This window comes from Oncorhynchus tshawytscha, linkage group LG16 (assembly GCF_018296145.1).
Source record: "Oncorhynchus tshawytscha isolate Ot180627B linkage group LG16, Otsh_v2.0, whole genome shotgun sequence".
Classification (NCBI taxonomy): domain Eukaryota; kingdom Metazoa; phylum Chordata; class Actinopteri; order Salmoniformes; family Salmonidae; genus Oncorhynchus; species Oncorhynchus tshawytscha.
Window position 1 is genome coordinate 55,747,808 of NC_056444.1, and position 133,251 is coordinate 55,881,058.

A 133,251-nucleotide genomic window follows, 5' to 3' on the forward strand; every position below is an offset into this window, starting at 1 on the left:
TTATGAAGCACAATTAAAGGGGTATGACCTTTCATTTAATGTCTTACAATCAAATGCACTTCAAAGGGCACACACTTTTAAAAGGTGTCTTGTGTATCTTACAACATTTACAACAAAAGTCTAATCTGGGCATCGCAGTGATTCACACTTGAATGTGAAAGAAATATCATCATTCCATTCAGCAGTGTCTTGCTGGGCTCACATTGAAGGATAAAGCTGGCCAGGCTATTTTGTCCATGATGGATGTGATTCAGCTGGAGGAGGGTAGTGCTATTGAACGAAGGGGAGAAAGATGTACTTGTCTGTCTTGTGATTGGTTTTGGTACAACTGACCTGGCTTGGTTCTTACACTGGCCTATTCATTCTGCTGTTCCACTTGTGTGCCTGTCCAGTCTAGAACTTAATCATCCATTTTCAGAATTCTACAAGAAACAAATCTCAACATTATTAGACACCCAGAAATGCCCTAAAAGTAACATTTAGACACACCCTAAAGTACTTTAAAATGGGGGTTTGGAGGTTCTAAGGGTGTCATATTGGTTGTGAACAATCAATAGTGTTGTCCTTATAAAGTCTGAATAAGGCGATTGTCTGAAAAACAATACCTATCCAAATTCATTGAACACGGCCTGCAATAGCTCTCCACTCCCTCCCTTTCTCGGAAATAGCTCATTGCCAAGGCATAATTTCGCCCTTGATGATCACATGTGTTTTGAATCCGTGATGCACAGCAGCCTGTCACACACAAACCTATACGACCAGTCGATTGATAGACCATTCGTACTGTGAAATAAAGCTCATAGCTCATAACAGAGAATATTAGATAGGTTTGTTTTTTAAGCGTCGACAATAGCCTACAAAGAAATAGTATCGTTGTAATGGTTAGATAAAGCATACAAAATAACGACTGTGACGTCCTCTACCAGCAAAACTATGCGAGATCTTGTTTCTTGAAATCATATACACTATTGCTTTTGCGAGGATAAATAAGCTTCGGACCGTTACAGAAAAGATTACCTGTAACTAACCAAGATACTTAATCAGGGTCGCTTCCAATGAGAGCAAACGAAGGCAAGCAAGCATCGTGGGGAGAACAAGCAAGGAGGTGGACAGAGTTAAGCACGAGCTAGAGATCCTATTGGCGTAATTTAGCATGTAATTGCATATTTTCGTTAGGGAACGCCTTCTACCATAAGAAAAGGCGTTCTCTCGATTCGCCCTTGAAACTTTGGCAAATGGTCGAGTCTACAAAACGTAGTACAATCTGTTCGTAACAGAATATAGTTTTTGGAACCGAAAATTCTATTGAGATCGAATGTTTAATCGATGTTTCCCGCCACTGGACTTCCTTTCATCACCATATTTGGTGGTGAGTGGAAGCTCTAAACGGATGCTTCAGATGTATACATCCTGTGAGACATCTGGCTTCGCTCTATTTTTGTTTATAAACTGTCGACCAGAACTAAAGTATCGCATAATTGGTCAAATGCTAGTCTGTCCAGCAGAGATTTGCTGTCGATCAACGTTTCGATTAGGCTACAGCTAGCTAAGAAAACCAGTCTGACCATCCGATTGTTGAAGCTATGTTATAATTCCTTACATTTCAGCATCACAACATGGAGACAGAGGCTTTAGTATTCACCAAAGCTCCCAGCACCCGGTCTGAACCGGTTCGGGTGATGCGCAAACTCGTGATACTGAGTCCCCCCCTCTGTGCTGTAGCTTGTATGACACGCACTAAATCACAGCATTAGCGCGCCCACGTTAGCTACACCCCTGTGTTAATTCACGCATTGTCATTGGCTCACATGCCTTGCGAGCCTCCACAGCGTCAGCATCCTGATTGGACAATAAAACCGATTGCACTCGTTCTCGTCCGGTGCTTCGGATTTCACTTTAGAACCAATGAAATTGTATAAAATACGCAAACTCCGCCCATAGAGCTAAAACGAAAGCACATACTTCAGCGACCGTTGGTTTATAAACTGCGATTGGTCGATATTATGGCATAAACTCGATTATCATTGGCCATATATTGTCCGGGAACGAGGAAATTGAGTTGTAAACGAGGCGCGTGCTTGAAGGAAAACGCAGAACTGAAAACAGGCGTGCACCTTTTCAGCACCGATCCTCGTGGATAGCGGTACAGGGCCATTCCACCAATTAATCAGACCAGACAAGCGTGGGGATACGAGCAACATCGGTTTCTTCGATAATCATAGAGCTACCACAATTGTGTTATTCAGCCAAGCGGCTGCCGTGTTCACTGGGTAGTAGCTGTTGAGTTCCATGAGCGGTGGATTCGAAGCAAAACGGCACAAGCTTTGTTTGCCCTAAGGGCTGCAAGTGCAAGGAGCCATAGCTAGTACTGCTACCAGTATTGTTTTTAGAAAGGAAGAAACTGTGGTGCTCATTGTGATTCAACGGGTTCTTGGATCGAAAGGGACCAGGAATAACGGCCTGCAAATGAAGGGAAGCAAGTGGAAATCGAGTAATTAATCGACCATTAAAAGAACAGCTGTAATCGTGGTGTTAGATTTTTTTTTTGCCACATTGCTTGTTCGTGTTGCTGCACTCTATTGTATGAGCATCTTTGTATTATTCGCGTCAATCTCTGACTAGGATCCCGCGCTCTCGTTCGCCCGCCCGCCCGCCACCCTCTCGGCCACAGCTGTGTGTATTCTGTACTATTTTCAATCGGCACGACACAGTTTGATACAAATATGTGTTCTCGGGTTTGGTTTGTGACCGACCGGCGTATCCACCAGGAGTATCCGCAAGTCCAGATCCTTCGGGCTCTGAAACAGCGATGCGCCGAGGAGGATGTTGAATTCCGTTCACTTCTCATGGACCAAATCGTGCTCACCATCAGTGAGGGACAATTAGGCAAGTATCACTAGATTTGAAGTGGCACACCGTAATAATAGTTATGTCATTTTTCAACTGTTTTGAATTTGGGTTTAACCGTGTATTCTTGTTGTCTATGGTGGGGTGTATTTCAGTTGTAGTATTATATAGCCACTAGCGAGCCTTGCTAGCGCGAGCTGCTGGCTAGCTAGCTAACTCTGTGACGTGACCGCCTAAACCTAGGTAAAAATTAGTTTACATTGGATTTGTGGTTTTCTTTCGTCAATAGTTATTGAACCAAGCATGCAATGACTATTAGAATTGTATATTATGAACCAGGGAAGGATGGAAAACAATATGACATTTTTTGAATAATAATAAAAAGTACGTTTCAAATTTAAATCTTCAATAGCTCTTATACAAAGCATACCATGACTATGAAAAGTATATATTCTGTATCAGGGGAGGATGGAGAACAATCCACACATTTTATTTTGGGGGAATAGTGTGATTCAGAATATATGGTTGTCATAGTGATGGTACACTTAGTTTAAGAGCTATTGACAGATTGCAATCGTTTAATAATGTGTGGATTGTTGTTTAAGAGCTACTTAATTAAGATTTACATCTGAAACCTTACCCATGTTTTATACAAAATAAAAGGTTTTGATGGTTCTCCATCCTCCCACGACCTTTTTCATATTCGTGGCATGCTTGATTCAATAGCTATTGGACGAGTGAACCGAATATCTAATATAAAACTAACTTTACTTGGGTATATCACCAACCCAGTTTCCAGACACCCTCGAATAGTCAGACAGAGATACCCCATGATGCCAAGCCAAAACATTTGCTAAATCGAATAGCTACTTTATTATATGCGTAGGTGGAAAATATTGTCTCCATTATGGAAACGTATAAAACTAGCTAGCTAACGTTATGCTGGATAGCTTTTGTGAACAAGTCACATTTTATTGGTCACATACACATATTTAGCAGATGTTATTGCGCTACACCCGCATCGTAATACAAAGAGAGTGGCTAGCTAGTAGCTAACGTTAGTAGGTTATGGGGTATTCTTCATGAGCCAGCATAGCTATGCTAGCTAACATTAATTCAATAGAAGTATCTAATAACGTTAAGCAGTAGAAGAAGATGTCATTGATTTGACTTGTAATTAGCTAAGTGACGTGTGTAGTGGGTTTAGCTAGCTAGCTATATTGATTCACTTTTAGCTGTCTTCTATTTTTTTAAAACTTGAGTCAACACGAGTACAACAATTGCAGATACATAGGAGATATTGGAATTCTCACGAGGCACTTGCATGCATGGACAACAGACACAGGCTTCAGAACACAGACTTTAGCACTGATGGCTGGTGGGACAAGTCCAACAATAGCTACTATAAGTTTATCACATATTAATATCCTTGGTTGCTTGATTTGAAGAACGTGAGGACCCTTGTTGTGTGGAATTTGGTAGTCAGGCGTGAGCTTGAGTAAGGGGGGGCGCATTTAGCTCAATGAGGTGGCAGGCTGTCTTATAGCACATCTTACATGATGGCATTGACTGAAGGGAGGGGGCAAGCTGACTCAGACCAGGAGGTGGGGATGGAGCTGTCTCTTTGACATGTGGCAGTGAGATTGGGAACGGCTTCCGAATCCAGAAGCCGCTTCCTCACGTGGGATGGAGCACGTACGATCTAGAAACCAGTGTACATTCTCCTCATCCTTCATGTAGGCTACATGTTGAATCTGTTTCTCTACAGCAGTTGGGAAAAAAACGTAGCTTACGAAATGACTTGCCTTACAAAATGGTGGTAAAGTCAAAGCCAGTCAGACACCCACTTTATTAACAATGGCCTACTTGGTAGATAGCCTAGTCTTCAATGCTGAATAATCCGTGACACACCCAGGAGGAAGAGAGGGTAGGACTATTGGCCAAAGCCATAACTGGATCACAGCTGTGTTTTGTGTGGCCTGCCTTCTTTTTTTCTCACAGGGAGTCAGTCATACATTCTCGTGACATGACAGGCCTTACAATGCATTGTAACCACATCATAATGCATTAGGCCTATACCTGCAGTGCTATCTAATAAACAGTATGAAATGACAGCAGGCTTGAAATGCTTCAGTGTGTATCCGCCTTGTATTGTGTAAATAACTTTAGTAGCAAAGTCCATTGTCATAGCCTGTTCCACGTAAAAGTGTTTAATGGATCCTCCATGTCCTCTGAACAGGCTATGTGCTCACTAGCTTGTCTGGAATACCAAAGATGGACCTTCACGTAAGAGGCCAAACCCAGTGATCAGCCAAAGGAATCTCACATCCCATGATTCAGTGATATAGAGTTGTGCAAGAGGTTACACAGGTTACGAATCGACACCGGATTCTTTGGCCTTCCACGTAGAGGCGACACACACACTTTTCACCGCTAGATAACAAATATAACACGTCCATAATATTATCGAAGGCAACAGGACACAGGATCTCTTGAGCCAGGGCCAATTGAACACATTGTGATTTTCCACCACCGTCAGTAATATGATGTGAGACGCATCAGTAATAGACCAAGAGCACAGTTCCCTATCTTTCCTTAATCATAATCTTAGCACTGGAACACTGAGGAAAGACTTCCCATTGACGAACCATGCTGATCCATCTGTTTCAAGTTTTATTGTCACGTGCACAGGATACAGCAGGTAAGTTATATACAGGTCAGAGCCAGTACTATTATTACAATGTGCAGGGATAATGGAGTGATTCAGTTAGGTATATACAGTGGGGTCTATAATTACTGGCATCCTTGATAAATACTGAGCTATGTTGTTTGTTAAAAAAAAGAAGGGGAAATTGTATTTTGTATTAATAGAATTGGTCAGAGAAAGATATTTTGTTTGACAAGTAATACAAAAAAATCTCAAAGATGGGGAGGGGGCAAAATTACCCCATGTTTTCATAATGACACTGAGCCTTTTTCAAAAATATTTTATGATATTGGAGAACACATTGGTTGGGATCTTAGACCATTCCTCCATACAGAATCCTTCCAGATCCTTGATATCCTTCACCTGCCCTCTTCAATTCTTCATAGGTTTTCAATGGGGTTCATGTCTTGAGACTGAAAAGGCCATAGCAAAATGTTGATTTTGTGGTCAATTAACCATTTCATTGTTGATTTTGATTTGTGATTAGGGTTATTGTCTTGCTGGAAGATACACTTGCAGCCAAGTGGCAGACTCCTGGCAGAGGCTACCATTTTTTGGCTAAATGTCCTGGCTTAGATGCCACTGATCTTAACAAGGGCCCCAGGACCAGTGGAAGCAAAATAGGCCATAACATCAACAATGTTGACTATAGCACCGGTTCTGATCCAAGTGCCAATGCCTCCAGGCAGAGCTATGGTCAGATGACATGAAAATAGAGAACTTTGGCCATGCACACCAGTGGTGGGTTTGAAGCATATGCAGAAAAGTACCTCATACCTACGGTAAAATATTGTGGTGCATCATCGATGTTATGGAGCTTTTTAGCTTCCACTGGGCCTGTGGCCCTTATTAAAGAGTAACTATCATGGATTTTCTTTTAGGGATATACAGTACAGATGTTTTCGCCTTAGTTATAGTGAATTGTGTCAATTCTGGTTTTCATTTTGACAGTTAGTTGCAGAAGTGATATATTTTGGGCTTTAAGTTGTAAATCTAGCTCGTTTTGCCCCTAGCGGTTTGACTCTACATTTGAAAAAGTGATGTAGAGGCACCTTGAGAAAGTTCCTCTAGTCTATGTCATCTCAAGGGAGGGGTTCGGTATGATATACACTCCCTTCTAGATCTGCTGGGTGGTACCACCACAAGTCTTACTATTAAAACAGGTGACAGCTTGCTTTACTTGGCAAATGTCTTGGTAAGTGGAGTGTGCCAATAGTATATACTAAACGCAACATGTAAAGTGTTGGTCCCATGTTTCATGAGCTCAAATAAAATATCCCCGAAATGTTGAATACACAGAAAGGTTATTTCTCTCAAATGTTCTTCACAAATTTGTTTACATCCCTGTTAGTGAGCATTTCTCCTTTGCCAGAGTAATCCATCCACCTGACAGGTGTGGCATATCAAGAAGCTGATTAAACAACATGATCATTAGACAGGTGCACCTCGCCACAGATTTCTCAACTTTTGAGGGAGTGTGCATTTCAAATCAAAATCAAATTGTATTTGTCACATGCGCCGAATACAACAGGTGTAGACTTTACAGTGAAATGCTTACTTACAAGCCCTAACCAACAAATAATGAAACATGTTATGATAAGAAATAAAAGTAACAAATAATTAAAGAGCAGCAGTAAAATAACAATAGCTAGGCTATATACAGGGGGTACAGGTACAGAGTCAATGTGTGGGGGCACCGGTTAGTCGAGAAGGTTGAGGGGGGTCTGAGGACCCATGCCAAATCTTTTCAGTCTCTTGGGGGGGGCGTGCTCGGTCCTCCTTTTCCTGTAGTCCATAATCATCTCCTTTGTCTTGATAGGGAGAGGTTGTTGTCCTGGCACCACACGGCCAGGTCTCTGACCTCCTCCCTATAGGCTGTCTTGTCAGTGATCAGGCCTACAACAGTTGTGTCATCGTCAAACTTAATGATGGCGTTGGAGTCGTGCCTGGCCGAGCAGTCATGAGTGAATAAGGAGTACCGGAGGGGACTGAGCACGCACACCTGAGGCGCACCCGTGTTGAGGATCAGCGTGGCGGATGTGTTGTTACCTACCTTTAGCACCTGGGGGCGGCCCGTCAGGAAGTCCAGGATCCAGTTGCAGAGGGAGGTGTTTAGTCCCAGGGTCCTTAGCTTAGTGATGAGCTTTGAGAGTACTATGGTGTTGAATGCTGAGCTGTAGTCAATGAATAGCATTCTCACATAGGTGTTCCTTTTGTCCATGTGGGAAAGGGCAGTGTGGGGTACAATAGAGATTGCATCATTTTTGGATCTGTTGGGGCGGTATGCAAATTGGAGTGGGTCTAGGGTTTCTGAGATAATGGTGTTGATGTGAGCCATGACCAGCCTTTCAAAGCACTTCTTGGCTACAGATGTGAGTGCTACGGGTCAGTAGTCATTTAGGCAGGTTACCTTAGTGTTCTTGGGCACAGGGACTATGGTGGTCTGCTTTAAACATGTTGTTGTTACACTCAGACAGGGAGAGGTTGACAATTTGGCGTGCTGACTGCAGGAATGTCCACCAGAGCTGTTTCCAGATAATTCAATGTTTATTTCTCTACCAAAAGCCACCTCCAACGTTGTTTTAGAGAATTTGGCAGTACGTCCTGTGCTGGCGTGAACTTACTCCAATGAACTTATCCTCTGCAGCAGAGGTAACTCTGGGTCTTCCATTCCTGGGTCGGTCCCCATGAGAGCTAATTTCATCACAGCACTTGATGGTTTTAGCGGATGCGCTTGAAGAAACTTTCAAAGTTCTTTAAATTTTGACCTTCGTGTTTTAAAGTAATGATGGACTGTCGTTTCTCTTTGTTTATTTGAGCTGCTCTTGCCCTAATATGGACTTGGTCTTTTACCAAATAGGGCTATCTTCTGTATACCACCCCTACCATGTCACAACACAACTGATTGGCTCAAACGCATTAAGATGGAAAGAAATTCAATAAATTAACTTTTTAAGACATTACACCTGTTACATGTGCAAAACTGTCATCAAGGCAAAGGGTGGCTACTTTGAAGAATCTCAAATATCAAATATATTTTGATTTGTTTAACCCTTTGTTGGTTACTACATGATTCCATATGTGTTATTTCATAGTTTGGGGTCTTCACTATTAGTCTACAATGTAGAAAATTTGTCAAAATAAAGAAAAACCTTAAAATAAGTAGGTGTGTCCAAACTTTTGACTGGTACTGTATGTATTTTTTTCTTCTTCAAATATTTTATTTACAATATTCGTCCCATGGCCACACACTTCTAATTTTTAAAAGTGAAAGCTGTAAGAGGGGTCACCCTAGTAGTACAGTAGATAGTAGGTTGTATATTGTACCCAAGACCGATCTGTGTATTAAGTTGACCATATGAAAAAGAGCCGCCATTGAAAGCAGTCTTACAACAACTAATTTGCAAATTGGAGTGGGTCCAAGGTGTCTTGGATGATGGAGTTTATGTGTGCTGTGACCAGCCTTTCAAAAGCACTTCATCATTAAAGATGTGAGCGCTACAGGGCGGTAGTCATTGTGGCAGTTTTCCTTCATTTTTGAGTACCGGATCGATGGTAGTCCGGTTGAAACATGTGGGGATTACAGAATGGACAAGGAACGGTTGAAAATGCCTGTGAAGACGCCTGCCAGCTGGACTGCACATTTCGTGATGACGCGCCCTAGAACACCGTAAGGCCGCGGGGCCAGGCGTGTGTTAACCTGTTTAAAAGACTTAGGCCTACTAACTTCAGCTTCAGAGAGAGCGAGATCACTCAGTCCTCCGGAACAGCAGGGGAGATATATATGTATACTGAACAAAATTATAAACACAACATGTAAAGTGTTTGTCCCATGTTTCTTGAGCTGAAGTAAAAGATCAGACATTTTCCAGATGCACAAAAAGCTTATTTCTCTTCAATTTTGTGCACACATTTGTTTACCTCCCTTTTGGTGAGCATTTCTCCTTTGCCAAGATTATCCATCCACCTGACGGGTGTGGCATATCAAGAAGCTGGTGAACCTTGTGCTACGCACAATAAAAGGCCACTAAAATGGGCAGTTTTGTCACACAACACAATGCCACAGATGTCTCAAGTTTTGAGGGAGCATCCAATTGGCATGCTGACTGCAGGAATGTCCACCAGAGCTGTTGCCTGAGAATTTAATGTTAATTTCTCTACCATAAACTGCCTCCAACATCGTTTTAGAGAAATCCATTTACATTGACTGATTTCCTTATAAGATTTGTTGTTCTGACAAGAGGAAGAGGAAGGTTATATGAACGTTTTCTGAATGTTCACACGGTACTATAGGTGTACCCACTCGCCCCAAATGAATGAACGGATTCATTGAGGTTTTCAATGTGCTCTGTGTAGTTCCCTTGGAAACCGAGACAAGTGATGTGGACATTGTCTTGGCCAGTGTGTCCTCTAATACTTAATTGTAGCATGGCTCGCTCAACGGCTACACAATCAAAAGTGTGATTGGGGAGAAAAGGGTGTGTATGAATCATCCCCCGATTTGAATACTGAGAGTGAGGGGAGGGCTGACAGACTGTGCTATTCCTAAACAAACGCTTTCCACTTCTCAGAGTCATCCCCCGCCACACACTTTTTCCCCACCGCCCCTGCAGTTCTTTATGCATACATCTCCAGCCTTTTCCATTTTTAATTTCTCTGACCATCGTTTGAACCAAAAATGACCTACGTCCTTCCCTTTTTCTGTGCGCTCCTTTTAGCATCAGGAGCCAGTATTTGATAAGCCTGTCACCTATCCTTTGTTTGTGTGCCTCAGTCACTGCGACCTCTGTCGATCCAGCGTTGACGCTGTCGCTTTGGTGAGTGGAGATCTTAAGATGGCTGAAAAGCAGGTCACGGTGGATTGAAGAGTGCTGCGTCAGTGACGAGCCTCTCTCCTCCCTCCCTCCTTCCCCCGCTCCACCTCTCGTACCATCATCACCCCATCTGCCTCTCCTTATTGTTCTTTCTTCCCGAATTAAAATGGCTGGTAGTAGGCCAAAATGGACTGTTAGTTGCCAGTTCAAATCGCACAGTGAGTAACCCCATGCACAATAAAACGTTCAAACACGCAAACTATGTCAATATAAATACACATATGTTTGTACACAATCTATAGATGGGCTATATACATAGCTATCTCTTGTATACCTTCTCAAACATGTGGTGCAAGATCATTCAGAGAATAGGTGCTGGTGGTACATCTTGTGTGCATGATCGTAGAAATCTCTTATATGTATTTAGGTTCAATCTCCCCAATTTGTGCTGATACCTTCTTATATTGGGAGCAGGCAATGAACTGTAAACTGTATTAAGTACACTGCTGGGGATCGGTGCTCCTCCAGGGGCGACGAATCTTGGCCCTGAGGCCAGAGAAGTTGGCAGTGCCACGGGGGAGCATGAGGATGTGGGCAGGGTGTGATGTGAGTGAGCGATGCAGGCAGGACCCAGTCCAAATGAAGCACTTACACCACTAGGTTACAGTACCCTACCTGGACCCATGCCTCTGCTACTCACAGCCAGCTCAGAACTCGCACATCCAGAGCAGCTCCATAATGACGAGCTGCATACACAAACACAGTAGTATCCGATCGCAGCTAGACTTGGCCCTACGTTTTTGGTGCAGTGGGAACAGATGTATGGGCGTGGCCTGAATGTTCCAAATGGGCACTAGCTACTCCTAGGTTGTCTGGGCTTCTGTTGTGTGAGACAGACAAAGCCAAGCCACTGTCGCTACCTGAGTTGCTCAGAAAAATGTTCATGTTTCCGTTGGCGTTCTTGAGTGAAAGTGTAGCCTGCATTTCCATATCGGTAGAAGATTGCGAAACCTGTCTATGTGATCAATCAATAATTGCCATAGCTGTCTATATGAAGCTATGTGACGTGCCATTGGGAATATTTTAAGATAGAGGCCTCTCTTTTCTCTCTCCCCCCCTCCTTTCATCCCCAGGTCTACGGGTGGAGCAGGAGGTGGTGACGTCCTACCCTCAGGTGGCAGTGGTGCGGGTGCCCACCCCCTGGGTGCAGTCGGACAGCGACATCACGGTTCTGCGCCACCTGGAGAAGATGGGCTGCAGGCTAGTCAACCGGCCCCAGGCTATCCTCAACTGCGTCAACAAGTTCTGGACCTTCCAGGAGCTGGCCGGCCACGGGGTCCCCCTCCCAGATACCTTCTCTTACGGTGAGCTCCAAAGCTTGGTCCATATTGTTTCTGATACCTGAGTTTAGAAAACCCATAATCTCTTGACTTTTCATGTTGTGTAGATTACATCCTTGATTATAATGATTTTCTGAAATGTATTTCTATAACTGAAATTGGATAACTACACTGAACAAAAATATATAAACGCAATATGTAAAGTGTTGGTCACATGTTTCAAGAGCTGAAATTGGAGATCCCAGAAATGTTCCATAAGCACAAAAAGCTTATTTCTCAAAAATGTTTCTCCTTTGCCAAGATAATCCATCCACCTGACAGGTGTGGCATATCAATAAGCTGATTAAACAGCATGATCATTACACAGGCGCACCTTGTGCGCTGGACAAAAAAGGTCACTCTAAAATGTACGGTTTTGTCACACAACACAATGCCAGAGATGTCTCAAGTTTTGGGGGAGCGTGCAAATCGCATGCTGGCTGCAGGAATGTCCATCAGAGCTGTTGCCAGATAATTTAATGTTAATTTCTCTACCATAAGACGCCTTGAACATCGTTTTGGCGAATTTGGCTGTACATTCAACCGGCCTCAGACCGCAGACTAAGTGTATGGTGTCGTGTGGGCGAGTGGTTTGCTGATGTCAACATTGTGAACAGAGTGCCCCATGGTGGCGGTGGTGTTATGGTATGGGCAGGCATAAGCTACGCACAACAAACTCAATGGCAATTTGAATGCACACAGATACCGTGATGAGATCTGAGGCCCATTGTCGTACCGTTCCTCCACCTCCATCACCTCATGTTTCAGCATGATAATGCACGGCCCCATGTCGCAAGGATCTGTACATAATTCCTGGAAGCTGAAAATGTCCCAGTTTTTCCATGGACTGCATACTCACCAGATACAGTGCATTCGGAAAGTATTCAGACCCCTTTACTTTTTCCATATTTTGTTAGGTTACAGTCTTACTCTAAAATGGATTAAATATTTTTTTTCCCTCATAAATCTACAGTCGTGGCCAAAAGTTTTGAGAATGACACAAATATACATTTTCACTAAGTCTGCTGCCTCAGTTTGTATGATGGCAATTTGCATATACTCCAGAATGTTATGAAGAGTGATCAGATGAATTGCAATTAATTGCTAAGTCCCTCTTTGCCATGCAAATGAACTGAATCCCAAAAAAACAATTTCCACTGCATTTCAGCCCTGCCACAAAAGGACCATCTGACATCATGTCAGTGATTCTCTCGTTAACACGGGTGTGAGTGTTGACGAGGACACGGCTGGAGATCACTCTGTCATGCTGATTGAGTTTGAAAAACAGACTAAAAGCTTCAAAAGGAAGGTGGTGCTTGGTATCATTGTTCTTCCTTTGTCAACCATGGTTACCTGGAAGGAAACACGTGCCGTCATCATTGCTTTGCTCAAAAAGGGCTTCATAGGCAATGATTTTGCTGCCAGTAAGATTGCACCTAAATCAACTATTTACTGGATCATCAAGAACTTCAAGAAGAGCGGTTCAATTGTTGTGAAGAAGGCTTCAGGGCGCCCAAGAAAGTCCAGCAAGCGCCAGGACCGTCTCCTAAAGTTGATTCAGCTGTCAGATCGGGGCACCACCATTACAAAGCTTGCTCAGGAATGGCAGCAGGCAGGTGTGAGTGCATCTGCACGTACAGTGGGGCAAAGACTTTTGGAGGATGGCCTGGTGTCGAGAAGAGCGGCAAAGAAACTATTTCTCTCCAGGAAAAACATTGGGGACAGACTGATATTCTGCAAAAGGTACAGGGATTGGACTGCTGAAGACTGGGGTAAAGTAATTTTCTTTTTCTTTCCGATTGTTTGGGGCATCCGGAAAAAAGCTTGTCCGGAGAAGACAAGGTGAGCGCTACCACCAGTCCTGTGTCATGCCAACAGTAAAGCATCATGAGAACATTCATGTGTGGGGTTGCTTCTCAGCCAAGGGAGTGGGCTCACTCACAATTTTGCCTAAGAACACAGCCATTAATAAAGAATGGTACCAACACATCCTCCGAGAGTAACTTCTCCCAACCATCCAGGAACAGTTTGGTGACGAACAATGCCCTTTCCAGCATGATGGAGCACCTTGCCATAAGGCATAGGTGATAACTATGTGGCTTGGGGAACAAAACATTGATATTTTGGGTCCATGGCCAGGAAACTCCCCAGACCTTAATCCCATTGAGAATTTGTGGTCGATCCTCAAGAGGCGGGTGGACAAACAAAAAAACACAAATTCTGACAAACTCCAAGCATTGATTATGCAAGAATGGGCTGCCATCAGTCAGGATGTGGCCCAGAAGTTAATTGACAGCATGCCAGGGTGGATTGCAGAGGTCTTGAAAAAGAAGGGTCGACACTGCAAATATTGACTCTTTGCATCAACTTTATGTAATTGTCAATACAATTATTTGACACGTGTGAAATGCTTGTAATTATACTTCAGTATTCCATAGTAACATCTGACAAAAATATCTAAAGACACTGAAGCAGCAAACTTTGTGAAAATTAATATTTGTGTCATTCTTAAAACTTTTGGCCACGACTGTACACACAACACCCCATAATGACAAAGCAAAAACAGTTTTTTCTTAATGTTTGGAAATGTATAATTTCTTTTACTGAAATGTCACATTTACATAATTTTTCAGACCCTTTACTCAGTACTTTATTGAAGCACCTTTTGGCAGCGATTATAGCCTCGACTCTTCTTGGGTATGGCACTACAAGATTGGTACACCTGTATTTGGGGAGTTTCTCCCATTCTTCTCTGCAGATCCACTCAAGCTCTGTCAGGTTATATGGGGAGTGTCGCTGCACAGCTGTTTTCAGGTCTATCCAGAGATGTTCAATCGGGTTCAAGTCCGGGCTTTGGCTGGGCCACTCAAGGACATTGAGACTTGTCTCGAAGCCACTCCTGCGTTGTCTTGGCTGTGTGCTTAGGGTTGTTGTCCTGTTGGAAGATGAACCTTTGCCCCAGTCTGAGGTCCTGAGTGCTCTGGAGCAGGTTTTCATCAAGGATCTCTCTGTACTTTGCTCCATTCATCTTTCCCTCGATCCTGCCTAGTCTCCTAGTCCCTGCTGCTAAAAATCATCCCCACAGCATGATGCTGCCATCACCATGCTGCACCGTAGGGATGGTGCCTGGTTTCCTCCAGAAGTGACACGTGGCATTCTGGCCAAAGAGTTCAGTCTTGGTTTCATCAGACCAGAGAATGTTGTTGCTTATGGTCTGTAGAGTCCTTTAGGTGCCTTTTGGCAAACTCCAAACGGGCTGTTGTACCTTTATCTGAGGAGTGGCTCCCGTCTGGCCACTCTACTATACATGCCTGATTGGTGGAGTGCTACAGAGGTGGTTGTCCTTCTGGAAGGTTTTCCCATCTCCACAGTAGAACTCTGGAGCTCTGTCAGAGTGACCATCAGGTTCTTGGTCACCTCCCTGACCAAGGCCCTTCTCCCCCGATTGCTCAGTTTGGCCAGGCGGCCAGCTCTAGGAAGAGTCTTGGTGGTTCCAAACTCACACTTAAGACAGCTTAAGGAGTCGACTCAAGGAATCTCGGACAGTTTGTCCAGGTTCAATTCTTTAATTCATCGCGATGGAAGGGTTGCGCTTCAACCAATACCATGGAAGCTTGAGTTTTTCTTTACATGGCTTATATACTGTCACATGATGCACTTCTTATTGGTCGGTACAGAACTACTCATACTTCAAATATGGCATTAACATGAGGTTAACAGAGAGCTGACTGACATGGTACTTAAAAATAAATGGTTCAAACTGGTCAACAACTCAACTTATCCCCTCCAGGAGAATGTGTCTTGTTCAGCAACCTTACTGCCCAGAATAGGCAGAGCTCTTCCAGATGAATTCCTCAGCGGAGTGGCCCTTTATAGCACAGACATCTGACCACAAGTGAAGGGTTAAAACACACACACACACACACTCACTACTTGAGATCTTATATGGATATATATTGGACTATAATAACTAAGAATATACTGCTTAAAATCTACAACATTATCACAAAATAAAAGTCCTTACACTACCGCAGATTGTACATAAAGCGGAAGACTACTAAATCAAAGCACAGCTGCTCTCTTTGTTCTTGAAGTGAGTGCAATGATAATGAATTGGGTGCATCCTTGTATCAGAGATATGCCATCTTAAATATTTGTTATTTATTTTAAAAGGCATGTCAGTTAAAAACAATTACTTATTTACAATGACGACCTACCGGGGAACACTGGGTTAACTGCCTTGTTCAGGGGTAGAATGACATATTTTTACCTAGTCAGCTCAGTTATTCGATCCAGCAACCTTTTGGTTACCGGCCCAACGCTCTAACCACTAGGCTACCTGCCTCGCAGGGAATGATTCGCCAAGCATGCTTTTAAATGCGCTTGAGTTGGTCTGAGTCTAGACATAGTCATGACAAATGGTTCTACAACCAGGATTAACATAAAAAGTCACCCGATAGTATAATCTTAAGAATCAAAACAGAAAGAGCATCTCACATCCAATCCCCTCCTCTATCATCATCCCTTTCTCTGACACAAATAATCTGTGTCATTTTGGGTATTTGTCACATTTTCCATGGAATTTCTTCCTTCATTACGTTGGACAAAGCAGGATGTGTAAGAACACAGGCAGGCAACAGGGCCTGTACGTCCTAAGCCAAAACCACACACTCGCTATGTTTTTGTTTTGTTGTAAGACTACATCAAATCTGACAGCGACTGTGTATTTAGATTATTTATTTTTTGCCACTGCAAAAATCGAATGCCGTGTGTTTTGGCAAGGGCAGCAGGGATAATCTTTCCCGAATAGCATTCAGAAAAACGAGGCCAGGCAGACCAGGCGGTGCAGGGAAGCTGGAGTGCTTATGTAATGTGCCCCTCCTCCCTCATGACTTTGAAAATAAAAGATCCCTCCCTCCTGCCCCTCCCCTCCTCTGGCTCTAACCCCGCCACAGCAGCCAGTGACATGGTCCAACTGAGCTTTAAATTGTATGTGCTGCTGTCTCTGTGTCTCTCTCTCTTGTTCTGTCTCTCTCTTTTTCTGTCTCCCTCTCTCATTCTCACAGCAGTGTGGATGTGTGCTTTTTGAAAAAAGGCATGTGCAGGGCAGCTCACATCTGGTTCTCTGTTAAAACGCCAGACCAGAGACCGAGAGCACAGAAAAAATCTAAATGATCCTGTGTTTCCTTCTCGCTCAAATTTCAGTGCTCAATATTCCAAACAGTTCAGTCCCAGACAGAGCAAACTGAAGCAGAGCTCTCTCTCTCCAAATGACGTTTAAATGTCAATAGTGTTTTTAATGGTCAATTGTATTAGAATTATTATCAGATATAGTCACATGAAAAGTCAGAGACGATAAAACAGCCAAGTATAAATACAGAATGACATGACCCACAGCAATCCTCATCCAATGGCAATAATTTTCTTATTAGCCACGAGTCATCCGTAAGGCGCAATCCATTCTGAAGGGCTCCCAGCATCCCTTGTTTGATGAATTTATCTTTCTTCCCTCAGAGGGCAGATACAGGCTCCCCAAGTTTAAAACGAATACGTCTGAAATACTGTTAATTGTGCATATTGCTCTATTTATTGTTTTGGTGTATATTATTGTCATGTGTTCAATGTGTTTTTACTACATGCTGCAAAATCAATTGCCACCCTGGGATAATAAAGACTAAACTACTCTACTTCTTGCTTCACAAGTCACAACATGGATCCTATAGCAACAAACCCCATTCCGCACGGTCAAATGACTGAGGTACACAGAGGGTTAATAGAGGGGGTATGATCATTGGACAAATTGTAACGTGTATGTGTGTCTGTCTTGTGTGTTTCGTAGGAGGACACGAGAACTTCCGCAAGATGATCGACGAGGCGGAACCGCTGGGCTACCCTGTGGTGGTGAAGAATACTCGTGGCCACAGAGGTCAGTCTGACTGCAACCATCCCTCCCCTCTCTCATTGCTGTCTCTTTACAGCCCAGGCTTCTGGGTTTATGCAAACCCGTCTCTCTCTCTACTCCTCTTCCACCATTTAAGGCACTGCATCTCAGTATAAGAGGTGTCCCTATATTACCTGGTTCAAATCCAGGCTGTAACACATCTGGCTGTGATTGGGAGTCCCATAGGGCGGCGCACAATTTGACTAGATTTGGCCGGGGTAGGCCGTCATTGTAAATAAGAATGTGTTCTTAACCGACTTGCATAGTTAAATCAAGGTCAAATATGCATTGTGGCCAATGGCACCTTGGTCCACCTAATATAATTTGACAAATGAGTGCTAATTGTTTGAGGAAAGCACCAAGTATGAATCTTTGACAGCTTATTTAAACCCATATTAATAATCACGGTCCCTTTCTTTTGATATTTTCTTACTTTATTTATTTTAAGGATTACCAGAGACCTTTTTTAGAACCCTGCCATTTTGGGAAGAGATTGACCACGGGCTATTCCACAGAGGCCTGCCGGCCCATCAACCTATCTATTCATAGTCATTGACACTTTAGTTGGTCTCCTAGTTGGTCGTCCATTGTATGTATGGATAATAGACTTTGGGTAGCGACAGGGCATAGACTATCAAGATAAGGCATTGTTAAGGAAAGTGACCATTGGTGGATATCAGCCAATGAGCCATTTCTTGAGCATTTAACAGGACTTAAGATCCAAATACCTAGCCAATAGCAATGCCAATGGGCAGAGCCGTTCCTTCTTTTCTCACATGTAAAGCTAAGTGGTCCTCTTTGTTGAATGTGTAGTCTGGTTGGCTGCTTGACACTGGGTTTTAGTGAGTGTGCCCCCTCTCTATCTCATTGGACAGCTGTTTTGCTCCTGTTCCATGGGGCTGTTTGATCTCAGCTATGAGGTGTCATGGCTACCATTTTGTCCTGTCTGTGTGGTGTAAGCAATGCAACCTATTCAAATATCTCTACACACACCCCACCACACTCGCATGCTCCTCTCACGGGTCTCCCTCCCTGGTCCCTTAGTCAACGCTGACCTGTGTTGGGGTTAGAGGACATGCCACTGAGCACGAGGACAGAGTCTGCACTAATTAAAATGGGCCCTGGCATTTTTGCTAGCTAGTGCGAGAGGCATTCTGCTCTCTCCCCACCATGGCTTCTCAGTCAGTGTCCCGAGTGTCTTGAAAGATGACTACATTTAAATTGTTACATGGCCTTTCATGTGAGAGGTGTCAGCGTTCACAATATCACTGTCAGCTTCAGAAAAATACTGAAAGTACGCACAGTGTCTTCAGAAAGTATTCACACCCATTGACAGCCTGAATTTTTTATTTTATTAATTTGAGCTTTTGTGTCATTGGCCTACACACAATTCCTCACAATGTCAAAGTGGAATTATGTTTTCACTACATTTTTACAAATTAATTAAAAATGAAAATCTGAAATGTCTTGAGTCAATAACTATTCAGCCCCATTGTTATGGCATGCCTAAATAAGTTCAGGAGTAAAAATGTGCTTAACAAGTCACATAATAAATATGTACAACTGACTAGGTATCCCCCTTTCCCTTACAAGCCCTTAATCAACAACGCAGTTCAAGAATTAGAGTTAAGAAAAGATTGACTAAATAAACGTAAACATTTTAAAATATAAAATCTACAAGTAACACAAGAAAATTACATAACAATAACGAGGTTATATACAGGGGGTACCGGTACCGAGTCAATGTGCGGTGTTACAGGTTAGTCGAGGTAATTTGTAAAGTGACTATGCTTACATGTAGATAATAAACAGTGAATAGCAGCCGTGTAAAAACAATGTAAATAGTTTGGGTGGCCATTTGATGAATTGTTTAGCAGTCTTATAGAGGGGGTAGAAGCTGTTAAGGAGCCTTTGGTCCTAGACTTGGCGCTCCGGTACCGCTTGCCGTGCAGGAGCAGAGAGAACAGTCTATGACTTGGGTGACTGGAGTCTTTGACAATGTTTTGGGCCTTCCTCTGACACCACCTAGTATATAGGTCCTGGGTGGCAGGAAGCTTGGCCCCAGTGATGTACTGGGCCATACGCACTGCCCTCTGTAGCGCCTTACGGTCAGATGCCGAGCAGTTGCCATACCAGGCGGTGATGCAACCTGTTTGGATGCTCTCGATGGTGCAGCTGTAGAACCTTTTGAGGATCTGGGGACCCATGCAAAGTCTTTTCAGTCACCTGAGGGGGAAAATGCGTTGTTTAATAGTCTTTAACTTAATTCTTTAATGACTACCTCATCTCTGTACCCCACACATACAATTATCTGTAAGGTCCCTTAGTCGAGCAGTGAATTTCAAACACCGATTCAATCACAAAGACCAGGGATGTTTTCCAATGCCTCTCAAAGAAGGGAACCTATTGGTAGATGTTTGCTTAAAAAAAGTATGCCGACATTCAATATCCCTTTGAGCATGGTAAAGTTATTAATTACACTTTGAATGGTGTATCAATACACAGAGTCACTACACAAAAGACATCCTTCCTAACTCAGTACCCGGAGAGTAAGGAAACCATTTGGGGGTTTCACCATGAGGCCAATTGTGGCTTTAAAACAGTCACATCATTTAATGGCTGGGATTGGAGAGAACTGAGGATGGATCAACAACACTGTAGTTACTCAACAATACTACCCTAATTGACAGAGTGAAAAGAAGGAAGCCTGTATAACAATGCACTAAAGTAATATAGCAAAACATGTGGCAAAGCAATGTCCTGAATACGAAGTGTTATGTTTGGAGCGAATCGAATACAGCACATTATTGAGTACCACTCTCCATATTTTCAAGCATAGTGGTGGTTGCATCATGTTATGGGTATGCTTGTAATTCTTAAGGACTGGGAAGCTAAAACCTGGTTCAGTCTGCTTTCTACCAGACACTGGGGTATCAAATTGTATTTGTCACATGCGACGAATAGGTGTAGACCTTACAGTGAAATGCTTACTTAAAAGGCCTTAACCAACAATGCAGTTTTATGATGAATACATGTTAGGTAAAGAATAGATAAGAAATAAAAATAGAAAATAATTAAAGAGCAGCTGTAAAGTAACAGTGAGGCTATATACAGGGGATACCGGTACAGAGTTAATGTAAAATATGACATTTTGTGCACCAGCTGTTTACAAATATACACAGACCTCCACCAGATATATACACAGACTGGAAATGAATTCATCTTTCAGCAGGACAATGACCTAAAACACAAGACCAAATCTACGGTGGAGTTGTTACTAAGAGTACAGTGAATATTCCTGAGTTGCTGAATTATAGTTTTGACTTAAATCTGCTTGAAAATCTATGGCAAGACCTGAAAATGTCTGTCTAGCAATGATCAAGAGCCAATTTGACAGCTTGAAGAATTCTTTAAAGAATAATGGGCAAATGTTGTGCAATCCAGGGGACAATCCCGAAAGACTCACAACTGTAATCGCTGCCCAAGTTGATTCTAACATGTATTGACTCAGGGTTTCAATATTTATCTAATCAACATATATTAGTGTTTTATTTAGGGCTCCCGAGTGGCGCAGCGGTCTAAGGCACTGCATCTCAGTGTTAGAGGTGTCACTACAGACCCTGGTTTGATTCCAGGCTGTATCATAACCGGCCGCGATTGGGAGTCCCATTGGGCGGCGCACAATTGGCCCAGGATCGTCCGGGTTAGGCTTTGGCCGGGGTATCCCGTCATTGTAAATAAGAATTTGTTCTTAACTGACTTGCCTAGTTAAATAAAGGTAACATTTTTCTTTTACGGAGTATTTTGTGTAGATCGTTGACACAAAAAAAAGAGATTTAAATCCATTTTAATCCCACTTTGTAACACAACAGAATGTGGAAAATGTCAAGGGGTGTGAGTACTTTCTGAAGGCACTGTTTGCAGAGTATTACATTGTCAGGAGGGCAATGGTCAGATAAATGGATGATGACTTTTGTGACTGAAAACCCTTGCTCACTTTCTGTTTAACTCGATCATTGTCTTTTAAAGCATCTTTGAGATTCTTGAGATGTAATGAGAAGTTCTACATTTCTCCCTACCCTACACTCCTCAACAACCCCCCCACCCCACCCCTCTCTCACAGGAAAGGCAGTGTTCCTGGCCAGGGACAAGCACCACCTGGCTGACCTGAGCCACCTGATTCGCCACGACGCTCCCTACCTCTTCCAGGAGTACGTGAAAGAGTCGCACGGTCGCGACGTCCGGGTGGTGCTGGTGGGCGGCCGTGTCATTGGCTCCATGCTGCGCTGCTCCACCGACGGACGCATGCAGAGCAACTGCTCCCTGGGTGAGTGATGCTGGCCAGAGGAGAGAAGGATATTATTCTTGGACAATGGAAGTTTGTTTTTTATGCTTCTTGTTTACAACCGACACGTTTCAGCATGTAGCCTTCATCAGGGTTTTACAGACAGAATATAAATTAGGTTTATGTGATGCTGTTTATGTGTCTATAGACTGGTTATTGCTAGAGAAAACCAAGGTCAGAGTCAAATCTGTTTTTTTTTATGGAGTTCTAATCTCTCGTGGACAGATTCTCGTGGACAGATAAAACGGCAATAATCTGTCAAGGCTCACGTAGAATTATGTGATTACGAGCAGGAGTGTTGATTATTTGGATGAATCAGGATAGGGCGAAGACGGTGCTTAAACTGGTGCAGAAATGTTTAAGCCTATGTGTGTTTGATAAACGGTTTCCGCTAGATTCCACAGCCACAAAGTCAAAATGGTCTGTATTGTAGAATGCATGTCTTCAAAACATGGGTGACGGGAGGGGTTTGGCCAAGAGATTCCGTTTGCGAGGGAGGAGATTTCGCTTCCTTCCTTTGCACAAAGGTAATCACAGTTAACGGCATTTCCCCCAGAAGAAAACCAGAAAATTAGAAACTTTCTCACAGAAATTTACCTCTGAGTAACCGCGATTAATGGAGTTCCATAAAACAAATGTTGCTTTGTTATGTTATGTTATTTTCAATTAATGAGGGTTTCTTTAGTTGGCTAAGAAACTCTTCTTTTTTTTTTACCCTGAACGTTGTATTTCCATTATTTCTGTTTATTTTGTGGTTCACAAGAGGATTCCAATGGATTTTTGCAGAGTCATAGTTTGTCTATGTTAGGAAACCACACCATATCATAGGGAACAGTAAGAGGAGCAGTGCACTTGAATTTGACCACAGAAGGGCAATGTAGTTAGTTGTCTTGAACGTGACTTTGTGGTTGATGACAGACATGATTATGCTTGTCATAACATCTGCAGTTTTAGACTAGCCGACACACTCATGTCTTGTGACATTTTGGGGTCATCGGTCATCAATTGTTCCACAGTTATATGACAAGTGTCACATGATGTTATAACAAGATTTGCTTTTGTCTTATGCAAGCATAGATTCTCAGTTGCTCTGGCTGGGTCATATAGTATATGATGTATGTGTTTGTCCATCCTATTTCTATCTATTTCGCCAAAAGAAATACTAATAATTCCACATTTCACAAGACATCAAGAAATAGTGGTCCCGAGAGTTGGTCACTGTTTTCTCTGTCCTTCTATGATTCCTCGCTATAGAGGCCTCAGAGAATGTGAATAATGTCCATGTATGGCACACAGTGAACAGTCTACAGTCCACAGATAGTGATGACTGGCGAGTGTGTGTGTGTGTGTGAGTGTGGTGACTGACATCCCTATCTTTCCGTTGTCCCCTTCTTTCCCGCAGGCGGCGTGGGGATGATGTGCCCGCTGAGCGAGCAGGGCAAGCAGCTGGCGGTGCAGGTGTCCAACATCCTGGGCATGGACGTGTGCGGCATCGACCTGCTGCAGCTCAACGACGGCTCGTTCGTGGTGTGCGAGGCCAACGCCAACGTGGGCTTCATCGCCTTCGACCAGGCGTGTGGCATGGACGTGGCGGGCATCGTGGCCGACCATGCCCTCTCGCTGCTGCCCAGCCGCCTCACGCGCAAGATGTCACTGCTCTCTGTGGTGTCCAGCGCCAGCGAGACGAGCAGCGAGCCCGAGGTGTGCCCGGCAGTCAGCAGCGTACTGCCCGAGGCCGTGTGCAACATGAGCGTGGGCTCTACTTCTAGCGAGAGCGACCCCGAGCTGGCCGATACCACCCCTCAGCCCCCGAGCCGTCAAGCTGGCCCCAGCCCGGTGCTACCCAACCTCCCCGACCCGGCCTACAACTTCAACACCCTCCTTGCCAACGAGATCAAATTATTGACTGAGTGAGCTGGACACAGCCAAGGCACACACGCACACTCAAAGACACACACACACACACTTACAAACACACACACACACTTACAAACACACACACACACTTACAAACACACACACACACTTACAAACACACACCTGAACATTTGGCGGTGGACATTCCTGTTGCAGAGCACAAACACAAACTCCAATACACGTTACACAGGCAGGATGTTACATGCAAAAGCATGAGCTGAACAAACAAAAATGTAATGAAAAATGCTATGACCACATAAACTGACATGACGAACAGATGTAGACGCACGCGCCTTCTCATACTAACTCCCCCCACACATAGAGATCTAAGGCTGCTCCCCTGACTCTTCTCCTCTTCTCCCCCACTGCAAACAACCCAGTTAGTTTACAACTGCAGTTGGTGGCAGAAGTGGGATCCAGAAGGTTAGCTGAATTACGGAATCTTTTTGTTTTCAATTGCTTTGTGAGGGTGAGTTGAGCAAGAGTGTTTTTTATTGGGAGAACCCTAAAGAGCGTTACATACACCAGCACATAGTCAACGGAAATCTGTCCATCCTATTGAGCGAGCACACACTACAAAACTGTATGTTGGAGAATGAGATTGATGCGTGGTCGTCGTTGTAGATTAACCACTGAGGATGTAGCCAGGCTTGATTTACTGTTGGTGAAATGAATTGTTTTGCATGGGATTTTCTCCATGACTGGGAGAGGGGTACACACAGAGGACTAGATAGACTGCCCACCAGCTCCATGTAGCAGAGGACAGACAGGTTACACTGTCACGGGGACTATTAAGTGCAGATTGGGGCCAATTCCATCTTCTACCTCAGTTAATTCTGGAAATGGGATGATTGAAAATCATAAAATACAAATCGACATCACATTTCATAGCATTAAATTAATGAATTGTCTGGAATCAAAATGGAACCCCCCCAACGCTGACGAGGAGCTCCTAAACACTGGATCTATGGTCTGACTTTCCTTCCCCTAACTCTTAATTGAAGATATCAGAACATCTTAAAGCTCATTAGAATAACAAAGCTGACCTAGGGCCATTGCTTAGGGGCACCTTGTAGAGTAACAACACTACACTATTTCCTGTTAAGAGAATGCATCTAGAAACACATAAGCATAGGTCAAGCACAATTGACCCAAAATCGAGCCTGCAGTCACTCTGTTTTCAATGTCATGTTTTTAGGGGCTTGTTTTTATTCGCTTTAAAAAATAAGCTTTTTACAGGAACAATAATCAAACGGAGACACTGTTTATTTTTCTTCATTTTATAGTTCTCGGGAAGAAAGTTGGATCCGTCTAGGAACAGTGAGTTACAGTGCGGAAGCTGTCACTACACCTACAATAATAATATACCTCAAAACAGAACTTCTCACTGCCATAGAATAAACTACTTTGAGTCATACATATCTGCCAGCATCCTTGTGGTTTCAAGTGAGCCTTGACTTTGCAAGCTTTGATCCATCCATAGGATGTAAATATAGTCAAGTAAATTGTTTGTAAATAATAATTTTAGAAGCGTTTATGCTTACTAGTATCGGGCTGAAATGAAAATCCTAGGGGCTGAAATAACTGTAAACTTTCTAAACTTAAAACATTTTGGTAAGCTATTGTGTACAACAGATTGGTTTGTACAGAACATGCAATGTCAAAAATAAAGTTTTAACAAAGAACATGCGTGCTAACATTTCTGTGGATTTGGCTAAATGCGGTTAATCAGCCTAATGTTTTGGCCGATGACAAATTACTGTTTATTCTTCTCAAGTGAGCTAAACTTCATAAACTTGTTGTACAAATAAAATGCAAAACAATACTATCTTTTTTTACAGTGTGTTTGATAGAATGTTACCGTTTCATTCCTCAAAAGGAACACTTCTCCAGGGATACCTGTGGCCTAGAGCTTCTCTCTTGAGCTGTTGGTTAATTGCGGGAAAATCTTCTACCACTCAGCCTTAAAAAAATACCTATCCACTACGTATCAACTCTGGAGCATCCGCCATCAACCAAAAAGCATTCGCAGCAATCATCCAAAGCACAAGCCAACCTACTTTGTGCCACTTAGTGACTAGCCATTATTGTTGAGGTCCATAACCCATATGTAGAAGGCTTCTATGTCAAACAGTTGACTCTCAAACATAACTCAGGGAAGCAGCCTTGATCTCATCCCCACTCCTAAGGCATGTGACATATCCATCCTAGCTACAGATCTGCCTAAAATGTGTATTGATGACAAACAAAAAAATAAATGTTAAACTATTAAAAAATGTGGTGTACCATGAAGGTTAACGTGCACTTTTTTCCCCCTTGCTTGTTTTATGATGTTCAGTGTTTTTTCCGCTAATCTATGGTATTTTTAAGGAAAAAAGTGGTTTGTGTGCACTAATCTTGTCTCAAATAAAGTGAGGCCGCTGTGAAGCTTGATTTTTGTGGGGGCGATTTACTAACGGTCTGGAATCTAACAGGGGTCTGAGGCAGTAATCACAAGCGTGCCAAATGTGAACGCAGCAAAGAATTTGTGACTTTTTGGGAAAACGCTGTAAAGTTATCTGAGCGGCTCCCCTGGGATTTAACACCATTTACAGTACTGTGATTTGTCCAGCATTATGAAATATCCCTCTGAGAACTGTGATTCCCCTGTACTTGACATAGGGCCACGGGGTCTGTTCATCAATAAGTCTAAGTCACCCTGCTTCCTTCCACAGTTTTTGGGTGACTGGTCTACAATTGTTGTTGTCCCCTTTTTTTTAAAGGTTCCGTTTATTGTGTTTTATATGAAGCCTGTGTCATTCCACATTCATTCTTTTTTAGATTAATGTAAAGAGAACACATCCTCTAGACCTTAAGACTAGCCATAGGAAAGAATTAAAGGACGACCGTTTTCTCCAATTTATGCATTGTTGGAATAATATCCCTGCTCACTACATTCATATAACCGACAGCGTATCTAGGTTAATTTACTCAGTATGGTTCAGTATGTGTCCAAAAACACTTAAAATGCCTTATCATCCCAATTCCTTTGTGGACACTGATAGGAAATCACGGTTCAAACTGGCCTGGCAGCACCCCCAACTAGTCATTGATTTCATCTATCCCGTCTTTTCCGATCAGTGCCCACCATAGGAAGGAGACAAGGAACCAATTGACGAGAACAGGTTACACTGGCTGTTCTATTTATGACATGGCTAAAGCTATCAAATTGGTGCTGGTTTGACGATGTAACACTCCAGCCTGTTCTGTACTGACCTCTGCTGTGTGAAGGGTTTGTGACTATCCTCATTGGTGACTGTGTACACAACACAACTTAAAAGTTACTATTTATTTCTGAATTGCTGCTAATGTATATTTGGCTCATATATTTGAAAGGGAATTGAGGAATCCAATGTGTCTCTGAGTTTCTCTGCCTCTCAACACATAGGAAATGAATCTGAATGCCAAAAACAAGCATTGTTGTAAAAATTCAATACTAATAATACTAGTAGTGAAATGATTTTAACATTTATTCTTTGTGTTTTGATATAAATAATAATAAAGACATGTCAGAAATGACCTGTACATATGTAGGACTTGAAAGAGTTCCTTAGGGTGCTTTCATCCATCCATTGTTTTCAGAAAATAACCTGAATTTGCTCTACGGTTTACAATATTGATTGATATATTTAGTTGATCAATAAACTGCTACGCCCATTTTTTTTTTCATGATTTGATTCAACTTTGTGGGTTCAAATACAAATTCAATATACTCCATAACACAAGAAATGTCTCCTTCAAACCATCTGTGTATGATGAAATACTAAAAACTTATATAAATGATGACGTTTTGGACCGCTAATGCCATGCATCTGTAGGCTCGAGTCATGCAAGAATTTTGTGTGAAGAAATAGGGTCAATCATTACTCTTATCATTATTATGTGAACCATTTTGACAGCATGGCAAAAATGGATCCTAAATTTGGTTCGAGCTGATATATTTACTCATACAAAAATTATGTAAAGACACACCTCTTTTTTTTATTCAAATAAAATGAATCATTATTCAAAACAGACATGTGTTCTGTCACTATTCAAATAAAGTTTCACTCACGTACAATGAGATGTCAGCATTATCTTATTAATGAAAACGGGGTGACGCTAATTTTGACAGACCGCTAGTTACCTGGTATTTATTAAGAAACTACATGGCAACAGTGTAATTGCATACTTAATACCCACAAAAGGGAATAGAAGATGTCTCAAGTGTGGACATATATGAGCCTGAACATCACATCTGAAATGTACCTCTCGCAACATGTCTGCATCATGGGTCTTTTCTATTCTCAACTCAAAAACACACATACCGGTATGACACATCCTTACTGTTCAATCACAGCCTATCAGAAGTCACCATGGAAAGTCACAACATCTTTTATTCTGTAATGATTCTACTATGGCCCATTTTTTCATGTATAGAGCGTGCTTCTTTTGTGTTGTGCTGAGGAGGTAGCCGGCTGGTGGATGGACAGGCAGGCAGTCAGCTTGCGATGGTAAGGTGTGGGCCTCTCTCTGCTGCCAGCTGCAGCAGGCCCTGGATGGGCTCTGTTAGGCTATGGTCTGGGACCAGCTGGCTGGACTGCAGGGCCTTCCTGCCAAACTCCAGTGCCTGACAACACACAGACACACACACAGTAAAGCCATTGCACCCACTGCCTGTTGTGTGTTTATACACTGTATATTAATTTATGTATGTAATATGTATCACTGTAAAACTGGGCTTTGCCCCAACAGTCTATAAAAGCTTCCTTTAGCACCATGCTCACAGATCTGAAAGGACAGTTGAAAACATATCCAGTCCTTTGATCTATCAGCGGCTATGAATGAATGAAGACGAGGAAAGAAAAGTATTTGGAACTACCGAGACACTGCCTGGGACGTTTTACAAACCAGACAAAATAAATACAAATCTTCTGATGTTAATGCACCACGATGAAAGGTATTGAACTGAAATGATTCAGGCAATATCTAAAAATGTTTTGTTTATTGACAAATGTAAGCAATGGAAATTAAGTGCAGTCAGTATTTTGGATAGATTCAATAAAACCTGCCACAGTAAGGCTTATTCAGTATCTTCATCCATACCAATGTAGCCAGTTTACACACATGCCTAATTCTGGAAGCATCCAACTGTAAAGGGAATCTAACTTTTTCCAGTTATTACGGACAATGGGGAAAATAGATATGTTTTATACACCACTACTGAAATATGGTATTGAATGAAAAATGTGTCCTTGGTTTTCCTGCTTTTTTTCATTGTCTGTCATGCCTAGTCAGACTATAGGTGAATTTCAGTCATCTCTAATGGTGGCTTCCTGTCCTCATATTTCTCCTTCAACCACACTGATCTGAAAGAACAGAGCATTTAAAACCAAGTCTCCTCTCTTTGGCTTCTCCCACTTTCCTTTTCAGATCCGTGCAGATGAGGTATAGGTGACAAGCAACTGTCATTAAGATGCACTATAATGGCTAGCCAAGCTGAGCTTCATTCAACCCCCTTTGAAGGTCGATCAATCATAGCCTGCTCCAGATCTCTACTGCATGTCCTTTAGCCAACTCCTCTTACTATCTTTGTTGTCATGTGACAAGAGCTGCTGCTCCTGATCCCTGCAACAACAGCAAGGGAGGGACTGGAGAGATCGAAGCAGACGTGGGAGACGTTCGGGGTTTGTGTGTTATTTACTCTCGCCAAGACATTGTGTCCTATTGAACTAAAGACCATAACATAATAGGGTTTTTCCCAACTCATTCCTCAGGACCCCAAGTGGTGCACTTTTAGGTTTTTGCCCTAGCATTACTCAGCGGATCCAAATAATCAACTCATCATCAAGCTTTGATCATTTGAATCAGCTGGCACTACTCAGCTGATTCAAATAATAAACTAATCATCAAGCTTTGATCATTTGAATCAGCTGGCACTACTCAGCTGATTCAAATAATAAACTAATCATCAAGCTTTGATCATTTGAATCAGCTGGCACTACTCAGCTGATTCAAATAATAAACTAATCATCAAGCTTTGATCATTTGAATCAGCTGGGACTACTCAGCAGATTCAAATAATCAACCAAAACGTGCACCCCTTGGGGTCCCCAGGACCAAGTTTGGGAAACGCTGCCATAATTATAAATACCTTATCCCCCCTGACTCCCTTTCTGATGCATTAAACTCAGACTCCCTCCTTGGGTAATTCGTTGGTCAGTGGGATTGAGTGACCTTCACAATGTCAACTATTAAACTTCTCCTGGCAAATCCTTCTCTCCATTTGCATGACCTTTCTCCTTTCTCATAGATATGCATACTAGCTACATCCTTGGATAATACTCCCAAAATCCCCCACTAAGCACTAGCATACTTGCGAGATCAGAGAGAAGATGCCTGGCCAGAAGCCCGGGGAGGGCAGTTAGAGTATCAAGCCAGTCGCATCGAGTCCCACTAAATCCCCCCAGAGTGATAATCTTTAAAGCTTTACCAATTAGAAACTAATCCTGTCTCTAGACAGCGCTCCATGGGAAGCACATGGTGGAGGAAAATGTGTCAGGGTGTCACCAGTAACCACCAGATCACTGGTCATCATAACACCTCACCTTGTCTGGGGATCCTCCCAGGAACCACAGCATGGCCAGAGAGTGGGCCACTAGGGTGTTCTGGGCCGTAGCCTGCTTGGGGCTACTCTCCTGAACCTTCAGCATGGCCCTTAGCATCTGGTCCGCTTCCGCCTGCTGAGCTTCATCTGCATGGAGATCAATATAAAACACACACACACACATTTATGCTAATGAATTCACTTCCAGGTCAAAACTAAACCTAAACCGCACAGAACTATGGGCCTACAGATCAGAGGTAAGGGTCTCAACTTCATGAGTCTTCAGGGCAGAATTATTGACTGTGACCACTGAATACTAACTGAAATATAGGTTTCCTGCTTTTTCATTATCTGTCATGCCTAGCCAGACTATAGAAGAATCTAATTCATTTCCAATAGACTCTCACACAAATCATGTATGTAAATGGAAGATTTGGGGTGGTGGGGGGGACTTTATATTTCACTGACAACAACCAAACTGTTAGGAATTCCAGTAGGCATAGCCTAAAACGGATCTTCCTGGTTCATTCCCATTGTTTAAGTGAAAGATGGACAATTTATGGCTGGGCAAGTTAAGCCTGCTATGTGGTTGTCCCATTAGGCAGGGGCTTTATGTGCATGGGGATCATTAGAAATCACACAAACACACACATTTATGTTCATGGATTGGTTTTATAATAACTTTTGTCACCAGGTCCCAAAGCGCTTTACATTGTTTATGTGTTTGGGGTGGCCGTGACAGGGTCAACCTACTTCATCCACCACCAATGAGTAGATGTAGCCAACAGTAGCACCCAACCTGGGGCGCGCATAATTTGCCATCCTGTGCCAGAACGCACATAATAGAGGAGATGAAGACACATCCCAGCAGAAACTGACCTGTGTGAGCTAACAGCAAGCTCATGCTCTGCAGTGGTGGCTCGCCTGAAAATCCTGGGGAATTGCATTGCCGCTAACAAGCTTAGCATCGTGACTAGGGCAGGGCAGCAGCAGAGAGGCGGTGTCGGATGCTGCAACAGCCAGAGATGTGTCATGAATGGTCTTAGTCAGCCCCCAGCACTGTCGATTTAAAGCTGGGGTTTAGCTCTAGGATAGCACGTCAGGGTAAGATGCTAAATTTAGCACCACTGACCTTATTTTCAGTGATCCACGAATGAAGCCAAATGCTGTTGGGCTGGTGGAGATGATGATGCCTACTGATGTCATCAAGCCACTTAGAGCTGGCAGTGGTGTTGTTTATTAAGTGTGTGATTGGCTGCAGCATGTGGCTGTTAGTGAGCCCACAGAATTAAATAGACCAATTTAATTTATCTCTGTGTGTCAACAATTTATTATCATCTACCATCAATCTGTTCACAATGGTTCTGGGTATTGACTTTGACTGAAGGAGCTGATGCTAATTCAACAGCGTCATAATCTTCATTTATTTTTTATTTACCTTAATTTAACTAGGCAAGACAGTTAAGAACAAATGCTTATTTACAATGACGGCCTACCCCAGCCAAACCCTAAACCGGACGACACTGGGCCAATTGTGCGCCGCCCTATGGGACTCTCAATCACGGCCGGTTGTGATACAGCCTGGAATCGAACAAGGGCACCTCTAGCACTTAGATGCAGTGCTTTACACCGCTGCACCACTCGGGAGCCATTATCTGATCAAGTTTCCATTTTAATTTAGTCTTGGTTCGAATGATTTGTCAATACATAAACCTGTTGTAGATGCACTACACATATACGCACCACCAAAGAATGTATACATATTTCTCAGCAGTCCTCGGTATCTATTTGATATGAAGCTGTACCCACCAAAAGAGTGCTCCAGCGTCATGGATCCTGGAGTATGCGTCTCCAAAAGTTTGGTGAGGTGAGAGTGCCATGTACTTGCTACCTGTAAAGTCAGACACAAAAAAGTAGTCAGGCAAACTAACACACCAAAACACTATGTTTTCATGGACGCATTTGCTGTTTTAATGCTACTAGACCAGTAATATAATCATGATAACACAGTATTTTATCTTCAGTTTTACTGTCAGGCACGTATTTAAATTTTACCTCAGTGTATAAGGAACTGGCAATATCCATCTTTTCTTGCTTGATAAAGACATTGGCCATCAGAAAGTAGCCACCACAAGTGACAATGTTATCCAAGCCATACTCCTCACTGGCATAGTACACCTGAAAACCAAAGAAACAGGTTCAGATCTGGAATATTGCAGTATATTAAACCTCTATTTAAATAGGTAGTCAAAGTGCATTCATAATTCCTGAGATTCTCCACTGGTACTTATGTTTGGCATGGGGATAGCAACCTTCAGTGAACACGGAGCTAACATTTTGGACACGCAAAAGAGCATATGTATCAAGCGTCTCAGAGTAGGAGTGCTGATCTAGGATCAGGTTAGCCAGCACTTCTACTCTGAGACGCTTTGTGAATACAGGCCCTGATTGGTTTAAAACAATACTGTAAAACTCCTTATAATCTGCACTGCGATCATTGTGTTTTCAGATTTTTAGGATTGGGTATGTTACTTTCTAAATGTAATCCATTACAGTTACTAGTTACCTGTCCAAAATTGTAATCTGTAACATAACTTTTGGATTACACAAACTCACTAATTCAATCTGTTTACTTTCAGTTACATTTAGATGACTTTCCCCTTAAAGGTCCAGTGCAGTCAAAAATGAGATATTCCTGTGTTTTATATATACTTCCACACTATGAGTTTGAAATAATACTGTGAAATTGCGAAAATGATGATAATGCCCTTTGTTGTAAAAGCTATTTAAAAAGGCTACCTGAAATGTCAGCCTGTTTTGGTGCGATGGATTTCTGGCCTGCCTGGTTACTACACCAGGTGTTAAATTAGTTAATAGACCAATAATAAAGACGGCCAATAACGGCTAGCTTTCAGTTTTCCCGTCTCCACTCAGGCCACAGACCGTCCTAGCAAAATATATATATATTTTTTAACAATTTTAACTGATAACAATTACAGTGAGGTACTTAATTGTTACCCAGAAAGTCGTTGATATTGAGATAAAAACAGCTGCATTGGATCTTTAAAAGTGCAGGTTCAGTTTTTCGACATTGACCTTGTTCTGGAGGGAGCTCTGCACAGTGGTTACTAGCTGGCACAGCCACAAAGTCAGAAAATCAGATTTTAAACTGAACCCTAACCTTACCCCTAGCTTTAACCACACTGCTAACAATAATGCCTAACCTAACCTTAAATTAAGACTAAAAAGCAAATGTTGGTTTTTATACATTTTTACATAGCCAATTTTGGCTTTGCCGCTGGCCCATCTAGCGGAAATCGCTAAGTTCTGCCAGCAGTGTGATTCACATCAATGCGCGATGTAGATATCAATAATAACTGATATCAGTATCGCCTGTAGGCTACACCACTGCTGTCGTCCTTACCTCCAAACGTTTATTTAAAACGGAATAATATTTGGATGCAGACAGCAGTTGCACCATTGGAAGTCATACTTGAACTGTAGCCTATAAATGTCTATTCCTGCTCTTTTCCCGCAATCCATCAAACACACTTGGTGTGTCATCATAGTGGTCTCTGACTTGTGGTTTAAGTTTGTTCACTCAGGTGGAGTGAACCTTAAACTTTTTGTGCCTTTTTTCAATGCTGATTTGAGTGTCATTGATAAAACAGAAACGTGTCAAGTAATCATCTAGTTTTTCAAAAGTATCTATAATCTGATTACAATATTTTTGCTGGTAATGTAACGGATTTCAGTTCGTTTTTTTTGTAATATGTTACATGTAACCTGTTACTCTCTAACCCTGAAATGAGTAAATACGAAGTAGACCCACTAAATCCCATCTTTTCACCAAAGAAACAAAGAGAGGAAGCCACTTTACACAATTGAAATGCCCCCCTATAGTTTGACTACCATAGTAAATCTGTGGTTTTGAAGCACTGGTAGATTTGACCACTGATAAGCTTTGACACTCACGTCGTTGGCAAAGTGCAATAGCGCTCCCTCCAGGTTTTCCGTGGCGGTGTAGAGGCGACCCAGGTTGCGGTGCAGCTGGTGGCGGACGGTCTGGCTACACTCGGGCGTCTTCATCACCGTCCACTCGGCCTGAGACAGGTACCCCTCTGCCTGGGACAGACTGCCCAGACCTGGGGGGAGGGGAGCAGAGGAATGGGTCATTCGCAACACAACAACAGTCTACAGTTCAGTGGCATTGGTCACTCTACAGGTCAGAGTAGCAGGGTCAAGGGTCACATCCAGGTCAAAACTAAACTTAAACAGCACAGAACTATGGGCCTACAGATCAGAGGTAAGGGTCTCAACATCTAAATCATGAATCTACAGGGCAGGACTATTGACTGTGAACGCTGAACACTAGCTTTAGATCCATGTGCGTATCTCTGACTTTAGTGGAAATGGGAGATTTGAGAGGGAATTCAAATCAAATCAAATTCTATTGTCACATACACGTGTTTAGCAGATATTATTGCGGGTGTTATTGCGAGTGCAGCGAAATGAAATAGCACGGGTCCCAAGTAAGATTTGGCCCGAAAGGAATGGATCACAGTGTTTCCACATAGAGTTCGACACAGATCAGCAATGATTTGAGTTCAACACAATGCTGAAAATGGACTGAAGACACAGTGCAGGTTCTCTAAAATATAATGTATCCACTACTACCATTGCATTAATATTGTAAATAGAATAGTATCTCATAGCTGCATTTGAATCGATTTGGTCTCTGCCTTCCTGTGGTTCTTTGGTAAAACTGCCAGCTCATGGGGAGTTTCCTCCATCTTGTGACTCACCCACGTTTGCCTCCGCCAGCAGGAGGTATGCAGGGACCAGCTGGACAGCACTGGGGCCGTAGACATCCATAGCACAGCGCAGGGAGAGCTGGGCGGCAGGCAGTGACTCCTGATACTTCCCCTCGAACAGCTTCTTCTGAGCCACAGCCCTGGAGATCTCAATCAGCTCCTCCTAAACAGGGGTTACACCAGGCAAAGACACGACAGTTACAGTACAGGGCATGCTTTTCCGTAGGTTGTTTCCGCACAAAATCAATGTTATCGGACATTTCTACAGACGTAATTTGCAATTGAGGGCTACAGATTTCTAAAATGTTGTATAGGCTCTTAATTAACAGATGGCATGAAATCCTCTTGTCCTCAAATTACTCTTTAGCTATGCAAATGTCTGACAAAACATTGATTTGGGGTTCAGCTATCTCTATTCAGGTTCATATTCATTAGACAACAAACAGTAGAAAAGGACTGAAAGAGCCTCCCTAACTGGACTCGTCCATAAGAATCGATGGTTTTTGTTTCCCTTAAAAACAAAACAAAAACGTTTCACTTTGGTGTGCCCTAATGAATGAGACCCTGGTGAGTGTCTGATCCTCACTTGTCTGTGCAGTATCTGGGCGCGGTGGTGGTCTCTGTCCGCCTGCAGGCTGTGGAAGGGCATTGCGGTGCGGATGGGGATGAGCAGCTGGCAGATCTTCTCATGGATTCCTACCCAGTCAGCCTGCTGGTGTTCCGTGTCACTGAAAAAAAGAAAAAAGAGACATGGGCTGCATTCCAATCTCCAAAATGGGCTCCCTTCCCTTTGTCCTAGCTGACCCTGCTGTGCGAATCACACAGGACTGGATGTGAGCAATGTGGTTTCTCACAGTACTTACTTTCACCAAATGGCATTTCTTGTTTTCCGGAACTTTGTTTTGAAGACATTATACCTGTACCTGTATGCATTGGCATGTCATGCGTAGATCTGTCTACAGAAACATTTTAAGCGACACTAGACGAGATGAGACATCAGTCTGCCTGCATAAGTCACATTGCCTTCTCTAACAGTTTAATAAGAAGGCATAGGCCTAAGCTATGATTTGAATCCATGTGCAACATCTTTCAATTCCCCTAAAGGTATCCTAAATTGTATGCCATTAAATAACAGGTTTATAATTTCATGCATCTTGCTATTTTCCCAATGCGTTGGAACTGTCTGAGTTTCCTCATGTTTTCTTTCTGCGGTGCTTGAACATTCCAATGTGTTTTTACTGGTCTGGAGTTTCAGTCACGTCATGGCAATAACACAGCATATGGGCTGGCTCACAAGGGCTGAAATGTGCATGCACTTACTATGCACTCACACAAGAGTCAAGGGGATCCTAAGGACACAGACCTGTACTTTCTCATTCATTGAAGGTCCCTAACTCTGAGTCTGTAGACCATAATGTATGGTGTATTTGGCTAGTTGGGATTGTAGCTGTTGCTCCGCAGCATGGCAGTGTTTATGCAGACCCTTGGCACGGAGACGTGTATTAAATCGGGACGTAGGCAGACAGCTGGCCCCAGAAGTAGGCTAGTTTTTCTCTTGTTTTGGAGAATACTTGCAGGATGAGAGAAATGCATTTTAAAAGAAGAGATGCAGCAGGGGGAATAGAGCCAGGGATATAACACACTTTTAAGCTCCCTCAGAGGGAATGGATTTAGTGTCTCATCCCTTAAAGCTTAGGCCTAGTGGAAGGCTGTCACCAAGCACTAGGCCATATTATGTACAGTGCTTTCAGAAAGTATTCATACTCCTTGACTTATTGCACATTTTGTTGTGTTACAGCCTGAATATTTTTTTTAATACAAAACAAGTGTCTCACGCATCTACACACAATACCCCATAATGACAAAGAGAAAACATGTTTTTAGAAATGTATTGAAAATGAAATATCGCATTTATATAAGTATTCACACCCCTGAGTCAATACATGTTAGAATAACATTTGGCAGCAATTACAGCTGTCTTTCTGGGTATGTTTTTAAGAGCTTTGCACACCTGGATTGTACATTCAAATTGATACTTGATAATTTCTACATAACCATTTTCAAGTCTTGCCACAGATTGTGAAGTAGATTTAAGTCAAAACCTAACCCGGTCACTGGGGATTTGATTAGATTTATTTAACCCTTATTTTACCAGGTAAGTTGCTTAGAACAAATTCAAATTTACAGCAACGACCTGGGGAATAGTTACAGGGGAGAGGAATGAGCCAATTGGAACCTGGGGATGATTAGGTGGCCATGATAGTATGAGTACAAGATTGGGAATTTAGCCAAGACACTGGGGTTAACACCACTACTCTTACAATAAATGCCATGGGGTCATTAGTGACCACAGAGAGTAAGGACACCCAGGTCACACCTGTCCCAAACATAGAGCTTTGTATTCAAGACAAACTTAATTTCTTTGCCACATTTTTTAAAGTTTTACTTTAGTGCCTTATTGCAAACAGGATACATGTTTTGGAATATTTGTATTGTGTACAGGCTTCCTTATTTTCCCTCTGTCAATTAGGTTAGTGTTGTGGAGTAACTACAAGGTTGTTGATCCATCCTCAGTTTTCTCCTATCACAGACAAACTCTGTAACTATTTTAAATTCACCATTGGTCTCACGGTGAAATCCCTGAGCATTTTCCTACCTCTCTGCCAACTGAGTTAGGAAGAACGCCTGTATCTTTGTAATGACTGGGTGTATTGCTATGCCTTCCAAAGACTAATTAATAACTTCACCACGCTCAAAGGGATATTCAAATGTCTGTTTTTTTTACCTATCTACCAATAGGTGCCCTTCTTTGAGAGGCATTGGAAAACCTCCATGGTCTTTGTAATTCACTGCTCGACTGAGGGACCTTACAGTATGTGTGGGGTACAGAGATGAGGTAGAGGTCATTCAAAAATTATGTTAAACACCTTTTTTGCAGAGTGAGTCCATGCAACTTATTACGTGACTTGTTAAGCACATTTTTACTCCTGCCATAACAAAGGGGTTTCATCCTTATTGACTCAAGACATTTCAGCTTTTCATTTTGTATTCATTTGTAAAAAAAAAAATAATAATAATAAAAACTGAAGACATAATACCACTTTGACATTATGGGATATTGTGTGTAACAACGTGACACCCCCCCCAAAAAAATCGCAATTTAATTAATTTTAAATTCAGGCTGTAACACAATTTCTTGGGGAAAAAGTCAAGGGGTGTGAATACTTTCTGAAGGAATTGTATTAGTAAGAAGCTTAGCTCACCCAAAAGTGACAAATTCAGCAAATACAGCAAACCAAGTGGCGAGCTACTGTTTGGATGAAGAACGAATTAAGGATTGTGCTTTTAAATGTAGCATATAAAACTAGAAATTCAGTAGGACTTGCTATTACATAAGGGTGCACTCTTTCAGAGACCACGTGATAGGGCTTAGGCATAATTCACTTGACATTATTCTCTTAAAAATATGCTTCAGAAGAGCTAACTTGCTTTCCAACTGTTTCCAGTACCACATTTTGACTGAGGCAAACACAAGTCTGCTTTTAGTGTTCTCTGACAATCTAGTAATAGTTTTGTAGCTAAACACTGCCACCTAGTATTGAAACTGGTCAGATGTATTTTTCATAAAACTTACAAGTCAGAAGCTTTTAACTACTCCAACTTACTAGCAAGTTGTTGTTATTGTTGTGTAGCTAACTACCGGAATCCACTAGTTACACAACAAAAAAAGTGGAGCCATATTTAAACAATGGCAATAATTATTTATGCTTATTTAAGTACTATCTTTGCTAGCTAGCTATGTCGACTACTAACGTTACTTCATAAACTTACCAGTAGAAAGTTACTCGACATTTGGTGCATTGCAGGTACGCAAGGTTTTGACAAAGCTCACAAAGCTTTTTCGCTCCTCTTGGGTTTGCAAGTGGATTTATCGCTGACGTCAGTACCGAAACATGAGATTTACTCCTCGTTGTTGAGCTCATGATAAACGAAATAAAATTTTACCCTGTCTGCTATTGTTCGGTGAGAAGAACATGTTTTACAATTTGTTTCCTGAATGCTTCAGGTTGCTATGGAGACGACCTTTGATGGTATTACTTGTTTAAAAAAGAGAATAGCACAGAAACACAGGCATCCAACAAATACAAACAGATCCGCGTATTTAAACGTTTGTTCTGTATGAACATATTTAACTTTTGATCAGAGAGATAAATAATACATTTTATGACACATTTTCCTGAAAATGTGTACACTGAGTGTACAAAACATTAAGGACACCTGATCTTTCCATGACATAGACTGACCAGGTGAATCCAGGTGAATACTATGATCCCTTATTGATGTCACTTGTTAAATCCACTTCAATCAGTTTAGATGAAGGGGAGGAGACGGGTTAATGAAGGATTTTTAAGCCTTGAGACAATTGAGACATGGATTGTGTATGTGTGCCATTCAGAGGGTGAATGGACAAGACAACATATTTAAGTGCCTTTGAACAGAGTGTGGTAGTAGGTTCCATGTCAACTAAGTCACACATAGCAGTCATTGTTGGTTTTGACAATTTTGACTCATCTTGCTGAGCTCCACTGAGCATTTGACCTCTTTAACCTTCTCCATTATCTCCTGGATCATCTGATGCATTTCTGACTGCCCTTTCTTAACTGAAACAAAAATACATTTACAAAGAGATGTCTCATTGGTTTGTTCCTTACTAATGCATGGGTCCATCATCCACACACAGTACATACCAACTTTTCTCCCCACTCCCCAGTGGTTTGTCAGGCTCCAAGTGAATATGTGGTTACGGGTTACCAGGGTGATGAGATTCCATCCAGTGAAAACACTGCCAGGCTCTTCTTCTCCATGTCTAGCTGTGGCTGGGGCCAAGGTTAACACTTCACATTGGGCAGTATGTGTAGCTTTAGATTTCTCAACAACCTCAACCTCATGTCTTTTCTGGAATCTCTTATTACAGAGTGGACACCGGTACTGGTCACTACTTCCCCAGTATCCACCGATACAAGCCAAGTGGAGGCTGTGTCCACATGTGGTGGTGACTGGGTCTGAGAACATCTTCAGGCAGATGGAGCACACTGGTGGACTGCTGGTGGCTGCCATAGTCTGGCAACAAAGACACATGTTGCTGTTACTGTTGTTGTTGTTGTGTCTACCCCTAGATTTCAATGACTCCAAGACAAGTTCCAAAGACTATGAAACCAGTGTTTTCCATGTATTGTTTTAGTGCTTGTACATTGAACAGTTCAAAGTATGACAGCTTGCTTGCGTTGAAAGATCAGTAGATAGCTGTATTCAGACCTTTGAAGGGGTGTCAGTAGACAAAGATGTTGTCAACAGAAAATGTTCAAACAAGTGATAGAAATACAATAGTGTTTTGTTTGAAATTTGAGTCATTAATTGAAGATCTACTCTGTGGACCAATTGCATATTCAATTCAATTAAATTAAATGTTATTTGTCACATGCTTTGTAAACAACAGATGTGGACTAACAGTGAAATGCTTACTTTACGGGCCCTTCCCAACAATGCAGAGAGAAAGAAAATAGAGAAGAAAAGTTAGTGCTTAACGGTCAATGCAGAAAGTCCGGGTAGCTATTTGGTTAACTATTTAGCAGTCTTATGCTGTGGGGTAGAAGATGTTCAGGGTCCTGTTGGTTCCAGACTTGGTGCATCGGTACCACTTGCCTTGTAGTAGCGGAGAGAACAGTCTATGTGTCTATTAGCACTCTACTCCTCTATCTTTTCTCCCTCCTGTCCCTTTCCCCTCTTTCCCTTTCTCTCTCCGAGAGATTCTCAATTGGAAAAAAGTCTGTCCTCTCCTCGACTCCTCCGTCCTCCTCTCCTACCCGGAAACCGATAAGCGGTCGCCATAATAGGAGTGTCAATTCGTTAATAAGCAAACGGAGGAGTTTACCCCTCTCCTCGATAGCCTCCTTCGGCCGAGGATTCTCACGTTTATCCCGAGGCTCCCTATCGAGGAAGCATTTTGAAATCCGACACACCCTCTTTGAATCAGCTGTTGTTTTTCGCAGAAGAGAAAAGCATGCACATGTTAACAAACAAAAAAAGCTACTTATCTTTTATGTATGCTATGTCTGGCACCACATCAAATCAAGTCTTTATTGTAACTCTATATCCAATCTGCATCCCTTATGCCCCTTTGGCACATTGAATGTCAAGTATCTAGAGTGGACTTGCATGCACACTAATGATTCAACTCTGTCTTTGATCCTTTCCTGACATTAGTCCATTGAGTTGAATTGTGTAGTGTTATCTGTTATCCTAGGCCCAGGAAGACAACTTTACCTATAGTGACCTTGCTGCTATCTTCATGTGTGGATAGATAATTTCAGGGGGAAAAAAACAACAGGATATGATCACTACTGGCAATTGTTACTGAATTGAATATAAAAGATGTACGTGGCGTGTTTTGTCCTGCAAACTGAAAATAAGAGCATTTCAATCAAATAAATAAAAGAGAATATAATAAGAAACAACTTCAACGCATATTCTATGTGTTTTATTTAGGAAAGTTAGAGCAGCTCTAGCTGATAGGACTACATATTGCAAGTACAAAAATATATTTCCCTATTCATATACATACATTTCAAATCAAAACAAGCTTGATTCTGCAATATATCAGCAACACTTCTTTGGCAGTTGTCATCATTGGCTTCATAAGTCACCCAGATTTACAATAAATACTGACTTGGAGCTTTCAGACTTTTTCAGACATAGATATTTTGGAAATAGGAAAAATATATATAATTGCCTGTAGCACTGTATAACGATGCTCTATAGGCTACTAAACATGCTATATTTAAAAGCTTCACCAGATTCGCTTTTATCCAAGATCCAATCAATATTTGGATTGACCAGAAATAGCTGCTTCTAAATACCAACAATGTAACAGAGACAGATCTGTACTCATGTGATTGAGCTCCATCACCTCTGATATTATTATAGCTCAATGTCAACAACTATGCTTATCTGTTTGTGCTCAGTATTCACCTCTCTTCCATGGTCACTCTTTCTTACGTAGGTGGATGTACATGACTCCACTGATGAGTAGCAGCGGCACACACACCCAGGCCAGTATAAAACAGTAGCCAAAATGTCCTTCGGTCAGCTTTCGTGAGTCCTGGAGGATCTCTTGGTTGTGCAACGTGTAGATGAGAGCAGCCGCAAATGCAGTGAGACCTAAGAGAATCAAAAGCCAGAGCTAAATTAGGGGTGTACTCACTGCTTACTTTGGACTGAAATAGGTGCCGCTACTCATTTTGGGTGGAGTTACTGTTTATATCTAGGTGCAGGAGCTCCACAACAGTTTGTAGCTAATATTCTGTAAGAAGCACAGGAGCTCAAGCACTAGAAAAGTTGAGGTGCCAGTACTCAGCTCCAGTGAGATCCTGCCCAAGTCAAGCACTGGGTGTACTGTGACAGCAAAATGAAACATTTCCGTTGAACAATAGACAATAAAGCATCTATTCTATTCTTTCCTGTAACCCTCTTAAATTAGTCACATCAAGATAACTCTACTGTATACTGTGTTGTTGTCCCTGCCTGTTTTGGAGTTAATTATTCTGTGTGCATTACCTCCCCATAATCAACGAAAAGGAGCATCAGGTGTGAGTATGTGCCCACACCAATCAGAGTGCTGAATTGGCGCCTCCCATCAGGTATACAGAGCCTGAGTATGGACTGTTCTGATGAGCTGTCAATCGGTGACTGAACCAGCATAAAGACATTTGCCTATTCATAGCCACAGGAAGTAGGGGTGCTGAGGGTGGTTCAGAACCCCCTGATAAATAAATACATACATTACAGCACCCCCAGCCCAAAACATCTTCCCGCGACGATGCGTCTATTCCAAGTTCGCATAAATCATCAGTACGAGTTTGCTTCCAGCTGAAAACGATAATTCGGATGAAAAAGTCACTAAATCGCAACACTAAAATTATATACTGGATGTCAGCACGCATGGCAACGAAACGCCATGCACAATTTAGGCTCACTGTTTATTTTATAGTGTCAAGAAAAGTCTAAAATAAAGGAAAGAAAGAATGAAATTAAGGAATTAAGGGGGAAGTTAAGCATTTGATTGATTCCATACTGAAGAGGGCTTTGCTGAAGAGGCATTTGTTATTGATGTTGTCGTAGGTCTAACGTGGCATGTACTCATGAACAAGCTAATGGTTCGTCTTCTGGTTATTGCAAAGCGGTTGACTTGGGCTGTAACAACTGACACTCTACTCTAGTGTTGAAATAATCCTATACTAGACTTTCATCAAATTGCTATATTAAAACAACCGTAACACAGCACTGAAAAAAACTTTCAGAGGTAGGCTGAAAGGATTTGAAGGAGACTGCAGTATTTCACCATAAGGGGAGCTCGTTGGTCTTTCACAGCACGTGTGAATGTTTGTAAACATTATCTAGCACTGGTGGTTAGGACCATGCGCTTTTTAAAATCAACTACAACAGTCCTAGTAGCAGATAGAGATGGTACATTCTTTCACTTCATTACCTGCAAAGACTTGACATAACCCGGTGAAGTAGAATAGCCCCCCTTTGGACATTGTGAAGAGCTGCCCAAGGAAAACCAGAAAGGAAACCGAAGAGAAGACCACAGACAGCACCATCAACACCTGGACTGATTGGAGCCACTCTGAGGAAGAACAAGGAACGATGTATCAATATGCACCTCAAACTGTCAGGGAAGGGAAGATTTCAATTATTTCATGGGGTAAAAAATATGTTTACCAGTCTCCTTGGAGGAGGCACACAACCAGGTTCCAGTGTCATTGTCAAATCTACAGTTATACCAGAGATCTGAGTTCTCCATCCCATCCCATACCCACCAGGACTAAGAGGGAAAGAGAGGCAGTAAGTAAGTAAATGTGTTGTATGGTAAACACCTATTGTTAAGAAAGGCTGAACTACTTTTATCACACATTTACATCTTAACTAACAATAATGAAAAGATATATTGGTGAAGTAGAGCTCTCACCTTCTCCATGGTGGCAATGAAGAGCATGGCCAAGGTGATTAGATGCAGCAGGGTCACAAACATCAGCAAGTACGCCATCTGAACAGGGTCCCTGTCAGAAAATGGAGATTGAAATGTGGCTGAAATCACAGATGGTTTACAAGTAATAGGCAACATTTATTGTTTCAGTTTTGGCTTGGTTGGTGTTTTTATTGGTTTGAGGGCAGCCAAAACAATATTTTGATTATGGCAAAAAGAAACATGTGGTCTAGAATATGTTCTTAACTGACTTGACTAGTTAAATGAAGGTTAAATTAAAAAACGTTAAAAACATTTTTTAAATATAAAGTAATATTTGCAAATGTATGTCTTTCATCAGGTTCACATGACTGCCCCACCCCCACCCCACCCCCTTCATAACATAGGTTTACTATGCTTTCAGGGGTGTAACGTGTTTAAGTAACCCCCCCCTTTTACTTTTACTCTACTACATTCCTAAAAAATATTGCCCACTTTTTAATCTGATATATTTTCTCTGACACCAAGAGTACTCATTACATTTCAAATGCTCAGGCAGGACAGCAATATGGTCCAATTCACACACCTTTCAATATAACATGTTGTCATCCCTACTGCCTCTGATCTGGTGGACTCACTAAATACAAATACTGCGTTTGTAAATTATGTCTGAGTATTGAAAGGTGCCCCTGTCTGTCTGTAAATAATAAAAACAAGAAAATTGTGCAGTCTGGTTTGCTTAACATAATGAATTTAATGTTAGGCATTTACTTTTACTTTTACTCAGGTATCACAATTTAGAATGTTTTCAACTACTGTACTTAAGTACATTTAAAACAAGTTACCTTTAGACTTTTACTCAAGTAGTATTTTACTGGGGTGACTTTTACTTGAGTCATTTTCTATTAAGGTATCTTTGCTTTTACTCAACTCAACAATTTTGTACTTTTTCCACCACTGTGTGCTTCTGAGCTCGAATAAATGTCACCACAAACGCAAATGGAAAGTCTGAGCTGTGAAAATACAGGATACTCTTTTACATAAGGCCACAAAACAGAGAGCTATTTAACTATTTCTAAAACTGCTCTTTGACTGGTCTGTGTCACTGTAATAAACATGTACTTAAATGAGAGGGCGGGGCTGGTTAAAATAGAAATTGTGACAAGTTGTTTACTGAAGTGACCTCAAACTTCTGCTATGATGGAAAAGGGGAATAAGTGCTTCATAATTTGGAGGACAAAACCGTTTTCGACTGGGCTAACAAATGGTTTTAACATTAGCTTTATAACATTTAAACTTGTAACGAGCAAATCCAGGTTAATAGATCATACTCATATTATTACAACAACACTACAAACATTGAACATAGTAGTTCTGTAGTAGTATGCTAGTCATAAACATAAAAATATAATTTTACCAGGGGACATTAATTTTACCCACAGGGGACATGATGAATTAGCCCAGCAAAAAGGGTAGAAGGATGAACACGTCTGTATAGATCTCTATCTTTAGGAGGGGCCCAATTTGGGGTGGGTATATCGTGATTGTCAAATTATACTATTAAATGAAACAAATTCCATCTGACAACTGAATGAAGGTCTAAGATGTGACGCAATGGTTGAGTTGAATGAGAATTAGCATGGAATTCAAAACATTAATAGAAAATGGTTAAAGTCACAAGCTTTCTCAATTCCATGCGTTATGCTCTGATTACTTCAGTCTGGTGATCTAAGAACGTGTTTTTCTTGAATCGGAATCTGACAAGTAGGCCTATAAAACATTTATATAACAAACCTCTCTGGTGAATGTACTCCAGAAATTCAGAATTATCATTGAAGAATCTCTACGCACCTTAGTTTGTGTATTTCACGCTCCTCTGAATCAGCCTCTCTGTAAAAGTTTCCCCTCTGGTGGTCCTCTCCTTTCCTCTCTTGCCACTCCCCCTTTATTTTTTTTCAATCACTCCATTTCCAAGGTTTCCATGAGGAGGAAAGGAGGAGGAATGCTGAAGAGTTTTTTTTTAAGGAACCCTAAACGCCCATTTCCTTTTAGTTGAACAGAGCTCCCTTTGCTCTGCTGACTCCCTTCAGTCCAAAATCACCATCTAAAAAATACTCAAACCAGACCCACCCTTGAGCGGTAGAACAGCAAACCACATGAAAAGTTGTCTACTGTAACCTTTCACTTTGAGTTAAAACCACATCTGGTGTCTGTCTATATGATCATAGTGCACTACTTATGCTCACCACATCTTTAACTCCCAAAGAAAGATATATAAGAAAAAAGAAAATGTAAAAAAAGCCATTTTAGAGTGGGAGTGTGCTAGGCCTAAATGCGGCTGTACAGTACACAAACCATTATGTTAATTTGCATGGGCGTGTGGTGAGTTACAAAGTTGACTGGCAACAATGAAATAGAAATGCAAATCACACCACAAAGCAATTCAATTAAATGACATACAGAAGGCTAAATACAGTTATAAGGCATTCATTTTCAAAGGAATTTACTGTACTGACCGAAATAAATGTGGGTGCATTCTGGCCCTGCTATTCCACGTGTTGGTGTTTTCAGGTTTATACAGATACAGAACCACTAAATGTATAGAACGTTGTTTTTTTTTGTACATAGTTTTATTGTTACCATTTCCTGTTTTGTATAAAATGATAAAAGCCACATATTTCTCCCCATCATACAATAGATAGATTTTCCCATGTATCCCCCGTATCACCGGAATGGTATATTCCGTTGCCTAGGTGCTTGTAGAAGCGACCAAACTTGTCCACCCCTGCTGACTACTGGATACACCAGTGAGTGTCTGCTGCACCTGAGCTTCGGCGCTAGCTAGCTAACTAGGTTGGTTGGTAGGTAGGTAGGTAGGTAGGTATGTATGTATTGCCTGGTGCTGGACGTGGCGGTGCAATACGTTTGATCGAGCCAGGCGTCCAAGATTTGAAGTCGCTCAGTTGTGTGTACAACTATTAATTAATAACTTTTTTTGGCATGCATGCAGTCAGCGATCATTCGTTTTCCTGACGTTAGCAAGCGCTAACTCTCTGTGATTGCTAACGTTAGCAAGTCTTTTCTCTCTGGCGTTGTCAGACATTTTGGGCAGGATTAGGAATTTCATTAAACTCCATCTGGCTAACGTTGCACTGCCTCTATTTTATAGCTAGATAGTTAACTAAGGTTGTCTGCCTACTTGTGAGACATTGCACCCTGAAATGTTATCAGTCAGACCGATATTAGTGCACGCTTCAGAGTTTCGTTCTCTGTAGTAGCTAACGTCAGTAACGTTAGACTATTCATAGACGCTAGCTAGTTAACTCGAGTCGAGGAATAACGGCAGTAGAATGCCACCTTGGGTTTCTCGAGAGAAACTAACGTAGTAGCTGCTGCTGGACCATCATGACAGCTCCTCAATACATGTTTTTACGGGGCTAACGTTAGCTAACTATAATCGTCTCGACTAAGCCTTGCTTAGCTGTATTCGTTCATTCCTTGCTCTGTTTATAGTTGCCCTGTCATCTTTTTCAGGTGATTGACTTGGGATGGAAGTTCTAAACTGCTGTCTATGGATTTCACTGGCTTGCAACCATCCTTGTCATGCCTTTCAAACCACAATCTGTTCAACAGTATACCATGTAGCCCGCTACTTGGTAACTTTTTACTGAAGGAAACAGTTCATCACTTGCAGATGCAACTCCCTTGGATCTAGCTAGTGTATGGACATGGATCATGATGAGGTAAACTCAACCCTGAATTTGCTTATTTAAACGAGATAGGCATATGTATGAAGTCAGCCAGCTTGATAAGATGTTAATTTTAAAACTGCATGTCATGCAATGCAAATGTTTTAGTTGCTAAACTTCAGTAGCTAGTTCTTAGTCTAGCCCAGGGCCCTATTTGCCCTTATCATGACTCTAATTCCACATTCCTTTTGATTAGCTGAAGGGATTCAAGTGTGAAATGCTCTATCTAGAAACATGAATCCTTGATTGCGATATTCTTTTGCAAACCTAGATTGAACACAACTTAATTATCATCCAAAAATAACTTTATAAATACAAAAGATACTCACTCTTAGCTGTTTTTACAGATTTCCCCTAAGGTTTTTTGTTTAATACAGCTACACGAGCCAACGTTTTTGTTGTTGTTCCCTCCCGAGTTGCCATTAACTCAAGAAGTGTCCTTTTAGTTTAGGTAAATGTGCAATGCAAAACACCTCTGTGGGATTCTATAAAAAAAAAACGAACAGTATGTTTTTATAAAATAATTTCTGTGATATGAAAGTTAAGTTCCAAAGGTTTCCAAAACCGAATCACAAACAAGTTTTATTAGCGTTTCTAAATGTTAAAACAGTGTCGGGATTGTAGTTCACATTGTCCAGCTGAGGTCCATACCTCAACCCTAGGGCTGGCTGTATGCCCTCTTGGGTACTCTAGAGATAGGGCCCTATGTGATAGCAACTGACAGTTCAATTGACAGTTCAGTTCCATTGCAATTTAGTCATTGTGAACTCACAACTAGCCTAACAGAACAATTTTGACTTGGCAGTAATATTTTCTGTTAGATCACAACAACAGGTGGGGGTGGATGAGACCTGATGCTCTGTGGAAGTTTGTTAAGCAATTCTGCCTACTAGCATGTTGAACAATGTCTTAGCCTTGTAGTCTCATCGTTGAATGATGAGCCGTCTCAGGTTACGGGGCTTGCAAATTACAGTATTGAATTCTATGTTAGGCAGTGTTTAGCATTGGCAGGAGTCTCTTTGCGCGTCTTCCCATGTGTCACAAAGGAGATCACATTACAGTTAAATGACTGCTTTGCCATTAAATCATTCAATCACTCCAAATTGTACGACATGGCATCACCTATAAAAAGGAAATAACCATGATGTGTCATTTTGTTTGTGTTTTGTTGTGGCGCTCAGGTCCCGTCGGAGCTGGATCAGATTGCACTGCGTCTGCAGGAGGGCGGCCTGGCTCCCTCGGCAAGTGCGGAGGAGTGTCAGCGGCACCTGTGGCGTCAGCTCCTGCATTGTGAGGGAGACCTGCGCACAGCTACCCAGGAGCTGCACACACTGCGCACACAGCAGGCCACCGAGATGAAAGAGGTGAGGCACGGAGCTCAGCAGACACCACACTCGAATTACTATGAACTGACTTGGGATCAGCAATTCCCACCACAGTTATCCCGCTAACCGTTTTGAAGTAAATTACACAATTGGTTCTGGAACAGTTGCCTAAGATGTAATGCACATAATAACACATCAGTCACCACAGATGGTAGGCTAGGATCTGTTATCTGATGCCTAGTTCTAAAGAATGGTTAATGAGGCATTCATATAACATTTGTGGTGAACCTCTGGTGAATAGTCTTGCCCACAGCTATCTTGTTTTAAATTAAAACTATGACCTACTGTATTCAGTCCACATATTGCATTCTACATTTATTTTTCATTTAACTCATGGTAACAGTGTTTAGAACTGAAAACAGGCACAAAAATTCCAATTGGATTCAGTCAGCTCTGTCCAGTTTAATACTGGTACTAGGAAAGTACTGGTCCGGTTCTCAATACCATCCCTAATGGGGGGTAGCCTCATCCATGGTCCAATGTCATTCATGGATGGCTATCGGTCTGTCTCAGGTGGAGAACTATGTGGAGCACATCCGTGGCCTGCTGGAGGAGCGTGAGTCTCTGACAGCCGAGTATGAGCAGGACAACGAGCAGCTCCATGCAGACCTCCAGCAGATTAGGCTCCAGCAAGGTATTTAGGCAAGACCAATGGAAGATGTCTTCACTGGCACGCACTGTTGTCACTTAGCACACTCTGTAAAAAAAACTGGCTGAACAACAGTGTAGACACAGAATCTTGTTTATTTTTATCTCCACAAATACCTGGGCAGTTGGGATTAATATCCGTTTGGGATTGGGCAAGATACTGCATTGACCCAATTGCTCTCCTTTCCACCGTCTGACAGATTCCCAGAGGAAGGAGGTGGTGGAGATGCTGGCCCAGGAGGACTTGGGTGAAATTGGCCTCAGTAGCACCAGTGAGCAGGTGGCCTACCTGCTGGTGGAGAGGGCCACGCTGTTGGAGAGACTGGAGGCTGCAGAGAGGAGGCTGGACACGCAGAACCTCACAGGCAACCTCAGGGAGGTCCACCTGCAGGTAACAGACTATGTTTTTATTGGTTATTTTCTACCTCGTTGTGTTACACAATGAAGGATATAAGGAAAGCTGTTTTCGAAATGCAGTCAATAAAGTGTCCAAGTCACGGAGTGGAGTTTTACATGTATGTGACTGTCCTGGGGTGTGGGGTTGCTGTGTTTCACAGGACGAGCTGGATCATATTCGCCACACTCTGGAGGAAGAGTTAAGACAGCAGAGGGAGACCATGCAGCGTACCAAAGAAAGCATGAGCCAGGTAAAGAGTGGTAACTGTAGATATCTGGGTGGAAAACCAACTCTTGCTTTAGACAAGTCAGCATCTCTCTCAGGTTGTGAAAGAATAGAGAAAAGGAGGTGAAGTCTGACTTTGAAGGACCAATCTGCAATTGCTACATCAATTTTTGGACTTAAATTCATTATATATACCCATTGATTATTGAATGATAAAAGTTATACATGCCTCATGAGTTTAGTTCAATTGTCGTACCCCATGAAACTCCTTAGTTTGTAAACAATTTGATTATAAGCAAACACTGTATAGCCTAAAAACATGGTTAAAACCATAATTTTGATATCATGGATGGTCAGTTTAAATGGTTACATTTCTGGGTGTCACTTTCTTTATTGTTGAACCTGCAGATTGATATTTAATACCAAAAAAAAAGTTTCCCAAACTCTGTCCTCTGGACCCCAAGGGGTACACGTTTTGGTTTTTGCCCTAACACCACACAGCCAATTCAAATAATCAACTAATCATCAATCTTTGGTCATTTGAATCAGCCATGTAGTGTTAGGGCAAAAATCCCACTTGGGGTCCTGAGGACCGAGTTTGGGAAATGCTGATTAAGCGTTTAAGTTGATAACGCTTTGACGCAGCTGGCATTAATCCTGGACAGTGGGGATACCCTCATAGGGTCTCTTGTCAATCCTTCTGCCCCGTGGTCTTTCTTCCCAAGGAGCAGCAGTCTCCAGCTCAGAGGCCTTGGAAGAAGCTGTTTGGCCTACGCAAGTCCTCACAGAGCACACACAATGGTGCACCTGTAGGTCCCCATCTTATCTGCCACATCCAACTAACCATGATGCTGTAATAACTTGAGGCAAGACTGCATGGGTCAACTTTTCTGTGGTTCTTGCCTTTCAAGTCCTATTTCAGAGCCGCACTGGCAAGGTGTCCACGAAACTGCTCACATTGCTAACCCCGGAGCCTCACTATCTGTTTAAATCATTTTCCTTTTAAGACTGGCATTTTGAATGGCATGGGCATGGAGAGTTATGGGTCTGGTGGAAATTGTGCACTTTATATGAAGCTCTGTAAACGTAATTATTACCAAGAGAAACCAAGTGTCAATATGTGGTGTTTAGTTGAGTTTCAGCTTCAGTACATTTATGTACTCTTTCAGATGCAAATATCTATAAACATTTTATCCATCATTTTTACCACATGCATTTGTTTAAAGCTCTAACAGAGACGTGATACCTTGACTCCGTTGTCTTTGCTCTCCCTCTGTCTCAGGTCCACAATGAGGACGTATCCCAGGAGCGCTCCGAGCGCCAGCGGCTGGAGAGGGATCTGGAGGAGGCATCTCGGAGGCTCTCCATGGCCCACGAGGACATCCGCAGACTGACAGACAAGCTGGAGTCTGCCAAGAAGACCCAAGCCATGTGTGGTATGAGAAAACAATTATACAATATTATCTTTCTCATTATATTGTACATGTAACTGCCCATATAAAATAAAACACCAACATAAGGTGTCTTAATAGGGCGTTGGGCCACCACGAGCCAGAACAGCTTCAATGCACCTTGGCATAGATTCTACAAGTGTCTGGAACTCTGTTGGAAGGATGTGACACCATTCTTCCATGAGAAATTCCATCATTTGGTGTTTTGTTGATGGTGGTAGAAAATGCTGTCTCAGGTGCCGCTGCAGAATCTCCCATAAGTGTTCAATTGGGTTGAGATCTGGTGACTGAGATGGCCATGGCATCAAACCGCTCGTGCCCTGTGGAGAGGGGGGCATTTTCATCCTATGGGGGCCTAGCCATGGTAGACAGAATAATGGCCTGCCCAGCATTTTTATACGTGATCCTAAGCATGATGGGATGTTAATTGCTTAATTAACTCAGGAACCACAGCTGCTTTCAATATATTTTGTGTTCTTCACTTACTCGAGTGTTTCCATAATTTTGGCAGATACCTGTAGTACCAAGCAATAACATCTTCTCAATTCTGAGGACTAATATAAATGAGAATTTAATTGATATTCCCCTACACACTTTCTTTGTACACTATTTGCTGGGCAGTTCAGGGTGTAATCCTGCAGTCACACAAAGAAAATTAGCATTTGGTCTTATCAATCTGTGTTACGGCCCAACAATAACTGGACGAGATACCATTAGTCAAACACATCAATACATCCCAAGTCAGAAGTTTGGCTTCTTGTCATCAGATGATTGTTGGAAGGGTGGATGGTGTAAGTTGTTTGGCGTGAGTGGTGGTGGCAGCAAAAGCACAGAGTAGGAGAAAGTGGTTGAGTTGCCACCCTGGCTGCACATTTGTGGTACCTGAAAAAGGCAGAACCCCTGTAGTGGACAGATGGGTAAGCCAGCAAATGACTGAGGATAAACAGGAGAATGCAGCAGGAAATTCCGGAAAGGAGGCAAGGCCTATAAAATGCACACATATTGATTTTAACAGGTAGGCTTACATTTGATGCAGTGCTAAATGTGTGCATGTATAGCCTACTTGTAATTACTTGTAATTTTTTATAATACCATTCTACAAATAGTGCCTTTTGGGTAGTGTATTTTTGTCAGAAATAATTATTTCACCTAATTTTAACATTGTTTAAAGAGCACGTCTTCAACTTCATAACAAACATGTTTTCTCATCTCGAGAGGTTAAATTAAAGTGATATTACAGAGATTTTGTCTAAGTTCAGCCAGCAGTTCCACTCTGCAACCTCATTGGACAATACAGGGCTGACCTGATTCTGCCTCCTAATCTGGGGATTTTCAGATGAAACAAATATTGTTAACATGTTTAGTTTGTGTAGATGTATGTGATCCAACTGATAAATTGACTGTTTTATCAAAATGTACACGTCTGAGGGATATAAGACATGGCCCACCTGGTGTTTATTTGCTCAAATGGAAGGTGATGCCGGGCCGTTATAAAAGACCTGCGTGTGTTGGAGTCAATGATGTACAGTACCAGTCAAGTTTGGACACACCTAATCATTGTAGAATAATATTGAAGACGTCAAAACTATGAAAGAACACATATGGAATCATGTAGTAACCAAAAAAGTGTTAAATAAATCAGAATATATTTTATATTTGAGATTCAAGTCACAAAAACCATCCAAGCGCTATGATGAAACTGGCTCTCATGAGGACCGCCACAGGAAAGGAAGACCCAGAGTTACCTCTGCTGCAGAGGATGAGTTCATTAGAGTTAAATGCTTCACAGAGTTCAAGTAACAGACACATCTCAACACCAACTGTTCAGAGGAGACTGCGTGAATCAGGCCTTCATGGTCGAATTGCTGCAAAGAAACCACTACTAAAGTACACCAATAAGAAAATAATAAGAAGAGACTTGCTTGGGCCAAGAAACACGAGCATTGGAGATTAGACCGGTGGAAATCTGTCTTTTGGTCTGATGAGTCCAAATTTGAGATTTTTGGTTCCAACTGCCGTGTCGTTGTGAGACGCAGGGTAAGTGGAATGGATGATCTCTGCATGTGTGGTTCCCACTGTGAAGCATGGAGGTGTAATGGTGTGGGGGTGCTTTGCTGGTGACACTTGGTGATTTATTTAGAATTCCAGGCACACTTAACCAGCATGGCTACCACAGCATTCTGCAGCGATACGCCATCCCATCTGGCTTGCGCTTAGTGGGACTGTCATTTGTTTTTCAACAGGACAATGACCCAACACACCTCCAGGCTGAGTAAGGGCTATTTGACCAAGAAGGAGAGTGATGGAGTGCTGCATCAGATGACCTGGCCTCCTCAATCACTCGATTTCAACCCAATTGAGATGGTTTGGCATGAGTTGGACCGCAGAGTAAAGGAAAAGCAGCCAACAAGTACTCAGCATATGTATGAACTCCTTCAATACTGTTTGAAAAGCATTCCAGGTGAAGCTGGTTGAGAGTACCAAGAGTGTGCAAAGCTGTCATCAAGGCAAAGGGTGGCTACTTTGAAGAATCTCAAATATATAAAATATATGTTGATTTGTGTAACACTGTTTTGTTTACTACATGATTGCATGTGTGTTATTTCATAGTTTTGATGTCTTCACTATTATTCTACCATGTAGAAAATAGTTAAAAATAAAGGAAAACCCTTAAACGAGTACGTGTGTCCAAACATTTGACTGGTACTGTATCTATACCCTAGATGACTGACGGGGTGATGTTTTTAAGCCACTGCGCAGCCAATTTTGTACTCCACCATTGTAAAAAAGTGTTTGGAAGCTACAGAAATGCAAGAACAGTTTGTTTGGAAAGTATTCAGACCCCTTGACTTTTTCAACATTTTGTTAAGATACAGCCTTATTCTAAAATGGATTAAATTAAATGTGTTCCTCATTAATCTACACACAAAAAAACAATAAAAAAACAGATACCTTATTTACAATTCGTACAATATGTTACGAATTTGTAAGTGCTTAAGATCCCATTCAATCTCTTAAGTACATGTCCTTGAAATATTTAATTGAAATACTGTAGAATTCCATTCATTGCTATGGAGGACTGCTCCTTCTGAGGAGTACCACCAATATGGTGGACAAATGAGTAATCTAGGGTTTATTTACAGTCAGATGTTATGGGGCTATTTTGCTTCCACTGTTCCTGGGGCACTTGTTAAAGGGGAACTTTACCAGGACATTTTAACCAAACGTGGCTGCCTCTGTCAGGAGGCTGAAACTTGGCTGCAAGTGGATCTTCCAGCAAGACAATAACCCTAACCCTAAAACCCCCCCCCAAAAAATCTTAATTGACCACAAAATCAACATTTTGAAATGGCCGTCTCAGACTCGAGACTTGAACCCCATTGAAAACCTGTGGTTTGAATTGAAGAGGGAAGTCCATAAGGGTAGACGAAGGATATCAAGGATCTGGAAATATTCTTTACGGAGGAATGGTCTAAGTTCACTCAACATATTCTTCAATCTCCTAAAACATTTTTTAGAAAAAGTCTCTGTGTCGTTATCCTCGCAAAGGAGAGGGTGCTGGAGTATTGAAAACAGGGGATACAATAATTTTTACCCATCTTAATGAAAAAATGTATACAAAAAATGACTTAAGATCGCTATCTCTGAGCAATTGTGTTCGTATAAAATAATTGTTTTTAGATTTTCTGGAGCATACAATATATCTCAGTATTTGTATGTATACTGAACAAAAATATAAACGCAACATGTAAAAAGTGTTGGTCCCATGTTTCATCAGCTGAAATTAAAGATCACAGAAATGTTCCATATGCACTGAAAGCTTTTTTTTTTTCTCATTTTGTGCACAAATTAGTTTACTTCCCTTTTTGTGAGCATTTCTCCTTTGCCAAGATAATCCATCCACCTGACAGGTGTGGCATATCAAGAAGCTGATTAAACAGCACGATCATTACACAGGTGCACCTTGTGCTGGGGACAGTAAAAGGCCAATCTACAATGTGCGGTTTTGTCACACAACACAATGCCACAGATGGCTCAAGTTTTGAGGGTACCGTGCAATTGGCATGCTGACTGCAGGAATCTCCACAGAGCTGTTGCCAGAGAATTGAATGTTAATTTGTCTATCATATGCTGCCTCCAACTTCATTGTTAGCGAATTTGGCAGTATGTACAACTGGCCTCACAACTGCAGACCATGTGTAACCACTCCAGCCCAGGACCTTCACATCTGGCTTTTTCACCTGCGGGATCATCTGAGACCAGCCACCCGGTAGCTGATGATACTGGGTTTGCACAACTGTCAGAAACCATCTCAGGGAAGCTCATCTGCATGCTCGTCGTCCTCACTGGGATCTGACTGCAGTTCGGCGTTGTAACCGATTTCAGTGGGCAAATGGTCACCTTTGATGACCTCTGGCACGCTGGAGAAATGTGCTCTTCACGGATGAATCCCGGTTTCAACTGTACCGGGCAGATGGCAGACAGCGTGTATGGCTTTGTGTGGGTGAGTGGTTTGCTGAAGTCAAGGTTGTGAACAGGGTGTCCCATGGTGGCAGTGGGGTTATGGTATGGGCAGGCATAAGCTACGGACAACGAACACAATTTAATTTAATCGATGCACAGAGATATCGTGACAAGATACTGTTGTGCCATATCATCTGCTGCCATTACCTCGTGTTTCACCATGATAATGCACGGCCCCATGTCGCAAGGATCTGTACACAATTCTTGGAAGCTGAAAATGACCCAGTTCTTCCATGGACATGTCACCCATTGAGCAGGTTTGGGATGCTTTGAATTGATGTGTACGACAGCGTGTTTCAGTTCCCGCCAATATCCAGCAACTTCCCACAGCCATTGAAGAGGAGTGGGACAACATTCCACTTGCCACAATCAACAGCCTATGCTAAGGAGATGTCGCGCTGCATGAGGCAAGTGGTGGTCACGCCAGATACTGACTGCTTTTCTGATCCACGCACCTACCTTTTTTCAAGGTATCTGTGACCAACCGATGCATATCTGTATTCCCAGTAATGTGAAATCCATAGATTAGGGTCTAATGAATTTATTTAAGTTGACTGATTTCCTTTTTATATGAACTGTAACTCAGTCAAATCTTTGAAATTGTTGCTTTTTGTATTTTATACATGCTTTTTGCTCATCTTTATCAATGGATTCGAACATTCTAGACCACACTGTATTTATCAAAAAGGGCTATAAGAAAGACTAGGAATTTAGGTAGCATACTGTATAATTAAGCAGAAAGGCCCGGGGGGGTGTGATGTATGGCCAATATACCACGGCTAAGGGCTGTTCTTACACAAGGTAACGAGGAGTGCCTGGACACAGCCCTTAGCTGTGGTCTATTTGCCATATACTACAACCCCCCGAGATGCCTTATTGCTATTATAAACTGGTTACCAACTTAATTAGTGCAGTAAAAATACACTTTTTGTCATACCTATGGTATACGGTCTGATATACCATGGCTGTCAGCCAATCAGAAATCAGTGCTCGAACCACCCAGTTTATAATACATGTTTGACACTTATTTTTAAATACTCCTACAATATTATAATAATAACACATTTATTTCTTATGATTTTCACACAACGGGAAAGGAGAATATGCCGCAGTGTTGCATCACCATGAAAGGATTGCTAATGTTCAGGGAGGGAAGTTCATCCCTTTACATCATAACATGAGAAATGTTGGGAATTTAAAACAATTATTTTTAAACAATTTAATCAGTGTGACATTTGTGAGAGAAATGCTGGCATAATAGAAGTGTGTAGCCTGCTCTTAAAATCATGTCACAATTTGTCATTTGTAAAAAAAATGTAGGACCTGAGCTTGAGCAAACTGGTCAAGAGGTGGAGTGCCTGAGGAAGGAGGTGGACAAGCTGAAGCAATGTGGTGAGATACTTGTGTTGCCTCGACCTTTTTTTTCACAATCCATATTAATGCTGAGTCTCAATAAGCTCTGTTATTGACTGGCGCCAGTTGCTGACTTATGCACACAAAGTGTGTAAGATAGGCTAACTTAAACTACTGTTAGGAAACAAACTAGCCAGTCTACAGAAAACTCTTGCTATGTCTAGGGATTCTGTGTGTGTATATAATATATACACACACTACCGTTCAAAGGTTTGGCGTCACTTAGAAATGTCCTTGTTTTTGAAAGAAAGCATATTTTTGGTCCATTTTAAAATAACAACAAATTGATAAGAAATACAGTGTATACATTGTTAATGTTGAATATGACTTGTAAAATAGGCCAGCATCCCGGAGTCGCCTCTTCACTGTTGACGTTGAGACTGGTGTTATGCGGGTACTATTTAATGAAGCTGCTAGTTGAGGACTTGTGAGGTGTCTGTTTCTCAAACTAGACCCACTAATGTTCATGTCCACTTGCTCAGTTGTGCACCGGGGCCTCCCACTCCTCTTTCTATTCTTTTTAGAGCCAGTTTGCGCTGTTCTGTGAAGGCAGTAGTACACAGCGCTGTACGAGATCTTCAGTTTCTTGGTAATTTCTCACATGAAATAGCCATCGTTTCTCAAAACAAGAATAGACTGACCAGTTTTAGAAGAAAGGTCTTTGTTTCTGGCCATTTTGAGCCTGTAATCAAACTCACAAATGCTGATGCTCCAGATACTCAACTAGTCTAAAGAAGGCAAGTTGTATTGCTTCTTCAAATCAGGACAACAGTTTTCAGCTGTGCTAAATTCTAGTGGGTCAGAAGTTTACATATATTAAGTTGACAGTGCCTTTAAACAGCTTGGGAAATTCCAGACAATATTGTAATGGCTTTAGAACCTTCTGATAGGCTAAATCACATAATTTGAGTCAATTGGAGGTGTACCTGTGGATGTATTTCAAGGCCCACCTTCAAACTCAGTGCCCCTTTGCTTGACATCATGGGAAAATCAAAAGAAATCAGCCAAGATGTCAGAAAAAAAATTATAGACCTCCACAAGTCTGGTTCATCCTTGGGAACAATTTCCAAATGCCTGAAGGTACCACGTTCATTTGTACAAACAATAGTATGAAAGTACAAACACCATGGGACCACACAGCCGTCATACTGCTCAGGAAGGAGATGCGTTCTGTCTCCTAGAGATAAACGTACTTTGGATGTGAAAAGTGCAAATCAATCCCAGAATAACAGCAATGGACCTTGTGAAGATGCAGGAGGAAACGGGTACAAAAGTATCTATATCCACAGTAAAAACGAGTCCTATATCGGCATAACCTGAAAGGCTGCTCAGCAAGGAAGAAGCCACTGCTCCAAAACCTCCATTAAAAAAGCCAGACTACAGTTTGCAACTGCACATGGAGACAAAGATCGTTCTTTTTGGAGAGATATCCTCTGGTCTGAGGAAACAAAAATATAACTTTTGGGCCATAATGACCATTGTTATGTTTGGAGGAAAAAGGGGGAGGCCTTCAAGCCGAAATACAGCATCCCAACCGTGAAGCACGGGGGTGGCAGCATCATGTTGTGGGGGTGCTTTGCTGCAGGAGGGACTGGTGCACTTCACAAAATAGATGGCTTCATGAGGAAGGAAAATTATGTGGATATATTGAAGCAACATCTCAAGACATCAGTCAGGAATTTAAAGCTTGGTCGCCAATGGGTCTTCCAAATGGACAATGACCCCAAGCATACTTCCAAAGTTGTGGCAAAATGGCTTAAGGACAACAAAGTCCAGGAGTGGCCATCACAAAGCCTTGACCTCAATCCTATAGAACATTTGTGGGCAGATCTGAAAAAGTGTGTGAGCAAGGAGGCCTAGAAACCTGACTCAGTTACACCAGCTCTGTCAGGAGGAATGGGCCAAAATGCAACCAACTTATTGTGGGAAGCTTGTGGAAGGCTACCCGAAACAATTGACCCAAGTTAAACAATTTAAAGGCAATTCTACCAAAAACGAATTGAGTGTATGTAAACTTCTGAACCACTGGGAATGTGATGAAAGAAATAAAAGCTTAAATACATTGTCAGGAATTGTGAAAAACTGAGTTTAATTGTATTTGGCTAAGGTGTATGTGAACTTCTGACTTCAATTGTACATCCATACAGTTCCAGTCAAAAGTTTGGACACACCTACTTATTTAAGGGGTTTTATTTATTTTTACAAACTTTTTGATTTGTTTACTACATGATTCCATATGTTATTTCATAGTTTTGATGTACTTTGCTCCGTTCATATTTCCCTCGATCCTGACTAGTCTTCCAGTCCCTGCTGCTGAAAAACATCCCCACAGGATGGTGCCAGGTTTCCTCCAGAAGTGACGCTTGGCATTCAGGCCAAGGAGTTCAATCTTGGTTTCATCAGACCAAAGAATCTTGTCCTTTGACCTCTGAACCTAGACATCTTGGGTTGATTGCAACGAAGAAGCTGAACTTTGCACAAAACATTGTATTAGCGCTGGTATTCTTAAAACAATACTAACGGGAGATTACATGCACCTGTGTGGTAAAATTCTCATGTTGATACTAGACCGCTGAAAATGTCATCCAGCCCTCAATGACATAACGATTGGAAACTGTAAAGCTGATAGACTGTATACAAATCACAATTGGCTTTATTTATTGACATATTTCAAATATGGACAGTGCAGGGATATTTCCACCCCCGATCTTGATAAGGAATGACCATACAATTTTTAAAATGGTATTTAATAGAATTAATGGATTACATAAATGGAAACAAAAATGTATTAGAGTAGGCTACACCAAAATAATTTTTCCATTCATAAAATGTGTACTTTAAATTGCCACAGTAGATTTGCTGTGGTAAACGAGGAAATACATTATTTCAGTTGTTTGGAATGATTGTCAAATGGTTACATCTTCCCTTGGTCTGCTCAAAATGCAGATTTAATTTATACCGATAATAATAGCCATCAGAGTGGGAAAATGTCTTCAGACTTTGCCAGTAATCAGCACTACAAGTTAACACCAACAGATTTAGGGAGCAGTAAATCAGTGGCCAATAAAGGTTGCAATTGAGATCAGCTGTGTGGCTTATTTTTAGCGTGGAATGACAAAGCGAAAACAGGTTTTTTGAAATTTTTCTAAATGTATTAAAAATAAAATCCGGATACCTTATTTACATAAGTATTCAGACCCTTTGCTATGAGACTCGAAATTGAGTTCAGGTGTCATCCTGTTTCCATTGATCATCTTTGAGATGTTTCTACAACTTGATTGGAGTCCACCTGTGGTAAATTCAATTGATTGGACATGATTTGGAATGGCACACACCTGTCTATATAAGGTCCCACAATTGACAGTTCATGTCGGAGCAAAAACCAAGCAATGAGGTCAAAGGAATTGTCCGTAGAGCTCTGAGACAAGATTGTGTCGAGGCACAAGGGTACCTAAGAATTTCCTCATCATTAAAGGTCCCCATGAACACAGTGGCCTCCATCATTCTTAAATGGAAAAAGTTTGGAACCAAAGACTCTTCACAGAGCCAAACTGAACAATCGAGGGAGAAGGGCCTTGGTAAGGGAGGTGACAAAGAACCAGATGGGCACTCTGACAGAGCTCCAGAGTTCCTCTGTGGAGATGGGAGAATCTTCCAGAAGGACAACCATCTCTGTATCACTCCACCAATCAGGCCTTTGTGGTAGAGTGGCCAGAAGGAAACTATTCCTCAGTAAAAGGCACATGACAGCCCGCTTGGAGTTGCCAAAAGGCACTCCACAGACCATGTGAAACAAGATTGAACTGTTTGGCCTGAATGCCAAGCGTCATGTCTGGAGGAAACCTGGCACAATCCCCATGGTGAAGCACGGTGGTGGCAGCATCATGCTGTGGGGATGTTTTTCAGTGACAGGGACTGGGAGACTAGGCAGGATCGAGGGAAAGATGAACGGAGCAAAGTACAGAGAGATCCTTGATGAAAACCTGTGCCAGAGCGCTCAGGACCTCCAACTGGGGCGAAGAAGACTGGTGCTTCAACAAAGTACTGAGTAAAGGGTCTGAATACTTATGTCAAATGTGATGTTTCAGTTAATTTGTTATACATTTGCTAAAATTTCTAAAAACCTGTTTTTGCTTTGTCAGTATGGGGTAATGTGTGTAGATTGAAGGCTGGAACGTATCAAAATGAGTAAAAAGTGAAGGGGTCTGAACTTTCCCAATGCTCTGTAATAGCACTTATTAAGTAGCACTTTATTTGTGGAGGTCCATGTGAAGCCCCTCTACACAATGCTTGTTTGTTTTCCTTAGATACGCTGGAGCTGCAGAGGGCGAAGGAGCACAATGAAAGACTGGATGGGGAAATCCGGGTTCTGAGAGAGCGAGTGCGCTCCCTTGACTCTGAGAAGAAAACCCTCTTACAGGTGGTGCGCATTGACTAAACCTATAAGCCTACTTTTTGGGCCCTAAAATATTGTTACCACATATTACCTAGCTGATTCTTTGTAAGCTCGAACAGTAATGTCACAGACTGACAAACTCCCATCACTATGGGATGTGGTTAGTACTTTTATGTGCCTTGTGAGGCTGTGTTTCTTGTACAGAAGGAATGATGTGTGTACAACAATGTTTGTATTTGTCAGGGGGAAGGCAATAGCAGTGAGCACCCTAAAGATCTGCCTATGCTGTTGTTGGCCACATCGAAACCTGAGGAGCAGGAGCAGATTCATAAAAGGTATGGATGCACCCTCAGCCCCATTGCAATAATTAGGTTAATCCTGCATCTGTAGAATCATTCTGTTCAGAGGTCTTTCTCTGGTTGCGCTGACCAGGAGTCACCTCATGTCAGTCATAAGAAGTAGCATTCACGCTGTTCAATCAAATGTATTTAATGAAGCCCTTTTACGTCAGCAGTTGCCGTTCATCAATGATCTGACATCTTTCTTGTTCTCTCTTTCTGACACACTCTCTCCCTCTCACACATTTATCTTACTCCCTCGTGCCATCTTTCTCTCTCCCTCCCCTTAACCTCCTCGCATATCTCACACTGTCTTTCTTTCTCTCCCTCCCTCTCTCGTACACACTTCTCACACAATCTCCCTGACTCTCTCACCCTGTCCTGCAGGTGTCGCGAGGCTGTGGAGGACGTGGGCTGCCAGCTGCGGGAGCTGCAGCGGCGCATGCAAAGGCTGCAGCGGGAGCAGGAGGACCTGGTGGAGAGGAACGAAGAGCTGGAGGCGCTACTGGGAGAGGCCCAGAACGCCAGCAAGGAGGAGTGCCAACTCCACGAGGGTGAACTCGAGGGACTGCACCGCAAGGTGGGAGAGGGGGCTGAACTCGAGGGATTGCACCGCAAGGTGGGAGAGGGGGCTGAACGAGAAGGGATAGAAATGACATAATCAAGAGAGAAATTCTAAGGACTTTTTGCCAACAAAACATAGACAATCTCTTCACAGATTTAGACACTGTTATGGTGCTGGAGATAATGAATATGAGGTTATAAATGATAGTGTTCCTTTTTAAACGTCCACTCACAGATTAAAACCCTAGAGGCAGAGCTGAAGAAGATATGTGCTCAGGACCAGGTACTGAAGGATGGAGGTGTCGTCGGCAGAGAGACCGAGACGTACTTACATCAGGTAGGAAAACATTGTGCTGTTAGCTTGTAAATTTCCACTCTAAACTGACTTGCCTGTGCCATTGTTTTGTCTTATCCAACTACAAGTTGCCCCTAACCACAAAACAGGAAGGACTATCAAAAATAACTGAACTTTCATCAGTGAATAAGGACTTTTACCAACTGTAATATGTTTTTCTGCCTCCCCTACCTAGTTAAGGGACAGCAGCCAGGAGAGGGTGGCCCTGCTAGAGGCTCGTCTGACCGAAGAGAAGGATTGGAGGAGACAGCTGGAGGTAGACCTCGGCTCTGCCCAGGCTGCACTTAAAAATAACAAAGAGGTACGCTGCAATGCATGCTAGGTAGAATAATGGGTTTTGCGAAGTCCAATGATGTCCAGTACCTGTCAAAAGTTTGGACACACCTACTCATTCAAGGGTTTTTCTTTATTTTTTAAAACTATTTTCTACATTGTAGAATAATAGTGAAGACATCAAAGCTATGAAATAACACATATGGAATCATGTAGGTATAAAATATTTTGTTTAATACTTTTTGTATTTAAGATTCTTCAAAGTTGCCACCGTGACAGCTTTGCACACGCTTGGCATTCTCTCATCCAGCTTCAACAGTGTTGAAGGAGTTCACACATATGCTGAGCACTTGTTGGCTGCTTTTCTTTTACTCTGTGGTCCAACTTATCCCAAACCATCTCAATTGGGTTGAGGTCGGCTGATTGTGGAGGCCAGGTCATCTGATGCAGCACTCCATCACTCTCCTTCTTGGTCAAATAGACCTTACACAGCCTGGAGGTGTGTTTTGGGTAATTGTCCTGTTGAAAAACAAATGATAGTCCCACGAAGCGCAAACCAGATGGGATAGCGTATCGCTGAAGAATGCTGTGGTAGCCATGCTGGTTAAGTGTGCCTTGAATTCTAAATAAATCACCAACAGTGTCACCAGCAAAGCACCCCCACACCATCACACCTCCTCCTCCATGCTTCATGTTGGAACCACACATGCGGAGATCCTCCTTTCACCTACTCTGCATTTCACAAAGACACGGTGGTTGGAACCAAAAATCTCAAATTTGAACTCTTCAGACCGAAGGACAGATTTCCACCAGTCTCATGTCGATTGCTCGTGTTTCTTGGCCCAAGCAAGTCTCTTCTTATTGGTGTTCTTTAGTAGTGGTTTCTTTGCAGAAATTTGACCATACTATATATAAACCCTGGATTACAGAATTGCTGCTGCATTGCTCATTGAGAGGCTTTGAAGCCACTGGTCGGCCATTATGGCACTCCCCAGTAGGAGCAATCGTCCATAGGAATGAATGGAATTCTACAGTATTTCAATTAAATGTTTTCAAGGGCAAAATTACATGTATTTTTGTTGTTGTAGTGGGGACAGTAACGTTAGTACTCCAAAAAATAGATATTAGATATTTTCTTTTTAATGTTTAGTTAACACAATATAATTTAAGTATGCTTTAAAGTGTCTGTAGTAGAATATACTTGGCAAAAATGTATATAGACATAAATGCATTTCTATCGCTTCCAAAATCTTTTTTACAATGGAGGATAACCAAGATGGCTGTGCGGTGGGTTCAATACAGCACTCCCTGTCAGCCATCCAGGGTTTATACACATAATTGGTTACCTCCAGTGGTTGAATTGGTCAGCCTCCTCCATTGGATAGATATCTATCAGGGGCCTACTTTGTCCCCTGAATACATCTCGCATGGTTTTAACCTAAAGGCTGTTGTAACCTTTCCACATGCTATCTCAATCATTTGGAAATACACAACAGCAAGATATTTTTCCTTTGGTTTCATAGCTGTAGTTTCATCTGTAGTAGTATAGCTTTAGCAACTATAGTTGTTTATTGATAATACTGTCATTGTCTGATTGTCTGTCACCTCAAGACACTGCAGAGAGATGAGAGGGAGCTGAGGAAGTTGCGATTGGAGATACAGGGCCTGCAAACTGAATGTCAACAAGGGAAAACGCTCATCAAGAGCCTAACGCAAGTTAAAGGGGAAAAGGGAATCTTGGAAGAGAAAGTGAGTTGAATTCACCAAATTGCCCCTGCCATCATTCACCACTGAATACAGTCTGTACACCTTTGTTATACGTTCATCAAAAACACAAACTCTGATTCACACTATAGGGCCAAGCTGAGATATACTGGGCTGACCTGGTTAAATGCTGAAACCGGGCTGAAAAGGCCAAGATAAAAGTACAGTTTGGGCCAGCAAAGTATGGTTTGAGGCGGCCCTATAGTGCGACTTGGGCAATAGTGTTCGGTTTGTGATGAATTTCAAATCTATCCATCATTGTATTCGACTGCACTGATCAAGAGACTATTGTGTCGTAGGAGTGAAGCTGCCAAACGGAATAATTTTCTATTGATCTGAATAGACAAAAATGTCTAGTGAAAGTGTTTTTCATTCACTTTGTGCTCACGGCAGGTGGCCCAGTTGGAGCGAGCTCAGAGCAGACTCCAGAGTGACCGGGAGCACCAGACAGAGAGCAGCCGGACCCAGGAGGACCTGAGGGAGAGCAGGACGCAGGTGGAGGAGCTGGGAGCGAAAGTGGAGCGACTCACTTCGGTGCTCTCCTGCTTGGAGGAAGAGCATTGCACACTGCGGTCATTATCTAGACAATAGATTGTGTGTGTGGTCATTATCTAGACCAGTGGTCACCAACCGGTAGATCTTCTAGGCATTCTTTGTTGATCGCCAAACATTTCTGTAGAAAAGCCAACGATAAAGGCTTGCGTTCCTTTATATATTTTTTATTTCGACTTTGCGCTTTTGGCGGAAGTGCACTTGATTCAGAAGCCCGGCGCGCCGGTTAGGCAAAGTGTTCCTATTTTGAACCATTTCATTTGTCTGAAGGTGCAAACTCCGCCTACTCAAGTGCGCCTACTGACCTGGCCAATCGCATAGCTCAAATCAACGTGCCTACTAGTACAGCTTCCGCGACCCCACAGCAAAGTTTGATACCAGCGTACCAGAGAGCAACTGTCAAAGAATACAGCAAAGAGCTGCTGTTTCTATGAGTGAGTTCATGTTGAAGTTTTTATTCAGCACTGTCAACAAAGTTTCTATTAAACATAAAACGTGCTTCTCCCGACTCTCGCGCTGCACTGAATTAGCAGCCAAGTGTATCGATAGACCTGCGTTTCTTTTATTGTCAGCAGCTCGTTATGTCTATTTTAATAGCAGGGAATACTTGAGTTTCTCTGGTCATAGAAACAACGTTCAGTTGTGCATGCGGCAGAAATAATGCGGTGCAACTCGCGTTTCACCATCAGTAGGAGGACGGTATCCCTCTGGTCAATAAAAAAATACAATTATTTCCATTTATGCTCCGCTGTGCTTCACAAGATATACAACTGATCAGTTTTGTTGTCAAAGCTCACGTTTTGAGATCTAATATGGCCTGAGAAGAACAATATTAGCAGGCCAGACACATAGCCAATATTCTGTGATCATGTATTAGGCCTAATGCACAAAGTTTATTCCTACAGAACTGGTTTTATTAATGTTGCACAGGCTTACATTTTTCACGTTTTAAAAAAGCGGTAGATCTCGGCTTGCTTTTTGACTGAAAGTGATTTTGACTCAAAGGTTGGTGAGCACCACTTTAGACTGACCTTTCCTTTACATAGTCATTTTGTGACTGGAGGTTTGAAATGTGATTTTCTTTTGTTATGTGGTACACATGATTATACAGTGAGCCTTGTTGCGGCACCGGTTGGTGTAATTGTCCTCTACAGAGTGCAGCTCTATCCCTATGATTCCTTGTACCGTTCCCTCCAATCTGTCGTCCTCACACTCCCCCGTATGGCCTTGCGGTTGTGTACTGTTAGGTTGCCATACAGTCATGCGTCTTAGTCAGGTCACACTCAATGATGCCACGGTAACAGTTCCCACGTCTGCCTGTCCATGCCAAATTTCAGGGATGAGATGGTGCAGGAGAGGAGGCGGGCCGCAGACCTCCAGGCCCAGCTGAGTGAGCGGGTCCGGGAGAAGCTGACCGCTGAAGGGGAGAAGGAGAGACTGGGCATCGAGCTACTCCGGCTCAGGGAACAACTCCAACTCTCCACCCAGACCCGACAGGAGACCGCAGGACCCACCAGGCCCAGACAGGATACCCCAGAATCAGACTACAGCTTCCTCCTGACAGAGAGGACCAAAGACGAATGCCTCAACCAGGTACCTGGATAAGCATTCACATAGAAACATAAGGTGAACATGGTTACTTTCATAGGGTCTTAAATAGAAAAACATCTTGTCTGATTTATGACAAGCCAAAGGATGTATGAATATCGAATTGTGTCGCCACATACATAAACAATCACTGATAATTGATGTATCTTCCATAACAAAGATTTTGTGTCTGTCTCTGTCTTTCTGTGTGTTCTGTGTGTGCGTGCGTGTGTGCTCTGCACTCCTCGCCTAGCTGGCGTCTCTAAAGTGTGAGCTGAGTCGTCTGCACGCCACCCTGGAGGAGGAGCGGCAGCTGGCCAATCAGCACCAGCTGGCCCTGCAGGCCCAGATCAACGAGGCCCAGGCCCGCACTAAGGTCAGTACCCAATGTCCCCTCAACGGCCTGTCAGTGTAACTCAATCAATACTGTCACGCATAATGCACTGAACAACGATAAGCCAATATTACTCAACGTTATCCCGGGACGGGAGCCAAAATTACTCAATCAAATTACTGTCACACCTGATGCACTAAAGTCTAAGAAACAAAATGTCTAGTCCCTAATATAAACACAAATATAAAGCCAGGGAAAAAGTTTCTCACGCAGCACTTTTTGAAATATTGGCTGATATTATCCTTTTTGAGGTGAACCAGCCCTTCCAATTCAGTGGCTTATCTGTTCCCCCACCATCCCTCTTCCCCAATGCCTCCCCAGTCCCAGGACTCTGTGCTGGGGCAGAAAGCTGAGGAGAGCAAGCAGCTGAAGCAGGACCTCCAGAGAGCCCAGAGTCTGTTCACCTCGGCTGAGAGGGAGCTACGCTACGAGAGAGAGAAGAACCTGGACCTCAAGAGGCACAACGCCCTCCTGGACCAGGAGAAGATCAAGGTACACTTAACACTACTACATGTTCCATGATGGCCAATTCTAACTTTCATTGACAGTTTCACTTAGTCATGCATTGATGTCAATGGGACTGAGACTTAAATGCTTAAGTGGAAGTTAGGATTCGCCCATTAAATCGTACCACCATCGAGCCTAGACATTATCTTGTTATCCTCTTAAAACATTGTTTTATTTATATATATATATATATATATGGCCAAAGGTTTTGAGAATGACACATTCATTTCCACAAAGTTTGCTGCTTCAGTGTCTTTAGATATTTTTGTCAGGAATGCTGAAGTATAATTACAAGCATTTCATAAGTGTCAAAGGCTTTTATTGACAAGTACATGAAGATGATGCAAAGCTTCAAAATTTGCAGTGTTCTTTTTCAAGACCTCTGCAATCTGCCCTGGCATGCTGTCAATTAACTTCTGGGCCACATCCTGACTGATGGCAGCCCATTCTTGCATAATCAATGCTTGGAGTTTGTCTGAATGTGTGGGTTTCTGTTAGTCCACCTGCCTCTTGAGGATTGACCTGGCCATGGACCCAAAATATCGATGTTTTGTTCCCCAAGCCACTTAGCTATCACTTTTGCCTTATGGCAAGGTGCTTCATCATGCTGGAAAAGGCATTGTTCGTCACCAAACTGTTCCTGGATGGTTGGGAGAAGTTGCTCTCGGAGGATGTGTTGGTACCATTCTTTACTCATGGCTGTGTTCTTAGGCAAAATTGTGAGTGAGCCCACTCCCTTGGCTGAGAAGCAACACCACACATTAATGTTCTCAGGATGCTTTACTGTTGGCATGACACAGTACTGATGGTAGCACTCACCTTGTCTTCTCTGGACAAACTTTTTTCCGGGTGACCCAAACAATCAGAAGGGGATTCATCAGAGAAAATTACTTTACCCCAGTCCTCAGCAGTCCAATCCCTGTACCTTTTGCAGACTATCACTCTGTCCCTGATGTTTTTCCTGGAGATAAGTGGCTTCTTTGCTGCCCTTCTTGACACCAGGCCATCCTCCAAAAGTCTTGGCCTGCTGCCATTCCTGAGCAAGCTCTGTACTGGTGGTGCCCCGATCCCGCAGCTGAATCAACTTTAGGAGACGGTCCTGGCGCTTGCTGGACTTTCTTGGGCGCCCTGAAGCCTTCTTCACAACAATTGAACAACTCTCCTTGAAGTTCTTGATGATCCGATAAATGGTTGATTTAGATGCTATCTTACTGGCAGCAATATCCTTGCCTGTGAAGCCCTTTTTGTGCAAAGCAATGATGACATGTTTTTCCTTGAAGGTAACCATGGTTGACAGAGGAAGAACAATGATTCCAGGCACCACCCTCCTTTTGAAGCTTCCAGTCTGTTATTCAAACTCGAACAGCATGACAGAGTGATCTCCAGCCTTGTCCTTGTCAACACACTGTGTTAACGAGAGAATCATTGACATGATGTCAGCTGGTCCTTTTGTGGCAGGGCTGAAATGCAGTGGCATTTTGGGGGGGCGATTCGGTTAATTTGCATGGCAAAGAGGGACTTTGCAATTAATTGCAATTCATCTGATCACTCTTCATAACATTCTGGAGTATATGCAAATTGCCATCATACAAACTGAGGCAGCAGACTTTGTGAAAATTAACATTTGTGTTATTCTCAAAACTTTTGGCCACGACTGTACACTACCATTCACAATTTTGGGGTCACTTAGAAATGCCCTTGTTTTTGAAAGAACACTTTTTTTTAGTTGTCCATTTTTAAAATAACATCAAACTGGCAGCTTCATTAAATAGTACCCGCAAAAGGTACCAGTCTCAATGTCAACAGTGAAGAGGTTACTCCGGGATGCTGGCCTTCTAGGCAGAGTTGCAAAGAAAAAGACATATCGGAGACTGGCCAATTAAAATAAAAGATTAAGATGAGCAAAAGAACACAGACACTGGACAGAGGAACTCTGCCTAGAAGGCCAGCATCCCGGAGTCGCCTCTTCACTGTTGACGTTTTGCAGGTACTATTTAATGAAGCTGCCAGTTGATGACTTGTGAGGCATCTGTTTCTCAATCTAGACACTAATGTACTTGTCCTCTTGCGCAGTTATGCACTGGGGCCTCCCACTCCTCTTTCTATTCTGGTTAGAGACAGTTTGCGCTGTTCTGTGAACGCAGTAGTACACAGCGTTGTACGAGATCTTCAGTGACTTGGTAATTTCTCACATGGAATAACCTTCATTTCGCAAAACAAGAATAGACTGATGAGTTTCAGAAGAAAGGTCTTTGTTTCTGGCCATTTTGAGCCTGTAATCGAACCCACAAAATGTTGATGCTCCAGATTTTTTATTTATTTCACCTTTATTTAACCAGGTAGGCAAGTTGAGAACAAGTTCTCATTTACAATTGCGACCTGGCCAAGGTAAAGCAAAGCAGTTCGACACATGCAACAACACAGAGTTACACATGGAGTAAAACAAACATACAGTCAATAATACAGTCGAAAAATAAGTCTATATACAATGTGAGCAAATGAGGTGAGATAAGAGAGGTAAAGGCAAAAAAAGGCCATGGTGCGAAGTAAATACAATACAGCAAGTAAAACACTGGAATGGTAGATTTGCAGTGGAAGAATGTGCAAAGTAGAAATAGAAATAATGGGGTGCAAAGGAGCTAAATAAATAAGGGGAAGAAGTAGTTGTTTAGGCTAAATTATAGATGGGTTATGTGCAGTAATCTGTGAGCTGCTCTGACAGCTGGTGCTTAAAGCTAGTGAGGGAGATAAATGTTTCCAGTTTCAGAGATTTTTGTAGTTCGTTCCAGTCATTGACAGTTGAGAACTGGAAGGAGAGGCGGCTAAAGTAGGAGTTGGTTTTGGGGGTGACCAGAGAGATAAACCTGCTGGAGCGCGTGCTACAGGTGGGTGCTGCTATGGTGACCAGTGAGCTGAGATAAGGAGGGACTTTACCTAGCAGGGTCTTGTAGATGACCTGGAGCCAGCCAGTGGCGACGAGTATGAAGCGAGGGCCAGCCAACGAGAGCGTACAGGTCGCAGTGGTGGGTCGTATATGGGGCTTTGGTGACAAAACGGATGGCACTGTTATAGACTGCATCCAATTTATTGAGTAGGGTATTGTAGGCTATTTTGTAAATGACATCGCCAAAGTCAAGGATCGGTAGGATGGTCAGTTTTACGAGGGTATGTTTGGCAGCATGAGTGAAGGATGCTTTGTTGCGAAATAGGAAGCCAATTCTAGATTTAACTTTGGATTGGAGATGTTTGATGTGAGTCTGGAAGGAGAGTTTACAGTCTAACCAGACACCTAGGTATTTGTAGTTGTCCACATATTCTAAGTCCGAACCGTCCAGAGTAGTGATGCTGGACGGTTGGGCAGGTGCAGGCAGTGATCGGTTGAAAAGCATGCATTTAGTTTTACTTTTATTTAAGAGCAGTTGGAGGCCACGGAAGGAGAGTTATATGGCATTGAAACTTGTCTGGAGGGTTGTTTACACAGTGTCCAAAGAAGGGCCAGAAGTATACAGAATGGTGTCGTCTGCGTAGAGGTGGATCAGAGACTCACCAGCAGCAAGAGCGACCTCATTGATGTATACAGAGAAGAGAGTCGGCCCGAGAATTGAACCCTGTGGCACCCCCATAGAGACTGCCAGAGGCCCAGACAACAGGCCTTCCGATTTGACACAGAACTCGATCAGAAAAGTAGTTGTTGAACCAGGCGAGGCAATAATTTGAGAAACCAAGGCTATCGAGTATGCCAATGAGGATGTGGTGATTGACAGAGTTGAAAGCCTTGGCCAGGTCGATGAATACGGCTGCACAGTAATGTCTCTTATCGATGGCGGTTATGATGTCGTTTAGGACCTTGAGCGTGGCTTTGTTTGTTAACTTGGCTTTCAAAGACCTTAGAAAGACAGGGTAGGATAGATATAGGTCTGTAGCAGTTTGGGTCTGGAGTGTCACCCCCTTTTTCATCCCCCTGATGACAGCGGCAGCTTTCCAATCTTTCGGAATCTCAGACGATACGAAAGCGAGGCTGAACAGGCTAGTAATAGGTGTTGCAACAATTTCGGCAGATAGTTTTAGAAAGAAAGGGCCCAGATTGTCTAGCCCGGCTGATTTGTAGGGGTCCAGATTTTGCAGCTCTTTCAGAACATCAGCTGACTGGATTTGGGAGAAATGGGGAAGGCTTCGGTGAGTTGCTGTGGGGGGTGCAGTGCTGTTGACCGGGGTTGGGGTAGCCAGGTAGAAAGCATGGCCAACTGTTGAAAAATGCTTATTGAAATTCTCAATTATAGTGGATTTATCGGTGGTGACAGAGTTTCCTATCCTCAGTGCAGTGGGCAGCTGGGAGGAGGTGTACTAATTCTCCATGGACTTTACAGTGTCCCAGAACTTTTTTGAGTTTGTGTTGCAGGAAGCAAATTTCTGCTTGAAAATCTAGCCTTGGCTTTTCTAACTGCCTGTGTATATTGGTTTCTAACTTCCCTGAAAAGTTGCATATCACGGGGGCTGTTCGATGCTAATGCAGAACGCCATAGGATGTTTTTGTGTTGGTTAAGGGCAGTCAGGTCTGGAGAGAACCAAGGGCTATATCTGTTCCTGGTTCTACATTTCTTGAATGGGGAATGCTTATTTAAGATGGTGAGGAAGGCATTTTTTTTTAAATAACCAGGCATCCTCTACTGATGGGATGAGGTCAATATCCTTCCAGGATACCCGGGCCAGGTCGATTAGAAAGGCCTGCTCGCTGAAGTGTTTCAGGGAGCATTTGACAGTCTTGAGTGGAGTTCGTTTGACCGCTGACACATTACGGATGCAGGCAATGAGGGAGTGATCACTGAGATCTTGGTTGAAAACAGCAGAGGTGTATTTAGAGGGCAAGTTGGTTAGGATGATATCTATGAGGGTGCCCGTGTTTACGGCTTTGGGGAGGTACCGGGTAAGTTCATTGATCATTTTTGTGGGGATTGAGGACAGCAATCTTAGATTGTAGTATGGCTGGGGTGTTAAGCATGTCCCAGTTTAGGTCACCTAGCAGGACAAGTTCTGAAGATAAATGGGGGGCAATCAGTTCACATATGGTGTCCAGAGCACAGCTGGGGGCAGAGGGTGGTCTATAGCAGGTGGCAACGGTGAGAGACTTGTTTTTAGAGGTGGATTTTTAAAAGGAGAAGTTAAAAGGAGAAGTACTGTTTGAGTACAGACCTGGATAGTAGGACAAAACTCTCAACTCTCAGATACTCAACTAGTCTAAAGAAAGCAAGTTGTATTGCTTCTTTAATCAGCACAACAGTTTTCAGTTGTGCTAACATAATTGTAAAAGGGTTTTCTAATGATCAATTAGCCTTTTAAAATTAAAAACTTGGATTAGCTAACACAACGTGCCATTGAGTGATGGTTGCTGATAATGGGCCTCTGTACACCTATAGATATTCCATAAAAAATCTGCTGTTTCCTGCTACAATAGTCATTTACATCATTAACAATGTCTACACTGTATTTCTGATCAATTTGATGTTATTTTAGTGGATAAAAAAATTGCTTTTCTTTAAAAAACAAGGACATTTCCAAGTGATATTTTTTAACAATACAAAACATACACATACAAACGACAACATAAATACGCACACAAACATTTACATCACCACCCATGCCCAGATCCATCTGCTCATCCACTTATTGTCATTGTGTGCGAGAGGTAATTATCTTCACCACACTTACATTTGGAGTTTCAGCACACAGTCATTTTGTGCTTTGGGGATGCGAAATGTGGACTTCCTTTCCCAGGTGTGTGCGGAGCTAAAGCAGGCCCAGGCAAAGCTTTCCCAGGCAGAGAAGAGTGGCTCGGGGCAGGCTGCGGAGATGGAGCGGCTGCAGCACAGGCTCCGAGAGCTGGAACTGGAGCTGGCTCGCAGCGGGCAGAGCCGCAACACCAATGCAAGCCTGCAGGAGGAGCTTCAAGCAGAGAGAGTCCGCGTCATCTCCGCAGACAAGAAGGTTCCTCAGTTCTCACTCAATACTGAGCCATCATGATTGCTTAGCGATAGTGGAACATGCCATTTAGGGTTTTTGATTCATCATATTTTACAGAAACATTTGTCCTTTCAGTGCAAACACATCAACACATCCTGCTCTTCAACAGTTTAAGCTAGACACACCAATCTAACTTTATAATATGCAGCTTGGCTCAACTTAGTTTGCCATTTGCTGTTTTTTTGCTAATATTTATACTTTTATTTTATTTTTTAATTTTTATACTTTGTTTTTATTGTAGGAACACAAATAAAGTAAAATAAAAGAACAACAAAAAAGATCTGGCAGTTACAGTGCACGTCATACGTTCATCATATTAGTTACATCTTTGAATTAGACCTTTTTCAAGTATGAAACCCATTTTTCCCAGTATTCCTAACCTCTCTCTTCTTGTGTTCTTAAAGCAAAGGTCATATGCTCCATGTGGTGTATTTCTTTTACAATGTCTATCCATTGTGTTACTGTGGGAGGGTCTTTTTTGTAGCCATTTCTTAGTGATAGCCTTTTTACTGGCTGCCAGTAGGACCTTCAAGAGGTACTTTTCTCTATTGTGTAAGTTATCAGGTATTTCACCCAATATTTATACTTTTTAAACTATAAAGCTTTTTGGACCCTCCCAAAAGTATGTATATTCTTTCATGTAAGTGAACCCCTTACTGTGACCTGGCTGTGTTCTGTAGGTGTTGGAGCTGCAGCAGAAGCTGAAGAGTGCCCACCACCAGCTTCGTCTGGAGGAAGCCCGGGCCGGGGAGACCAGCCGGCTAGAGAGGGACAGTAGGGACATGTCCGACACCCTCTCCTCTCTCCGAGCCAGACAGCTGGAGGACCAGCTCCAGAGGTGATTACTAGTGTAAAGAAAGCAGAGGCATTGGATAGCTGAATATCCCATTGACCCGCACTGGTCAAGGGGCGATTGGTAACTTCCACGTAAGTCAAATTTTCACTTAGTCATGAATTGATGTCAATGGATTTGCCCCCAAGTGGTTAACTCATTTCAATTCAATTTAGTCTGGTTCCTTTTCCAACTCGTAGTGTGTGTGTGATAGTGAGGGTTGGTGCAGAGCCACACATTGGAGGTGTCATAATACCCATAAAACCTAGCTGTCAAACACCATACATTTTCCCCATTTTAGAAACACTTAAAATAAGGGCTGTGTTTGTGTAGGCTTACCCTGGTGTGACGTTTTGATAAGCATGTAAATCTCTCTCGGACAAGGCGACTCTTTTATAAATATATTTGGCTCTATTTACTCTGATTTGAAAATGCTAATTAGCATCAAAGTAGACATCATCATGCAAAACTACAAATCCCTGCAGGCTCCTGCATGTCATCTCTAGCTGACACCTTTGCTAACAGGTGTTTTGTCAATTTGTGTCAACACAAACTCAAAAAAGTTCTGGGACACTGTAAAGTCCATGGAGAATAAGTACACCTCCTCCCAGCTGCCCACTGCACTGAGGATAGGAAACTCTGTCACCACCGATAAATCCACTATAATTGAGAATTTCAATAAGCATTTTTCTACGGCTGGCCATGCTTTTCACCTGGCTACCCCTACCCCGGTCAACAGCACTGCACCCCCCACAGCAACTCGCCCAAGCCTTCCCCATTTCTCCTTCTACCAAATCCAGTCAACTGAAGTTCTGAAAGAGCTGCAAAATCTGGACCCCTACAAATCAGCCGGGCTAAACAATCTGGACCCTTTCTTTCTAAAACTATCTGCCGACATTGTTGCAACCCCTATTACTAGCCTGTTCATCCTCTCTTTCGTGTTGTCTGAGATTCCCAAAGGTTGGAAAGCAGCTGCGGTCATCCCCCTCTTCAAAGGGGGGGGGGACACTCTAGACCCAAACAGCTACAGACCCATATCTATCCTACCCTGTCTTTCTAAGGTCTTCGAAAGCCAAGTCAACAAACAGATTACCGACCATTTCGAATCCCACCGCACCTTCTCCGCTGTGCAATCTGGTTTCAGAGCTGGTCATGGGTGCACCTCAGCCACACTCAAGGTCCTAAACGATATCTTAACCGCCATCGATACGAAACAATACTGTGCAGCCATATTCGTTGACGTGGCCAAGGCTTTTGACTCTGTCAATCACTACATCCTCATCGGCAGACTCGATAGCCTTGGTTTCTCAAATGATTGCCTTGCTTGGTTCACCAACTACTTCTCTGATAGTGTTCAGTGTCAAATCGGAAGGCCTGTTGTCCGGGCCTCTGGCAGTCTCTATGGGGGTGCCACAGGGTTCAATTCTTGGGCCGACTCTTCTCTGTATACATCAATGATGTCGCTCTTGCTGCTGGTGAGTCTCTGATCCACCTCAACACAGACGACACCATTCTGTATACTTCTGGCCCTTCTTTGGACACTGTGTAAAAAACCCTCCAGACAAGTTTCAATGCCATATAACTCTCCTTCCGTGGCCTCCAACTGCTCTTAAATACAAGTAAAACTAAATGCATGCTTTTCAACCGATCGCTGCCTGCACCTGCCCGCCCATCCAGCATCACTACTCTGGACGGTTCTGACTTAGAATATGTGGACAACTACAAATACCTAGGTGTCTGGTTAGACTGTAAACTCTCCTTCCAGACTCACATCAAACATCTCCAATCCAAAATGAAATCTAGAATTGGCTTCCTATTTCGCAACAGAGCATCCTTCACTCATGCTTGCCAAACATACCCTCGTAAAACTGATCCTCGACTTTGGCGATGTCATTTACAAAATAGCCTCCAATACCCTACTCAATGAATTGGAGGCAGTCTATCACAGTACCATCCGTTTTGTCACCAAAGCCCCATATACTACCCACCACTGCGACCTGTACGCTCTCGTTGGCTGGCTCTCGCTTCATACTCATCACCAAACCCACTGGCTCCAAGTCATCTACAAGACCCTGCTAGGTAAAGTCCCCCCTTACATCAGCTCGAGCTCCGGCAGGTATATCTCTCTGGTCACCCCTAAACCAATTCCTCCTTTGGCCGCCTCTCCTTCCAGTTCTCTGCTGCCAATGACTGGAACAAACTACAAAAATCTCTGAAACTGGAAACATTTATCTCCCTCACTAGCTTTAAGCACCAGCTGTCAGAGCAGCTCACAGATTACTACACCTGTACATAGCCCATCTATAATTTAGCCCAAACAACTACCTCTTCCCCTACTGTATTTATTTATTTATTTTGCTCCTTTGCACCCCATTATTTCTATTTCTACTTTGCACATTCTTCCACTGCAAATCTACCATTCCAGTGTTTTACTTGCTATAATGTATTTACTTTGCCACATTGGCCTTTTTTTTTGCCTTTACCTCCCTTTTTTTCACCTTTATTTAACCAGGTAGGCTAGTTGAGAACAAGTTCTCATTTGCAACTGCGACCTGGCCAAGATAAAGCAAAGCAGTGTGACACAGACAACAACAGAGTTACACATGGATAAACAATAAACAAGTCAATGACACAGTAGGAAAAAGAAAGTCTATATACAGTGTGTGCAAAAGGCATGAGGAGGTAGGCAATAAATAGGCCATAGGAGCGAATAATTACAATTTAGCAGATTAACACTGGAGTGATAAATGAGCAGATGATGATGTGCAAGTAGAGATACTGGTGTGCAAAAGAGCAGAAAAGTAAATAAAACAAAAACAGTATGGGGATGAGGTAGATAGATTGGGTGGGCTATTTACAGATTGACTATGTACAGCTGCAGCGATCAGTTAGCTGCTCAGATAGTTGATGTTTAAAGTTGGTGAGGGAAATAAGTCTCCAACTTAAGCGATTTTTGCAATTCGTTCCAGTCACTGGCAGCAGAGTGAGCCAAATGAGTGGGCCAAATGAGGTGTTGGCTTTGGGGATGATCCGTGAGATATACCTGCTGGAACGTGTGCTACGGGTGGGTGTTGTTATCGTGACCAGTGAGCTGAGATAAGGCGGAGCTTTACCTAGCATAGACTGGAGCCAGTGGGTCTGGCGACGAATATGTAGCGAGGGCCAGCCGACTAGAGCATACAGCTCGCAGTGGTGGGTGGTATAAGGTGATTTGGTAGCAAAATGGATGGCACTGTGATAGACTGCATCCAGTTTACTTAGTAGAGTGTTGGAAGCTATTTTGTAGATGACATCGCCGCAGTCGAGGATCGGTAGGATAGTCAGTTTTACTAGGGTAAGTTTGACGGCGTGAGTGAAGGAGGCTTTGTTGCTAAATAGAATGCAGATTTTGGATTGGAGATGTTTGATATGAGTCTGGAAGGAGAGTTTACAGTTTAGCCAGACACCTAGGTATTTATAGTTGTCTACATATTCTAGGTCGGAACCATCCAGGGTGGTGATGCTAGTCGGGCGAATGGTTGAAAAGCATGCATTTGGTTTTACTAGCGTTTAAGAGCAGTTGAAGGCCACAGAAGGAGTGTTGTGTGGCATTGAAGCTTGTTTGGAGGTTAGTTAGCACAGTGTCCAAGGAAGGGCCAGAAGTATACGGTGTATATGGTATATGTATATGGTGTCGTCTGCGTAGAGGTGGATCAGGGAATCGCCCGCAGCAAGAGCGACGACATTGATATATACAGAGAAAAGAGTCGGCCCAAGAAATGAACCCTGTGGTACCCCCATAGACTGCCAGAGGTCCGGACACCATGCCCTCCGATTTGATACACTGAACTCTGTCTGCAAAGTAGTTGGTGAACCAGGCGAGGCAGTCCTTAGAAAAACCAAGGCTATTGAGTCTGCCGATAAGAATATGGTGATTGACAGAGTCGAAAGCCTTGGCCAGGTCGATGAAGACGGCTGCACAGTACTGTCTTTTATCGATGTCGGTTATGATATCGTTTAGTACCTTGAGTGTGGCTGAGCTGCACCCGTGACCGGCTTGGAAGCCGGCACAGTGGAGAAGGTACGGTGTGATTCGAAATGGTCAGTGATCTGTTTATTAACTTGGCTTTCGAAGACTTTAGATAGGCAGGGCAGGATGGATATAGGTCTGTAACAGTTTGGGTTTAGGGTGTCACCCCCTTTTGAAGAGGGGGATGACCGCGGCAACTTTCCAATCTTTAGGGATCTCGGACGATACGAAGGAGAGGTTGAACAGGCTGGTAATAGGCGGCGGATAGTTTTAGAAAGAGAGGGTCCAGATTGTCGAGCCCAGCTGATTTGTACGGGTCCAGGTTTTGCAGCTCTTTCAGAACATCAGCTGTCTGGATGTGGGTGAAGGAGAAGCTGGGGAGGCTTGGGTGAGTAGCTGCGGGGGAGGCGGAGTTCTTGGCCGGGGTTGGAGTAGCCAGGAGGAAGGCATGACCAGCCGTTGAGAAATGCTTATTGAAATGTTCAATTATCATGGATTTATCGGTGGTGACCGTGTTACCTAGCCTCAGTGCTGTGGGCAATGGGGAGGAGGCGCTCTTCTTATCCATGGACTTGACAGTGTCCCAAAACTTTTTGGAGTCCCTTATCTCACCTCATTTGCTCACATTGTATATATACTTATTTTTCTATTGTATTATTGACTATATGTTTGTTTTACTCCATGTGTAACTCTGTTGTTGTATGTGTCGAACTGCTTTGCTTTTTCTTGGCCAGGTCGCAATTGTAAAGGAGAACTTGTTCTCAACTTGCCTACCTGGTTAAATAAAGGTGAAATTTTAAAAAAAAACTAAAACTTGCAGAGGACATGGCGCTGCATGGTCAATCGTCCGTCTGCATTGGCCGTGCAGAAATCAGGGCATTCATACTGTACTTCTTGCTGTTGTCAAGGAAGTGAGTTTGTGTTTATACAGGACCTCCCGCCCTCACCTACCATCAACCAATCATGTCAATGCAGAGCTATACGGAGCCCTCCGCATTGTTACAAAATTTGAGAGTCGGTGCGGAGCTCAATTTGGCCCCTGCGTGCCTCCGGAGGCTCCCAATTGCGTCACCACCGTCCATACGGCGCTTTAGACCACATTTTCCGATCAAGCATAAATTGGCTTTTACACGGCTATCAAAACATCACGCCAGGGTAAGCCTAGATGAGAAGCAGCTCTTATTTTAAGTGTTTTTAAAAACCTCTGGAAAAAATGAATGGTGGAAAAATGTTTTGACTGCTATGTTTTATGGGAATTATAACTCATACTGTGGTACTCTACAGTCAGAGAATAATAGACTGCTGAGGCACACCAGGGCACTTTATAAAATACACTACTTTGGATCTTTTCTCTCTCTCTCACTCACTACTATATTGCTTTTACCCCCGCAGCCTTTAAAGATCATTGAGTGAGCTGTAGGACAGAAGAAAAGGCCTCCAGGGATCACAATGAAAAAGAGACTCGTAGCTCAATCAGATTTTATTCGTCACATGCTCCAAATACAACAGGTGTAGACTTTACCGTGAAATGGTTATAAGTAAGAAAAGTTTAGCAAGGAAATAGTAACACAATAAAATATCATTAACAAGGCTATATACAAGGAGTACCGGTACCGACTCAATGTGCAGGGGTACGAGGTAATTGAGGTAATATGTACATGTAGGTAGGGGTAATGGTGACTAGGCAATCAGGATAGATGATAAACAGTAGCCGCAGCATATGTGAGGAGTGTGTGAGTGAGTGGCATCAATATGTTTGTGTGAGTGTATGTAGTGTGCGTCTATGTTTGTTGTAGTGTGTGTGTGTGTATCGAGCCAGTGCGAGAATATCAGTGCAAAAAAAAAGTGCACATTTATATTAAAAAGGATGCCACTTTTAAAAGTACCATCACCTAACACTGAGTGCCTGATCTCACTATGGCTGTATCTCATGTCCCCACATCACTGCCCCCTTGAACAGGAAGCTGTTGGAGCAGAGGGAGGAGGAGCTGCAGCAGCAGGTGCGTTCTCTGAGGGGGAAGGAGGTATCACTGGGACGCAACAACTCAGAGCTCAGACACCTCACACAGCAGCTGGAGACACGCCTAGCTGTCCTGGAAGCCGAGCATGGCAAGGCCAGAGAGGAGGTCAGTTGATACTGGGCCCATACGTGGGTTCAAATACTATTTGATATTTTTTCAAAAACTTGGAGCGTTTGTTTTAGTCTGTCAAGAATGCCAGGGGTGTGGGGTTTGCACTTTTGGGATTTTTTTATTTGTTCCATGGCAACATGGAAGCTCACTGGTGACCAGCTAATGTTTTTGAAATTATCTCAAATAGTATACCTACAGGATCTACCTCTGAAGCGAGTTTCCAATCCCGTAGTTCTGTTACTTTTCTCTGCCCTCATTCACCTTTTAAGCTAATGTTTTGAGTAGTGTATGTATTTTTAAAGGCCGAGCTTCAGGTTAAAAACGTCATTTCATGACTATTCAAATCAGGTCATTTGTATAATTTGATATTCGTCAATTCGACTCCATGGGGTCAACCCTAGTAAAAGGAGTACAGATTGAACGTTGTGTTTTGCGTATGCATGCTCTGGTCTGCAGCAAAGAGAGAGCCAGAGGTCGTGTCTTCAGCTGGGAGAGGAGTTGGTGGCCAGTCAGCAGGAGAGTGAACGGCTCCAGGAGGAGCTCCAGCAGGTCATCACACAGCTGGACACTTACATCAGGTCAGAAGCCTGTTCATCAAGTAGCCTATAAAAGGATTTTCACAGTACTGTACCAAACTGGCCTGGCTACATATCCCACCACAGTTGCTGGAACTGTGCTGGAAAGGAAATATCAGTCAGCACAGTTCGGGTAGTTTGTGCACAATAGTGTGAAAAGGGAATATATATATATATATATATATATAAGGGCACATTTGCTCACACACACCACCCTCTCCAGCGACTTACTGTACACATACACAAACATTAAGATGACATCCTCCATGAATACCATAAACACTATAGACTAATATTAAACTACACCTCAATGACACATCATGAACGCTCCAACATCTCTCCCACCTCCCCGTTCCACATTACAGGAAGTACAATGAGAAACAGTCGCAGCACAAGACCAAGCTGAGGAAGGCCAAGCAGATCTTCCTGATGGCCACGGCCCAGAGAGACCGCACCATCCAGAAACTGGAGAACGACCTTGCCCTGGCCTCCAGCCTCTCCCACAAGGTCAGTCTGTCTGTCAATCAGTCTGTCCGTTTTTCAGTCATTTCATTGGTTTCATGGTTCATTTCATGAACAGGGACAGGTACAAACACATTGAAGTAACAATCATCCGATGCTATATGCTAATTTTCAACATCCCTAGATGGGTTTGTCTGCCCTTTTTGAAAAGAGTGACATCTGCATTGAGATGTGGCATGAGCAGTTGCTGTAGTAGTAATAATAGTGATGATAGGCTTGAAGGACTCTACCTCTCTTCCTCTCTTATGGTATGCAGGAGAAAGACTGGATCAGGACAGTTATGGAGGAGAATGAAAAATTGCTGGTAGAGAAGAGAGAACTTCTGAGGAGGATGAGCGAGGCAGAGGAGATGGGGAGCAACGGCCTGAGAAAGGCCTCCAATGTTCAGCACAGGTACTGAGTACTCTATCTATGAATTTGCGTGTGGTTACATTTCTCCGGCCCCATTCCTTATTTTTGTAATAAGTAGTTAAAGCAAGGTGGGGCTGCCAAATTAAGGAGTGTGTCTTTTGGTCAAGTGTTAATGTGAATGTGTTCACCACACGCAACTCCGGCTGTAACATAGTCACCTGGGTATAGTTCAGTGAAATTAGGGAAAGTTCCACAAAACCAACGTGTGAATTTCAGTCACTGCTTCTCCATAGACTGCTTTCAAGGTAAGGAAACAAATATCTAAATACCGTAAAACTTCAATTAAACGTGAATAGCCGCCTGTCCCTTTTTTAAAAGCTGGGCATTTCAGCAAATAAATCCGTTTAAAATAAACACAGGATCTTAAGGAATTGTTTGAGGTTTGATTTGTTACATTAAATAATTCAGTATTGACTCAAAAGAATGTCAATCATCCATTTTTATCGCCAGTAAGAAACAACTAGCCATTGGCTGCCAACAGCTGAGAACTGCAAGCTAACTGGCTAGAAGAAAACAGTCAGTAATTGGCAGATCGCCCTCTAGTGGTGAAAGTACAACTGCAGGAAATGCACAGTCAGTCAAATTATTATGTCAAGGAAAAGTAATTTATTATGATTATTATTTTTATGGCGGTATACTAAGACAAAAGAAAAATGACATTAACTAGGTTTCCATTAAATTGGCGACAGATTTATGTGAATATTTCTTTGAAAGCATAAAGAAAATATTTGCATTTTTCCACCAGTGGTGTTTCCACCAAACGGACTGGTTGTGGATAAATAATCACTGCGTGATGGTGTAGTGCAGACAAAATGTATTTTTTCGCTAATGTTTTCATGTACCAAATAAAATCTAAAGTTCAATGTCTTTTCATCGCATTTTCAACAGCTTTTGTCACAACTGTTGCGTTAAATAGCAAATGTGCCTACTATTGTCTTGGTACGTGTGCTCTAGCCAACAGCTCGCAGATACAGTGTGGGTAGGCTGTGCAGGTAGTCTAGTCTACATGATGAGATTATTATGGAAAGCCTAACATGCTGGCCAGACCGCTCGTGCGCCGCCATCGCGCGTATGTTGATTTTGTCCACCCACAGCAGACGCGATCAGGACACGCAGGTTGAAATATCAAAACGAACTCTGAACCATCTGTATTAATTTGGGGACAGGTCAAAAAGCATTAAACATTTATGGCATCTTAGCTAGCAAGCTTGCTGTTGCTAGCAAATTTGTCCTGGGATATAAACATTGGGTTGTTATTTTACCTGATATGCACAAGGTCCTCTACTCCAACAAATAATCCACAGATAAAAGGGTAAAAGTTTGTTTCTAGAAATCTATCCTCTTTCAGGCTTCTTCTTCTTTGGACTTTATATGACGGTTGGCAACCAACTTTTAAGGTGCATTACCACTACCAACTGGACTGGAGGGTGGACTTCAGTTCATCTTTCAAGCATCCACGTGGGTATATGCTCCTAAAAACCAATGAGGAGATAGGAGCGGCGGTACTTGCTGCACATCAAGCATCACAAATAGAACCAAGTTCTATTTTAGCACCTGGCTACTCCAACGCTTGTTGACGCACGTGGGTGCAATGATTGAATAACATGTATGACTACATTTATTTTGCAACGCAAGTGTTGTGGTCAGCATTTTTGGGGGGTCAAATGGCAGTGAAGCATCAAACATGTCAGTAAAACAAGACCCTAGATATTTATTGGAAAGGAGCATCAAGACCCACCATTCACTTTCACCACCCTGTGAAATTCATCATGACTTATTTCTTCTATAGCCTAATAAACTGCATGTTTTCCCTGAGTCGTAATGGGAGAACCACACACCATATCATCGCGTGCCTCAAAGCCTCCTTCTGTATGTTTATTATTTCAATATTTTCCACCACCATTTTTCACACTTCATTTTACAGACATAAAGATGTTGAACAAACAAGTTCTGTCAGCATTTAAAAAATTGTACTGAAACTTTTGTGATTGTTTTTAAATATGGTATGACTCGCATAAACTCTGGATGGAAACGTGGTTACAGTGTGTAAATGATAACACATTAGTGCAGGAAATTAAGAAATGTATTAAAATGCTGGACGTGAATGCTGGAATTAAACAAATAACTATGCAAATGAGCAAAAGCTGTGTGCATTAAGGAAATGGAAGACTGGCTCAAATAGAAGCCTATCTCTAATAAACGGCAGTTGTGTTCAGTGATTTAAGCAAATAAACTCCTGGGCTATTAATACAAGTTTTACAGTATGTAATTTTTGCCAAACTGTCCCTTAAGGTACAGTACCAGACAAAGGTTGGGACACACCTACTCATTTAGTTTGTTTTTTTCTTTTTACTATTTTCTTTATTGTAGAATAATAGTGAGGACATAAACTATGAAATAACACATGGAATCAAGTAGTAGCCAAAAAAAGAGTTGAACAAATAAAAATGTATTTTATATTTGAGGTTCTTCAAAGAAGCCACCCTCTACCTTGATGACAGCGTTGCACACTCTTGGCATTCTCTCAACCAGCTTTACCTGGAATGCTTTTGCAACAGTCTTGAAGGAGTTCCCACATATGCTGAGCACTTGTTGGATGCCTTTCCTTCACTCTGCTGTCCAACTCATCCCAAATCATCTCAATTGGGTTGAGGTCAGGTGATTGTGGAATCCAGGTCAATCTGATGCAGCACTCAATCACTCTCCTTCTTGGTCAAATAGCCCTTACACAGCCTGGAGGTGTGTTTTGGGTCATTGTCCTGTTGAAAAAGGCGTATCGCTGCAGAATGCTGTGGTAGACATGCTGGTTAAGTGTGCCTTGAATTCTAAATAAATCAATGTGTCACCAGCAAAGCACCATCACACCTCCTATTCCTTGCTTCACGTTGGGAACTACACATGCAGAGATCATCCGTTCATCTACTCTGCATCTCACAAAGATACGGCAGTTGGAACCAAAAATCTCAAATTTGGAGATCAGGCCAAAAGACAGATTTCCACTGGTCAAATGTCCATTGCTTGTGTTTCTTGGCCCAAGATAGTCTCTTCTTATTGGTGTTCTTTAGTAGTGGTTTCTTTGCAGCAATTCAAACATGAAGGCCTGATTTCACGCAGTCTCCTCTGAACAGTTGATGTATCTGTTACTTGAACTCTGAAGCATTTATTTGGGCTGCAATTTCTGAGGCTGGTAACTCTAATGAACTTATCCTCTGCAGCAGCGGTAACTCTGGGTCTTCCTTTCCTGTGGTGGTCCTCATGAGAGCCAGTTTCATCGTAGCACTTGATGATTTTTGCGACTGCACTTCAAGAAACTTTCAGAGTTCTTAATTTTCCGCATTGACTGACTTTCATATCTTAAAGGAATGATGGACTGTCATTTCTCTTTGCTTATTTGAGCTGTTATTGCCGTACTATGGACTTAGTCTTTTACCAAATTTCTCTTTCAGGGTCAACGTTCTGGAGGTGGAGAACAGACAACTTCAGGAAAGAACTTTAAAGTTGGCCAATCAAGTCGGAACGCTAGAGCGGGCTCTGAGGAACGTCCAATCACCATCGCTCTGCAACCTAGAGGTACCAATCCCATGGTCCCTGACATTGGCACAAATGAGCATCATGTTTTCCTAACAAATTTTTCATCTGCCCCCCCCTCAGGATATCAAGAAAATGTTTCCTTCTGAAAGTCTTGCGAACGACAGCATCCTTCATAAGTCAACATTAAGGTACAAATTGCATAGATGCATACAATATATTGCATATAGTTATAGTTCAAAAATATAAGTGCAACATGCAACAATTTCATTCATTTTACGGAGTTACAGTTCATATGAGGAAGTCAGCTAATTGAAATGAATTCATTAGACCCTAATATATGGATTTCACATGACTGGGAATAAAGATATGCATCTGCGGGTCACCTTAAAATGGTCCTCACAGTATCTTGTCACGTTATTTTTGTGCATTCAAATTGCCATCGATAAAATGCAATTGTGCTCGTTGTCCGTAGCTTATGCCTGCCCATACCATAACCCCACCTCCCCCATGGAGCACTCTGTTCACAATGTTGACATCAGGAAACCACTCACCCCCACACGACGCCATGCACATGTCTGCGGTTGTGAGGCAGGTTGGACGTACTACCAAATTCTCTAAAACGATGGTAGAGAAATAAACATTCAATTATCTGGCAAAAGCTGTGGTGGTCATTCCTGCAGTCAACATGCCAATTGCACGCTCCCTCAACTTGAGACATCTGTAGCATTGTGTTGTGTGACAAAACTGCACATTTTTGTGGCCTAATATTGTCCCCAGCACAAGGTGCACCTGTGTAAATATCATGCTGTTTAATCTGCTTCTTGATTTGCCACCCCTGTCAGGTGGATAGATTATCTTGACAAAGGAGAAATGCTCACTAACCGGGATATAAACAAATGTGCGCACAACATTTGAGAGAAATAAGCTTTTTGTGCATATGGAACATTTCTGGGATCTTTTATTTCAGCTCATGAAACATGGGACCAACACTTGTGTAAAGTGTTGGGCCCATGTTTTTTATATTTTTGGTCATAAATATACTCAGGGCATACTACATGACTTGCTTGTATGTTCTTATTTGAAGCTGCTCTTCAACATTGTGACTGCTCTGGGCTTGAACAACATTTTAACTGCACTTGTAGCAAGGTCATTCATAACATCTGGCACCATTCATCCATTGTTCTTACAGTAACCACCTGTCTGTCTTCAGTCTGACATCAGGTGCGTGTGACCCTCTGGGCATCCTCAATGCCATCTGCCGGGTGAAGGTGGGCGAGCACGTGGAGGGCATCCAGACGTCGTCCTCCACGCCCCATTCCCAGTTGCAGTCCTTTGAACTGGGCTACCTGAACCTCACCTCCCCTGTAGCTCCCCCAGACACCAAAGACCCAGAGGAGAGTGACCAGTGACCAGAAAGTGATTCGTGTGGGGAGTGACTAGGTATGAGGAAGGGGTTAAAGGGTGGTGAGGACCCTGGTATACAAAATGACTGCTCCATTGACGACAGGAGAATCTGTCACTGTTATTCTAGTCTTGGTCTCTGCGTTACCATTCTTCCAAGTCTCTAAGGAAGCCTGGAAGCTGAGGCTACTGTTACTTACCTTTGAGGTGTTGACCTGAGTGTTGATTTTACAAGACAATTATGTCATTGTGTACAAAATAGACAGTTGTGAGAATTTTTAATGCGATGCCTCCACTATGATGACAATTCATGGTCTTTTCTGCTTTGCCTGTGGAACACAGTTTGAATTGTGGAATTATACCACTGACTCCCTCATTTGGCTTGCAGGTGCTGCCTTATCTCCCTTGTGTTCACAGTGGGATGTTTGAAAAGTGAGCTTTTGGGGGTTTGGCTGGTTAAGTCTGTGGGAGTGTGTCAATGGCAAACATTGAAAATAGTATTTTGAACAGTGACTTGTGTGATTTGAGCTTAAGTGCAACTATTCGATTGGAAGTGGAAGTAACTAGTTAACTAAGAGATGGTCTTTTTTGGATGCACTAAATGTGGATGCACTTAATTTTAAATCCTCCAAATGCTACGATGGTCTTTATATTCAGAAATTAAGGCCAAACTGAACATGGAGCCTTATGAAGGTCTGGAGGTGGTATGACTACATTTACATTGAATCAAATATGTGTCTTTGTATTCAATGAAAAAGACTGGTAACTTTAAAAAAAATGGTTCTAGATACTAGCATCACAATTTCTACACTAATACAGTGAGGTCCAAAAGTATTTGTAAAGTGACTCATATTTTGTTGTTTTGGCTCTGTACTCCGGCACTTTGGATTTGAAATGGTACAATGACTATGGTTCAAGTGCAGACTCAGCTTTAATTGTATGGTATCTTCATCCATATAAAGTGAATTGTTTAGAAACCACAGTACTTGTTGTACATAGTCCCCCCATTTTACGGAACCAAAAGTATTTGGACAAATTCACTTGTGTGTGTTAATAGTCAAAAGTTTAGTATTTGGTCCCATATTCCTAGCACGCAATGACTACATCAAGCTTGTGACTCTACAAAGTTGTTGGATGCATTTTTCAGTTTGTTTTGATTGTGTTTCAGAAAAGTTTGTGCCTAATAGAAATTCATGGTAAATAATGCATTGGTTCATTTTGGATGAACTTTTATTGTAAATAAGAATAGAATATGTTTCTAAATACTTTTACATTCATGTGGATGCTACCATGATTACGGATAATAATTTAATGAATCGTGAATAATGATGAGTGAGAAAGTTACAGGCATAAATATCATAAGTACATTTTCCCTAAAACGTTTGGTTCCCTAGAATCATGGGACTATGTACAAAAAGTGCTGTAATTTCTAAACGTTTCACCCAATATGGATGAAAATACCCTCTAATCCAAAGTGCTGGAGTACAGAGGCAAAACAACAAAACATTTGTCACTGTCCCAATACTTTTGGACATTACTGCATGTGTCTGACATCAATGTACAATAGTAACAATTAAATGACAGTGGTGTGAAAGAGCCGTTTGAAATGATCACTTTTTTTTTAGAACATGCTCGAGTTGGTTTACATTCTGAGGAATGTGGCAGTGAAACGGTAGCTGTAGGATTTAACTTAAATCCATTGTTGGCATTTTATTTTCTATGAAAAACTCATGCCTTTTGGGATTGTAATGTTTTAGGATGTTTTCTGAGATTAAGTCTTAACGTGGTTCAAGGCATATCTGTTAAGTTTACAAACTTGTTTTCTATCGAGTGGACCAATGGTGTTACGAGGGCGAGAATGTTACATACAACTGGATGTGTTGTAATGAGGCAGATACAGTATGTGTGTATAGCCTAATGCTAAGAAGCAGATTGTGGGCTTTCAAATAGCCATTATTAGCAATCCTAATATTATCACTCAAACCACTACAAACCTGTACTCTGGTGTAGACTATACTATACCTCTGTTCATTATGTTCTTAACTAAAATGTGTTTTAATATGGCGAACAATACCGTTTGTTGTCTCTTATGTAAGAGATTCTCCTGAGTGGCGCAGCATCTCAGTGCTAGAGGCGTCACTACAGACCCTGGTTCGATCCCAGTCTGTATCACAACCGGCCCTGATCGGGAGTCCCATAAGGCGGCGCTCAATTGGCCCAGCGTCGTCTGGGTTAGGCCATCATTGTAAAATAATAACTTGTCCTTAACTGACTTGCCTAGTTAAATAAAGGTTAAACATTTTAAGAAAGATGGCAAGTTTTACAATAGTTTGTTTTGCTTTGAATGGGATCCAGTTGCATGCCCATTTAGAGGTCAGTGTTTTTAGGTACTTTATCATTAAAAAGAAAAAAAAGCTGCTTATTTTTTATGTAACTTGTGGGAGTGACATTAATATCTTGTCGAGGTTAGGGCCTGCTTGGTAGTCTTGGAAAATACCATATTCACAGTATACACATCATTTGATCATCTGTTACAGTAATGCATTTCTTTTTCACTATAGATTTTTAAGTTTGTAGTATGACTCTTAGATGTTTTAACCACAAAGCGATTATTTAATTTAGCAATGTTTTATAAACATGGAATTTTAACCTTTTTATTTAGCCACTGACAACTTACAATCATTCACTGTAGCCTTTAGAGATTGATTCAGCAAGGAATGTACATTAAATAATATGATATGCTTTAATCCTCCATTTTGTCTTCAAGGTGCCTGTAATGATAAAGTGTAATGCTCTGTCCTGCTGCTAAACTGAGAGGGAATATCAATCTACAAATAATGCTTGCTATTAACAGTCATATTCATTAGAGTAATTAACATTAACTTTTAGGTACTAATGTAAATGTGATTTTTTTTATAAAGATAATAAACATGTATTTTCATAAATAAAGGTCATTCAATCTTCCCATGTGTATTTGATTCCTTTGTTTAGTTTAAGCGCACCTGGGGTGTATTCATTAGTGCCAAACAGAAGCAAAAAATTTGGGCAACTGAAAATTTGAGTTTCTTATTGGACAAGTTCAGGTTAGTCCCTCGTTTTGACTGTTTGCTTCTGTCTGGTTCCTAATGAATAAACTCCAGATCATATCTTGGAACAGAAGGTCAAACAATCATGTTGTTGATGATAAATGTTGCAATATTGAATGGTGAATACAATATTCAACCCATGTTTTACATGCTGTGTGGCTGCAAACTGTTGTTTGGTTTTAAATTATTCATCAAAGTTATGCAGTACAATTTTTTGTTTAACTGTCTGTTTATTAAACAAGGTAAAGATAAAGTTTTTTTAAAACATTGATATTAGTTTTACTTCTCAGTCTTGTGTGCATATTAAGTTGTCTAAAAACTTTATATATGAAATCACAAAGAAAGAGGTGTAATAAATCTACACATCATATCTTTTCATAGAGAATATGGGTTAACAGTTCATTAATATACAGATTACAGTTTGGATATTCCATGCGGAAAAATAAAAATGTTTACTAGACTGAATACTGAAGAACACTATACAGAATATGGAAATAAAATGGTTGTTCAATGATAAAATAGTTAAGGCTTATACGTAAACTGAAAACATTAATATTAATAACAAATTATCAATATTCGGATAGACTAAAATCATTACAATAAATTCATACATAAACATACCTGTACAAAACTCTAACCCAAAACAACAGTTTATGAAAATGGTACTAGAATGAGGATCATTACAATACAGCAACATGTACATTTCCCTATAATTTTTCTCAGAAGAGACTAAAATTGAAGAGGCAGGGTCTGTTGGCATAAATGTTTGTTTCCAGGCCAGTGGCTTGAATGATAGTTTTTTTTGTATTTATTTTTTTACATACTATAAATGTATTTAACAATATTCTCAGTTCCATCTCAAATAAACATCTAGCCTTAGCACCTTTTCTTAAGCAACTTGGAAGAATACAAGCTACTAGTACCATCCTGAGCAACCAGAAGGTAAAATTACAGTAAAAATACAACAAACAATACTGTGTATACCATGATGAAAGAAACACTTGCAGTAACACTGCCAGTTCATATGAAGTTATATATGGTATGAACCTTTGAACAAATTCATACTGACTATACTTTACAGTAATTAAATGTAAACCTGTTGAAAAATCAAGATGAATCTATCCTGAATGTAGTGGGCTTAGGGGTTAATATTGGTTCACTTTTTGGTCCACTTTCAAATACTATTGTCATGTTTAAACTGTTTTATTGACTGACTTTCTATTGATGGGCAATAGCTTTAAGTTGACTTGATAAGATTTTGAAGTCTAATGTGACACAAGTGAGAGTATAACAAACTAGAAGTCAACATAAATACCAAAATACTTAACCTCCAATAAATGTATGCTCGCTATATATTTCTCTATTTGGAGTAGAAATGTTCTACTCAAGTAACATAGACCTAACAACATTACCAACGTGGCAACACTTAACTTGATGCCCCCCTGTCAAGGCCTGCCTGACTCGGTCACAATCATGAGAGCCATCATCAGCTGTTGTGACTTATTATAGAACTATAGTGACAAAAGCATTACTCTCTGTTATTAGCACCCTAGCTAACAGGTGCTTGTATTAGGAGAACCATTGGAAGTTACTTGACAAAAGCTGGCATGACTGTAAATGACAGTTGTAATACTCATCGCGATAGCTTTGCGTATGCCTATTGAGGGCCGTGCCAAGCAATACCGTAAAGCTGGCACACTAGCTAATGTTAGCTTGCTTTCCTAATGAATCTTGACTTGGCTCACATAGGTGCAAAGCTACCATCTGTGCTACCTGGCCGCAAGGAAAACCGGTGAAATGTTCTGTTGATTTGAACAGTTCAGTTGATTGAATTAGTGTCTGGTCATATAACCCATATGATCTTGATTCGATTAACCATAAACAATGATTGAAATGATCTGGACAAAACAAACATTCCTTATTTTTTACATTTTGGTGCACTTTAGTTTGTTTCATCATTCCTCTGAGAGAAACAACCTGACAAACGAATGGTCCACATTGTTCCAATTGGATTCTGCTTAAATGCCACTTTTATAGTTTGACCCTGTATACTTGCATTGAACAAAAATATAACAAAAAAAAAACAGACTTTCGATTAGACACAGTCAATACTCTTAGCTGCCTCAAGCAATGCTTTTGCATTTCCATTGGAAAAGATGGAAACATTTGGAGTCAAAACCACAAAGCCTGAAAGTGCTTTAAAGGGACAATCCGCAGTTGAAACAATAACAAAATGTTTTCCCCGCCACTGTTTCGGTAAAAAGTTGAGGGATGGGGCTGGAGAAATGTAACCACTCTCAAATTCATAGACCGGGCTATAGATGCAACGACTGACCACCCATGATATCAAAAGGATAGTTTTAACCATTGTTTTAAGGGTATACAGTGTTTGTTTACATTTACCTTGTTTACAAACATTGGTGTAAAACAAGCTTATATTTTGGGTTCTGATGCGGTATGAAAGTTGATCTAAACTTATGAAGCATTTCTAAGTTATATTCTTCAAGAATCAATGGGGACATATAATACCTTTATACGTCCAGGAATGTATGTAACAACTGCATATTGACCCTTTAATTAAGATGCTCTTTGGATGTCACCAGAACACACCCAGATTTTTTCAAATCTATTTATTTTCCGTATAAGGGCAAATATTGTCTGGCACATTTTGGAAATCCATTTAATGGAATATATACAGTACCAGTCAAATGTTTGGACACAACTACTCATTCAAGGGTTTTTCTTTATTTTTACTATTTTCTACATTGTAGAATACTAGTGAAGACATCAACTATGAACACATGGAATCATGTAACCAAAAAAGAAATCAAAATATATTTTATATTTGAGATTCTTCAAAGTAGCCACCCTTTGACTTAATGACAGCTTTGCACACTCTTGGCATTCTCTCAACCAGCTTCACCTGGAATGCATTTCAATTAACAGGGGTGTCTTGTTAAAAGTTAATTTGGGGAATTTCTTTCGTTCTTAATGCGAATGAGCTGAGCTTGTGTTGTGACAAGGTAGGGGTGGCATATAGGAGATAGCCCTATTTGGTAAAAGACCAAGTCCATATTATGGCAAGAACAGCTCAAATAAGCAAAGAGAAACGACATTACTTTAAGACATGAAGGTCAGTCAATACGTAACATTTCGTATTGAAGTGCAGTTGCAAAAGCCATCAGGCGCTATGATGAAACTGGCTATCATGAGGACCGCCACAGGAAAGGAAGACCTAGAGTTACCTCTGCTGCAGAGGATAAGTTCATTAGAGTAGCAGCACCTCAGATTGCAGCCCAAATAAATGCTTCACAGAGTTCAAGTAACAGACACATCTCAACATCAACTGTTCAGAGACGACTGCATGAATTGGGCCTTCATGGTCGAATTGCTGCAAAGAAACCCCTTCGAAAGGACATCAATAAGAAGAAGAGACTTACTTGGACCAAGAAACACGAGCAATGGACATTAAACCTGTGGAAATCTGTCCTTTGGTCTGATGAGTCCAAATTTGAGATTTTTGGTTTCAACCACCATATATTTGTGAAACGCAGAGTAGATGAACGGATGATCTCCACACGTGTGGTTCCCACCATGAAGCATGGAGGAGGTGGTGTAATGGTTCTTTGCTGGTGACACAGTCTGTGATTTATTTAGAATACAAGGCACATTTAACCAGCATGGCTACCACAGCATTCTGCAGTGATACGCCATCCCATCTGGTTTGTGCTTACTGGGACTAATTGTTTTGTTTTTCAACAGGACAATTACCCAAAACACACCTCCAGGCTGTGTAAGGGCTATTTGACCAAGAAGGAGATTGATGGAGTGCTGCATCAGATAACCTGGCCTCCACAATCACCTGACCTCAACCCAACTGAGATGGTTTGGGATGAGTTGGACCGCAGAGTGAAGGAAAATCAGCCAACAAGTGCTCAGCATATGTGGGAACTCCTTCAAGACTGTTGGAAAAGCATTCCTCATGAAGCTGGTTGAGAGAGTGCCAGGAGTGTTCAAAGCTGTCATCAAGGCAAAGGGTGGCTACTTAGAAGAATCTAAAATATATGTTGATTTGTTTAAAACGTTTTTCGTTACTACATGTTTCCATATGTGTTATTTCATAGTTTTGATGTCTTCACTATTATTCTACAATGTAGAAAATAGTAAAAATAAAGAAAAAAAATGCTGAGTAGGTGTGTCTAAACTTTTGACTGGTACTATATATCACTGTTTTCAAAACGCCTTTGTAATAAGTGCTCAGTTTTATTCGACGCGGGACATTATCCGACATTTGTTTCCATTGACATAAACCTTTGCAAAGAATGTGTTTGTTTTCATTTAACCGACCCAATCTGTGTCAAAATAGATAGAACAAGGGGTTTGGAAATGAATGCCAGGTGTCATGTGAATGCATATAGTGTTTTCGGAAAGTATTCAGACCCCTTGACTTTTTCCACATTTTGTTACGTTACAGCCTTATTCTCAAATTGATTAAATTGTTTTTTCCCCTCACCAATCTACACACAATACCCCATAAAGACAAAGAAAAAACTGTTTTTTAGACATTTTTGCAAAAAAACAGAAATATCACATTTACATAAGTATTCAGACCATTTACTCAGTACTTTGTTGAAGCACCTTTGGCAGCGATTACAGCATCAAGTCTTCTTGGGTATGACGCTACAAGCTTGGCACACCTGTATGTGGAGAGTATCTCCCATTCTTCTTTACAGATCCTCTCAAGCTCTGTCAGGTTGGTTGGGGAGTGTTTCTGCACAGATATTATCAGGTCAAGAGATGTCCGGGCTTTGGATGGGCCACTCAAGGACATTGAGACAGCATTCCCCAAGAGAGGATGACTTTCACTTTAGCAGTGATAAATTCATGAACTTCTTTGAGGAAAAGATTATGATTATTAGAAAGCAAATTACGGACTCCTCTTTAAATCTGCGTATTCCTTCAAAGCTCAGTTGTCCTGAGTCTGCACAACTCTCCCAGGACTTAGGATCAAAGGAGACACTCAAGTGTTTTAGTACTATATCTCTTGACACAATGATGAAAATAATCATGGCCTCTAAACCTTCAAGCTGCATACTGGACCCTATTCCAACTAAACTACTGAAAGAGCTGCTCCCTGTGCTTGGCCCTCCTATGTTGAACATAATAAACGGCTCTCTATCCACCGGATGTGTACCAAACTCACTAAAAGTGGCAGTAATAAAGCCTCTCTTGAAAAAGCCAAACCTTGACCCAGAAAATATAAAAAACTATCGGCCTATATCGAATCTTCCATTCCTCTCAAAAATTTTAGAAAAGGCTGTTGCGCAGCAACTTACTGCCTTCCTGAAGACAAACAATGTATACGAAATGATTCAGTCTGGTTTTAGACCCCATCATAGCACTGAGACGGCACTTGTGAAGGTGGTAAATGACATTTTAATGGCATCGGACCGAGGCTCTGCATCTGTCCTCGTGCTCCTAGACCTTAGTGCTGCTTTTGATACCATCGATCACCACATTCTTTTGGAGAGATTGGAAACCCAAATTGGTCTACACGGACAAGTTCTGGCCTGGTTTAGATCTTATCTGTCGGAAAGATATCAGTTTGTCTCTGTGAATGGTTTGTCCTCTTACAAATCAACTGTAAATTTCGGTGTTCCTCAAGGTTCCGTTTTAGGACCACTATTGTTTTCACTATATATTTTACCTCTTGGGGATGTTATTCGAAAACATAATGTTAACTTTCACTGCTATGCGGATGACACACAGCTGTACATTTCAATGAAACATGGTGAAGCCCCAAAATTGCCCTTGCTAGAAGCATGTGTTTCAGACATAAGGAAGTGGATGGCTGCAAACTTTCTACTTTTAAACTCGGACAAAACAGAGATGCTTGTTCTAGGTCCCAAGAAACAAAGAGATCTTCTGTTGAATCTGACAATTAATCTTAATGGTTGTACAGTCATCTCAAATAAAACTGTGAAGGACCTCGGCGTTACTCTGGACCCTGATCTCTCTTTTGAAGAACATATCAAGACCATTTCAAGGACAGCTTTTTTTCCATCTACGTAACATTGCAAAAATCTGAAACTTTCTGTCCAAAAATGATGCAGAAAAATTAATCCATGCTTTTGTCACTTCTAGGTTAGACTACTGCAATGCTCTACTTTCCGGCTACCCGGATAAAGCACTAAATAAACTTCAGTTGGTGCTAAATACGGCTGCTAGAATCCTGACTAGAACCAAAAAATTTGATCATATTACTCCAGTGCTAGCCTCTCTACACTGGCTTCCTGTCAAAGCAAGGGCTGAATTCAAGGTTTTACTGCTAACCTACAAAGCATTACATGGTCTTGCTCCTACCTATCTCTCTGATTTGGTCCTGCCGTACATACCTACACGTACGCTACGGTCACAAGACGCAGGCCTCCTAATTGTCCCTAGAATTTCTAAGCAAACAGCTGGAGGCAGGGCTTTCTCCTATAGAGCTCCATTTTTATGGAACGGTCTGCCTACCCATGTCAGAGAAGCAAATTCGTTCTCAACCTTTAAGTCTTTACTGAAGACTTATCTCTTCAGTGGGTCATATGATTGAGTGTAGTCTGGCCAGGAGTGGGAAGGTGAATGGAAAGGCTCTGGAGCAACGAACCGCCCTTGCTGTCTCTGCCTGGCTGGTTCCCCTCTTTCCACTGGGATTCTCTGCCTCTAACCCTATTACAGGGGCTGAGTCACTGGCTTACTGGGGCTCTCTCATGCCGTCCCTGGAGGGGGTGCGTCACTTGAGTGGGTTGATTCACTGTTGTGGTCATCCTGTCTGGGTTGGCGCCCCCCCCCTTGGGTTGTGCCGTGGCGGAGATCTTTGTGGGCTATACTCAGCCTTGTCTCAGGATGGTAAGTTGGTGGTTGAAGATATCCCTCTAGTGGTGTGGGGGCTGTGCTTTGGCAGAGTGGGTGGGGTTATATCCTTCCTGTTTGGCCCTGTCCGGGGGTGTCCTCGGATGGGGCCACATTGTCTCCTGACCCCTCCTGTCTCAGCCTCCAGTATTTATGCTGCAGTAGTTTATGTGTCGGGGGGCTAGGGTCAGTTTGTTATATCTGGAGTACCTCTCCTGTCCTATTCGGTGTCCTGTGTGAATCTAGATGTGTGTTCTCTAATTCTCTCTCTCTCTCTCTCTCGGAGGACCTGAGCCCTAGGACCATGCCCCAGGACTACCTGACATGATGACTCCTTGCTGTCCCCAGTCCACCTGGCCGTGCTGCTGCACCAGTTTCAACTGACCTGAGCCCTAGGACCATGCGCCAGGACTACCTGACATGATGACTCCTTGCTGTCCCCAGTCCACCTGACCATGCTGCTGCTCCAGTTTCAACTGTTCTGCCTTATTATTATACGACCATGCTGGTCATTTATGAACATTTGAACATCTTGGCCATGCTCTGTTATAATCTCCACCCGGCACAGCCAGAAGAGGACTGGCCACCCCACATAGTTCCTCTCTAGGTTTCTTCCTAGGTTTTGGCCTTTCTAGGGAGTTTTTCTTAGCCACCGTGCTTCTACACCTGCATTGCTTGCTGTTTGGGGTTTTAGGCTGGGTTTCTGTACAGCACTTTGAGATATCAGCTGATGTACGAAGGGCTATATAAATAAATTTGATTTGATTTGAGACTTGTCCTGCGTTGTCTTGGCTGTGTGCTTAGGGTCATTCTCCTGTTGGAAGGTGAACCTTCGCCCAAGTCTGAGGTCCTGAGCGCTCTGGTGCAGGTTTTCATCCGGGATTTCTCTATACTTTGCTCTGTTCATCTTTGCCTAGATTCTGACTAATCTCCCAGTCCCTGCCACTGAAAAACATCCCCACAGCATGATGCTGCCACCACCATGCTTCACTGTAGTGATGGTGCCAGGTTTCCTCCAGATGTGACGCTTGGCTTCCAGGCCAGAGAGTCCAATCTTGGTTTTATCAGACCAGAGAATATTGTTTCTCATGGTCTGAGAATCTTTAGGTGCCATTTGGCAAACTCCAAGCAGGCCGTTGTGTGCCTTTTACTGAGGAGTGGCTTCCGTCTGGCCATTCTACCATAAATTACTTTGAGTAATATATTCAACAACTTACAAAAAAATTGAAGCTGAAATTGGGATTTTATTTTTGGAATAAGGCCTGTTTTTCTTTTGAAGCCAGAAGGAGGCTAGTATCAGCTACATTTATGCCTTTACTAGACTATGGGGATATTGTCACGACTTCGGCTGAGGTCGGCTCCTCTCCTTGTTCGGGCAGTGTTCGGCGGTTGACGTCACCGGCTTTCTAGTCATCACCGATCCATGTTTCGTTTTTCCTTTTGTTTTGTCTTGATTACGCACACCTGATTTCTATTCCCTTATTATGTTCCTTATTTACCCTCTCGTCTACCTTTCTGTTTTGTCCGTGATTGTTTTGTGTTACCGTGTGTGTTGGAGGGTTTTCTCTAGACTTTATGTTTCCTTGTTGAAGATATTCCAGTTTTTAATATTTTGAGGAAAGACATTTGTGTTTTCTCAAACCTGTGTCTTGCGCCTGACTCAGACAACGAACCCAGCATTTTATCACAGATATTTTATATATGAATGCTTCCGCTCAGTGTTTGAGATCAATTGACACTCTTTACCATGGCACTTTGAGATTTATTTTAAACTGCAAAACCCTTACGCACCACTGCACTTTGTATACCAGGGTTGGCTGGTCTTCTCTAGTCACTCGTAGGCTCAGTCACTGGTATACTTTTATTTACAAAGCCATTTTGGGTTTACTACCTTTTTATTTGGGTATTTTTATTGTTCATAAATGTGGTGGGTACTCTCTTCGTTCGCTGGACGTTATCCTGCTAACTGTTCCAAATGTCCGAACTGAATTTGGTAAAAGGGCTTTTATGTACTCTGCGCCATCGTCTTGGAACACCTTACAAAATACTTTTAAACTGGAAGAACTTGTCCCGATTGGTGTTTTTAAATCACTGATGAAGGATTTTGAGGCTGATTCCCTGACCTGTCAATGTTTTTAATTTGCTGTTTTATACTCTTGTGAATGAAATGGTTTTTACTAGATTACTTGTAGTTTTTCATGTTGTCTGTCAGTAATTTTTTTGTAATGACTTGGTGCTGCCTATCTTGGCCAGGGCGCTCTTGAAAAATAGATTTTAATCTCAATGAGCCCTTCCTGGTTAAATAAAGGTTAAATAAAATAGTAAAAGGTTTGAATACTTATGTAAATAAGCTACTTCTGTTTTTTAAATTTTTTTTTTTAAATTTGCTACAAATTCAAAAAACCTGTATTCAATTTGTCATTATGCGGTATTGTGTGTAGATTGCTGAGGATTTCTATTAAAAATCCATTTTAGAATAAGGCTGTAACGTAACAAAATGTGGAAAAAGTCAAGGGGTCTGAATACTTTCCAAAGGCACTGTATGTAGGCCTTGTGTCGATGACCTTATATGAAGGGTCCCTAAACTACACCCTTACATAGAAAATGAATACAACAACATACAGTACTGCTGTGTGGGTGGAGAGCTCAGATGAGGGAGATGCGTATTGGGATACTGGGGGACTCTGTCCTCTGGGGGGACTGGTGGCTCACTAGGTGCTCAACCACTGTATGTTTGGACATGTGCTTCATAAGGTAGGTTTCCTGCAAAGACACAAAATGGACGACTCAAAATCTGTTGGTTTCCCCACACAAATGCCTAAACACAGGAATAGGTTGGCAACCCTGGTCCCAACATTCAGTAATCGCCTGCAGGTTTTTATAAAAGTCAGTAGGCAACTGATTCTGTAAATCACAATCTTTGACCCCTCTTTCTTTCTTCATGTGGTGAGCTTAATTCATGCTTAGTTATGTTGTGGTTTTATGTGCGGCTTCTGCAAATGTTTACAGACACTATAACTGACCAGGACTATAGCAATGCATTGGATTTGCTTACACTACTACTAACACCTAATACTGAACAGAGGGATAGGATACTCACTGAGGTGTATGCCCGGCCACACATACTGCAGCAGTAGGCCTTAGCGTTTTTGATGGCGTGCGTAGACAGGTGGATCTGTAACGATGCTGAATCTGAGTAGGCACGGTAGCAGTTGGGACATTTGTACGGCTTGTCCTTGTTGTGCTGCCTCTGGTGAGACTACATAGAGAGAGAGAGAAGGGGAGGGGTGGGCAGAGAGAGAGCGAGAGGAGGGGAGGGGGTGGGCAGAGCGAGAGAGAAATAGAAGAGATAAGCACAACTCAGTCACTCATTAGAGGATAACTATCATTCAGAGCATCCCAGGAAAGTAATTATTGTATGGTTGAGTAGACCATATTTTTCTCTCATGGAATCTTATACCTTCACTTCTGCAGTATGCCATTTAGGGCTACATTCAATTAGAATTTTACTATGTAGCACCTTTAATATTATCAATAGACTCGGGGCCATTCAGCACTGAGAGATGGACTGTAGAACATAAGTAAGTAATCCTGCTGTGATGTAATACTGACCTGTAGGTTAGAGAGCTGGGTAAAGGCCTTTTCACATCCAGGGGCCGCGCATTTATACGGTCTGTCACCAGTGTGGATTCTAAGACACATGCAGAGGAAAATAGATGCATGTTGGAGAGAGAATGGACTGAAATATTATGTTTTATTTAGCAATTATGACAGGACATATAATGTAATGACAATGTAAAAGAATATGGTGTAAAAAATAATAATAAAGAGTTATAAAACAATGGATACATAATCATACATTTCTCAGTGCTGCCCAATGTCAGGGTCACTGATGCAAATCAAATGTTATTTGTCACATGTGCCAAATACAACAGGTACCAATACAACCTTACGATGAAATGCTTACTTACAAGCCCTTATCCAACAATGCAGTTCAAGGCTACTGTACATTCCAGCAATACATGGAGTGTTCCTGTTTAAAATATGTTTTTAATTCATGTTGTCATTGCCATTGTGAAGCCACAAACACATTTTAATATGGTGTGGATTTTGGTGGTTTACTTTTTTTCCTATTCCTTCCTATTCCATGAAGGTGAACTCAAATTACCTGGTGTGCTGCTGCAGGTGCGAGAGCTGACGGAAGGAGTTCTCGCAGTAGGAGCAGTGGTAAGGCTTGATGCCCAGGTGAATGCGGAGGTGCTGGGCCAGGTAGGACGCGTTGGCAAAGGACTTGGAGCAGTGGGGACACTTGTGGGGTTTGGCCTCCGTGTGGGACTTGGAGTGGATCTGCATCTCCGACTTGGACAAGAAGGTAAGCGGACACACTTTGCATCTGAGTGAAGGGATACATACAAATGGGACTGGGTCATATCATATGTCATGGATGAAGGTTGTGTTATGAATGATACTGCAACACTCAAAAAGGTGCCATGACCAATCTTTGAGGGTGTTATGAATGTCTTATGTATAACACTGTGTTACCAATAACACCGTTACCGATATATGCATGTGACTAAAATTTCTCTAGGTCTACAACCACTGAAATGGGTGCTTATTGAAGAAATTATTATTATTATTATGTACACTTGAAACTAAGCTAAATTGAATCCGTTTTACAAACATTGCCCATACCTGTATGTTTTGCCCTCTTTGGCAGGGAAGGTGATGCAGCCCTGGTCTGCGCCAGAGGCCATGATGGGGTAGGGCACCACCAGCAGAGGCCCTCCGCTCTCTGCTTTGATCTTCTTCCTCCCGCGGGGTGTCTTGGGTGGAGGGCCGAGGAGTCCGGCCAAGCCACCACTCTTCATCTGCTCCATGCCAGGCCCACTGGCCAGCCCGGAGATGATGTTGACCGATGGGGCCCCTCCCAGTCGGTTCTGGCTGCTGGAGGTGGGTGTGGTGGGCGTGAGGGCCTCGGAAGTGCTGTGGCCGTCCGGCCGGGCCAGACCTGTGTATGGGCACATGAAGACTTACAAATGATAAGCCATGCAAAAGGTTAGCGATTTAGCTTGCTGAGAGACTGAGCTTTGACACAAACTAATTAGGGAAGGTGTCAGAACTTAAGAGGCACACTGAAATGCATTTGGCTTTTGTCTAACCCTTGTGAACTACACAGCTTTTGAATGTTTTCATTGACGATTGTATGTTTCCAATGAGAAAGGTGGTGTGGTTATTACCTGACCGATGGTTAACTCTAGAGGGCTGCTCTACGATCTGTCGCATGTGCCACTCATCCCACAGTCCTTTGGCCTTCACTGCTGACTTGTCATCCATATTCACGTCTGCATCATCGACATTGAAGGTAATAAAGTTAACTGATCTAACTGAGGGACAAATGAGAAAATCACTTTATAAATAGCACCAATTTATACTCAACATCCCATCCTGAGATCTTACAACGCTCCATAATACAACGGGGATGATTAAAAATGTCTACATCTACGGCTGCATTTAAGCTACATTTTTGACTTACTTTCAATCCTCTGCACCAATATGAAAGAACTACACTGGTAGGCATCCACCATATGACTTTCATCTGTGCTTTCCTAATCAATGCAGATGATGGAGAGGAGATGCGAAGGGGAAGGCACTTCAGACTATTGAGATTGAGACCATTGAACAGAATATTGGTCTTTAAGTATGACCAGAGCCAGGTGGTGTCTCCAGTGTGCACGCCAGTGTGGTGAGCAGACAGCAAACACTGTTACAGTACCTACCTGGCACAGAGCTGGAGGCTGGGCGGGCGTGCAGGGCGATGTCGGGCTGCTGGACCAAGCCCTGAGGATGGTGCTGCCCCTGCTGGTGCTTGGGCATGGGCATGCCATGCTGCTGCTGCCCCCCGTCCGAGGGCGAGGAAGCCACCAGCAGGGTTTGCTGGGAGGGGGCTGAGTTGGGTGGCAGGTGCAGGGGTCGGATCTTCTCAGCCATCAGCTGCTCCTTGATCTTATTGATGAGCACCAGGTTATCCAGCTGAAAGGGTTAACCGGTCATGTTCAACAGAAAACAGCTCCATTGTATCAACCATCAAGCTAAAGATGATCCCATTATAGTCATACTTTTGTTTCCGTTTAATACCTTAGCTGTTAACCTCTTCTGATGGGCATTTACCTAGATTTAAATACTTTTAACTGAGAAAATAATGAGCTGAGTATGCATAACCATGTCAGCCTAGATGGAAGGACATAAAAAATGAAGATGTCCTTACCTGGCCAGGCATGGAGGGAGGCGGAGGCCAGAAGTAGGGGTTGTTGAACCGAGGCTCAGCCATCCTGCGGTGGAAACGCACGTTTTATTGCGGTATTTTATCATTTTCCAAATACCATTATCTACAAAGCATTATCCCATGTATTGGGAGGTTATTAAAACGTATTAGATTGAAACTAAGAATAAAATGGATAGGTATACTGATATTTCATGTGACTGTTTTGTTTTTGAGCATCCCTCCTATTTTCCTTTGCACAGAGCAGAAGTAGTAGAGTGGGGGGAAAGTACAATAGCCTTAATGGGAGGCAGACTCAGGTCTCTACCTCTCAAGACAAAGAGACCAGTTTTGTACCATTTATGGTTTATGAAATTAGATTGTGACTGTGTGAATAGGGCTGTTATCATGAGTTTATTACCTAACTTAAGTTATTATATTTTTTCTACTATATTACATGAATACTTAGAAAAAATATATGATATGCCAATAATGGAGTATTATACAATAGAGTAATAGAGTAACTTTGACGCATTCGGATTTGGGTAATTAACAGAACAAATAGCACAATTCACACAGTCACAATAATACATGTTCATAATTATTGTATAAAAACCTAGTATGTTCAGCTCAAACTGCAGTCAATCACAGGCCTCAAAAGACATTACAAGAATGCAATCAAACATCCAAACTTTCACTGAATACGGTCACACCTGTCAGTCATTTTCGATAGGCCTACCTTCAATATTCTTTATCCCATTCCCAAAGGTTTATGCCAGAGGTTTTATGCCTAGACAGTTTAGCACACATTGTTGGTCTACGGAAATCAGAATAGGCTCAACGTCAACGTTTTATTCTTTACAAAATATATTTCCTGTAAAATATTAGTTACGTCCCCTTCCAGTTATAATTCATTTAGGCAGCATTTTATGTTTCCTTTGGTAGTCTAGACTTTTGATAGCACGTGTGCCCCTCGACAGCTCTGAAATTCAGTCACATTTGGCGATGCGACAATCCGATACGATGCCACACAGAAACATTCTCAGACACATTTATTAAAACATTTTCAGACAAAAGAGAAACAAAAATGGCAGCCTGACTTATTTTTATAAGGCGGGACGCCATATTCTGCAGACCCCAAAATTAGGAGCATCTCATTTTCTCCTAAAAGGAGGCCGCTTAACACAAATGTGTGTTTATGTCAAAAACATGAATCAATGTTTACGACGAATTGCAGGTTTGAATAGCCCGGCCTCCCCACCTCTTAAAAAACGGGACACTTCCTAAACAGACCATGCCCTGCAAATAGCATGCAAATAGGTAAGATGCTCGAGCTTTGCGCTCAAATGCTTTTATAAAACATCATCAATGCGTAAAGGTCACAATGTAACAACCGCACGCTGACAGAAAGATATTCTAAAAGACGTTATGCCAATCTTTTCCAAAATGCGTTCACTTTGGTATTTTTTACATTCCAACTTTTTAACGAATCGAGGGGCATAAAATGATATTATCTGCATAATGCATACATTTGGGGTTTATCAACTTCCAGAAATGCACATTTACAAACAAATTCCATGAATTGCACACAGACCTGATGTCCCGATTGCAGATTTTGTCTTGCTTTATTATTAAAGATTGGTATTCTTTCTGCCTGCCTCCAATTGGTTCAGCGCTTCCGGGTCGCTTTGTTCGCTTCTGGGTGCTGCTACACACTGTACGTAGCTGCTGTTGCCAAGCTGTCCGAAGGCTGGACATTTTTAAAAGTAGGCTAATCTGAATCCAACTGCAGTGGATTTATTTTAACTTGGTTATAATGCGAAACGACGCACAAAGCATTGATCTAATGTCCATCAGGTGTCAATTGCAAACATTACTCAAAAAGAGCATTTTTCGATACATGACTTCTTGATCTTATCAGACGCCCAAAACTTGTTACATTGGCACTTGATTTTTTTACACTAGTAATGGTAGCCAAGTGACTTTTGTTTATTATGGAATTGTTTCATAATTAATGTTAGAGAGCATACAGTCCAAGGGCAGTGGATATAGCATTCCTGGGATACTACAATAATGATTTGGTCAAGTATTTCACCACAATACACAAGGAGACCCGCAATGTTGCTGTTTGCTACACTGGTGTCAGAAGTGGGATGGGATGGGATGGGATGGCATAGCAAACGGTAACAGGGCAACTGCCCCTGCCGGTCTCGAACCTATGTCTCCTAACCAAGGTTTTTATAGTAAATGAATACTGAAACAAAAACTTGTCAGGATTTTTTTTGTTTGTCAATTTAAATAAAATAATTAACAAACCAGTTTGAAACACGAAAACTATTCTGCAACTATTATCTTTGACTCAAACTAACTAAAAAAATGATGTATTGCGTTTATTTTTTCTTTAAGCTGCAATATGTAACTTTTTGGGTGACCCGCAATGTTGCTGTTTGCTACACTGGTGTCAGAAGTGTGATGGCATAGTATAATGCTTGTTTTGTCGCATATACTGAAATTAGGCGCACTATTTTAATTTGAGCAACCAGGAAATGGTGGATCGATTTCTGCATAATGCATATTTACCTTTTTTCTCCCCAATTTAGTGGTATCCAATTAGTAGTTACAGTCTTGTCTCATCGCTGCTACAACCGTACGGACTCGGGAGAGGTGAAGGTCGAGAGCCGCGCGTCCCCCGAAACACAACCCAACCAAGCCACACTGGTTCTTGACACAATGCCCACTTAACCCGGAAGCCAAACGCACCAATGTGTCAGAGCAAACACCGTACACCTGGTGACTGTGTCAGCGTGCACTGCGCCCGGCCCGCCACAGGAGTCACTAGTGCACGATGGGACAAGGACATCCCTGCCGGCCAAACCCTCCCCTAACCCAAATGACGCTGGGCCAATTGTGGGCTGACCCATGTGTCTACCGGTCGCGGGCTGGCTGTGACAGAGCCTGGACTCGAACCCAGAATCTCTAGTGGCACAGCTAGCATCTTTAACTTTAACCAAAAATCGAATTGGGTTTTCAAGCTTTTGGGAGGTTTTCAAGCTACTGAATCTGGCAGGTAAATGCATCCAGGAGATTCATTTCAAATAGGCCTAGCTTGTGTATCGCTAGTTATCACAAGCTAACAGGGAAACTTTTAAGTATTTATTTACCTAGGCAAGTCAGTTAAGAACAAATTCTTATTTACAATGACGGCCAAACCCTAACCCAGACAACGCTGGGCCAATTGTGCGCCGCCCTATGGAACTCCCAATCATGGCCGGTTGTGATACAGCCTGGAATCGAACCAGAGTCTGTAGTGACGCCTCTAGCACTGAGATGCAATGATGCAGTGCCTTATACCGCTGCGCCACTCAGAAGCCAACTTGATTATTTTTGTACTACTAAAGTTTAAAAGCATTGGATTGGTGTTAACATATTTTTTAGCATCAGTCTGCGCTATTCTTTTTAAATCCAAGTCACATTGAGATTGACTTTATAATTTACAGAGCTGCTGCGGATCTGACTTTTACTGGACCTCTCTTCCCGACAGCTAATGGTCAAAGAGGGCTTGCGCATGTGCGGGACACTCTACGTATAATTTTTTACGTACAGTTGATGTCGGAAGTTTACATACACTTATGTTGGAGTCATTAAAACTCATTTTAACAAACTATAGTTTTGGCAATTCGGTTAGGACATCTACTTTGTGCATGACACTAGTCATTTTTCCAACAATTGTTTACAGACAGAATATTTCACTTATAATTTCCTGTATCATAATTCCAGTGGGTCAGAAGTTTACAAAGACTAAATTGACTGTGCCTTTAAACAGCTTGGAATATTCCAGAAAATGATGTCATGGCTTTAGGCGCTTCAGATAGGCTAATTGACATAATTTGAGTCAATTGGAGGTGTACCTGTGGATGTATTTCAAGGCCCACCTTCAAACTCAGTGCCTCTTTGCTTGACATCATGGGAAAATCAAAAGAAATCAGCCAAGACCTCAGAAAAAAAAGTGTAGACCTCCACAACTATGGTTCATCCTTGGGAGCAATTTCCAAACGCCTGAAGGTACCACGTTCATCTGTACAAACAATAGTATGCAAGTATAAACACCATGGGAAAACTCAACCGTCATAGCGCTCAGGAAGGAGACACATTCTGTCTCCTAGAGATGAGCGTACTTTAGTGCAAAAAGTGCAAATCAATCCCAGAACAACAGCAAAGGACCTCGTGAAGATGCTGGAGGAAACCGGTACAAAAGTATCTATATCCACAGTAAAACAAGTCCTATATCGACATAACCTGAAAGGCAGCTCAGCAAGGAAAAAGCCACAGCTCCAAAACCGCCATAAAAAAGTGAGACTACGGTTTGCAACTGCACATGGGGACAAAAATTTTACTTTTTGGAGAAATGTCCTCTGGTCTGAGGAAATAAAAATAGAACTGTTTGGCCATAATGACCATCGTTATGTTTGGAGGAAAAGGGGGGATTCTTGCAAGCCGAAGAACACCATCCCAACCGTGAAGCACAGGGGTGGTGGCAGCATCATGTTGTGGGGTTGCTTTGCTGCAGGAGGGACTGGTGCACAAAATAGATGACATCATGAGGCAGTAAAATTATGTGGATATATTGAAGCAACATCTCAAGACATCAGTCAGGAAGTTAAAGCTTGGTCGCAAATGGGTCTTCCAAATGGACAATGACCCCAAGCATATTTCCAAATTTCCATATTTCCATATTTCCAAAGCCTACAAACCTGACTCAGTTACACCAGCTCTGTCAGGAGGAATGGGCCAAAATTCAACCAAGTTATTGTGGGAAGCTTGTGGAAGACTACCTGAAATGTTTAACCCAAGTTAAGCAATTGAAGGCAATGCTACCGAATACTAATTGAGTGTATGTAAACTTCGACCCACTAGGAATTTGATGACGGAAACAAAAGCTGAAAAAAGCATTCGTTCTACTATTATTCTGACATTTAACATTCTTAAAATAAAGTGGTGATTATAACACTAACTGACCTAAAACAGGGAAGTTTTACTTAGATTAAATGTCAGGAATTGTGAAAAACTGAGTTTAAATGTATTTGGCTAAGGTGTATGTAAACTTCCAACTTCAACTGTATATGCAAAACACCTTCCTAATAATGAGTTACACCCCCCTCTCCCATTTTGCCCTCAGAACAGCCTCAATTCGCCAGGGCATGGACTCTACAAGGTATCAAAAACGCTCAACAGGGATTCTGACTAATGTTGACTCCAATGCTTCCCACAGTTGTGTCAAGTTGGCTGGATGTCCTTTGGATAGTGGGCCATTCTTGACACACACGGGAAACTGTTGAGCGTTGAAAAACCCAGCAGCTTTGCAGTTATTTGAAAAAACGTGCCCGCCTATGGAAATCAAAGGCCCGATCAACGGATTCTTTCTCATGCCAGCCCTGTTATGGGTATGCTTGTAATTGTTAAGGACTGGGGAGTTTTTCAAGGTTAAAAAAATTAACGGAATAGAGCTAAACTCAGGCAAAATCCTAGTGGAAAACCTGGTTCAGTCTGCTTTCCTCCAGAAACTGGGAGATCAATTCACCTTTCAACAGGACAATAACCTAAAACACAAGGCCAAATCAATCAATCAAATGTATTTATAAATCCCTTTTTACATTAGCCAATGTCACAAAGTGCTATACAGAAACCCCGCCTAAAACTCCAAACAGCAAGCAATGCAGATGTAGAAGCACGGTGGCTAGGAAAAACTCCCCTTAGAAAGGCAGAAGCCTAGGAAGGAACCTAGTGAGCAACCAGGCTCTGAGGGGTGGCCAGTCCTCTTCTGGCTGTGCCGGGTGGAGATTATAACAGTACATGGCCAAGATGTTCAAACGTTCATAGATAACCAGCAGGGTCAAATAATAATAATCACAGTGGTTGTAGAGGATGCAACAGGTCAGCACCTCAAGAGTAAATGTCAGTTGGCTTTTCATAGCCGAGCATTCATAGTTTGAGACAGCAGTTGCAGTAGAGAGAGAGTCGAAAACGGCAGTTCCGGGACAAGGTAGCACGTCCGGTGTACAGGTCAGGGTTCCATAGCCACAGGCAGAACAGTTGAAACTGGAGCAGCAGCACGACCAGGTGGACTGGGGACAGCAAGGAGTCATCAGGCCAGGTAGTCCTGAGGCATGGCCCTAGGGAGAGAGAGAGAATTAGAGGGAGCATACTTAAATTCACATAGGACACCGGATAAGACAGAAGAATTATACCAGATATAACAGACTGACCCTAGACCCCCGACACATAAACTATTGCAGAATAGATACTGGAGGCTGAGACAGGAGGGGTCGGGAGACACTGTGGCCCCGTTAGATACCCCTGGACAGGGCCAACCAGGCAGGATATAACCCCACCCACTTTGCCAAAGCACAGCCCCACACCACTCAAGGGATATCTTGAAACCACCAGCTTACTGCCCTGAGACAAGGCTGAGAATTGCCCACGAAGACCTCCTTCACGGCATGAAAATTGATAATCAAGAAGACCGTGAATGTTCCTGTGTGGCCGAGTTACAGTTTTGAATTAAATCTACTTGAAAAATCTATGTCAAGACCTGAAAATTGTTGTCTTGCAATGATCAACAACCAATTTGACAGAGCTTGAAGAATTTTGAAAATAAAAATGGGAAAATGCTGCACAGTCCAGGTGTGGAAAGCTCTTAGAGACTTACCCAGAAAGACTCACAGCTGTAATCGGTGCCAAAGGTGATTCTTACATGTATTGACTCAGGGGGTTGAATACTTATCTTATCAAGATATGAGTGTTTTATTTGTCATATTTCTTTTTACAAATGTTTGAATTTTTCTTCCACTTTGACATTAAAGTATTTTGTGTAGGTTGTTGACAAAAAAATCAATTTGAATCCCACTTTGTAACACAACAACATGTGGAAAAAGTCAAGGGGTGTGAATATTTTTTGAAGGCAATGTACAGTAAATTGCAGCTTTACAGACTTAAATAGAACTGCTTGCTTACGTATGATTGTACCAGCAATGGAAACCAGTATTTTATCTGACTGAGTTTCCTGTTGCCTTATCAGTTCTCTGAAGTCTTGAAAGAGCTGACACTATAGACTTCCTTTGACCTACTTGTAACTCATCACAGCGTCTTAAGAGCCATTTTAGCTTTTTTGTTCAAATTTCTACTAGGAAATTGGCATATGGCTAGCTAGAATGCTGCAAACATTTTGTATTTTGTATTTTTTGGCTATAGTCTTTTTAATATTGATCTTAAGTTTTGTTTTATGATTGATTTGAGTACATCCATTTATTTCAGATGAGAGAAGCAAACAACTGGCTACATTTTATCATTTTAAATTATTTTCAAAATGTGGTTCTATGTGTTGGTAAGTATTTACGCAATTATTATCTAAATCTAATTTCTGTATATTCTCATTTCTGTATGTTCATTAAAATTCCTCTACTTTGATTGGAAATTCACATTCTGCTTTACATTAATTTGGATACATTTTTTTGTTTTGTTATTGGCCTGTCATAATGCTTATGTAACTGCATCATAACGGAAATGTAAAGTGATATCATGGCAGTTTATTTATATAATGACAGACAATTATTTCATGTTACTGTCAATGGATTAGGTTTAGGGTTATTTATGACGATGCTCGAAATGTTTACTATTTAATATTTGGTGATAATAGTTGTCATAGGTGTTAGCAAGGTTGTGAAGTGGAAGGCAATATTTCTAAATGTGTTGACTGGCCAAATCTTATTAAGTATTCCTAATTATCACATATCGTTTGCTCATATGTAGACACTGGTATTGTGCTTTAGATAATGAATATGAGGTTAAAACCCTGCACAATGCCCCTTTAATTGTGGGCCATTAGTGAGGTAATTTCCAAATGCACATAAATGTATTTTGGAAGTGTATATCAGTATGTTGGCATTGTAAGCTGTAGCAGTTTATGCACTCCTCAAGGACAAATGGCATATCACTAATGACAAACCTCTGTCTCTCCTTTGTCTGCCAGGTGTTGACACTAGCCTGTTTTGACTCTGTGCGGAGTTGCACTGAGGAGATGCTAAAAAATAACCCGGAAAGTACCTGCAATGAATGTCCAGCAGGTAAACATCACTGAGTAACACAATTAGAATCTGAGCTTGAACAGAAGTGGAACTAGTTAGTCCCGAACTACACTACAGTATAGTGTATACCAGCCACACTCAATAGGCTGACAGCGGTTCGGATTCGGACCCAGAATGGTGTCAAAACGGACCGCGTGTCCCAACTTTTTTATTTATTTTTGAAATTAAGTCGGGCTTTCAACTTTCTGCTATTGAGAGTTGTAGTAGTAGGTACAATTTTGAAATTTGGTAGTGCATGGGCAGTTTTCCTCTTGTTATGTCATTTACTGACAGAGCTATTTGCATCATATGAACACACACAAGACATGGCAAAATGTGTAGAATTGCCGGAAACTTAAAAGATGGAATCCGCAGTAGTGTGAAGAAGCTGAGGAGCAGCATGATTTTAAAAAAGTAGTACATATTGTGCTCTTCTATCGCTCGTGCAATGATGTCCGAGGTGTTCGTTGTTTGCAGTAATTTCTTTGGTGTTGTAGTATTGCAAACAGACATGGCTGTTTCACCATTAAGAACTCCAGCTTTAAAATGGCAAAATGTTCTCTCCACCCCATGGCAAAATGTGTAGAATTGCAAGAAATGTACTTTAAAACTGCAAAATTGTATCACCGCCAACAAGAGTGGGGTAAACAGTTTGAACAATTTGGGGATGCATGGTTTGTGAGGTGGGGGTTTGTTACTACGCTGATAAATTACAATATCCATCCGGACTTTTGTCACCTAGGACATTTGTGTGACCGAACCTTCTCCGATAGTATTTGAGTACCCCTGGTGTATACAGTATTGTCGCAGCTTTGTTCACAATCTTGATGTAAGACCGTAGTTAAATTGAGAAACATTACAGTGCATATAATACAATGTTTGTGCATCACTTGGCGAAAGATACATATACATTGCACTTTATTTCAACATGTCTTTCAGGCTTTCACATTGAAAAAGGAAACTCCAAATGCATAAAATGTATTGCGGGCAAAGAATTCACTGCAATACAAAATTATGATGTAGCTTGTAAACGCTGTAAAGCATGTGATGAAAGAGGTAAGCATTCTTCACTCCTATTTACGTGACCATCTACTGTATGGACTGCAGTCTAATAATGCACTGAGTGCTGCAGTTATTTTTCAGACGTGTTCATGTTTGTGTGAAGAACATCTGTGTGCTTATTTATGGTGTGTGACTTGGTGAGCGTATTCTGTCAGCAGAACCACACACGCAGTGTGCAAAGAGAACAATTTTAATATTTTACACTGCTAGAACTGTTTCTATCAACTGTGTGTGTGTGTGTGTTTATGTGATAGGAGTGAGACTGAAACAGTGTCTTTGCTTTGTCTTTGTGTCTTAGCCTCTCAAATGGTGGTGAAGAGTTGTGAGCCCAAGAATGACACTGAATGTGGCTGCATGAAGTGTTACTACCCAAAGAAATCCAGAAATGGGTTGCAATGCTTCAAATGTCAAACGTACGACCACCAGATTCCAGCTTCTACAATATTTATACATTTAGTAAGCTGAGCATACGCACCACCCTTTCTGTTTAGCTCTGACAATACAATATTCTGTAGTGCCAAGGAGTAGTGCTCACACATGTCTTTAGTCTCACAAACCCATCACATTTCGACAGAGGCAATGACCATGGAACATCCTAGAACATTTTTTAAATCAAATTTGTATTCTTGCCAAAGTACCTCAGACACATCCACAGTGTTTCACATTGAGACCTTTGTGCATCCCAAATTGCATCTTGGTCCCTATATAGTGCACTACTTTTGATATGGGCCCTGATCAAAAGGGCTCCCGAGTGGCACAGTGGTCTAAGACACTGCACCTCAGTGCAAGAGGCGTCACTGCAGTACCTGGTTTGAATCCAGGCTGCATCACATCCGACCGTGATTGGGAGTCCCATAGGGCGGCGCACAATTGGCCCAGCATCGTCCGGGTTTGGCCGGGGTAGGCCGTCATTGTAAATAAGAATTTGTTCTTAACTGACTTGCCTAGTTAAATAAAGGTTACATTTTAAAAAATTACAAAAGTAGTGCAATATATAGAGAACATCTTCAGTATAACCTCTCAAAACCCACAGTTTTTGTCGATGTGGATTTCATTTCCCTGAAATGACTCAGCCATGGGTTTTAATCCAGTGTACTAGAGAATTAACATGCTCTGTTGCTGACGTCAACTAAGGGAGCACAGTTATTTGTTGGATGCTGCTGAAAGATCAATCAGATCCTGTAATGACATGCATTGAGGTCAGTGGGTTGAGGACTTCCTCTCAAAGTGGTGCTTTATCAGATTTATACGGTCTGAAGTTCCTGAACATCCCTTCTATGTTTCTGAGGTACTCTTGTGTTTCTGGTAATCCATGTTCTAAAGGCACGCCCACTTGTCACAGATACAATATTTATTTTCATTCCTCTGATTTAAGTAAAAAATCGTTGTGACACTAAGATTGAGGAAGTTTAAACTTCTAGGCTGGATTGGGAACAATGCAAAAGCACAACATACAAAAAACATCTGTATCTAAACCTTCCTTTTGTTGAAAGTTTTCTAAACATGGGCTCCATCTGACTTTCCCTTGTCCAGTCTTGAAATGTATACATTAGTGTTGTTGGTATCGTATAAAACAATTGTTTTGAATGTCAAGGTGACAGCGTTTTCTGGGAAATCCCCTCTGGTTTTAATGTGAGTGACCTTGAGTTTTTCTGTCTTCATGTTTCAGTAAAGACTGTTCCAAATATACAGAATGTTGCTCCTCCTGCACCATTACTACAACTCAGAGACTCCCAACCTTGACACCCAACCCCAGCATCACTCCAGTCCATTGTGAGTTCCACCAATAACTTGGCTTCCACAGATCCTTCTTTCAGTCACCTCATGAAGCCTTTGTAGTCCTGTCACAGCGCCTGTCATTAATGGTCAGACAACCTTACCTTTTAACAATTCTAAAATTGTTTGTTGAAATCCTGGATGCTGATTGGACGAGCAGCGTTCCAAGCCGTCCTGTATTCCCCGACACAGGCACACGTATATGCCTGCTAACAGTTCCATCTGAATTATCCCTGCACCTCCGTAAGAGTATCATCATGTTCATGTTGCTGTCCAAATCATCTGGCACTATTGCCGCTGAATTGATAGCATGAATCTATCGACAGCGTTAGTGCATCATACTGACAAATTCTATGATGTACATTTTTTTTACAGTAACTTACATTTCTCCTCCATGCAACAAATGGTGCTCTAGTTTAATCGTGTTGCTCTCTCCCCTTCATTCTTCTGAACCTTAAATGTAGTCACATAGTTCAGTTGTTTTTGTGGTATGAAAAACACCACTGGAGGTTATATTTATTCATATCCTCAACAGATCCCCTTCTGACCATCGGGTATGTCTTTGTGGTTGTCCTGGTGACCATTCTGTTATTTGCCGGTCTCCTTGTCCTGACTAAGGGTGGATGGATGGGACATGGCTGTTGTGAGACCCCTGAAAAGGACCTCCAGTTGCCTACAAGGGACACATCAGCCAATGGTAATGATAAACTATCCAGTAACCCATTTGACAGTGTGGGCTCTGGCTTATCAATGGCCTACTGAGATTGAACCCCTTAGAGCAATTCATATATAATAGAAAGTTATTTTATTTTTTGAAGTGTTGAATGCAATACTTGGTTTACATGAAAATATGGGTCAACTGTTATTAGCAGTAATTATAATTATTCATATTAAATCTTAAAGAGATCTGATGTGAATACACTTTACAAGTTATTCACTGCAACAGTTGGTGGGGGAAACGCTGATAGTCTGTCTTTAACTCCAACAGGTCAGCCAAATGGCCCAACATCACTGGTAAGTATCAGTTTCTTGTGTTATTTGGATCATGATCAGTGATAGTGTGGGAAAGGAAGCAAGTGAGAAACGATAAAGAACATGAGAAAAATACATGTTTATTTATCTGTAGACCAATCCTGACTAGCACGTGCATTACGCGCACTATTAGCACGTGCACTACATTACGGGGGGGGGAGTCAGAAAAATTGATGGACTCACTACTGTAAGTTACTCTGGATACAATGTTTACATCAATAGGTCTTTTTTTTCTTCCAATAATTTGTCTTTATCCTCTTTAATTACAAAGTCAGTGATTTTAAAGCTGTAAGTACTTATCTAGTTTAGAAAATGACTTGTATCTATTTTGATATGTTACCATATACATATACTGTATGTGCGTATGGAAGCTTTTCTGCACTGCTTAGCCAGACAGATGCTAACGACTTGTCTGTCTGCCTGTCCCTTCCAAGACACTGAATATTACTCAAGGTATTCCCATGACTACATTCTCTCACAGTGCTGCCAAGACGGAGTATCACACCCTTGTCACACCCCTGTTGCCAGCCAGAGAGCCCAGAAGTAAGTCTTTATTGTAGTTTGTTGCTTTCAGCTTCTCTAGCAAGCTACAGTAGTACTACTTAAGGTTGTTTTCAGAAGCTTGGATGTATAATAAATGTATATGACATATTGTAATAACGTTAATGTTTCAAAAAATCTGAAGCAAAAGTCCCTGTACTCTTAAGATAAAATAGGACTGGCATCCCACCAAGCACATTTCTGAGTAGTGTGTACAGCATAGTACTTACTACCTGTCCTGTTCCTGTTCCTGTTCCTGGTGTGGGCAGCATCTCTGTTGTGGTTTGTTGTGTTTCTCAGAATCAAAACAACCGCCTTTCCTTTAACACCTCAGTGTGTCAGCGTAAAAGTTATCTCTGGTCAGCCACGTGGTGGTGGCATGCATGTGTAGGTGGAAACTGGGAAACTTTGATGATATGAATCAGAAATAAGCCGAGCCTCAGAGAAAATGGCAAATCAGATACCAAGAAGTAGCCAGATGCTTGACCTTTAACATTTGAGCGTGTTGCCTTATCCATCTTACAAATTACACTCTGATTCCAACATCCAATCCACTGAAAATATGCACCTGATAAGCGTGACATTAGTTAGCGTAGTTTTAGCACTGTGAGAGTAAGGGTTTGTCCCCAGTCTTTCCACCCGGTTCTAACCTCAAATGTTAGGTTTACTTGTTGATATTTCAGTCAAAACCCCATGTTTACGTCTCTTTATGATGAAACAGTATGCCCACGTTTAGTTTACGTGAAGATTGCTCATGGTTGTCAACATCAGAATTCCCCTGTGGTGTCGTTGTAAGGTTATGGAGCATTTGTGTAGCTCAGGGTACGTGTCATTCCCATCCAGACTGAGACTTCCTTCACAAAAACAAATGAATTGAACTGGGATTTTGCATAGTGTGCAAATACCTTTATTTCTAGCAAGCATTTTGTTATTTAAACTATTAGCATCACACTTACCAGGTCTCATAATTTACACAGACTAGACAGAGATATGTTCATGTTGTTAGAAAAAACAAACATTTATCACTCCTAAAAACACATCCTCACAGTGTTTTCTCTCATCCCAAAAAATGATCTGATACCAGTTTTGGTGGAATCTCGCCCACACTCTCTAATACTTATAGTGCCTATAGAAAGTGTACACCTCCCTTGGATTTCTTCACATTTTATTATGTTACAAAGTGGGATTCAAATGGATGTGTCATTTTTTTTGTCCACGATCTACTCAATAGTAGTTGAATCTGTGCTTGAAATGCAATACTTGACTGAGGGACCTTACAGATGTTGTATGTATAGGGGACAGAGGAAAGAGTAGTCATTCAATCATTTCAACCCCTATTATTTCACTCGGAGTCCATATAACGTATTGTGATTTGTTAAGGCTAATGTTACTTCTGAACTAATTTAGGCTTGCCTAAAGCCTCTTAAATGTAATGGCAAAAATGTAGCTTTCCATCTAAATAGACATACCCAAAAGTAACTGATTTTAATAAGCAGTTATGTCAAAAGGACATGCGTGAACTTGGTATCATTAGAAAGAAAACACCTGGGAGATAAGGAAATGGTCAGAACATAGATAGGAATGGCACAGTTCAGATCACACAAGATTAAGCACTCACAAAGTAACTGTTTTTTGCTTACCTTGTAAGTTGTTTGATGTTTAGTGAAAACAACTCTCTGGGCTGTGAAGCGACAATGGTAGGTCACAGGCTGACAAATAACATATCCCTATCGTCTGTGAGTCTTCTCTTTCAACACATATCAACGTTGTTCAAGATTTGTATAGTTTTGGCTTCTTGAGTCGCAGCCATCTTGAAATGGGCTCGTGGGTATGACATATGACCTGCCCTTTTATGGCGATATGCTCATATATGGTACTAAATCGCACCAAAGATTGTATGGTATGGGCCTCCCAAGTGGTGCAGTGGTCTAAGGCACTGCATCGCAGTGCTAGCTGTGCCACTAGAGATCCTGGTTCGGTCCAGGCTCTGTCGCAGCCGGCCACGACCGGGAGACCCATGGGGCGGCGCACAATTGGCCCAGCGTCGTCCGGGCTAGGGGAGGGTTTGGCTGAAAGGGATGTTCTTGTCCCATCGCGCACTAGCGACTCCTGTGGCGGGCTGGGCGCAGTGCACACTAACACGGTCACCAGGTGTACGGTGTTTTCTCCAACACATTGGTGTTGGTGCATTGTGTCAAGAAGCAGTGCGGCTTGGCTGGGTTGTGTTTTGGAAGATCCCCAGCTGTATTCATGGATAGGGGTTACCGTTCTCATTTTAGACGACATTGAATAAAACGTTTTTGAAGACCCTATATTTAAGGGGGTGAATACTTATGCAACGACTATATTTTAGTTATTTATTTTTCATTAATTAGTAAAAATGTGTAGAATTGTATTTTTCAAGAATCTCTCTCACCTATAACAGTACCTTTCAGATTGCCTCGCTCTCCTTTTTTTCTGTTCCTCAGTCGAACAATATGGTTTCCTCATACCATAATGTCCTGATACCAGTTTTGATTGAATATTCACCACATCACCTTGCTCACCTGAACACTTCAATAATTTATTTCTTCCCCACCTTTCCCCTCTCTTCATTAGTCCCTCGACAGGAGACCCAGGAGGAGCGCTGGCCCGCCAAGGTGTTGTACGCCATCATCAAGGAGGTGCCTCTGCGGCGCTGGAAGGAGTTCCTGCGCCTGCTCTCTGTGCCCGACCGACATCTGGAGCGTGTGGATCTGGAGCCGGGCCTAGGCTCCATGGAACGGCAATACCAGATGCTGCGGCTGTGGAGCCAGGGCCCGGCTGCAGGCCTGGAGGATGTCTACTCTGCTCTGCTCTACATGGACCTGGCCAGCTGTGCCCACCAGCTGCAGGACAGCCTGGAGCAGCTGTAAGCGCTCCAGTCGATAGCCCCAACCAATGACATCCCTGCAGAGAACCACAGAGTCTGTAGGCTTACTTAGCCCGTGTCACATCACCCTCCACATAGGATTGTGGAGGCTGCTGGGACATCACTTATGACTTTACCACAGAATAAGATCATACCCAAATGTGAATATGACATCATGACAGCATCATTAGACCATGAAGGCTGTTCTTTTCTTCTTCTTTTTAAATAGATTTGAGTCTTTTTATATTTTATTTACAGTAATTCACAAATGAGAATGAGAGACTGATGGAGAGAGAGAATTAGACATAGATCAAACCCCCACCACCAAGGACCTGTGACATCAGGAGTCGGCAGTTCTACCACTACTCTAGTCACGGTGCTAGAAGCGTCCCTCACCCACCGAACTGTAAATATGATGTCACCACCTGGACTATAGTCTTCCTGTTCAAGTCCCACTTCAGAGACTGGTTACCTGCAGGGTTTGGCAGAATACTTTCTAAATGTAATCTGTTACAGTTACTAGTAACCTGTCCAAAGTTGTAATAATTAACGTAACTTTTAGATTACCCAAACTCAGTAATGTTATCTGATTGCTTTCCGTTACATTTGGATTACTTTCCCCTTAAGAGGCATTAGAAGAAGACAAAAAGGATCCATCAAATGCATTTGGTGTGTCATCATAGTGGTCTCGGACTTGTGGTCAGACTTACTCAGGTTGAACAAAATAAATCCCGACCCTTACACATTCATTACTATGGGACAGTTGGAGATATTGAAACAATGTTGCAAATGTCAGCGAGACAGACAGTAAGGTTTATACAAATCTCCTCTGTTGAAAACTAAATGTTAGTCTAAAAGAAATTTGAGATAATGTCTAGATGCTTTTTAAGTTTAACTTCCCTGCCTGGGCTGATGAGACAGTAGATTGCCAGATGGAACAGAGTAAATAGGCATTTTAACGTCATAGATTTAGCCGGTGGTAACTTGTGGAATAGACACAGGATGGAATGCGCTTTTAACCTATCAGCATTCAGGATTAGACCCACTTGTTGTATAAAGGGAAATAATGCATGCTCTAGAATGCCAATCAGAAATTAGTGTTCAACAATGCTATGACTGGAATTAATACTAAGTACACATAGGTCAGACCTATACACAGAATTAGTGATTAGTGATTATACTAATCTCTATGGATATACAGTCATTGGATCAGAGCCATAGAAATAAACATCACATTTATTTGCCTAAGTCAGTTAAGAACAAATTCTTATTTTCAATGACGGCCTAGGAACAGTGGGTTAACTGCCTTGTTCAGGGCCAAAACGACAGATTTGTACCTTGTCAGCTCGGGGATTAGATCTTGCAACCTTTCGGTTATAAATCCAATGCTCTTACCACTAGGCTACCTGCCGCCCCAAATAATGACATCATAGCAGCATCACAAGACCAATCAAGAGGACCATTGCAATCCCCCCAAAAACTGTGAATCAAGCAGTGGAACAATTTAGTATCTTATAGAAATGAGATTGTTTGGGGTGATAATGTGTCAGCTATTATGTAACCTTGGTGAAGACTGTATCAGAGGAGGATCGTTATAATGATGGGCCAGTGAGTCGGAAGCAGGAGCAGGTGAAACGTTTTAATAAAACAACACCGAGAACACACTGCTAACATAAGGCAGCATGCCGACAAGCACACTATCCCTTTTCTGTTTATATACAGTATATATATTTGATTTGAGAATTTATATGTTATCAGTAATGTTCTGGTATTTTTTTTAAATGTGTTTACCCATTTCTGGTGATAAGTATGTTAATTGTCAGAGAAAGATTTGTACTGCATATTGCTACATAGAGTAATAAAAGTGAATATTTTTTAAACAATTCCAAACCCTGTAGGGCATGATATTTTACTTTATTTGTATTATTCTCAATTACAGCAGACATTTGATTAAAGCTAGAGTCCTTAATTGAAACAATAACAAAGTGTTTTGGTAAAAAGCTGAGAGATGGGCCTGGAGAAATATAACCACTCTCAGATTCATCGGGAAAGATACCTAGTTCTTTGCACAACTGAATGCAAATGAGTCTTCAGCACGGTGTGGGGGCTGCCTTAATCAATGTCATCGGGAGCAGTTGTTGTTGGGAGTTAACTGCCTTGCTCAAGGGCAAAACGGCAGATTTTTACACCTTACCGGCTCAGGGATTTGAACCAGCGACCTTCCGGTTACTATCCTGCTCCTAACCGCTAGGCCACGGATGCAAGGACTGACCATCAATGATATCAGAATTATACTTTTAACCATGTTTAGAGGCTATAGTGTTTGTTTACATTTACATTGTTTACAAACATTGGAGTAAAACAAGTTTATATTTCCGTTTCTGATGGGGTACACCAGTTGAACTAAACTCATGAGGCATAAGTTACATTGTTCAAGAATCAATGGGTATATATCATTAATTTATAAGTCCATTATGGATGTAGCAACTAAGGATTCTAGCTTTAAATATATGTACAGCACTATGGTACTCAAGGTAAAATAATTATATGCTTAATTGCTGTATGCATCACTAATAAACTGAAGTTGAATTACAAATGTAACTGACTGTGCTGTTTCATTGTAGCCACAAGATGGGAGTATTTGCCCAAACTGCAAAGATGTATATATACTACTGCTGAATCCGTGCAGAATAACTGAATCACACAGAAGAACTGTCATGCATTCTGTCATGACTTGTAGGCCTATTGTCTCTTGTTTTGAATCAGAAAGGGTAGAAAACCATAGCAAGGATAGAAATTGAACATCTTTGTCCCCTTTGGTGCCAACATGCAAGCGTCATTGCATCAGGCATGTTTTTTACACTTATGACGTAATCTGGTCCACATAATGTCAAATGAACATGAATAGCAGGAGTTCTTAAGTAAGTGGTTCATCACAGTCAGTCAGTCGGTCTGTCACTTCAGCCAGGACGCCCGCTCAGACATCGTGAGGAAAAGTCAGTCACAGAGCCTAAAGGAATCAATAATCAACAAGGAAAATGCAGGGGCCTCCATTGGTTTCTATGTAACGCCGTGGGCAATTTTTCTCTGCCGCTTCGCTTGCCACACGTACCGCCCCTGTTGCCGCAAGAGTTTTAAAGGCTTTTTATAAACTACAGTTTCGCCTGCGTTTGCAGCTCCCTCTTCAAGTGTTGCTAACAGCGCACTTTGAAGATGAACACCCACAAGGACGTCAAAGAAAAGTTAGGCAATAATATTAGCTAGGCATATTTCTGTATAACCTGAAAATGCATGAATATTTCATTTCAGTTGTGGAACTAAGATACATTTGTTTATAATCAGACTACTCCATTCTGAAAATGTCTGAATACATTTAGAAGATTGAGGGAAGTGGTCCAGAGGAGTCCCCTGAGAAGTCCAGGTACCATTTTTAAACAGAGCCAAATAGAGAGATGTATGCATCTCAAATTGTACCCTATTCTCTGTCTAGTGCTCTACTTTTGACCAGAGCCCTATGTCAGAAGTAGTGCACTACAAATGGAATAGGGTGTCATTTGGGATATATGCACAGATAGATGTAGAATAGATGTAGCCTAGATCGACATTATGACCACTGACACTCAACAACCAAATCTCAATGGTTAACTGAGTCGTGCTGTAGCCCACAGAGACTCATCTCTAACACCACCACCAGAGGAAGATCTCATCTCCTGCTCCCCAATGAGGAAGGAGGGGACCATGAAGCGTCCTTTCACTTTGTTCAATAAACTGTCATTTCCTTTTAAATGTTGTATTTCTTTAACCAGACAAGGCAGTTAAGAACAAATTCTTATTTAAAGTGACGGCCTACCCCGGGCAAAGCTGGGCCAATTGTGCGCCACCTTATGTGACTCCATAAGATATATGTAAATCAAACTGCAAATGCATGGTGTTGTCTTAAATACAAGGAGTGAAGTGTTACAATTTTACTCCATGGTCTGGTTTAGTTGTAACAGTGCTTTGGGTGAATTGTAACAGATTGAAAAAGTGCATGAATCAGGACATGCAACTAATTATTGAATGCCTTTATTGAGACCGTGAGTGCAACATTGCCATGTTCAACATTTTGTTTGGCAGAAATAATAATAAATATAAATAATAAAATGTTTATTATTTTACCCTCCGCTAAATGGTCTTTCTTAACGAAACAACAACTAGGCTAAACTAAACACCTGAACGTTTGTTGTGTGTGTGTGTGTGTTCTATGCTCTTCTTTCAGTGCCTGCTTGATGGGTGTATTCGTCAAAATCACAGCTTTTCTCCTCTTCCTACCCCTTTTCCTGAGCCCTAATTTTGTCCGTATATCAACTGGGTTGAAATTAGAAGAGTAATCAGGTGTTTCTCATCAACAACCTGATACATGTAGGAAGGTGCCCTGTGAAGTGGCTGGAGGAGTGGCCTGGAAGGCAGTTGGAGAGATGGCCTGGAAGGCAGCTTGAGGTGGCCTGGGAGGTAGTTGGAGAGGTGGCCTGGAAGGCAGCTGGATAGGAGGCCTGGGAGGCAGCTGGAGAGGTGGGCTGGACAGTATTGGGCACAGTGGCCTGAGAGGTGGCTGAAGAGGTGACCTGGGAGGCAGCTGGCAAAGCCATTGTGTCAGCTGGAGCAGGATGATCAGTGACAAGTGAGGGTGCAAAGTCACATTCCTGAAATATATCAAGGTTGTATGGCCAAATACCAGTGAACCTGAACCCGGCCTGTATATTGGTGGGTGTTGTGGCACCTGGAAGTTCTGGAATGTCATATATGGTCATGGCCTTTCCGGAGTTCACCCTCATCCAGGCATCACTGGCAGAGTTCATCATTTTTTTCAATGGCCCGTACACATTCCTGTCCAGGGGCTGGAGCTTGTGTGAACGGTGTTGGGGGAAAGAAAGCAAGACTATGCCAGAGCGCCTACAGAAGTCAATGGAGCTGATTGACAGGTGTGAGCTGTGGTTGTCAAGGTGAAGGACCTCCTTCCTTTCCAGGCTTGGACCTTGGTATGTTTTGCGTGTTCAAGGAAAATGAAGAAGTCATCTTCCTGCATCCAGCTGGATCCATTTCCACTTCCAACACATCCAATTGGTTCATTCCATACAAAGTGGCCTTTTGCGTAGGAAAACAAAAGTTGGGGGGGATTGAGTTTCCTATTGCATTTATAGCACATGCCATTGACACTAGTGTACCCCTTTCTGCTGAGGTGATTGCTCCAAACGGTTTGATATCACGTTTCGCATCCACTTTATCATATGTTTGCATTTTGGTTATTCCGGTCTCATCAACATTCCATATGTCATTGCCATCAAAGCTGTAGTTATTTATCACCTCTCCTAGTTTGCTGAAAAACTCTTCCACATGTTCTGTTGAAACTTGTGCTCCGTGTCCAACTAGTTGCTTCAGAGTAGGGTGCCGCTTTATGTAAGACGAGAACCAGTCTGAACCAAATTTCCTGGACCTGTAACAATATAATAAAATATGTTCAATACTTACCCCAATTAATACTTTACATTAATAATTTACATAGATACAACCTCTCGACTGTAATTGCCACCAACATTAACTGCTAACTCTGCAATGACTTACTCCTCCCTATCATGTGCTTACCTCATGGGGAGACAATCCATAATATAAATCAGCTGCCCTCAAGAGATACTCTGACAACTTCTACTCCTGCTCATCCATGAAGACCCTGTTTCCACGGTAGCCTTCATGAGGAAGCTCTCTAGACCCCTTCTCCAGTAGCTTTTTCTCTCTTTGCAGAATCTGTACAGTGTCCCATGACATACAGTTAAAGTTGAAAGTTTACACACACTTAGGTTGAAGTCATTAAAACTCATTTTTCAACCACTCCACAAATGTCTTGTTAACAAAGTATAGTTTCGGCAAGTTGGTCTGGACATCTACTTTGTGCATGACAAAAGTAATTTTTCCAACGATTGTTTACAGACAGATTATTTCACTTATAACTCACTGTATCACAATTCCAGTGGGTCAGAAGTTTACAAACACTAAGTTGACTGTGCCTACAAACAGCTTGGAATATTCCAGGAAATTATGTCATGGCTTTAAAAGCTTCTGATAGGCTAATTGACATAATTTGAGTCAATTGGAGGTGTACCCGTGGAAGTGTTTCAAGGCCTACCTTCAAACTCAGTGACTCTTTGCTTGACATCATGGGAAAATCAAAAGAAATCAGCCAAAACCTTGTAAAAAAAAATGGTTCATCCTTGGGAGCAATTTCCAAACGCCTGAAGGTACCACGTTCATCTGTACAAACAATAGTAAGCAAGTATAAACACCATGTTACCACGCAGCCGTCATACCACTCAGGAAGGAGACACGTTCTGTCTCCTAGAGATGAACGTACTTTGGTGCTAAAAGTGCAAATCAATCCCAGAACAACAGCAATGGACCTTGTGAAGATGCTGGAGGAAACAGGTACAAAAGTATTGATTGTACTTTTTGGAGAAATGTCCTCTGGTCTGATGAAACAAAAATAGAACTGTTTGGCCATCATGACCATCGTTATGTTTGGAGGAAAAAGGGGGAGGCTTGCAAGCCGAAGAACACCATCCCAACCATGAAGCACGGTGGTGGTGGCAGCATCACGTTGTGGGGGTGTTTTGCTGCAGGAGGGACTGGTGCACTTCACAAAATAGATGGCATCATGAGGGAGGAAAATGTTCACCTTTATTTAACTAGTTTAACATTTTATTTAGGCTAGTTGAGAACAAGTTCTCATTTACAACTGCGACCTGGCCATGATAAAGCATAGCAGTGTGAACAGACAACAACACAGAGTTACACATGGAGTAAACAATAAACAAGTCAATAACACAGTAGAAAGAAAAAATAGTCTATATACATTGTGTGCAAAAGGCATGAGGAGGTAGGCAGATAATTACAATTTTGCAGATTAACACTGGAGTGATAAATGATCAGATGGTCATGTGCAGGTAGAGACTCTTCAGTATGGGCCATTCTACTGTCAATTTATGTCTATGGAGATACCTGTCAGCAATGGGTGTAGCTGAAAAAGTTGAATCCACTAATTTCAAGGGATGTCCACATACTTGTGAATATATAGTGTATATCTCAGTAATCTGACGTCAATACAGTGTGCGTTATCATTCATTCCAACTTAAACATACAGTGTGGGAGCTGCTGACACTGGAGTGAAAGACCTGTGCCGAGAAGGTGACAAGCTCCTAGAGACTGGAGAATTGGGGAGGGCAACTGCTTTTTATACTTATGCCTTCAGGAGCCATTCTGGATCCACCATGGGTCATATGCGATAACAGGGGGGGTCCAGGTTAGCTAGGGTGATCTCCATTCTGGAGATCTGGCTCGATGGTCATGGGGAGAACCAGGCCTCAATGGAGGGCCTCAACAAAGGCCTGGCAGCTGTTTTCCTATCAACGCTGAGCCCCAACAATGTTTGCCTCTTTTTTCAAAATTGAGTCAAAAGTTTTGTATGTTTGCTCGGCTACCCTCGAAGAAAAGCAAAATCCCCTCTCACAGGGTTCCACTCATCTGGTTTTGGAGCTGACTAGGGCCCTTACCTACTTGCTCTCAGACCTCCACAGTCCCAAAGGCCCTAGGCTTTGTCGCAGGGCTTTCCAAGACAATAAATCGGAGACTGTAAAACTGGCCAATAGCAGACAAGCTCAGCACTTGCCCAAGATAGTGAAGACATTCTATGAGCAGATGTTGCAAAAACATTCCTTACATACTGCTGAAATTAGGTCTGGGGAAAGAGCAAGTGAGGCCGGCGACATCGTGCCAGCAACTGCCTCTGAATTCCTTGAGTTTTTAATGGCTGTTTCCCCAGGGGACACGGAAGTGCAAGAGCTGCAAGCAGCAGACTGATTTTCGTACGACAGGTTCGAAGAGAGCGCAGATGTGTATTCTGTAGCCCTGCAGGATCATTCACAATCATGGCCAAAGTCAGGTACAGGCAAGGTGGCTCAGGGGATGCCAGCAGAAAGAAGAGCCACTCTCTTGACCAGTAGACCAGCAGAACTACCAGAACATAGTACAGGTTCTGCGCAGCTATGCCCATCTTCTCTACGACAACCACAAGGGGGCCTTAGTGTACTTCCAGGCGGTGATCAAGCACAACGCTCTCCACCTGTCCAGCTGTGTGAGGGCGCTGTGCGGCAGGGGCCTGCGCCTCATTGGGGGCGTGCACTACCTCACAGCCCTGGACTATGTGACAGCGAGTCGGCTGCAGCCCCAAGACACGGCACTGACCGTACGATGCCTGGTTCCCTGGAACTGCTGTGGGCTGATGTTGGAGCAGGTCAGGGTCATGCTGGAAGTGGACTGGAGATCACAGCTCCAGCCTCAGCCCCCTGGAACACCAAGAGCACCAGAAGAGTGAGCCGCTACAGCCCATTTGTTAGCGCATTTGTTTCTGTATGTTACACACATAGAGCACTTTATTGTAAAATATCTCATAAAATAGGCTGCACCGTGAATTAGCTATAGCCTAACCTACGAGGTGGCTATTCTTTGAACAGTACCAGAATTCTCTTTTATAATCGTTCTTAAACTCCGTTTTGTATCAATTTGATGCGTATTTTCAATTAGACTTGGATTTTATTTTACTCGTGACTTTCAGTAAAGTTTTTCAATTCATGAATGACATTTCAGTATCAGTTGATATCCTGATTGAATCATGGCTGTGTCTCTCTATGTGTGCCGACGCTCCTCAGATCCTGGTGACCGATGCACTGTACCAGCTTGGCCGGGTGAAGGAGGCCTATCGTCTGCTACTGGCCATCGGGCCAACCACCCCATGAGCACCCATCCTGGCCCACCTCGCCTTGCTATAACTGCACCATGGCTCCCTCTATGATGACAACGCCGTCACCAAAGACATCCTGTCGCTCAAAGACAAGACCAGGAAACTGGTTTGTGATTGGCACATTTTGATGTTGTTTGATAAGAATGACCTACCGTGGCTTCTATAAGATGCCGTTGGAACACTTGTTAGGAGAAGATACGAAAGCATTATGACAACAAAAATGCCTTTCATACTGATAGTCACCTATTGTGCATCAGCTACACCCAGTTGACCTGGCCCTATGCAACATGTATTCAAATGATTTAAGTGTTTATCAATTCACACCTGACAAGTGTTTTCAGCTGTCCAGAATGGAAAATGTTGAAATCTTTGACTACTTCTCCCAAATGTGCCATGATAAACTAATAAGCTGTTATCGACTCTGTGTTCAGGACCTTTCTATTCTGTTCTCTCTCCGGCTGCTGAAGAAGCTGATCCAGTGTGGCGATACAAGCTGCTTGCACCCTCTGCTGGCCTTGGTGTCTCCCAAGGACCGGCTGCTGCTGCAGGGCCACTGCACATGAGACGAGAGCGCACTGAGGGAACCTGTGGCCTATCTGTTCATCGCCATCATGGCCTCTGTTGACCATGACCATGTACAGGCCCTCTGTGGACGAGGCTTCACCTCCCGCATAATAAACCAGCAGAAGGTACTAGGACCCAAAAATGGGAGATTGTTATCTGACTGTACATGCAGTGCTAATACGAACTTAGAATTAGAATCAGAATGAAAGCAATTGTTTTAAGGCTGCTATATCCACATAGACAGCTTCTCATTGACACATGATCTAGATGGGTCAAATTGAGGTCATGATAGGGGTGGCACCAAATGTTTGATGTATTATAATAATTTATTATAATATGTTGTATTAATAGAAGGGGAGGGGCTATGGGACCCCTCCTCCACTACATTTATAGGGTCCTAGACTACAGATTAACAATACATATATTCATTGTAAAGTTTTAGAATTGTTCCACAGTCTTTTCTAAGTCTCTGCCTCATAAAGAAAATGGTCTGTGAGAAAGCATTTCAAAGATAAACATAAAGCCCTGCGGGGGAGTAGAAGAGATAAGAGGCTAGTCAGAAATCAACTTGGGGGAGTAGACATTTACTGCTGAGGCCTTAGAAAACACTGGAACTATTGCATATTTTGCAAGGTTGTATAGCTGTGTATAGCTGCATGGGCTTGGTCTGAGGAGTAGCAGGTAATGACGTATGCAGTGACATCACAGGGGGTTGACTACAAGCAGGATAAAAGCAACTTGGACTTTTCCTATGGGGCAGAACTCATGAGAGACATCAGTTATATGTGTGATGTTTGATCTTTGACTTCTGTCTACAGCTGTATTTTGATAAAAAATTGTTATGATTTATAAGTACACATTTTGAGTGTTCCTTATTTGTTAAGTAAATAAAACGGAGCACAGAAATACGGAACCAACAATCTCAACATGATTGTAAACATGTCTTTGGTTTCCAGGAATGTACTCAGGATATACTGTCCGAGCATCAAATAAGCGCCAACGCCATCACCAAAGACATCCTGTCGCTCATAGACAAGACCAGGAAACTGGTCTGTGATTGGCTGCAGCAATACTGCAGGACCTATCTGACGGAGATCCTGGCGACTAAGGCCGCCACCTGCCAGGAAGAAGAGCTCCGAGAGGCCTGTCATGACGGGCCTTTTCGGGTCAGGTTACCGTGGACCATAATCCTACAGAGATATCTCTCACACCCATCAGCGGGGGAGAGATCGAGAGGTATGGAATGGGGAGTTTTATGACAACTCCCGCTCATTGTAAATCTTAAGGCAGCAGACAACATCCCTTTTGTTCTGTCAGTATGGAGGGAGGGAATGTATGATGGACCTATGGAGAACCTACCTCTGAACAGTAACATGCAATAAATGGACTTTGGGATAATATGTTCCGTCAGCCAGTAGTGACGATAGATGGAATATGAAAATGAATGTCGTTTTTGTTATGTTATTAAAAGTTAAATGACGACGTTATAACGAAAACATTGTAACTTGAAGAGTTTTCACAAGATATGCCTGATGTTTGCATATTGTACGTTGTGTGGAAAATGTCCAGATCAAAGATAATGTTTTTGTAAAGATGAAATGTGAAGTTAGTTGTCTAAATTGGATCTGAGTAAAATCCAGACCTTGCCTCGTAACTAGTTACGCCCAGAGAACTTGCCCTAAAGGCAGAAACGCCCATTTCTGACCCAAGGGTATAAAACATGTGAGTTAAGAAGTAACATCAGACTAAGTGACCACGAGCTGCAGCCAAGGTTCGAATTAGTTGTAACCCAAAATTCAACACGAGGTTGAAGAAGACAAAGGAACCTTTTTATAATCTATGCTACGGATGAGTAGCTGTGTCTAAGAGGGTGAATTCAAGCAGGACCACCCGGTTACCACTCTCCAAGGAATCATGTGGCTACACTGCTTTCATTCCCACGCTGGAACCATCTACACGGCTGATTAGCCGTCCTCCGAAGAACCCTTTTCAGAGCAAAGGCGAGGAAACAGACCCCTAATAGAAAGGACACTGACATCGTGTGGACAAACAGAGAGTTACACCCGGTAACCGAAGACGAGCCATCATCAGAGAAGTCGGAACCGAGTCCACGAAGAGAAACCCCATCGGAGACCTTCAACACGTAATTACATCATTTTATTCTGACCCATAAGAGCGGAAGTTCGGGGCAAGGTTAGGGTTAAAATAAGCATAGTTGACAAATGTACCCAAGTGTGTTTTTCTCTCGTGCACTCTCTCTCTTTCTCCCTCTTTCGAAATCCCCATTTTGGGTAACACATGTCATATTGTGTTGGTCCGCTAGGGGCCTGTTTCATTGTACTAAGTTCTAATCAATAGCCTCAAATGTGTGTTTGTGTATGTATATCTTATATTATCATTTTAGCTTGTTAGTAAATAAATAATCAACTCAATTGGTGTGGTACGGACTTATTTAGTGAGACTCAGGTTTGTGCAGATTCCCGGATTAAGCGACGTTCAGAATGAGACTGTAGAGGAAATTAATCAATTAGTGACTGTTGTAAAATCGATATTCTGATATTCTTTGAGTTAATTTGGGAAATAGAAACTCAATAAAGCCCAAACTTTCCCATGGTGCCCAAGGTTAATGAGTTAATAATTACCTGATTCATTTAATCACGTAATTATAAACCGTTAATCATTCGATGAGCAGCAGTTGCCACATTAATCAATACAACGTTACGACAGGCCTTTCTAATTGGAGGAGCCCTGATGAGGACAGACTGCCGAGACTCCAGATGGCATTGCCTCTATGTGGATATACTACTGACCAAAGGTGGGATCATTGGCACTTATCTATCACTTATCTATCATCAGCGGATACTCTTTTTTGATTAATTTGAACAATAAAACAATAAACTCTTATTACAAGACATGGTAATAAACTCTTATTGCAAGACAAAGCAATCAACTCTTACTACAAGAAAACACAATTAACTCTTATTACGAGACAAAACAGTCAACTCTCATCATAATACGTACTAAAACAACTGTCTGTGTTACTGTAGGCAGCAGCCCAGGAAGCAGGGAGTGCCCTTGCTCTCATGACCGTGGCTGTGAGAGGGGCGGGCGAGCTCCAACCACAGTACCTGTGTCAAAGGGCCTCTTGCTTCACCCAGCTTGAATTGCATGAACAGGCCGTGGCTGACCTGGATTGGGTCATCCAGAGCCATGGGGGCCCCTCTGACGCTGCTTGCTGAGCCTCAGAGGAGCTGCAAATCTGGATCGAGGACCTGTGCCAGCGAGGCCGCAGCCTGTTGCTGTGCTCCTGTGAGGGGCCTGCCCCCGATGACTTCACCCGGGCCCTGGCACTCCATCGTTGCAAGGCCCTGCAGTGTGTGGAGGCCGGGCTTGTGACTTTCAATGTGGCACCGTCATAGGATGCCACCTTTTCAACAAGTCAGTTCTTCAAATTTCTGCCCTGCTCGAGCTGCCCCAGTCAACTGTAGGTGCTGTTACTGTGAATTTCGAAATGTCTAGGTGCAACTACGGCTCGGCCGTGAAGGCCACACAAGCTCACAGAATGTGACCGCCAAGTATTGAGGCGCTTCTTCGGTTGCAACATTCACAACCGAGTTCCAAACTGCCTCTGGAAGCAAAGTCAGCACAAGAACAGTTTGTTGGGAGCTTCATGAAATTGATTTCCATGGCCGAGCAGCCTCACACAAGCCTAGGATCACCATGCGCAATGCCAAGTGTCGGATGGAGTGCTCCAAAGCTCGCCGCTATTGGACTCTGGAGCAATGGAAACGCTTTCTCTGAAGTAATGAATCAAGCTTCACCATCTGACAGTAC

The 133,251-nt window shown here is 42.1% G+C and overlaps 6 protein-coding genes across 16 annotated transcripts; 3 read left to right on the forward strand and 3 right to left on the reverse strand.

Annotated features, from left to right (window-relative positions):
* Positions 1 to 1,938: 1,938 nt before the first annotated feature.
* On the forward strand, positions 1,939 to 27,653 carry LOC112215953 (beta-citrylglutamate synthase B). The gene is made up of 5 exons (XM_024375480.2): positions 1,939 to 2,886; positions 11,502 to 11,732; positions 17,587 to 17,673; positions 21,812 to 22,015; positions 23,436 to 27,653. Exons 1-5 carry the CDS (start codon positions 2,724 to 2,726, stop codon positions 23,945 to 23,947), a joined length of 1,197 nt encoding a protein of 398 aa, XP_024231248.1. The 5' UTR covers positions 1,939 to 2,723; the 3' UTR covers positions 23,948 to 27,653.
* Positions 27,654 to 28,014: 361 nt separating this feature from the next.
* Positions 28,015 to 39,453, reverse strand: zmynd12 (zinc finger, MYND-type containing 12). Of its 2 annotated transcripts, none has more exons than XM_024375481.2 (8): positions 39,221 to 39,452; positions 35,976 to 36,117; positions 35,381 to 35,552; positions 34,551 to 34,720; positions 32,631 to 32,753; positions 32,385 to 32,466; positions 30,577 to 30,722; positions 28,015 to 28,598 (listed from the first exon to the last, which is right to left on the reverse strand). In XM_024375481.2, the coding sequence occupies exons 1-8, from the start codon at positions 39,370 to 39,372 to the stop codon at positions 28,470 to 28,472; spliced, it is 1,116 nt and encodes a 371-aa protein (XP_024231249.1). In that variant the 5' UTR covers positions 39,373 to 39,452; the 3' UTR covers positions 28,015 to 28,469. The 2 variants fall into 2 exon arrangements, with proteins under 2 accessions (XP_024231249.1, XP_042155310.1); XM_042299376.1 differs by lacking the exon at positions 28,015 to 28,598 and adding an exon at positions 31,455 to 31,585 and having other exon boundaries at positions 30,628 to 30,722; positions 39,221 to 39,453.
* A 2,459-nt stretch (positions 39,454 to 41,912) lies between these two features.
* Positions 41,913 to 46,397, reverse strand: LOC112215956 (epithelial membrane protein 3). The gene is made up of 5 exons (XM_024375486.2): positions 46,266 to 46,397; positions 44,418 to 44,508; positions 44,171 to 44,273; positions 43,935 to 44,075; positions 41,913 to 42,607 (listed from the first exon to the last, which is right to left on the reverse strand). Exons 2-5 carry the CDS (start codon positions 44,493 to 44,495, stop codon positions 42,432 to 42,434), a joined length of 498 nt encoding a protein of 165 aa, XP_024231254.1. The 5' UTR covers positions 44,496 to 44,508; positions 46,266 to 46,397; the 3' UTR covers positions 41,913 to 42,431.
* Positions 46,398 to 47,217: 820 nt separating this feature from the next.
* Positions 47,218 to 91,331, forward strand: ccdc30 (coiled-coil domain containing 30). Of its 5 annotated transcripts, none has more exons than XM_042299377.1 (28): positions 47,218 to 47,379; positions 47,949 to 48,157; positions 49,345 to 49,527; positions 50,062 to 50,182; positions 50,397 to 50,587; positions 50,754 to 50,843; positions 51,544 to 51,627; positions 52,101 to 52,254; positions 58,114 to 58,185; positions 62,514 to 62,629; positions 62,846 to 62,937; positions 63,328 to 63,520; positions 63,740 to 63,841; positions 64,035 to 64,160; positions 65,744 to 65,881; positions 66,290 to 66,468; positions 67,786 to 68,041; positions 68,289 to 68,411; positions 68,751 to 68,921; positions 74,709 to 74,918; positions 75,635 to 75,792; positions 81,756 to 81,921; positions 82,384 to 82,505; positions 82,868 to 83,009; positions 83,281 to 83,417; positions 86,882 to 87,005; positions 87,087 to 87,154; positions 88,177 to 91,331. In XM_042299377.1, the coding sequence occupies exons 2-28, from the start codon at positions 48,137 to 48,139 to the stop codon at positions 88,373 to 88,375; spliced, it is 3,738 nt and encodes a 1,245-aa protein (XP_042155311.1). In that variant the 5' UTR covers positions 47,218 to 47,379; positions 47,949 to 48,136; the 3' UTR covers positions 88,376 to 91,331. The 5 variants fall into 5 exon arrangements, with proteins under 5 accessions (XP_042155311.1, XP_042155312.1, XP_042155313.1 ...); XM_042299378.1 differs by having other exon boundaries at positions 62,514 to 62,626; XM_042299379.1 differs by lacking the exon at positions 58,114 to 58,185.
* A 9,313-nt stretch (positions 91,332 to 100,644) lies between these two features.
* Positions 100,645 to 106,302, reverse strand: LOC112216592 (zinc finger protein 362-like). Of its 5 annotated transcripts, none has more exons than XM_042299385.1 (9): positions 106,201 to 106,302; positions 104,613 to 104,676; positions 104,125 to 104,350; positions 103,585 to 103,731; positions 103,040 to 103,376; positions 102,516 to 102,740; positions 101,960 to 102,038; positions 101,448 to 101,606; positions 100,645 to 101,110 (listed from the first exon to the last, which is right to left on the reverse strand). In XM_042299385.1, the coding sequence occupies exons 2-9, from the start codon at positions 104,673 to 104,675 to the stop codon at positions 100,994 to 100,996; spliced, it is 1,353 nt and encodes a 450-aa protein (XP_042155319.1). In that variant the 5' UTR covers position 104,676; positions 106,201 to 106,302; the 3' UTR covers positions 100,645 to 100,993. The 5 variants fall into 5 exon arrangements, with proteins under 5 accessions (XP_042155319.1, XP_024232345.1, XP_042155320.1 ...); XM_024376577.2 differs by having other exon boundaries at positions 103,040 to 103,355; positions 103,585 to 103,689; positions 104,125 to 104,377; XM_042299386.1 differs by having other exon boundaries at positions 103,585 to 103,689; positions 104,125 to 104,377.
* Positions 106,303 to 111,697: 5,395 nt separating this feature from the next.
* On the forward strand, positions 111,698 to 120,869 carry LOC112215958 (tumor necrosis factor receptor superfamily member 1A). Of its 2 annotated transcripts, none has more exons than XM_024375487.2 (9): positions 111,698 to 111,987; positions 112,633 to 112,726; positions 113,666 to 113,782; positions 114,087 to 114,201; positions 115,458 to 115,561; positions 116,100 to 116,261; positions 116,553 to 116,578; positions 117,031 to 117,139; positions 119,735 to 120,869. In XM_024375487.2, exons 1-9 carry the CDS (start codon positions 111,970 to 111,972, stop codon positions 120,028 to 120,030), a joined length of 1,041 nt encoding a protein of 346 aa, XP_024231255.1. In that variant the 5' UTR covers positions 111,698 to 111,969; the 3' UTR covers positions 120,031 to 120,869. The 2 variants fall into 2 exon arrangements, with proteins under 2 accessions (XP_024231255.1, XP_024231256.1); XM_024375488.2 differs by having other exon boundaries at positions 117,078 to 117,139.
* Positions 120,870 to 133,251: the final 12,382 nt, after the last annotated feature.

Excerpts from the sequence above, each read along its gene's own strand:
- LOC112215953 (XM_024375480.2), top strand. The coding sequence starts at position 2,724 with ATGTGTTCTCGGGTTTGGTTTGTGACCGACCGGCGTATCCACCAGGAG. Across the intron at positions 2,887-11,501 it reads CATCAGTGAGGGACAATTAG|GTCTACGGGTGGAGCAGGAG; the intron begins GCAAGTATCACT and ends TTTCATCCCCAG. Across the intron at positions 17,674-21,811 it reads GAATACTCGTGGCCACAGAG|GAAAGGCAGTGTTCCTGGCC; the intron begins GTCAGTCTGACT and ends CCTCTCTCACAG.
- zmynd12 (XM_024375481.2), bottom strand. The coding sequence starts at position 39,372 with ATGAGCTCAACAACGAGGAGTAAATCTCATGTTTCGGTACTGACGTCA. Across the intron at positions 34,721-35,380 it reads GCTGGCGGAGGCAAACGTGG|GTCTGGGCAGTCTGTCCCAG; the intron begins GTGAGTCACAAG and ends CCCTCCCCCCAG. Across the intron at positions 32,467-32,630 it reads CCAGTTCCTTATACACTGAG|GTAGCAAGTACATGGCACTC; the intron begins GTAAAATTTAAA and ends CTGACTTTACAG.
- LOC112215956 (XM_024375486.2), bottom strand. The coding sequence starts at position 44,495 with ATGGCGTACTTGCTGATGTTTGTGACCCTGCTGCATCTAATCACCTTG. Across the intron at positions 44,274-44,417 it reads TCATTGCCACCATGGAGAAG|TCCTGGTGGGTATGGGATGG; the intron begins GTGAGAGCTCTA and ends TTTCCCTCTTAG. Across the intron at positions 42,608-43,934 it reads GTTATGTCAAGTCTTTGCAG|GTCTCACTGCATTTGCGGCT; the intron begins GTAATGAAGTGA and ends TGATTCTCTTAG.
- ccdc30 (XM_042299377.1), top strand. The coding sequence starts at position 48,137 with ATGGACATGGATCATGATGAG. Across the intron at positions 58,186-62,513 it reads GGACAAGCTGAAGCAATGTG|ATACGCTGGAGCTGCAGAGG; the intron begins GTGAGATACTTG and ends TGTTTTCCTTAG. Across the intron at positions 87,006-87,086 it reads CATCGCTCTGCAACCTAGAG|GATATCAAGAAAATGTTTCC; the intron begins GTACCAATCCCA and ends CCCCCCCCTCAG.
- LOC112216592 (XM_042299382.1), bottom strand. The coding sequence starts at position 104,675 with ATGGCTGAGCCTCGGTTCAACAACCCCTACTTCTGGCCTCCGCCTCCC. Across the intron at positions 103,732-104,124 it reads AGCCTCCAGCTCTGTGCCAG|TTAGATCAGTTAACTTTATT; the intron begins GTAGGTACTGTA and ends TTTGTCCCTCAG. Across the intron at positions 102,039-102,515 it reads CACCTGCAGCAGCACACCAG|AATCCACACTGGTGACAGAC; the intron begins GTAATTTGAGTT and ends CATGTGTCTTAG.
- LOC112215958 (XM_024375487.2), top strand. Across the intron at positions 112,727-113,665 it reads CTGCAATGAATGTCCAGCAG|GCTTTCACATTGAAAAAGGA; the intron begins GTAAACATCACT and ends CATGTCTTTCAG. Across the intron at positions 116,579-117,030 it reads CAAATGGCCCAACATCACTG|ACACTGAATATTACTCAAGG; the intron begins GTAAGTATCAGT and ends GTCCCTTCCAAG.